Source organism: Taurulus bubalis, assembly GCF_910589615.1.
Source record: "Taurulus bubalis genome assembly, chromosome: 9".
NCBI classification, from domain to species: domain Eukaryota; kingdom Metazoa; phylum Chordata; class Actinopteri; order Perciformes; family Cottidae; genus Taurulus; species Taurulus bubalis.
The window spans coordinates 20,335,204-20,479,382 of NC_136597.1; the positions used below are offsets into that span (position 1 = coordinate 20,335,204).

Genomic DNA, 144,179 nt, shown 5'->3' on the forward strand with positions numbered 1-144,179 from the left:
ACCACATTTTGATCAGACTTTCATGGTTTCCAAACTATGAATCCTAAAACCTTTGGTGATCCCATGACTTTTCCTCGTGCAGCTGTTTTAAATGTGGTTTTAAATTAAAGGTCTCGATTGCTATCAGATAGATTGCCATGAAATTTGGACACACGTGTTCCCCTTAGGATGCATTATGAAAACGTTGGTGGCCCCTTACTCTATGTAGCACTAGTATCAGGTCAAAAACTATATCTGCAAAACATCATGCTGGCGGCGTCATTTTAAGCAAGTTAGCGTGTTTATGTTAACAAAAATATATCTCATACTGCCTTTGTGGTGATTCTTAGTCTTCTTATGTTATACGCTCCTGGATGCATACGTATACAATTTCCCTCACCTTGGAATATCATTTCTATAAGTTGGTGGGATATTTCCTATTATACATTAGTAGCATCAGTGTTGATATTTGATTTGAGCTCTTTTATACTGGATAACTTGAGTTACTTTAAAGCTTTTTTTCTAAGCATTTGTCAACTATTCTGATTATTAATCTACTGGAATCTACACTATCTATCCTACACTGGATAGAAATAAAAAGGTAACCTTCAAGTAAAGCAGTTAAATCCTTATATACCTCACCACAAACACATGAACAGACAACTACTCGATGTGTAATGGTGTTGTCATATGTTTGTGTTACACAAGCATTTACTGAATGATTTTTTTTTATGATTGCTGGTGCGATAAAGAAGTTAAGCCTTTTCATATCACATTTCCAAAAGCATGGATGACTGTCTGTCTCATAGCTGGGTATTTGCCCCTATGGCACCCTGGACCCAGACAGATGACCTCATACCAGAGAGATGCGCTGTACTGGAGCTGAGATTCTAGCACCAAACAAACAGCCCTGGACAGACTTTCAAAACAATGCTGCCAGTTCCGTTTCCTTTTACTGATGGTGTGATTTGCGTATGAGTTGTCTCCACTGTACCAGCAGAAGATTGAATCCCCGGCAGCCGGACTTTAAACGCTACACAGCATAGCTCTTCTTCCACTGGTCTCCACTTTTCCATTTTCTCCCGAAGCCCGAGCGTGGCCAGTTTTCCACAGACCATTGAAAAGTCCAGTTCTGGGAGCTAAAATACATTCCCTTCTTGCAAGATCTTGATATGATTCACAGCTCAGTTTCCAGCGGATATGTGCTAGCACCGTTTTTGCCAGAGTATTGGCCTTTAAGCAGGAGGCCCCGCAGTGCTTTGTTGTGGTGGGAAGCAGCGCCGCTATCCCAACAGAAATCTCTGTCACATGGATTTCGGATGGCAGGAAAGCCAACAAGAGGGGCTTTCATATGAAATCCCCTGAACTGGTTGCTACTGTACCATCGTACTTCCCCTATACCTTACCCAGCGGAAACAGATCCTATCTTTCCTTATCGTCGGGGTAACTAAACCCATATTTATTTAATTCCACCAGTTGACTGTTTGCTGAGGCAACAGTGACTCACATCATTACATCATATGAGCTGATAGAGAGAGATACAAAATGTAACTCATAAAAGCTGAAACTTTCCCCACACACCAAGAAAATACACCGGGCACCACAACTCAGCCAAAAACATTGTTAAAGTTTGGGCTCGACTATAAAGGAAAATACCAATAGCGAGCAGAGAAAGACAAGCATTTCAAACACTCACTTGACTCCATGAGTCAATGGACAAACTGTTGAAAGCCAGCTGAAGGCTAAAGCGGCTGCTCAGAATGAAGGGGAAATGATTACGACCGCACAGACGTTGGCTTGGACGTGACTTGTTTACTGCCAAGAACAGCAACTCAGCCGAGGAAACGAGATCATTCTGACACCCTACGGACCAGTCCCCCGGTCTTGTGGAGCAAGCTGCTTACTGACCGACTTTAATTGAGAATAAATTGAACTTTTACATGATTGTAACTTGGATGGACACAGTGCAATAATCGCAGAACATAAGTCATTGGAAGGGAGGCTTTTCCCACATCCCATAAATATGAACCCTCAGCTTTTGACGGGATAATATCTAAAGCACAGACATGAGTTTGACGAGTTGCATAAGGGCTCGGATAAACATCGTGATGCTGGAGTTGGCTCACCTTTCAGTCAGCAACACTCCCTGTGCAGACACAGGAGGAAAGTTTGACCTCCTATTGAGATATTTCCGTGTCTCGGCATTGTTGAACATGTGAAAGGTTCGAGCTTGTTGCTGACCTGATGTTTATGTAGTCCTGAGTCCTACGGACACAGAAGCTGATGTCTCCGCCCCTGGCCCTTGAAGCGTCTGCCTGGTTCCCAACCAGTTGTGGAGGTTCTGCCCTCAGAGTCACAAGGTTCACCACTCGGTGAACTCGGTGTCTAGGGGTCAAGGGTCAAGAGCCCAGGGACAGGCCACAGCCTCAGTATTTGACAGTTTTGCTTCAAGATCATACTCAACATGCTGATTTGTGAGGTTTACGTAGAGCATGGGCGGGACTGTCAAACAAAGCTGTTTATGGCCAAGTGTTTACCTGTGCCCTGCCCCTAGAACATAATTTATAGTCTATTTTAATACGACAACACACAGGATATTTAACAGCGATGACGGGAGGTTTCGGGTAACCAAGTCACAGAAAAGTGAGAAAATATTCCTATTTGCAGAAGAGCCTTTTGAATACACAATTATCTCCAGGTTATGAAAGATGCCCATATTAGTAAAGCTTCTAAACTTTTTAAAACCAGCTATGGTGAAAAGCTAATTATCTCATAAAGAGGGACAACTAAGTGGTGCATTGCAAATCTTGTCAAGGCTTTTTGAAGAGCTCTCATAACGCCTGCTGACCCCGGGGTAGAGTAAACATTCCATGTGGCCTTCATGACTTGCCAGTAATTACCCACGCTGCCCCAGGGCCTTGCTTGCTGCCTGCCTGGCTAACTGGCTGGCTGAGTTTACTAGCAAGCAAACATACAAAGAAACATGCATGCATTTCCTAACAGGTTTACCCCACATTAATGAATTGAGGTGCATTCACAAGGGGCTTGTAAACTCACCTTTATAAAAAGCAGACTTGAAGCAGGAAAGCAGCTCGTATGCGTTTTAATGGATGTGTGCATATTTTTCCATTCTTGTTCAACTATGTTTTTTGCAGGAGAAATGTAACCAACCCAGATGTGTCAACTCAGTGAATTGCAGTATTGGAGCTTCTGCGCCTCCTAGCATACATTCATAAAGGTGTGTTGACCAATGAAGGCTGCCGTCGGTTGCAGTCTGCCAGCCTTGATGCACTCACACACACACACACACACACACACACACACACACACACACACACACACACACACACACACACACACACACACACACACACGTCTGATTGTCCTCTGTCCGGCTCCACTCCCTCATTATCTGTATAACTGCATGTCTGAGACATTTTGCACAGCGACCGAGTCTCCACTATGCAGACAAACATCCCAGCCATGATAATTCACCTTTGGGCCAAGCATGTTTGTCTGGCCTCACTAGTTTGGTGAAGATGTTGATCCTGTTCTCATGTTAATTACATTTGGTGGGAAATTTAGGAGTCTCATAATACTCTGAGAATCAAATCTGTCAATTAAAATGTTGCTTTACTGTCGCAGGATCGTGACTCCCTTTGAGCAGGTAATGCACAGTGGTGGATTGAAAACAAAGAAGGAATGAACCTGGAAAGATGATACCAAGTCTGGGTGGCAATGAGAAATTCAGTTTTTGACAAAACCAATTATTATTATTAATCGTCAGAAACTCAATGCAATTATAATGACATACAACATAAAATGTAGAAATGAACACATGACAACTCAAAGAACTTGACCAGAAAAAGAAACCATGAAGGTTAAATAGTGGCATAATAAAAACCTTTCAATTAAATGCAACTTGAGCCCCCATTACAACAACGACGTCGCTCAGTTTGTATCCCATTTCAGCTCATCAGAGTGACCCGTTCTTCAGCCTAAATGGTAAATGAACGCGTTGTAAGGGTGATGGATGTGTGTTTCCTGAGAGCCAGCACTCGTCTCAACTTAAAACCATACATCATTTTTAATTGGCTGGGGTCGACTGGAACTTGGATCGTGACAATTAAAACGTACAGTCCCCGCAAATTATCTGCTACTCCGGCAAAGCCCCACAATCCCGTTACCTTATGTTCTATTAGTGTTTTACTAATAAACTAAGCATGTTTGAGCCTTTAAGCATGTCAACTATCTGTAGAGGAGCTGAAAAAATGTCTGCCCAAAAAAAGAGAAGAAGAAGAAAAGAGTTTAATTCCTTGTAAGATTTGTTTTATTCTAAAACGTTTAAGTAAGATTAAAAACTCTTCAGAATAGATGTCGTAAGCTATGTTACCACGTGTTGGAGCAAGTGGTTTAAGAAGGACTAGGGGAAACTGCTGAGCTGAATGCAGGTACTGTTCACGCAAGGCCCTCTCTGGATATGTGTTTACTCAACCGGTCACATGGCCAAATCTAAGCAGAAAAAAAGCCATATTACCGTTTCCAGACAGATTAACCCTAAAATGCAGGTTAACAGCCCTCAAGCGTAGGAAATTCCTGCTTCACATGCTATGAGGGACTCGTCGTTTGCCACAATATGAATTCTGATCTGTGCTGTAACGACCTATGTGAAGCTAAATTTAAGGTATATGAAATTAAATCAGTCGTTAAAGTCTTACAGACCGGAGTGTTCCTATGGCGTTTGGCAACATGTCAGACATTTGCCATCTCATATATGGTTGAAATACTGAACCCCACACAGGCATTTACAACCCTTTTTAATGGAACGGCAATGAAAAAAGAATCAACTGCCTGTTTAAAAATCAAAACGTAACTTGGTGTAAATCGTATCCGTCGTCTGGTACAAAAATTGAGAGGAAAGAATAAGAAGGGAAAAAATAGTGCAGTGATTGGCTGTGCCACATTCGGGGTGTTCGACAGTAACAAAAAAATATTCCTGGAGCTGGTGAAGAAAGTCTAATAGGGTGGATTTTCCATGCTTGTGTGCACCCAGAGTCTGCGTAAATAAAAGGGAAAGGGCTGGTAGGGATCTCTCAAGGCTGTGCTCTCTCTGCTCAGACCTTATAAGGAGGCTCGCTGATCAACAGAGCAGTCGCTGGGACATTTGATCTACAGAGACAAATGGAGAGCACTTGCACTGGAAACAGTGGGCAGACTGGCTGGGGGAGGGGGAGCTATCATGGTTAACCATCCTGAAGGTGTCACTGACAGGTCTTAAGGCGCTTTCCAGTAACTTTAGTCTGAATGTGTGGAAGATAACATATTTTTTTAGAATCATTAATGGAGATATTAGTCTTTTTATTGTAATTGTGAAAAGAAAGCTCAATGAAGATATACATGAACATCTTTCTTCGCTGATTTTGCAACATGCAGGATCAGCTAACTTTGCCCCACGGGCAACAGTTGCTGATTCACTGAAGCTGCCGGGATGAGAAGGTGCTGCCAATCTCACGGAGACTCCAAGATGAAAGGAACATGCTCATTCCCAAGAGCTGTTGACAGCGCAACTGACTGTCAGGTTAGAATGGGTAAGGCTCATCCACAGGGTCCAGACCTTTGCGGTAACCGCCAGGAAAACAGCTGGTCCTTCTACCCATCCTCGTCACTTATCCCATCGAGCAAGTGCTGAGTCAACTGCATGAGGTGGACACTCCCCTCACCGCCTACCACAATCCCAAACAGTTTACTGTTATCTCAAGCTGACACCATGAATGGGAGCTTTGACAGTCTTGGATGATTGTAGGGTGACTGTGAGGGAATTCTCAGGACATCTGTTAGTGAAATCCTCCCGTCGGTGGCATTTTCTTGGCCGTATGTTGAACTGGAGAGAGCGACAGCGAGAGGCCTGATCATGCAGGCGCATGCCGGGTCTCAGGTGGCACAATAGATGTGAAGTGGTGAGAAAAGTCAAGCAAAAAGTGTAGGAGGTAAGGGAAGGGAGGACCACCAATAGCATCGCAGTGAGTGCCGCTCCGTCGCCCTACATCGGAGCGGCACCCTGTTCAGCGAGTGTGTGTGTGTGTGTGTGTGTGTGTGTGTGTGTGTGTGTGTGTGTGTGTGTGTGTTTTGACCACTGATCACTCAGTGGAGCCCCCGCAGGTTCCACATCATATGAGCCCAAGGGGGTGAATACCTGTGATGCAGAAACACTCCTGAGACATGGTGTTAAGTGAGCGACGGTGCCGGGCTGCAGCTGCGTGGCTGACGAGTCCAGGAGGCAGGTGTGAAGACCGGACCACCTACAGTTGGAGCCGAGAGGACACACCGTTGAACATTCCCCTCTCAGTCCCCCATAAACACTGCAGGTGTACCAAGACTCAGCTCCAAGTCATGTGAATTCCTTCCATCTCCTCCTGCCCTCTGTTTCTCTCTTTCCGTCTTTACATCTCTACGTAACACCCAATTATTAAACTTGTTTTGTACAAGCATGTGGGTAAAGAGCAGTGTTTCCAAACCATTTTAGCATGTGACCCCTCATGCCGCAGGGCATTCTCGTCATATCATTTAGACCATAATTATAGGAGCGGGTGAAACCGTTCATATAACTTGCGAGTTGGAGATATTGGGGGTTTTGGACAGCTACAATATTGCTCTCTTGTATGGTAGAACTGAGAAAGGGTCAACAAAGTAGTAAATAAGTGGCTGCAAAGCCTTCATCACTGACATTGAAATAAAATCCAATATCTAAAAAGGGACTACACACGACTACAACAAAATGAACAGATATTGATAAGATATTGTGCGAATACAGAATTATAAACAAAGCTACTTGCAACCACTCGTCTATCCATATGTTTACTGTTGTGACCAGTTCAACCAAAAATATATGTTTTTCCTGCTTTTCTTTTGATACATTTTAGAGGTAACACTACTGCATATTTTAAGGGAGTGCCTTTGGAAGGACCTGCTGCCTGTGTTGCTGACTTGATGACCTTCTCTCTAGATTTAGGGACTTTTGGAGCGCTGCTGCAAGCTACTTTCATTGAAAAGAGTTAACAGTGTGTTGAGTTTATGTATGTATATATATATATATATATATATATATATATATATATATATATATATATATATATGTATATATATATATATATATATATATAATAAGCACATAGTGGCTCATGTTCCAAGTCAATTTTTCCCTTTTTAAATATTTAACCAAACTACGATGTTTCTAACTTTAACCAAGTGCTTTGAGTGTTTAAACATAAGAAACATGAATCATGCTTTAGTTGCTATGAGGGGATATTGTATTGTAGATACAAAATAAAATAGATTGTTTCTGAATGTTATTTATTCTCGTGGTTTAGGACACCAGAAAAAAAAATCATTAAAACAAATATATAATTCAGGTGGGATTACATTTCTCTTAAAACACGTTGGCAGCAGGCGTAAATTCTCGGAGACAGGGTTAAGAGGAGATTGTTAAAGCTAATGGAAAAAAAGCAGCATATTTATAGCCATAGTATCACAATAATTACTTGTAGAACAAGCAAGTATACGATTCATTTTAAGAAGCCACCTAAAAGTGATCAATAAGCAATGAATTATTCCGCCTTGCAAGTTTTAGTCTTGTTTAAAGATAAGAAAATCATTTAATGTTGTTGTTTTTTTCTCGCGCAAAGCCTCTTCTGCCCTGAAGTTGTGATTTACACAGCAAGAGGCCCCTCAGTAAACAGAGGGAGCAGACGCACTGCTCAAGGGCTCCTCATTCATCTGGTCTTCCCGAGGACACTGACAGCTGGCCTTCGTGATGGGACAATGAGTCCGAGAGGAGCTCCAGCAGAGAGGCGCTGGCTAAGGGCCCTTTCTGACTCTCTCTGAAGGGGTTAGGGTCTTAATCCTCCTCTATTCTCTATGGCATAAGGATTAGCCAGACAAAGTTAATACGCACACCTTCAGGTTAGGGACTAGAGGAAGATCCCTGCACTGTGGCTGCGAAGCCTGTCCGCTGTTTGCAAACATCATGCTGCCTTCACTGACCTCATTGGCTGTGGGCTTTCTGACCAGAGGGTGACCACCCCTATTTCAAAGCCCTTTATGGACAAAGAACAGATTGTTTGACTCGTCCCTCTGCACTTTATGCGTATGCATTTTGTCACCACTTAACCCCGTGAGCCAGGCCATGATTGAAATAGAATTTGCATTCGTTCACCATGAAAATATTGTAAGAGTTGTGTAAACAAGCGCATAAATAGCACAATTTCACAGCTCACACTGCTGACCCTCAAAAGGGGGTTTGTTTGCTGCTGCTCAGCAGTATATAAATATTCAATTGCCTGTTAGCCACGGCTGCTGCTAATCCTCAGCAGAAGTCGCTGCCAAGTTGGAACATATTTGAGGGCAGCTGGATAATAAATCATAAGGACTCGAACACAGAAATATACCAAAGAGCTGGCTGTTTACGCCTTTTGTTCTGGAGCGATGATGGTTTTGACAGAGTGCTCGTGAGACGGGACAAAACCCACCAAGACATCAGGCTCTATATGGATCGCGTGTGCTCTGAAGCAAGCGAGATGAAAGCAGAGCGCCACTCATTGCACAACAAAGCAGTTATTGTGGAATATTCTTAAAATCATCCATATCTGCTGCTGTGAATGATGATCACAGAATGTTGTATGCGTTTACTTTTGTTAATTATAGGGATAATCAAGAACAATCTTTCAGATTTGACCGAAAAGCAGAAAGAAAGACATTTTTGCAGATTATTCCCTTTTGCACAGTTTTAAAAATGATTTTTAAGATGGTTTCATACTCATCGCCATGATTGACTGGTGCAGGCATCAGTGCTGCGTTTTCTATTCAAATAAGTAGCAACCCGTTCATGTCTCCATTCGGTGTAGTTCATGTCCGCACCGCGATGGTCATAAAATGGCTTTAAGTGTTAAGATTTTAAATCAAAAAGCAGAGAGGTGGAAAATGATTTCCATTCACAAACACTAAAAGGAAAATTGCATTCCGACTGTTCCAACTTTTACAGGACAATAATTCACTCAATCTGTTTATTGGCTGAAGCAAGTGGATACTGGTATGTTGTGTAAGTGAAAACAGGTGTCCAGTGCTGTGGCTGGTATGGAGACGTACACTGTCTACATTATGTCTGTATCTATGCATGGAGTGCATTTCACAGATCACCTCTCTTTCTCTATCTACTGTAACTCAATCTCTTTAACTATTATTGCTTACAGTACACTACGCTTTACTATATACAAGTTTGGGAAATTGTTTGATGATTTACAATCTTCACCAGCGGTAGTATCATAGGAGATATCAAAAAGTATATGGTTACAATAGACGACTTTGAGACAGATGAACCCCATATTCCACAGAGAAACATCGTGACGACCCTCAGGGTATTGCGGCATATTTGTGTGACATTTTGAGTTGTAAATTGGTGCTTCTGCCCACACCACCACTGTCAATCATATCAGATGGCCAGCGAGTGAGCCTGTGTTTGCTAAAGCAATGTCTTCTTCAATAACATGTTTACACTGTGGAAAGGAAAGTCTATTGGGCTTCGAGAGAAAACTGGCTTGTTTCACTGAAAGATTTGTGATGGGTGAGCAATTTTAGAGAGTCAGATAATCAAATGCAGAAAAGGAAAGTTTCAAACTTTGACTAAAAAAGGATTTGGTTGAATGTGAATGTTACATGTCAGCACTACTTTTACCCTTATTCATACACACATTTCCATTTGGGAGTTGCCTGTTACAACCCAGTCCTCCTCTGTTGTCCAGCTCTGCTGAAGCAGTTGAAGGTTGTGTCACTTTTTCAAGGCCACCTGACAGTATGGAGAAGGGACAGTTACACTGTTTCAACACCCTGCCTCTCACTTTGTAATGAAATATGTATCACTTCACCATCCATTAGACACCACATTGTAAGCTAGGAAATTGAAAAAATTAAGTACAAATTAAAAAAAAAGAGTCAGGTGGGTATATGGTTACTGGCATACAGCAATTATTTACTAGAACACGGCACATCCTATAGAAAATGGCAGACATGATCATTATCAATTTTCGCAAAAGCATATATAGATTGGCAGGAACTTCCTTTATCATGATTAACCCTGACATTGTGAGTCAAAAGACAGTATTTCTGACTCACAGTGTGAACAGCTGATCAACTGAAGGCCCAGGTAGAAAATCCAAGGCCCGCCACTGATCTATATACCTTTGCGCCATACCTCCCTAGGTATCAGTGGAATCTATGGAATGGCTAAACTGCTTGTTGAAGTGCCAATGAGATTGCCTTGATCTATCTGTAATCCCACTGAGAGAGCATGTGTCCTACCATCTCAGGTGATATAAAGAATAGCTCCATTCATCTTGTCAATGAGAGGGATACTGTGTAAAGCTCCGAAGTCCCTCTGCTGACCACAGTATCCGTCATTGGTCATTAGGATAGGAGTCGCAAACCAACATGGCTCAGATCCAGATGGGACTTCATTCCTGATCGGGCCGAGGAAATTCCAGTGTTCTGTTGGGCAAAAGGCACCACGCGGGATAGCAATAAAGTAACTGGAGCTTTGCAGGGCTGCTTTAATCCACAGTGAAACTAGAGCGGCCTTTGTCACCGAGCCTTGTTTTTTATTACTGAGGAGCTTAAGGTATTGCTAGGTTGAGAGCAACTTTGATCATGACTGCTGGCTCCTGGAACGCACAAAGGCTCGAGCATAAGCCAAGGCAACAATTACCAGCCGACAGAGGGTCATTAGACAGAGGGCTGCTGCCCACGTTCCAGACACCCCAACCCTCCCAATCCCAACCCCAACCAACCAGGACCTTTGATAACATCAAACCCACTTCCACTTCTCCAAGATTTGCCACAATCACGCCATGCAAGGCTGCCTAAGTACAACTCTCCTAGACTCCACTGAGATCCAGCATTCCCCAAAACTAAAGGAGAGAGGAGTGGCCCAACAGGAAGTGTCCAGGGTGGGCCAAAGTGGGAGGCTGTTGGCCTCTGGGTGGTTAGGTCTTTAGAGAGCTGCTCAGATCTGGTTCAAATTCAATGATATCTCTTTGCTTTAATTTATTTAGCTCTTATTGATTTGTCTGTCCCAGGGGACAGACAATTCACCCCAAACAGCTGCAGGTTGAGTAGTCTCGTTGTATGTAGATGCATCACAGATTTCATATAAATATGATATTTATTGTTATCCCCAGAGGAGTATCTAATTGAACTTTGAGTGCACTGCCTTATTCTTGTAAATGAAAGATGTCCCCCCCAAGGGGTGTACATGTGTTTTGATTTAATTGTTTTGATATTTTAGGAAGATGCAAGCTCTGTTTAATTACAAAATGAGTTGAATTCAATTTTAAAATACACAAATGACATAATGTGACTTTAAATGTTAAAAAAACATCATGACAAAATATGGTCATGGTTATAATTCCATCATTTTCTGGCTGAACAACACAGCTAAAGCTGGATTTATTATTGACGCATCGGTAAATGTGTATCGTACGATTTATAGATCAGTGTCAGGTTTGACATATTGATAGCACTGCAACACTACACACATGTTTTGAAGATGGTCAGGATGCACTTTTATTATTTACCCACAGCGTATTTCAGTGTCACTGAGAAGACAAACAGAAGGGTCTTTCTGCAATGATATACTGTGTGTAAAACAAATAAATAAAATGCACCCACTTTTTTACCACACCTTCATTCCTGATCATCTTAAACACTGTTAGATGGGTGGACAACTCTGTGCTTCAGAAGTTTGCAAAACGTCTAGACTATTATTTATCTTCCTGTCAAGGTACACAGATCAAAATACTTTAAAAGAGGAACAGCGTTAGAGATAAATGTGCTAACTAATGGAAAAGTGTTTCAGATTAGCTTCTCTCCAGTGGGACCCTGTCACAGCATCTTTGTGACCTCATTCATTTGCTTATAGATAAGCTACAGTTCTACACATGGTGGGTCACATGCCATTCTGAGCCGTGGTAAAGAAAAAGAATCAGACACAAGCTTGCTTAAAGTTTACTTTCTGGTTGTCTCCAATCATAATATGCGTGTGGCAGTCTAAATTACAGCATGAAATCAACAAGCTGACCTTTGACCCATCTTCCTTTCCACACTCTTGACCTGATGTAACTTAAGGCTACTCACCAAATGTCTGCAAGGTCAGAGCAGGGTCAATGTACCTGTAAACATGGAAGTGGAAGGATCTCGCAGGGCCGAGCTTAAGAGCCAGATAACATTTGACTTTTATTGGAGCGGTGAGGGTCAGGCCACAGTTTCACTGGCTCTCAGTCTTAATTCACCGGGTCAGGACACTGAAAACTGAGGGAAAACCCTGCTATCCATTTTATTGTTATGCTTCAAGATGACTTTGTGCAAAGTAAGGCTGGATCTTAAACTGCCACCAGCTGTGTTGAGTTCAATACATCCTGCCAAGTTTTCTTGCTAATCAACCAGCTTATGGAGCATGTTTCTTCTGTTAAATATGCTTGTGTAAGATATGTAGCATCCCATAAATCTTTGAGTCGCCTATCAAAATTCCGACTCAGCAGTGTTTGTCAGTGAATATGCAGCGTAGACATAATCAACAACACTCCCTTCGGGTCTGATTGTGCCACAAAATGATTCAGTCCCTAGAATGTTTTCCACTCGGAGTTAGTGCTTTCAGCTGGCCCAGCACCATTGATCCCCATAAGAAACGCTTATATCGTTCATACCAACAGGAAACAAATCAGCAGCAAGCAGACCAACAGTGTTTTGGTTAAGACTGTGAGATGACTGGCAGGAAATATGTAAATAATAGCTCTATATTTACACGGGTCCCCCACAGAAGCCACAAAAAGTTGGCAGTTTGGCAAAATTGGGATGTAAATAAAGAAAGTGTTTGTTGAGTGGTTCATCAGCGACTGCATGAGTAAACATCTTGCAATGGTTGTCATAATGGAGGAAAAAATAGGGTATTTTTGTCCAAATAGATTTAAGGTATGATTCAGTAAAAGTGCTTATTGGATCTCCGAACAGTCTGAAATGATATCCTCCCACACCTTTCCAATGAAGAGTTGGTGCCCTTCTTCTATGACTGTATTGGAACAGCTACACACACTGGTTAGTGCCAAGCAAGACCCAACCTTTTGAGTGGCGGTAGTGAGGCAACCGGTCTAACAGCACAGCCTCTGAGGCTGTATCTCAATTAAGGTAAATTCTCCCCAGGCATCACTTTCTAACACACTAGGTGGGCCTACGCATCAAACTATGACCCTCCACTATGGTCGCAGTAAAGACATGGTTCATGTTTTGACATCTTACAAAAGTACTTGGATATGTTAAGGCAACAAAACAACTTGATTTTACTTTGCTTTAGATTGTTTGGGTTAAACTAATTGAAATAATAAGTAATAAGTATTCTGAGTGAAGGTCCTGTGTTTGTTTGTCCTGCTCGCTCTTGGTACTACTTGCTCATCGACATCCTATAACCACATCTCACAAGCTCCACAATCTGTCCTCGACACCACCACCACATGGAAAGACCTGGAGTCATAGCAAGTGCAGAGGCATTAGCTTGCAGTGTAGTATCGGCCAAAAGTTTGCAAGCCTTTATAAACAAGTCAAATTTGATTGCATTTTGAGTATCCAGAGAGCTGTAGTCTTCGACACTGTCCAAAGAAAAACACCAATTTACTTTCAATCGCTCTAGGCTGATTTTGTAACTATAAACGATATTTTGTCAAGGCTTTGGTGAATATTATCACAAACAAAGCACGCTGAGAGTTTATAAAACCTCTGCTATCCCCAGATTATCCTTGAACTCTATGTTACCTGTAGTTGGTAAGCTATACTTAGCGGCCATGCCCGACACTCAGATAGGTCATATGACACACATTGTTGGCCTTTATTACATTATTATTCCAGATTAGAGAAGGATTTTATTCCTTTTCTGTAATTTATTAGTTTTGACTATAAATGGCATGTGATGTCGAGAATTTCATTTGAGATTCATAATAATGCTCCTGTTACCTGAATACAAAATGTACTGTCTGCAGCTACCGTAAAAATAAAAAAAATCTTCTGCAAACATACATTTTATTCGAGGCAGAAATAGTCTGTGTTGCAGTGAGCTTTCTAAATGATGCTTTTCTAAGCAGGGGATTTTTCTTTGTCAAACTCTCCCTCCCTTTCTATTTCGCTCTCTTTTGGCAAACGTGCATACTAAAAGTGTAGCGTATCATGAGATCAGCAATAGTTCTACGGCCTCGTCCCCCATGGCATGTGCATGCTTATCAGAGACAATGGTGCGCCGGCTATCTCTGTGATTTGTAGTTACAATCCACTTTGACATTCTCCCCTCTACTGTACTTCTGCTCCTTCTGGCACAGCACAAGGCTGAACTATGTTGAGGAATTAGCTTGGTCTTGACTTTTGCACGCCCCCCTGTCAATCAAAACGTATCATTATGTAATATCTGTAACTTTTAAAAGAGCCAATCATGTCTTGATTTTTGGGGGGTGTTTTGATTCGGCATGTGCTGCAATTCACCATCAATGTTGTCAAACAGGGCTGAATGACAGTTGTTGAACATTCGCACCCATTTTAAAATCTTTGTTTTAGAATGCAATATATTTGCAAAGACGAAAGTGGACACATGCATGTTCATGTACTCCAAGAAACCAAATGGGAAATTCTACTGTTCCCTTTTTCTGTTGGGCCAAGGACCAATGAACTATCCTCTTTCAAGCACATTCATGCAGCCAACTGGCTCTTCCTCCGTCTTTTAACTTTATCCACCAACGAAACACAGAAGCTGCAGTATTCAAGGAATGTTTGGCGAGCTCGATGCTGCAGCGCGATTACAACCCATGAGTTAAGGAGCAGGAGGATTACAAGGAACTGACAGAATGGCCTTCTTCCTGCATTTAATTAAATCCCCCTTTTCTATCTTTCTTTGTATCCACAGACAGCCAAGTCTGTGCTGCCAGGGGCAGGGCACCATACCATGGTGCGGTAAGCTGTTTAACCTACATGAAAGTGTCACCACTGAATAGAAAGGATGAACCCTTCTCTCTGGTCACCATATCCTTCTCAAAAATCATTTGAAGTTAAGCTCTGTGCTAAATGAATCTCTGGTCTGCTCAGATAAGATGTACTCTACAGGAGACGTTTCGACGGCTTTGTGGGTTTGGTGATAAAAATTGCTCAAAATGCAGATTAGCTTTTCTGAGAATATAAACCATCAAAGACAAAATACATTTTTGTGAAGTGTGTGTATATTAGAGCACACGGGTGTTAGACAAATTCAGGGAATTTTTATTTACCTTTAGTTAAGACAGTTCATTTTGATTTCTCGGACCTTTTGAAATTCTTCATTGTAGAAACCAATGATAAAAGATGACATGTCAAATTAAAAATATTTAATCTTGCGCTGTAAATTTGCCAAAACAAAACAAAAACAGGAAAGCCTGGATGTCTTCCAGCATAAGATTGAGAGGGTTAGATGATGTTGAACCTGATACAAACTAATCTCTGGAAAGGCTCCATCCTTGTTGTCCTCACATTAAAGACATGAGAAGACATCGGCCAGACACTTCAAAGCATTGGGAGGAGAATAATCACTTTCAGAATTAGTGGTTTCCTTTTGGCTTATCCCCTTTGCTGAGAATTTCTCGAACGTAAATAGCCGTTTGCGTGGATTTCATCAGTTTTGACCACACCCTTCCATCGCACAAGCCAAACTGTCTCGTCTCACTGAAATCCTTGCAACCTTATCACCAAACCACAAACATAGTCTTTCCATCAATCTGTCAGATTCAACTGAAAGACACGACCGACAGCTTTATCTCTTGGATGCAAGTAGGTTTTTGATCTCTTGATCTTTTCTCACATCTGAACCCACATCAAAGGCTTTAAGCGATTCAAAGATGGTGGAGAATATGGCATCCTGTCGTCATGTGACCTAATCCAAGCCAGGCGGAGGCAGAAGAAAGGAATCGAGCCTGATAAATGGCCTGACATACAGACGTAGCTCATGGCATTTAAAAATCTGTCACTGTGCTATACAGCCACTGTTGTGTTTATCTTGTGCTTTGAATGCATGTTTGTTGATTTTGTTGCACATCTAAAGCTTCAGCAAATAGTTTCACTTTGTCTTCAATATCTTTGTGCTCACATACATTCAGACTTAGGAATCCCAATTCCACTATTCTAAAAGCAACACTAAATGTTTATTCTAAAAGCACTATAGACAAATAGTGAATATGGGTCAAGGGCTGAGAAAAATTGTAACATGCAGTACATGTGTCAACAGAATATAATTATCTGAAAGATACCACTAAGGTATCGGACTTGTCATCACTGTGAGGCTGCCATGCAACTAAAGGGAGTTTCAGTGCCTCGCTCCGTTTGCCAAGAAATGCAGCATGTCAAAAGGTTTCCTCATTCAATGGTTTGTATGATATCTAACGATAAGTCATTTTGGTATTTTTTTGTGTGCATTTTCCTACGAATGCAATCAATGAGCCTGCTCAAGAAAAAAATCTGGTATGGCATCACATGTTTGAAAGTCTTTGTTAACTTTAGGTCAATAAAACTACCGGTTAGGATTAGGAAAATATAGTTTTTTTTTGTGACAATAACTATGGAAATGGCGTTACTTAAGTACGGTAGTTACGTGACAAATAAATCACGAGTCCCCGGGGTGAAAGTCCTGTGTATTTGACCTTTATAGCTTTTCATACTATGTCACCTGTCCTGGCTCACGATTACGTAGATTACATACAAATTGATGTGGGTTATACAAGAATTATAGTGCAGTACTTTTCTTAGGTAACATTCAGCAGCCCACATTTATCTACGACAGCAACAAAGAATTTCTCATTTAATTTTGTGTATGGATTTTGGACAATGAACAGAGGTAGCTATGATCAACCCTGTCTCCTAAAAATTACATTCCCCCAGAACTGATATGCATTCTCAATTACGTTTGACCAGAAACGTATCTCCTCCCTGATTATGTTTGTGTTTGACGTATTACAAATACGTTGATTCCCGCATACGTTGATTAAACACGTATACGTTGATTATACACGTTTTTTTTGTTTTTATGTTTGTGTTTGACGTATTACAAATACGTTTATAATCGTGTATTTGTGTTATTGTTTTCTTGCTTTCCCGCTGAATTTAAGCATATTTTAATTTCTAAACTCTGCGGAGCAAAAGAAAAAGGATTCCCTCAGTAGCGGCAAGCGAAGAGGGGCGGGGTGAGGCCGGTAACCGGGACGGTCTAAAGACTGGCACAGTTAAGGTGGTACATTTAAGACGGAAGAGAAGAAAAAATCGTTGCAAAAAATGTGTTTTTTACCACCCCAACACTTAATTTATAAAAAATAAATAAATATATTAAACTTTTTTTTCTTCCCCTGGGTCTCAGGAGGACTGTATAAATTACAGCAGGACAATTTTGAAAGGATTTTCTCATTTTCTCAGCTAGCTTGTCGGCAAAGCAGTCGTCCCAGACACTTGAGTTCAATAGATCTTACAATTGTAGGTTGTCAACATGATGAAACTGTCCATTTGTCATTGTGCTTAGTCAGGCTGCTATTCCTCACCTCCAGCTGTGTAGTGATTTACAGCCGGGTACTGTGTCTATTTCGACTCGTCTGACCCACACTGCATATTAGCTTGTTCAAGTCACTTAAACAGATATACAAGCATGTAATCACAGGTTTCCTGATGTATACCATCACACCCTTTATCACTTTATCACTGATCGTGCTGTTGCGTGTTTTTTCTTGATTCTTTTAGAAAACTTCCACAGCTTGACAGAAATGATCTGCAGGTACATAATTACATACATTACATATCTGATGGATATTGCTCAGTAAACATGTGTTGTGCAATATAAAATGATATATAAACAAAGCCATTGAATTGGAAGAGAAGGCTTGGGCTTTTACACTCACAAAACAAGTGCAGCGCCAGAGGAATAAAAGGGGAGATGAAAAGAAACAAAAGCCAAAATCACTGGGCAGAAGAATGGCCTTTTATTATAACATTCAGTTTGAGTAGCATTGTTAACAGACAGGAACCAAAAGGAAAGACCCTGGAACAAGTTGGATGCTTCATCTGTGGTGGATTAACAGTTCATTGGTCATAAAAGCAAAGTGCAGAACACAGGATGACCTTCAGGCAAATACAAATGAGGTCATCTGTGATGAAATCTTTGAAAACAAGTGTTTGTTCATTCGCTCCAGCTGTTGAACAACCCTTGTTTTAACAGAATTTCTCGTGTTGGCTTTAAGGACCTAAACATGTTCCATTAAATGTGTTTTAAAGGCTTGTTTTGGTATAAATTTACAATAGTAAGGAATTTCACTTTTCTGATTAGACTCAATTATACACAAATACATTAACTTCATGGTGAGTTATTCATGTCTGGAGCTTATTGTCAGCCACAAAATGCCTCACCTAAATATCCTACTCAGTTTTCATTGGCTAGTAAGACACCAGAGAACAGTTGCCCTGCAGCCATAAAAAAAAAGGAAAAGGGGAAACAAAAACAATCTTCCTTAGTTGTTTGAACTTGAACTCCAGCTGGCTGTTGGGAGGTGGGTTTTGGGGTCATCGGTGCCAGAGTGATTCCCCTCTATACCGTGCCTCCCTGCATACATCAAAGATTCTCAGCATCAGCAGATAACTGGTCAACCCAGTGAGCAAAAACAGCTGGACTAGAGCAAAACAAAGGATGATATAAGCGGCTTCCTCCTCGGTGGCATCAACAATGATAAGCCCCAGCCTATATTGTGTTTAAAGCGCAGTATCCCCCACTACCACCAGCACCACCAAAACCAGACAATTTAGAAACCCATGTAATGCAAGAGGAAATATAAATGGTGATCTCTTGAACTCTGTCAAAAGAAAAAGGTCTGGCTTTTGTCTCTACAACCATTTTGGGGAAGTAGTGGGAGTGACTTTAAGTTGCAGGGACTGTGATCTGTGAAAGCATTCAAACATGCATTAATGTCACCAAGGGAGGATAGAGAAAATATAATGGAGTTCTGCCGGATGAGATTGGACATAAAAATGATGTACATCTGAAAAATGTCTCTGTTGACCTAAAAGTCTGACAAATTGTGTCCTTGTACTTCTGTAGCCTGGATTGAATATATGGAGAGCTCATTTTACACGAGACATCATGACAAACTACAGCATTGCCAAAGACACGGAACAGTACTCTGCAACATACGTCGGCTATACTTCCAGAAACAAACACCCAAAATACCCACAGCCAAATAAAAGTATGTTTCTCAAATCACTCACACTGAGAAAAACAGTACAGGCTGTGGTGAATGCAGACCTTACATATGGAAAGGAGATTTTTTTTTTATAGATACAATTTTCCTGGACGGTACCCAAGGCGGAGGTAAACATTTTCGTGCGATGTACAATTTCCCTTTGGATTTAGCTGACTTTGCTCCAGCCCTGGCCATGGATCAAACTTCAGAGGTTGCCAAGCCAAGAACAAAGCTCTTATTTTTGAAGTCTTGGTAGCACACATGAGATATTTACTTTTACTAAAGTGGATTACTCAGTAACTATGGTCCCCTAAGTCTATACCTTCAGCCAGAGTGAACAGGATGTGAAGGCGATACAAGTTTAGTACATTATCACTTGGGTTTCAAATGAATGACAAGATTAATGGGATTGAGCTGCAAGGAATTATGCAGGGCCATGCAGGTAAAAGGGCTAAAATGATTGTTGTGTGCACACGCTGATGAGATTACTCTTTGGATGATTTGACTGGAGTGCACTTCCACTCAGAAAATTAAGAATGATCTTTGGCCATGTGTTTCTATGTTGTAAATTGCTGGCCTGAGAGTGTGAGTTCTTCCGTAATTTAACGCAAACAAAGGATGCAGTCTTTAATTTTTTTAATCTGTGAAATAAATATGCACCTTATCGTGATATAGCTTGGTGATGCATTACTATGTTGGAAAGCTACTGTGACTGGTAAGATAACCGGTAACATGTAGGCTAGCCAGCAACATGTTAGCTAGCCAACAACATGTTAGCTAGCCAGCAACATGTTAGCTAGCCAACAACATGTTAGCTAGCCAGCAACATGTTAGCTAGCCAGCAACATGCTAGTGCTAGCCCACCGCATTTCTTTGAGAAATATACCACAAACTACTGTCTCACAACTGACTATAAACCTGCCCCCTTCTGTGACGTAGATTATACTTTTGGAGAGCAGGCTATCCAAAATAAGATGTTGCAACAAACAAAATATGTTCGCTTCCATCCTCAAATGTCAGCACTGTGAAGACGGTTTGCAAGTAAATTGCCTAATTTGTGCATCAAAGGTCAAAAAGGTTATACGAAGATTATCATATGCTTAGTTCACGATTACTTTAGTGCTCCTGGACCAAATCTGCAGATCAGAGGCAAATCCACATCTTCGCTGAAATGGTATGTCTGAACTGTACGATGACGCAATCGATAGGTGCATTGCAGACAAATTCCAAATATCTAACATGCTTAATAATTGTAATTGTCAGGGAGCCTGTCAGGGAGCTACATCTAATGAGAGTGCAATGAAATATATTTTAGTGTGTGGCCCCCCTGTTGCTGGTCAGTCATGGAGTGTGAAAACGACCACTTCAAAACTCCAGACTGACAGAAAGCAAGTTGTGTAGTGTGAACAGTAAAGCGTTCTGGTGACTTTTAAAGTCATATAGTGTGACCTTGGCCTTTGCCTCCATTTCAATATATTGATTTTGATTAATTATAAATGTTGGTGTGGCCATGGCCCATAGAAAGCATCTGTTCATCCACTTCAAAGTACTTCCGAGGCTCAGAGTGATATTACTGTCCCCAATTATATTGACTTTGGAGAACAGGAGGGGCCAGCCGGACCTCCTTCGACCCCCCGGGGCCATCCAGAGCCACAGCCACGTCTGGTAAAAGTGTGAGTCAGGGATCTCACAGTCAGGCTGCTACGCCTCCATCTGGGCCCCTGAATTAAACATCAGCTAGGCAGACAGGCTCCCTGCCGGAAGGCTTCAGGGACCAGGAACTGGGGCCAATTAACCCATGCCCGGTCTATTCAGACCTTACTTTGTAGCCAATTAAGAGGGCATATTACAGAAGGGGATCAGAATGGATGATAAAAGGTTTTGGGTTTGATTTGGCAAAGTGTACTTTTTGCATAAAATCATAGTGACTTTGGGCCCTTGGCAATGATTGCAGTCATCATAAGCTACATCATTTCATAATGCCCTGGATGATTATTAATACTAATTAGGCCTACTTGATCATTGTTTCCCTAAAGCTTCCAAGAGCTCCAACACTATCTGCTGCTAAACCATTGCATCCTGAACATGGAAACTCTTGCCTTGACATCAGGCACTGTGTCACATGATGTCACTATGGCATCAGACACAAGTTCATCTACACTACAACTTGGTTCCTCTTTCTCTGAGGAAATACTTCTGCATACGAGAGGAGGACAGGAAACACAGCGAATAACGGGAGCAGAAGTGAACAGAATCAGGACACCATTGTAAGAGATAATCACAGATGTGGCCCAATCCAAAATTTTCAGTCTAACAGCCTAGTGTGTTGCTATATTTCACTATAAAATGCACTTATGTTGCAAATCATGTCTCTAAAGAAGCCTCATCATTGATAAGGTTTTTAACGTTTTATAAAGGCTCTTTGAGTTTCCATAGATTGTGAATTGGAAAAGCATTTGTAGGTTAACATGATGCAGACTGTGGTTGATTTAGATCTTTCTAGGATTTATCTTCATGCTCTGCAGGCTGTAAGTATTAGGACAGTGATATATTTCCCTTGTTTTGGCTCTCTTCCAGCACTTTGAATTTGAAATGAAACACTTGCTATGAGGTTATGCGTCCACTTGACATTGGATGAACATTGCAGGGCATTTTTACCTTTGGGAAACTAGAGAGGGGTATGCATTTCTACATGGTTTATTAGATATTGACGTAAATAAGTTAAAGATGAAAGTTGGCTTGCATATACAGTTGTATTTCAAACACAATGCACAGAGTTACAGAAGTAAAACGAAAAATGGCGCAATAATGATCAACTTCCCTGCATTTTGGGAGATATTCAACCCCTAAAGCCACTCAGAATCCGAATGTTGTTCTCCCAAAGAGCAATTTTCTTTATAGCAGTGATTTATTAGTGAAAAGTGTTTGTTTTATGATAAAGAACCACGGGGAAACAGTTAATGGGAAGATGGACCATTATTTAATGGCCTATTTACACAACTGCAGTGTGTGCTGAGACGGGGAATGTGAAAGCTAGATTCTTAAACTCTTCCAGCTCACAACTGTCATTGCATTGCAATGCAAGTTTTTGTTGCAAGGTCCCATATTGCAGAATTTGATAAAAAAAAAGATAAGAAAAAAAAGGAAGTGTTGGGAATAGAGACCTCCTCTGGGTCATGTCAGCTATGATATAAAACATAAGCACGCCATATGTCTGTTCTGCTTTTTCCCTGCATATACCTGTGGCTTTCAGCTCAGCGCACACACATGCACATTAAACACATGTTCTTATTTGTGAGCGGGCAAAGAGAATTCTTGGAGATATAATCTTTACAACATTTTAAACTAGGAATCCATCGCATTCAACTCTCCGTACGCCCCCTCCATCAATCCATTCCCTCAGGGTAGGAAAAAGTGTAATGTCGGTGAAACAAACAAGAAAACAGGTGGTTCTTCTTGCTATGGGTATCTTTGAAGGTGCTGAGAGTTACAGAGAGATTGTGAATCACTGCTAATTGCATGAAATTATAGTTGTGGGGTGTAAAATAAACTGATTCTAGTGTTGCCATGAATTATAGAATGACAAGGGTATTTCTAGACTAACTGAACAATGACTCCACTTTACTGGAAGTGCTGAAGGGGATTTATAGAGAGCTTACTTGATTATGACGATTGAGGTACATTTCAAGAGCTAATTGTTTGATTTGCGAACATGAAAAAACTCAGTTTCAGATCCAGCAAATTAAAACACGAAATATAATGTCCCACTTGGAGACTTTTTGGATTAAAACCACCGAGCCAAATGAGGTCAACTGGGTTTGGCTGCAGCCTTATTTATGGTTAGTTAAAAGTAAAACACTGTTGTGCGGCTTTCTGTACAACAGCTCTTCTCTCATGAGGAGATTTATTGAAATTATTTAATTACATTTTTAATTGACTGCATAGCCCCATATCTAATTACAAAACACACCCTCTAGTTGAGCAGCTCCACTGAAGGCACCAAAACAAAAGCATTTGCAACAGATATTTAGAGGAGGTGGTGGCCTCTCTTTATTCAATTGCTTTATCAGAGAAGGCAGCCCTTTCTAAACCAATTTAGAGGTGACAAATAAAAGTCATTTGTATTCTTCGACAGGCAAAAAAACAATAACCGGGATGAATAATGCAAAAGCCAGCAGGGAAATATCTGACTGATGATAAATATTGGAACTCCTTTTATAATATTTCAGTAACTTAATATAGTTTGTCTCTAAACATGCTGATATATTAAACTGTGTATTGGTGCCTGCGTTCTGTTTGCACAACACAGCATGTAGAGTTGTTCATTATGAGTTATTCAAAAGAACAGACGATACATATATAGCCAAAACCTAACCCAACCCCTTTTCCAAACCTTTTCACTTTTCTCTATTCTTCTTGTTATTTTTTCCTCATTTATGTATGTCAGCCTCACCAACTCTAAAATTAACAAACCATAAACAGGATATAGACAAGCTGCATTTCACAATACAGCAAAACTAACTCAACTAGAGTTTATTTAGCAATGTTTTTACCACAATTCTTTTACCATCAGGTCCTGCTTGTTGCAGTGACTTGCGAGGTAAGACACAGGTTTCTAAATATATATTCCTGTGATTTCTTCACAGGGGCAGAAAATGTTAGTTTCCGCAATGACGGTGACGAGGCTTTTTGTCATGTTCAGAGAACTGAAAGCAGACGCTTGACTAATAAAGTGTCCTTCCCGCTCAAGATTCACTTCTCTTGAAGGGCTCAAAGTCTGTCCTTTCTGTCCTGTTGTAACGACTCATCTTGACAGGACCGCTTCTCGACGATCAAAGATTAAACTAAAGAAGGCGATTGTTACGGTCCATCGATTGCGATACGGATACCTTGGTCTACCCCTGTATATCATGGCGTTTTTTGCTGCCACACTCGGTGTCATCATTCTGTCGGGATTCATCAACCTCACAGCAGCAAACAAAGACACTTGTGATATATATGCTGTAGTCGGACAGAGTCTGACTCTGCCGTTTGTCTACGAGGAACTGGCAAACTCACATGTGCTGAGATGGACTCATAATAGCACGATCATTCTGTACAGACAACAAGGCAGAGTGTCCATTGGAAAGCCGGAGGACATATCTGCAAGCGGATCTCTTTTGCTGAAGAACCTGCAATTCTCAAGTGCAGGGGCTTACCAAGCAAAGTTGTTGGATCCCAACGGTACACTGGCTAAGGCGTGGACTGGTCGTCTCTGTATGATGGACAAGGTATCAAAACCTCAACTCACCTACATGTGTGACTACAAGTCTAGTGCTGTTAATCTCATGTGCCACGCTAAACCTCAGGGTTGGATGTTCTCCTGGACAATCAACGAAAAGACCTTAACCAGCGAAACAAGACCAACGCTGAGCATATCGCTGGCTCAGCTGAAAGGGGAGATGAGCTTTACATGTAGTGTGGCAAACAAAGTCAGCAAGGAAAAGAGTGACACTGTCCGCCCAACATGTAAAGGTACACCACCACCAACAACAATCTGTTTTAAATCCAAAGCTGTTGTCGCAGTGCTGGCAGGAGCAGTGGGTTTGATTCTGTTCTTGCTCATCATAATCATCGTATTATGTCGCTGCCACGTACGCAACAAAACCAAAATGCGACGCATGGATGAAGGGGAGATGAGGATGCTTGCTCTAAGCAAGCGGGTGCCTGACTCTATCAGCCCACAGTATGAGACTATGCACCTAACTGAGGACTCTCCAACCCCGAGACACAACTCTTCACCCGGAGCATGTTACGAGAACGTTTCTCAGCCTGAAGCGCAGACTGAAAACCGGTCCGCACAGCTATCCACAGAGGCTGCAGGAAAACCTTCACCTGTGCCGAAGCCGAGGACGAAGAGCCCACAGACACCAAACGTCTGAGTGCACCTCCATCTCTTACCATCCTAGGAACTTTTTCTTAATTTTTGTTTTAGCTTTTTAACATATACAAACATGAAAGAAATTGCTTCAGAAAATGTCCTATTTCTGTTCCCTATTTTATATTATATTATATTTTTAAGTAGTATCATCTTTATTTACCCATAAACTTTAAATGTGATATCATGGCTGATCTATATTGAAGTTGTGTTGTTAAGGTTTTCACTTTAGCCTTTCTAGTGGTGAGGGTAACCGGTTGGTGGGGAATACAAAGGGGACGCCAGTAAAGATTTATTTTGATGTTACTGGTGGTATTATCAGCTTTATTATGACTTGTACTTCTGTCTTATAAATAAAGCAATACAAAAAAAATTAAAAAGAGAGAGAGTTTTGTGTAAAATATTTAAATAGTAGATTAAAGGATAAGGCTGGTGATATTCTATATATTCTTACTGTTTACAAATCCCATGAAAATACTAAAACCAACAAAGATGTAGTGTGTCTTTCAACACTTTCCAAATATGTTAAGCCTGTTTGTTGCACTCTACCACAAGTTCATAGTTTCTCACTGAACAGATGAATATTTAAAAAAAGATATGAATGTAAAAAAAAGTATGAGTATGGTATGAGAACTACTGTATCTTAACAATGACGTAATGGACAAAATTATAACCGAGACACGACTATTCACCATCTAACTTCTCAGCATGGTATTGAATGAAGATTATTTTCTCCACTTTCATCTCTCTAGATTAACAATTTAGTTTCTGTAATATATTTTCTGTAGTTTATTAAATATATATGGCATTTGAAAGAAATATGGTTGTCAAAATGATCGTATATAATTGTATGGAAAAGTAAAAGAATTTATCTGTGTCCAAAAACTGCCTTTTGTTCCAGCTTCTTACATGTCAGCATTCTTGCACTTATTAAAATTTGCATGCTTGCAAGAAGTTATTAAAAGGGAAAAAAAAAATCAATAGAGGAATGGATTAGCTAAGGCAAATATCTATTATCTCCAATGGCTAAATGGTAATCCACACATGAAAGTGTTTGCTGTCCCGCCTAATGCTGTGTGACAGCCACATAATGGAATCCCCATGAGCGTCATCGCCTAAAACTTACAAGCCAATGTCATCTTTTGTCAGGCCCCGCTCCACTCCTGCTCTCTTTACATGGCTGAAATTTCAGTCCAGCCGGCAGGGATTTGGCAGTAAAGCTGGTATCTGCTCCTGGAACAATGCCACTTGTCTTTCTTGAGAAACGCAGAGACTTGGCTGGCAACGCGCCACATGACTTCCCCTCACCAGCCAGAAAAGTGCACCACATAGACAGACCAACACATGTGCACACACATCAGCATACTGTAGTATTTTTCACTTACTGTACACACACACACACACACAAGGGACTATATTTCAAGATACAACTTAATGAAACACATCTTGTATGCCTTTGCCAGATCTGCCCTTGAAATGAAATGAAAGGGAAATACCTCTGAAATGTGTTTAATCAGTGGCTCTTGGAGTCCAGAGGATGTAGCCTTTTGATCTTGGAGCGTGTGGGTCCAGGAAAAGGGTCAATTACCCATGGAAAGTATTTATACTCATGTCAGATCATTCTTATTACAGTTCGCTCATTGTCAAGGGCTGCCAAGTCTGGGCAAAGCCGCCTGTAAACCAAATCAGAAAATCAGAGGTCAGCCAGCGCAGTGGCCTTTTTTATCAGATTTGTCTGAAAATACAGAGATGATTATGACCTATTAACATTCTTGGACCAACTTAGCACTCATTGACCTTAGTCCTCTTTCTGAAACTTAAAGCATAGACAGCAAGGAGTGAGTTATGGCACAATCTCCCAATCAGTCCCAAGTTTATTGACAAAGCCATGTTGCCAATTAGTCTTGAAAACCAAACACAGATATAATGACTTTGAATACCACCATGTTTTTTAAAGTAATAGCCTTTCAAAAGTTTTTCATGGAAAATGTGTAGAGAGATTGAGTTGTGGTCTTGCTGTATTACTGTATTAAACAGTGCTGAATCATTTTTCAAATGCCCCTAAAAATCAATTTCACACCATCTGTTGCAGTTGTATATCATTTGATCTTCTCGATCAGTTCATCTCACATTTTTTATACACTTTTTTTCACACTTTACATGCAATTTGTGGACTGTCTGCAACACACCAAATCAATTTCACAAATTTGCAAGTGAATCAGGCTGCAACGGATTTTTAATGGCGGCAGAATACTTTCCAGACCTCAGCAATGTTTAGCACCTCACAGACACTGGATGTCTGAGGCCAAAGCAATGCTTTGTGGGAAGGAGTTTTCTAACATATGACTCTAATCTCACTGTAAATAAGGTGTATCTTTGAAGGGAAATTGTACTTTCACCTCTGAATTGGGCTGCCCCAGCTGTTTGATTTACAAAGATTGTGTGTAAAGTTGTTCCTAAGTTACATGGGAAATAAAATATTTAGCAAGAAGGACCAGTCAAAAGAAATGCATGTAAAAAAAAAGTAATTGTTATTATGTTGCTTTTGGAAGTTATGTTTCATCTTGTGATGTTGCAAACTATCTTTAGCTTTGTCCATTGGTTCAGTTGTTAGCTACATATCAGCTACTGGGTTGTTAGCATACAGTTGTTAGCTACAAAGGCAGCTACTGGGTAAATATTGAGCAAAAAATACATCTCTATTTAAGAACTAGTTCATGTGGTACAACCACAGATTTACTAAAAGAACTTTTGATATGATGCTGAGTAACTCAGTCTTGGTGCTAATTTCCCCTGGGGGGCACTCGTAATATTGCAGTGAAAGAAAATAATTTCCCCATATACCTCTATTATGTGAAGTCCGTAAAACTGTCAGGACACCTCAAACAGCAATCAAAGGTCAAATAATGCTCTTGGATTATTTATGAGTAATCCATAAAAAAGATTTATATTTGTAACATTTTCCCAGAGCATAAAACAATGATTTGTGTGACATCATCCCAAATTAAAGTCCATAGGCCGAGTAGAAACACGTGGGCCAGTTGGGGAAATATGTATGTGCAGTGGGCTCCACAACACAGAAGCTACACATTTTATGCGCCAATTTTCATTCAAGTGAATTGGTGCCATGTTTGAGTCGGTAGTCATTTGATACGTCCACCATGGGTGCAACCCGTTCTCTACTCAGTACACGTTACAGGCTAGGAGAGCTTTACCAGTGTGTTTATCAGCAGGACAGACACACAGAATTGTGGGAAATTATGAAAAGGACTCCTGACTGGAAGATATTTGGTATGAGTCCTTAAAGAACCTGAAAAGTACGACAGTACGAAAAGTTAAATTGACAACAAATCCTGTCTAGTATGACCATTGTCTGTGCTTCTTTGTCATAGTTACACAAGGATAGCTTGTTGAATCTCCGTTCATAAATAGTTTTTTTTAACCGGATTTCCCCTACAGAGCCGTTCTTTGCACCCTTGCCAAATACTCCATCATTGTCTCCTTTGACATGGTGGAAGAGGTTGATTCCATGAAAACCCGTGACGAATAGGCTTCCAGCACGTTTCTGATCTGTATAGCCTTACCATTTTATAATTTCGTCATGGATAACTTGAAGTTGCAGGAAGCACATGTTAAAACAAGGCGTTGGCAGACAAATAACTGAAGAATTGCCTTGAAAGTTTTGATTGTTTTTTTGGGGGATTCATTTGGGTTTTTTTTTATTATATTGCTCGTACAAAACAGTTCATTAAAATTGAGTTCATGGGTTTGCTGAGGTCATGGAGGAGAAATATAAACACGCAAATCACGCTACGTCTCTGCGTACTGCTTCTCCTTCTTGAGGGGCAAATGCACCATGTCGTATGACTAGGAAATGAAACATGGGGGATGTACAGGAAGAAGAGATGAAGAGAAGCACTGTTCAGGTCACACTACTGATGTCAGTGAGGAGAAAAAATATTCCCATAATTTCAGTCTAATGCCCATCAGCAGCTGCTCTGAGCCAAAAAGACGCTGGCGTGAGAAAAGAGAAATGTCTGAGAAAGACACAGACAGGAGCACTGCTGCCATTTGTGGCCAATGAAGGAATGTGACAGCACCAAGGTCGACAGACGTGACACAGAACATCACCGCTCCCAGCAGATTCTTCAGAATACATGAAGATACGGTATGCGTCCTCTGGGAACACCGGGTAACACTTTTGAGCTGCAGAAATACCAGCGTTGTCTTCTGTTCAGCTAGTAAGACGATTCATGACGACAATGGGCCTCATTCAATACTTGGTTATATGTGAACAATGGTATAGCACGTAGCTGATTATAGGCTAAAGAAAACCAAAATTGTCGATAAGGATATTCTCATATTCATTGTAAGACAGGACTGGTTCAATCAGGTGAACATTGTAATGATGAAATTAATGTTGAGGATGAAAGGACGTCAGTTTCCAAGTTGTTCAATACACATGGCCAATTCATTATAAATGAATGGTTTAAATATTGTTGTCTAATAAAGTATTTTTTAATGAAAGCAGTTGTATGCTATGCATGAAGGTGTGTATGGTACGCACAGTACTGACATATTCAGTGTAGAACATATTGATTAAGCCAAGATTTTTTTTTTTATGAGGCCCATTGTAACTTTAGGAGGTTCCTGCTATCTCCCCATTCTACCCCACCACTCCCATTGCGGGTTTTGTCAAAATCAGCAAAAATAAAATATGAGTGAAAGTTCCACATTCACTGCTGTTATGGCTTCCCTCTTTTTTATTAAGTTTCACCAGCCAGTCTATATTTAGCATTCATTTTAGTTTTATTGTACTCTATTGCTTCACTTACTTTGACTGTGGTTATAGGTCTCTGCAGTGGTGCAAAGGATACATTAAAGGGTATTTCATTTTCTCCATTTGTCAAATGCATAAAACTTACAATTCATGACTAAAACAGCTACATGCATTATTTGCCTCTGATCTGTAAAGCCTTGTTTTGTTATATATATATATATATATATATATATATATATATATATATATATATATATATATATATATATATATATATATATATATATATATATATATATATATACACACACATTGTTTTACAAATCTTAATAATTGTGGAACAATAGGCGCCACAGTTAGCCCTAAATGGATGTAGAAACCTCTACATCTGGCTCCAGGTATATCTGACACTTGTCTCCATCTTGGGAGCTGCTACAGATTCCAGGTGAAGCTCCCGTTCAGGGGATGAGTCTAAACAAACATTCCAGTAGAATCAGCTGTAGACAAAAGAGAGGGGTAAACCCCAGTCCACAAACGCTGTAAAGCAGGTCTATCATTTCCACTACAACCTGAGCTCTGTAATAAAAATGCTTCTATCAGCCAAATTACCCTTCCATGGGCTTGCACCTGATATAAATCAGATGGAAGAAAGATTCCACCTCCAACTTTAATAAGCATCTTGTGTGCACAGACTCAACATTCATTCAAAGATCAAACATTTCTGGAACATTCTTGGAGATATGAGGCTTCTGTGCGCCAACACAAAATTGCGACCTGGCAAAAATAATACGTTTTAGTCTTCTTCTTTTTTTTTACAGCCCACTGTGATGTATACTTTGTACAATAAGACTTTTTGCTTTGACATGTGGGGCAAAAGCATTTAAGATGGTTCTGCCAGATAACTATAATACCTTTTGAGGAACACCCAGAAGAGATCATTTGGATAGTTTGAAGCCTTTGTCCTGGTCTACGGGCCTATCTCCTCTCAGAAAAAAGGATCCCTTAAGCCTCATTGTGCGTGTGGATTCACGCAGCGATAACAGCATGTCAGTGACGGGCCATGCAACAATAGTTGAAGATGAGAGACGTGTAAAGGTGCGACAGAGGGCTTACAACACAAGGTTTTGCTGTGGCTATGCCATCGAGTAGAGCAGCAACACAACACTCCAATGGCCACTCTGTGTGGCCTTGGTTCCTTCAAATGTCTTTAAAAAGACACTCTGTTTATTGTACGTGAAAGTCGCCTTGAAAAGTACTTATAGATAGATAAGAGCTTTGGAAAAATGTGTGTTTGCAGGTTATTTATTTCTGTCATGGAGACAAACCAGTTGAGTAAATTACTCGGAAAAAAAAAGTAATTGCACCAATGCAAGTTGAGCAAGGCAAAAAACAACAACAACACATTACAATATCTCTAAATGAGTACTAAAGAATTACATTGCCATTGTTGGAGCAGCCCGGTCTCACCAAAAGACGCATGAATGGCATCAATTTCTACGTCCATTCGCTTGAAATATCAACGCAATACCTGCTTTTTGCGTGTCATTTTTCGCCATGTTGGCAATGGAAATGCACAAGCGTAAATGTGCTACGCTGAGAGAAACTTGCGTATAAGACGTGAGAAAGAAGACTCATGGGGGTGAGGTGGAAGAGGAGGAACACAGTACTTTCAACCAGAAGACTAGTGTTCAAGACCAGTGTTCGTGTCCCAGTGTCGGTGATGTGTTTTCCATACTTATGCTACATTATTTATGTTTTACTTAGTTAACATACTTATTTCAAGCCCAACCATGATGTTTTTCTAAACGTAAGGGGCTGTCTTGCCTAAACCCAACTGGGGTCATTTCACGTTGACAAAAAAATTCATAATCATGATATGCAGAATGTTCTTAAGATGTTCTGCTATTTGTATGTCTTCCCATGAGATTAGGTTGGTATGAGACACATGACATTTTCAGTCTTGGCATTTAGTCCTAAACGCAGCATTTCTAGGTCAAACTAGTAATGTATGAGCCTAAAACTCATTTACTTAAAGTGTTTTTAGCCATCTGTGGTCAGGAGTGGTCAGAGAGGACAAATAAATAGAAAATATCATAACAATAAAACATTACTATATCACATTAGTACATATTATGCACTACAACATGATTATAGTGACTTACAAAGAAAGCATGCACGGGTTGATACCAAGCTGTTTAATTAGAATACATCTAATCATGTGTCTAACAAGTCTTCTGGGCCAATTAATGTGAGTCAAATCGTGTCCTTATGGCGACTGACAGCCAGTCTGGTCTAAGTGGCCACTGATGCTACACTGTGTGCCAATAAATGTGTCACAAGCAGCTGGGTGGTGTGGCCTACGTTGTTGAGCTGTGGTACCATATGGAGTGCTAAAACTGAATGAAAGATCATGCTGCCATCATGGCATGTGAGAAGCTCATGGATCTTTCTTGCAGGACACATTTCCTTTTGAGATGTCCATGTGCAAGACGAGGACATTTGAAGTGGATATGTCAGAGCAGCCACCACTTTGATTTTGCCTAAACCTTGTTTATAGAACATACTGTCACAGCAGACAGATTATAACAAAACATGTTCTATTTCTGTTGATCTATGCCGCTAACTGAACATTAGCTTGTTAAAAAGCAACATTGTTATTATCACCTTGAAAGATGCAGTCCTGGCACGGCAGACAACAATCTAGCATCACGTGCATATGCCGTTTATAAACACATTGAACGTTTGAAAGTTCACGCAGAAGTAGACAAATTCAGGTTTCTTATGGACAACCACCCGTTTTGGAATTGAGCAGATTCACACTGGTTCTCTCGACTAAAAGCCAACGGGATTTTTACTTATGAAAACAATCATTCTGAAACAATAATTTTAAAATGACAGAAAATAAGCTCTTACTTACACATTTGTTCAGCTAGATAATCGTCACTGATGAATACTACTTTTATGATGTTTTAACCTTTAATGCAATCAGTAGAGCACAAGTATACACAACGAGGCAGTGAAGGCAAACACGACGGCGCAATTATGTTGCGTAGGCCTACTCTCATTTAGCCACTTTTTAGAATAAGTAAATGCTGTAAAATTAACGAGAAAGGTCATTGTAGAACAAAAGGTTAAAATCCTTTAAGCTTGTTTTAACTATAGATCTCATTTCAGGCATCTAACAAAAAAACAGAAAATGACTTCCAAACAAAGGACTACATACTTGGTCAAGCAACACAATATGTAAATTGTGCTCTTCCTGGGTTTGAGTTTGAGCCGGGCATGCTACTGTATTGCTAGCCCCTAGAGCAGATAAATACAGAGTTTGATGCATTCCTTAAATCGTCCGCTTCATAATGTGAAAACATTCAAAGCTTGATTTCAGCATTCTACAAATAAATCCAAAGCTGCTTCAAAAGCAGAGATGTGTTGAATACAGATGTGTGTTCTACAAACAGTTAAAGAGCCTCTCTGCTCATCCTTAACTGAAGTTCATAAAATACATCTATTGCTTTCAAAAATCCTCATCTCAAAGCTCATTATAACCGGCACTGTGGATGCAAAGCAGTACTTGAACATAATATAACCGCATATTCTTTGATAAAATTAGAACATCTTCAGATGCTAAATGGAGACTGGAGAGCTTTGTAAGGGACTATAGTGGGAATAAAGCGTCTCATTGTACTGGCCTATGGAAGTGGTTTTGTCTGTGTTTGAGTAGCACTACCAGCAGACAGACTGGATGGAGTGCCCCTTTGCCACACTATTAGACAAGCATATTTGAGTGTGTTTGAAAAACCAACACAATGACACATATAGACATATACAAAAGAGATAACTAGACACCCTCGCTGTCTGTAGCCCAGACAGGAAGTCCTGCTCAACACAACACAGCAGCACTTAGACTGGCTCTTATTAATTAGAGCAGGTAGACAAAGGGGTGGAGATGTTTTGGGGAGAAGGACATTGTTGGGGTTTTGAAGGCCTTTTGAAGGATGAAGTATAGCTTGACAATAGCGGGTCTTTCTTGTGGGTTAAATAAGATCACACCCTCATGGAAAAGAATGACTGATAATCTTAACAGACGTTATTTCAGAGTGTTTAGGTGTCTAGGAATTTCCCATTTTTCTCTTGTCCAGAGATCGTATCTTCCCTTGACAGAGGAGGGGTAGTCTGCATGTCTCTTGGGTACGAGAAACCAGAACCTATTATTTAGGCAAGCGCAAGCGAGAAAAAGTGGCTTCTGAGGGCAGAGGACCTTCACAGAAGTGATTGATGAGAGTTGACCCCGCCACATTTAGGTTTATGGATCAGTGCAAAATGGGACATAAATCCCATCCAAATGGACTTACTTTCCACTGTTTGATGGGACTGATCACCCTTTGCTCTCTCTGCTGCCTCTATGTCTGGAATACCTCTTTATCAATCTACCATTTAAAAAGTTGTATATGAGCAGTACGAGTGTAGAGATAAGTTGATTATATACACTTGCCGAGGACAACAGTGCCCTCCTTTTAGCTTAGAAGTGAGGATAAAACAATGTGAGGTATTATTTTCGAGCCTGTTTCTGTGAGCCCAAACAGAACACTATGGTTGATGCATCATTCAGTTTAGTTGCATTGTCGATGTTGAAACATGATATTTTCCGGAGGTGACTTCTCCATCTTTGAGAAAGAGCTTTTTATTATTATTAATTCATTATTTTAAGTGTGATGCATCCCCTTCTAGTTTGAAAAAAAACCTCTGGGCTTCTGCAGGAGGAAAACAATTGGGTACGGGGAAAAATGTAATCTATTTTTGAGCTATCTCGACAAGAATTCCTTCATGACCGCTAACGTCTTTTTTATAAGCTCTGCAAAATTTTCCACTGAATAAAAAAAGCACACAGTATCAAGACCTCACAAAGAATATATTGTATTTATGTGTATTGGAGAGGATTTTTTTGTTGCTTGTATGCTCTTTTGTCTATGTCAGCGAACAACAGGGTGTGTGCGAGTAACTGAATTGTACTGTAAACCTCACAGGCCTCTTAGGTTGGTGTGAAATGCAGGCGAACAAAGGCAGCATTCTGTTATGAGGTTTAATATAAACTGGTGACGTGAGCCACAACAGAGTGTAAAAATCTCCAGAAAGCTCATTTGATTGGAGTGTTAAGCTGTTAAAAATAATTACCCCCCCCCTCCTCCCCCTCTTGTTATCCAGTGTCTTGCCTGCAAGACCGACCACAGCTCACAGCGATAGCCGCGTCTGGCCTTTGCCTCATTCATCCCTACTATGCTGACATCGGGGCAACATTTTCCAGGCTGCTTAGCAGCATAAAGTTTTACAATGGGAAAGTATTTTCTGCAACGAAAACTCTGCCACCGGTCATAATGTGTGCATTTCCAAAATGACTGTCAGCAGGCTGTTATGGCTACTTTGCTTTGTTCACTGTGAGAACCACAGCTTTGCTTGTGAATCAAAGAGTACTTCAACTGAATAATAGCTCCAACATGCAAGATGTCTCGCCCTATTGCATGGAGTCGTAACAAAGACCCCTGAGCACGTATGAAAATCCTGAGTGTCTTCTGTTCGCAACGATCCTTTAATGTGTGATTCACACCGCAGTGTCACATTCATGGATTAAACAATACAAGTCCATTTTTCACCACACCACATGTGCACATGGACTGTTGGCACATTCATGCGGACCCCAGGGGTCCAACACCAACCCCCCGCCCCCTTCATACCTCCTCCAGTTGGACCACGTCTGTCTCTGACAGCATACCGCTCAGCCATGTGCGGTAAAGACGTGGTCAGCTTTGGACCAAGGCTGCAGCCGGCCACACATCGCATGCAGCTGTTACAAAATGGACACTCTACACATGTAACACAATACCTAAAAATGACCTCATTCAGTCTCAGCCAGTTAAAGTCAAAGCTGACACGATTTCCTTCAAATGCGCTGGCAGCAGTTTATACAGCCTGTGGGGCAAAGTGCCAACGGCTTCTACCCCCAGACTACTGATAGCTGGAGTTGGCAGATAACTGTGTACTTTTCATGGATTTTAAAGCAGACATTATGCATCAAAAGATGAAATTGATACTGTTCAAGGCCAACTGTTCCACTATAGGATGGATGTGTTAGTAAGCGCGTGAGGGATGGGAGGGAGTGGGAGGTGTGTGTATGTGTGAGGTACACAGGGATTTAAGCTTGCCTAAACAACCTTCTCCTACTGCTATGACTTCCCACAGTGAAAATTGTTTTTGAGAACAGTTAAACTACAAAGTTAGATGGTTCTGCTCACTGCTGTTTATACAAGCCTATATACAGTAGAGCTCTGAAGGGAAATTACAGAAAAGGCTGGACTATAGAAAATATGAAAAACTTGGAAGGTAATATCCACCATTTATATATATATATATATATATATATATATATATATATATATATATATATATATATATAATAATATATAACTATAAATATATATATACATATATATATGTATATATATATATATATATATATATATATATATATATATATATATATATATATATATATATATATATAACCATCCAATCTTTCAGTCCCTTATGCTATTCAGTTTGCTTCACACATAAGAAATCATGTTTATGCAGACCAGTGAACTCTCTGAGACAATATGACCTCACAAAAACCACAAAGTCAGTGATATGACACGTGGTGAACAGTATGAAAGACATTTATAGGAATAACTACTAAAAAACTAAAGACTGAAGCATGATCATTAACTTGTTTGTGCCTTTGGTCACGTTTAATGTTGCTGGAGGACATCCAGCCAGTGGCTGTGTGGTGCTTTGCCACCATCTACTGGTCGGAAACAAAGATGCATTCCCCATATTACTACGTTAGTTCAGTTTGATTGAAAGCAAATGCTACTGTTTGAATTGTAAACTATAATGAGAAGTTAACATAAATGGCAAATATATTACCTTTTTAAGTGTATTTCATCAAGACTGTGATTAAGCCTTGCCATGTTCAAATATATTAACTCAAAAAGGATTAGTCTTCTTCTTGCAAATCACTGTTGTGTCTTTTTACAGAAGGTATTTTAACATTTCACAGTAAGAGAAGTACAAAACAATAAAATAAGTGATTGCAAAATTGGATTGACCTGCTTTGATGAGAGGGTCCTGACACTGTGCACGCTGGACCACTCATTGATATACTTAAATCAAACGGAGCCATCTTTAAAGTTATTAATAATGCCTGTGTTTTTCCTACAAGTCTTTATGTCTGCTGCGGAAAATGTACAATACACACAGAAATATATTATTTAACATAGCTAGTATGGCTAAAATAGTGCAAATAAAAGAAAGGAAAGGATTGGTTTAATTTTCTGTCTTTTTATTCGCTGCTCAGTAGGTCCATCAGTCAGCACCAGGATTTGCCTCAGTCTACTGTACATGGAGAAACAATGTGAGGAATCCTGGCACTGTTATTGTGCTAAACCGTAATATTCTGTAAACAGCAGGAACCCCATCAGAAACATCCTTTTATACTCTTGATTGTGAGCTAATGGCGCAAACAAATCACTTCAGCCTGTATTTTATCACCAGCTTTGGTCTGACATTCATTACACTTGCTGTCTGTTATTCTTCAGCCGGGGGAAACCCAGGTCCAACTTGAAAATGGGACTCCCCACTCCAATACTTAAATATTCATAGCTCAATCAATAGTCCTTTTATTACAGCAGACCTGACTTGTCATATGAGGAAAGGCACAGGTGTTTCTAATCACACTAACGATGGCTCCTTTCTATGAAAGTGTCCAAGGGAAAGTGGTAGTGTACTGCAGAAGATATTGTGACTCAAATATATTCTGTGAAAAAGAGCTATTGTCAAAAAAGGGATAGAGGGAGAGAGAGAGAGAGAGAGAGAGAGAGAGAGAGAGAGAGAGAGAGAGAGAGATATCCACGAGCACACAGAGGGGGTTAAACACATAAATACACTCATATACAAACACAATGTCATTATACAAAGTCGGGGTCGTAACTCGTCCAAAGGGTCCAGTGTCAGAAAGCAATGAGGAATGTAATGCAACTGCACTTTACAAGACCTGCTGCACATCTTACTTACTATTACTGTTAGGGTTTTGTGGTCATTTCATATTTATTACATTTGTCTCTGTTCTAATTAGTCATGCAAAACATTCTAACACAACACAACATCAGATAAATGTCGCCCCACTACACTATAAAGCAGGTAGTGTTTTACAGATGTTGAAGAATCAAGTCAATAGACAGGTAATAATGAAAGAAAGTGGAAGATTTTTTTAAGAAAACTAAATTAAACTGAATAAAGCAACATCAAGAGAAAAACACAATACATTCTGCAGCTTCTATGCAAACTGCTACCTTCACCTGTAATTTTACAAATATACCATGTCATTTACAGCAGAAATATCTGACCTCGCAGCTACATCTTAAAAGTGCTCAGCCCCTTGAAGGCGTATTGATGGTAACCTGTTTTCATTATCACTGATTGAGCAGCTGATCTGCTCAATCACCAACATCACACACAGAACATCAATACAAAAAAAACTTCAACAGATCATAATCCTATGAAACAACAATAAAAGCAACAAATGAAACAAGCTTGTGTTGAGCATAACATATTACAGTGTCTAACAAGCACAGGGAATGTAATACCTTGTTTTACCCAATAGGGGTCACTGTTTGCTCAGTTAAAATAAATACATGTTTCTTTGGCTAACGTAATTCACCAGAAATATTACTATAATGTCATGGTGTGTTATGAGATGTGCTGAATGTTAACCAGTTAGCCTTATACACCTTATAGTTTAAGTGGTTGTCATTTTGATGTCGTAGTTTTATAACAAATACTTCTGTAGATTCTACTGTACACATTTTAATGCCAGGTATGCTATTGCAATTTAACCTGATACCAACATAGAACACTTTTGAGATGCAGGTCAGTTTAACAAAAAAAAACAAAAAAAACACAGCATTTCACAATTTGCAAGCATGAACATAATGCGCCTGAGCGATTAAGTTTGTTGCTGCAGCACGTCAGTGCAAACCAGGTGACTAGTGGTTTGTGGATTCACTCTGTAGTGCATGTTGCAGCTGCAGATTGCAGTGGAATGTCTGCCCTGTTTCCTCAAAGCACTTCATGGTAAACATCAATCATTAGAGTCTTTTATGAGGATTCTCTGAGCAGGTTTGTGTTTTTCAGCTAAGTCATTAAAGGTGTCTGGTTTATGATCACAGCAAAAAGGCCAGATTTTTCCTAACTTGTCTATAACCTGGAGAATCTGGAAGGGCCTAAGCACAGCTTGGTTCCACTGGAAAACTGCTTTTGAGGGGAGTTGTTGTCGTTTTTCAGGACATTTTCTAAATCCTTAGATTAGATTTTAGGAACAGAGGCAAGTTTCTGGCAAGAAATCAAAGCAGCTCTTGAGGGATCCGAAGTATCTGTTTTCATTTAATGTACAAAGCTATCTCAGTGCAATGAGCCCCGAAAGAGTGGCTTGTATAATAAACAGCCTGCCTTTTGCTGAAGTACCTGCATCTTTATCTCCAACTCATTTCGGTGACATAATACTTCCTTGGAAATGGTACTTTCCACCTCTTGGTGACGCTTTCGAAACTTAGTGGGAACTTACCTCACTCGTTCATTTTACATACCAATTTGGTGAGTCATCAGCCAGTTGACAGCTTCAGCTGTTTCCAGAACTCAAGAATATGTACTTCAGTGAGAAATGGATTTAAAGGCATTTGCTCTGCTTATATGTGTCCTAAGTGGAGCTGAACTCGTGTTGTGGAAATGCAACCTGCACCACTAAGTGAATGCACATGGAGCCACAATGTGGTGAGCACAAGCACCCAGCCAGCGTGACCTGCTGCCCTTCTTTATTAATCAACTGGCCTCTCTGTGGTTTGAAGAAATTTTGCTATGGTGATAACAAAGAAAAAAGGGTTTACTCACAACATTCTCTCATTGTAATGTGGCCCCCTCATTCAAAACAATGTTCCTTTTGTGACATCACTTGGATGTTTGACCTTCACTGCCCAGAATGATGCATGTGTCTTTTTGATCCTTGGTAAAGGGGGATTTTCTCTTTGGTTACCTGAGAATGTGCTTATAGTTTAAGATCTGAGCAGGGTTTGTGACATCACAACTACTAGAGGTCCGTTATGCAACTTACTTACACAAGTGTGAGGTGCAGCCTTAAATGGGCTTTTCAGGGAAGTAGGAGACAAGATGTGTCTCTGTAAAACTTTTGAAATAAACAGTATTTGTATATTCAAAGATTCTATTTTGTTAATGCGGAGAAGGAGTACATTTTAAGGAGTTTTATTTGAAAGTCTTTGTGTAAAAAATATATCAGACGCACATTATTATTTAAGCACATACTTTTTATGTTTCTTAAAACATGTGTGAATCTTATGTTGTGTAGACTAAGAGTCCACAGCCATGCTAGCGGTTCCAAGCTAAATGCTAACAACAGCAGGCTATCATGCTCGCAATGGCAATGCTAACGTGCTGATGTTTAGCAAGAACAGTGTTTGCCGTATTTTGGCTTCATAACATCATAAATGAACTTGTGAATCAGCTGAAAAGCATTTTTTATTATTACTTATTTTTAACAGCGTTAGTATTGTAGCAAGACACAGTATAGGAACGATTAGAAAGCATAGCACCAGAATCAATCATTCAGTTCTTTTACACAGGCTACATACATACTGTAGGTACATATGATTCTTAAAAACATCTTTGGATAAAGCATGGCAAACAAGCACACAGTTTCTCTATTCAGTACCAATGCCCATTCAATATAGTACACTGTTTACAATTCAAGTATGAATATTAAAAATACACATATGTCATAAGTTACAAATCTTAACGGTTATTACAAAAAAAAGGATTACATTTCTACAACATGTGTGGCACATAGTGCATCAAGTATTCTTTAAATTTCTGATACAGACCTCATAGAACAATTGCCCATCATAAAAACAAATGATGGCCAAAGGTTTTCTAGCTGCTCATTGACTTATTTATTCTTCAGCCATTCTTTAAATCAAAAAGAAGCTGCATTGTCTGAGAAGAGAAAAATCTGCATCTACGTTCTAACTTTGGTTAAAGCTTAACATCAGGGTACCAGCATGTTAGGTTGGTAGCTGTAGTGGTCATGTTGAAAGTCATTTGTGATGAGTTAAGTACAACTGAAGGACAGATTTCCTCATGCAGTGGTTTATCTGACATATCTGGCAACCTTACAGCTAGATTTTCAGCTACATTAATGAGAGGACCGTTACATGCATTATTATAGGCAGATCCTACATCTTCCAAAAAGCCAAAAGACAGTGTTTTTCTTCTCAAGATCAGAAGCAATTCCAGTAGTTCAAAAGCACCATTCAAAAGATCCTCATTTCAGGTTAGTGGTTAAACACTACATATAGTAGTAGGCTAATACTTGTTTAGCAAAGCAGACAAAGGACAAACAAACAAACAGACAATGGCTTCTCCGCTGGTAGTAGTCATTGTACCTTAAAACATAGAACATATCTACAGTCATTACAGAATAAATATGGTCAACATAAATATATTACAACACATATCTCAGTCGAGTATGGATGTTTGTAAGAGGTAGGGGTTGCAGGTACCTACAGTAGGCCCAATGGAGGGTGTTAGATGAGACTTTACACCTGATACTGAGTCATGGTGTAACAGATAAGAACTTGTTTGTGTGGCACTAAAGAAAAACATAACAGGAAAATGATAGAATCCTCATAGTTTAAAAAAGCCACAGAAGACTTTTTTACTGTACTCACAACTGGAAATATTTAAATATTTCAGCTATTTCCTCCTCACAGCGCTTGAGTTGATTCTGTCTCTATGTGACAGTTATACATCAGTCAGTGGACTGTATTTGCAGTAGTAGTTTTGTGAAATACCTGACAACAGATGACAGCAGACAGACTTTAGAAATACACAACAAAGAAAACAAAAACGATCTGTAGTTGTTCTAAAGGCTCCTCATGCTCTCCTAAAGTTTGACCTCGGACATAAGGCAGGTCACATCAGTAGTTAGTTGCTAGCTTACTCTTTCTTTAAGTCTTGCGCCCCCAAAGGAAAAGTTCAACATTTTTGAAAATACACATATTCACTTTCTTGCTGAAAGTAAGATGAGACGATTGATGCCACTCTCATGTCTGGACGCTAAATGTGAAGTTACAGCCAGTGGGCAGTTAGTTTAGCTTAGCATAAAGACTGAGAACAGTGGTCATTTCAATCCAAAGGTAAAGATGCAAGACTAATGTTACATGTTAATTAATGACCTCTAGAGCTGCTGGTACCCAGCTTTTGTAACTTCAGACAGAGCCAGGCTATCTGTATCCAGTCTTTGTGTTACGCTAAGCTAACCGGCTGCTGCTGGTGGCTTCACATTCACCATAAACACATGAGTGATATCTTCTCATCTAACTCCAGAAAATACCAAAATGTCAAACTTTTCCTTTAAACTTTTTAAAGGCCAAGATAATCTGCAGTGTAGCTCATTTAGTAGTCTTGAAAAATACAATGTTTTTGTATTACTTCTTGTTAGGATTGCAATGATTAATACAAACATACAGTATATGAATTGCTAAACTGTCTTATTGATTGCAAGTTAATTCTGTAAAGAAGTGTTTTACCAGACGTATTTTCTTTCATAGAATATGCTTCACTTCACAAGATAGCCATATGTTTTTTTAAAGATGAGGATCTCTTCCTGAAAGTACTACATTTTTCTACAGTCAACGCAGTTGCTTTCCCAGTGTTTTAAAATGTTGTATCCCTTTGTATGATGCTAAATAAATGCACAATAGTATCCGAAAAAAACAAACATTGTAGGTTCCAAAGCACAGACATTTTTGATAGCGATTGCAACACTGTTGGCATGCAAATATAGCTCTTCTTCAAAGTTAGCAGTTTGGATAAAGGACCAGACAGTGGCCTTGTAGCACTGCACAGTACTGTAGTGTCTCATCTGCTTTAGCTGCCATTTGGGAAGTGGGTATGTTTCAGTAGGATGACCACTGTTGAATGCTCCTCCAACACATTTACAGATGACGACGGGGTCCAACAAATCACTGTTATTGCATGTTTCTGTACTAGTCTTCAGAATAGTTTAAGGGTTTGGTCCCTGCATGGCCCTCAGTGGACTTGAAGGAGTAGGCCGTTGTGAGCCTGGGGAATGCACTTCCCACAGAAACCACCACAGCGGCCGTAGATTCTTGTTCCGTCCTACAGACAAAGACAAATGAGAAAGGAAAGAGTGGGCAAAGGGCAGCTTTTTACGCAGAGAATGAACGCTTCATAAATGTCATTGGGGATTCCTCTTTAGTGAATCAGACAGAAATACAACATGGAAATTCAGATGACATTTCAGTGCAACAATCTCCCAAGATGAAGCACAAATACAACATTATATCTATTTCATAATCCATGCCTTCAGAGTCAAATAGCCTCGGGCATACAGAAGACAGCTGTAATAATTCTACTGTTAGCCTCTTACCTCAGATCTGTGAACTTTGGTGGAAACATAGTTGCCCTGTGTTGTCCACTTGGTTTCCTCAGCCACTTTGAGACCAGTGCCAATCAGATTAATGCTGAATTGGCCCTGAAAACACACATCAGATTTGAGTTATTTTTTAGCTCTTATTAACCGGGAAGATGGAGCTCATTAATGTTTGCAGAAACGGTCTGTGGCAAGAACTGCAGAAGGTTAGGGCTTAAATGCATACTGCTATGTGGGGAGCACCTTGAACAGAGTAATAGGGGAGTGAAGTTATTGCCCAGGACAGGGTGTTTTCCTCTGCAGTTCTAGGGGATTATAGCAGACAACTTTTTGTAAAGAAGTCTTATATTTGACTTTCAGGCCACTAACACACATATGGAACAAAATGGGACACATGAAACATTTCTGTGAGGTTATAATGTAACGTATTTCACCAACCTGTGGACACTTGGCTGCACTATAACAATCTCCCGCCGTAGCAAAGGGCACAGGTCGACCAAGAAGAGTCTGGGAAAACTGGAGGTCTGTGACTGGTAAACAGCAAAGATACAAATCTAAAGTCACAATGTGCAACAGCAGAAGTAAACATAGACGGAGGACAGCTGCTCGAAGGTAAACAGCCACACAGAGCATCTGCAGTTGCAGTTTATGCAAGTCAGTTTTTATTGCTGGGTTGATGTTACTTCAGTCACATCGCCAGATGTTGTTCTCTTTCAAGGACATCTTTCCACAACACATAACTTCTTCCATTGAGATTTTGCATATTGTAATCAATGTGCCTATAAACTCTACAACCTTAAAATCACCAAGCAACTCTATTAACATTTAAATCACAGAATGACCTCCAAAGTCATATTTGCTATCATGTGTAGCTATTATATATTGACCGCCTAAATGTTGTGTGCAAAAGAGAGAAAAGACAGAATAAAAAATTTGATAAAAGATGTATGAGACTTTAAGCTTATAACTCCAGTATTTTCCGGACAAGGAACCAGATCCATGATGATTCGGAGTCAGCATATCCCCAAGTTACAGCAGATTTGTGAGGATCTGGTTTTATGTAAATCAAATCTCTGCTTTACATTTGAAATCAGTGACTCAATCTAAACCTTGTTTCCCGGACTCTGCTGTTCCTTACCATTTACCCCCCCATTGTCACACATGAGAACCATGACCAGTACCTTTTCCTGCCCTCCCTTCACGTGGTGCCTGTATAAAATGATGATAAAGTTCACGAGAGGCTTCCCTTCATCTTGAACTCATTATCCCCCCCTCAGCTCTCTTCAAGCGGCCTGAAAGCCAAATGAGTACCATGCAGAGGGGGGGGGGACATGTGCTGTCGGGACCCAGACCAGACGAAGAGGATGGGAGGATGAGTGTGTAGGTTCTGATCCAACTTCCCCTCAGCACGCACGCACACACACAAACACACACACACACGCTGTTCACTAATCCACAAACTCTAATTAAAGGCATACTTGGACGCAACAGGGAAGGTGGAGCTGACTATAATAATGAGCAAAGGAGTATGGCCTGAAGATGTGAGTATCTTCGCGTGTCTGTGAACGTGTGATCGCTCGCATGCTAGTATGACTAAGTGTTTGATATTGATGCAACTGCATGCATGGGTGTGTGCGCTCGCGTCTCCAGTTCTTCTTGTGTGTGCTCGCCAAAGAAAAAAATGTGCGAGACCGCATCACATATTGTCTGTCTGTTCCTGAGAGCAGACACGCATGTCTGCGCGTTGCACGCACGCATTCCTTTATTCTCGCGCTCACGTGTATGTGCCGAGAGGCCCGGTTTCAAGTCCACGCCCAGCGACGTGACCACGAAGCACTGAAAGGTCGTCGATTTGACTTCAGCAGAAAGCGCGTGGAGAGCAGCACATGCTGCGTTGGGACGAGGTGGTATTAAACACTAGGGGACGAGGCGTCTGAGGGTTAAAACAACACTGATGTGTGGTCTCATTACAGTAGACAGAGGAAGGCAATCACACAGTAATTACTCACTCATTATCCTCAGGGAGCTTAGGTCCAGACGAACTTTGTGGAAGAGCGTGTATCCAGCTGCTGAGTAGTCATTCCTGCAGTCGCAGTCCCGTCTTCGGCTGCCGTTAAACGGACATTCAAAGGGGTTCAGCAACCTTTGTATGAACGACAAGAAGCATCAGGATACATTCAAGACAAACACAGGATACTGGACACTCCTACAAACACTATATTTACATGCAGCACAGTCATTCTGATTTACACATAAACGCTCGAGTGCATAATACACACCTGTGCCCATACACCTCAGAGTAGTTGTCTGTCTGACCGCTGCGCAAGGTCACATACTCCTTGGGGAAATCAGTCTGCATCTCAGCACAGTAAATCTGAAGCCAAACACACAATGAGACAATGAAGGAGAGGCTGTGGAGAAGCTGCAGGTCGAGTCATGGGGTGTGGGGGAGCATTTCTGACAGAAAAGGCACACCTGTAGTATCCGGGACTTCACTTTGAGATAGTATTCCCCATCTATCTTCACGCCCAGTCTCATCTGGATCTCTCGGCAGGAAGCGAATAACTGGCCTGGGTGAAGAAACATGAAGGGAGGAAGGAGAGGTTTAAGTTCAACTGCAAGGAAACAAGGAACTTTGACATAAACTCTACTTGTGCAAAAAAGGTCAATAGCCCTGTTGTCAACAAAGGCAAGACAGATTGCACAAGGTAATAAATTAAACACATCTATAGAAGAGGCGCCTGTATCCTGGCTCTCGTCTTCTTAAATGAGAGCTGCCGTCAACATCTCATTATTTGTGATGCCTCCTCTGTTTTCCCAGAGTGCTGTAGAGCTCATATCAAGCTGATTAGCTGATTAGTATTAATACTTGACCGCAGAACTGGCTGTCACCCGAGCATATCATTTTAATTTCGGCAGTGCCTGACTTGGCAGAAGCCAAGTCGGGAATGAACAGCCCAATGCGCAAGTACTGAAAAATCTGAAATGTGGGGGAGCGAACCTACAACCTTTGGCCTGCTGCCGGCTTTTACAGAGCTTGCAAGTTCACAATGAAAGCTGCCTTGGCCCCAGCACACACCCCTGAGGCGTTTTGACAGACTGTCTATTTCACAACATGTTGAAAATCGCTGACTCTCTATTTATTGTTCCACTAAGTAATCACTCCAAGAGGCTTCGAGTGGAGGTCGCTGTTATGCTTGATGTGTTAAAACAAAGCATAATGTTGCATTTCTGTAAACACAATCGGATACGGTGTTGGTTGCCATAAACAGCACAGTCAATTAAATACCATCACTCTACAAACCCCTTGGTTGCCCGCAAGCACTACCTGGATCAGATGGTAGACTTTTAGAGTTATGTACTTAACAGTCAAAAAGACCTCTTAAGGTTGAGAGGGGAGGAGAGGAGAGGAGGATTCCACTCACATTCTCTGGCTTGACATGCAGTTTGAGACTCCGGCCTTTCTGAAGGACGGCAATGTTTGGACGGTTGACCTTTGGAGGTCACACACTCCACTCTGCGCTCCATCACTCCTGCCCCACAGGTCTGCGAACACTGGCACACACAGAAAAGCATTCAGTCCCACAGCTATAATAAACTGCAGCCAGATACAAATCCGCACATCATCAGAATGCTCAAGCCATTCAAAATGTTTTTTGAGGAAATAGCAATTAGCTTGAGAGGATTGCTCACAGCCTAAAAAGCGCTTTCTGTTTCACCTTGCTCCATGGGCCAACTTTCCAGTAGCTAGTGTGTGGGCAGTCTCTGAGGAGGCACGGCCGGGAGCCAGGAGGGTGGGGCTCGGGGCAGTGGGCGCCGGCAGAAGAGGACGGGGCAGCAGCATACGGACGGCGAGCCTGAGAGGAGGGCATCACGGAGCAGGAGACGATCCGCTGCTGGTAGCCCACACCGCAGCTGGCGGAGCACTGAGCCGCACACAGACACGAGCACACTGACGGTTACTAAAGACGGGCATGAGTAAAGGTTTGCACAGAGCAGTAATGTCAAATAAAAAAGGGGATTTATTCTCATAGGCCTCAGTGATACTAATGTGCTATTAATGAGAATACATTGTCTGACTCATTGACCCGGATTTCTTCCCTTTACTGGGCCAATTTCTGTTTTAAATCCTGTATCTCCAGAATCTCAACTTTTCATGAATCAAGCAACCTGATGAGGTCACATTTGGCTGTGAGAATGACATTTTTCACTATTGTCTTTATTGGCTGTATTTGTAGTAGAACACAGCTCAGTCTTTAGTGCTTCTTGTCTTCCTACCTGTGACCATTCCCCCGTCATCCACGTGTAGCGGCAGGGAACGCCTTTGCAGGCCTGGTGCGATGGCGGCCGGGGCGATGGTTTACAGTAATCGTCCTGGACGGGTGTCATCCCTGGGCCCATGCACCCCACCTTCCTGCTTCTCATGCCTTCTCCACATGTTGCATTACACTGCAAGGACAATTTAGCAGGGGAAGAAATCCGTAAGAGTGAAGAAGAGTTGGCAGAGGGGGGGCAGTGTTGTGCAACATCTCTGACTTCTCAGACTCCAGCTCGCCTCTTACGCTCTCCAAATACGCGCGTTTCCTTATGCAGCGGCAGAGAAAATTAAGTGTTGTGTGACAATGTCGACATTAGCTCGCAAGAAGCATGATCCCAAACATGTGTTCTGTTTGAAAATGTTGCCATAAAAGATACAAGTTAAGCTGTTCTCCCTTGGGCACAGTGAGGGTTTATAGGATAATTTAGAGGTAATGATATGGACAAGATTCTTAAAGTTGATTCATGTAAAAAAAGTCAGGGCCAAACTGTGACAGAAAGAAGGCTGGACATTCTTGAGGCAACACAGACAGGAATCTGAACACTGCAAACATTCTGCAGCAGAAGGACACAGCGCTATGTCCCTACATGGTGCCCCTCTTTTATGCCTCACAGTCAAGGACAAAGCCCGGGACATTAAAGAAAGATGAGCAAAGGAAACAGCAATCTGCTAGCGTGACACAGAACAGTGATATTCAGCAGAAGAAAAGGGATGATGGCCATGGGTGCTCTGAGGTTTGATATGATTTGCCGACTGATGGTAATCACCAAAGCCCTCACGATTGATGTGTGAGAGAAGGGGTACTTGCAGGTCGTCCTTTTTAACGGTGCAGAGACAGAGAGAGAGAGCGGAGATCTCAGCCAATAAAAACCTTAATGAGATGGTTAGACATCTGTTCATGGGGAACTTGTAAAGAGGAATAGAGAGAAAGAATGAGTCAGTACTTACTCCTTCCCATTCACCGGCGACCCAAGTGTAATGGGTAACGCATTCTTCAGATTGGCAAGGCCGGGCGACGGCAAGACGCAGGTGAGCATCACACAGATCCTCTCTGACCTGACCGGTGCTTTTTAGTCTGCAGTAAACATCTCGCTCCTGCACTCCGACTCCACAGGTGACAGAACACTAATGAAACAGAAACAGAACACACATCTGAATGAGAAAAAGGCAGTGAATGGATCTTAATTTACACCGTAGATATCGGTTGTTTTTGCAGCCCAGGATATAACAGGAGAATTCTACTTATTTGTACGCCATTCCCAAACTAATTTCTCTCACTCCGCTCAAACCACACATGATGTTCAGTTTACTTGTCATGTCTCGTACAGCCAGATATCCCCACAGCGCTAAAGAAAGGTTTAAAAATAATAAGTGGCCACTTTGAAGGCTTGGGTGTCATCTGAGAAATGCAACTGAGGCACATAATCAGAAATGTAGTATCCTGTGTTTAGAAAGTTTGGCCAATACTATGGACAAAGAGTCAGGATACTCTGCTGCTTTGATTTTCGTCCATCTGTATTTGCTGCAATTCTTCCAAGTGGCTAACTACGGTACTGCAACAAGAAGAATAATGTGGCTCAAATGAAACATGATTTATAGTTAATGTTTGAATTGTTTAGCTTTGATGTGCTATAAAACAAGTTTTTTTTAGCATGAGCCACCACAAGCTACTGCAGGGCAAATGGGGCCACATCAGCAAAATCCCTGTGTGTTTTATTGCTTATGAACTCAAGTTGTCATTTGCAAGAGAAGAATTGTGTTATTTCTTCTTTCATATATTTCATAGACTCACTTGTACGCGGCAATATATCAAAACATTTGTTTGGTCTGCAGTGACGGTTTCACTGCTTTGCTGCCTCTGAACAATGTACTTAATAAATCCAAAGCCAGTTTGTCGCTTCTTTGTGCGACGCGTATCTGGGGTCACACAAAGGTCTATCTCAAACATCTCTTTGATGTGCTTTGAGAAGCATACCTGCATACTGAGGAAGCGCTTTGTAAGGCTTGAGCTGATCAGCCTGAGATCTCCCCAAGTCTCCTACAGACCTCAAAGAACAGTGTCAGGCAGGCCTCAGCCATTTCACAAAGTCAGAAAATCTGTGCATTATTCAGTAAATATCAAATTTCCCCAAAATGTCCAGATGTATTTATGTTGTTTTGTTTCTAACTGTGGTTGTGTGTTATCATTACGGAGTGTGTGTGTGTGTGGTTGAATATGACGGGGCAAGGACTTGAGTTTGGAAAGAGAACAAAAAGTACAACAGGAAATCTGATCTTCAAATACCAAAAAATGGCTTTTTTTTTATCTTACAAAGCATGAACATAACTGTTCACTGTGAAACTTGATCCTGTATTCCTGCTAAAGACTAGCAGTCCTTCTGTCAGAGGCGGTAGGATTTCATCATGGTGTTGAGTGAGTCCCACCAGACTTCATCAACTTTTTTTCTTTTTGCCCAGGAAGCAAGATATCACCCTTTGAGACAATCAATTTTGATCCCAAAAAATCCCCAGACAATGTGTCTTTTCCAAAACTGTCCATTTTACATCTGACAATCCACAAAACACACTGAACACGTGTTTCTTTGGAACTACTTTCTACTGAAGAAATAGTCTCTATTTCCGCGGATCTAAAATATTTCACTAAATATATAAGTGCACGGCATTACAAATAACCAGTCAGATGATGGATAATATTCTCGTGTCCTTGGTTCAATAGGCAGACCACAGCTCCCCTGCTCCCCTAACATGTAGCCCATTACACCCCCAGTTAGAGGTGGCTGAGAGGGTCGGGTAGCTGTGGAATAACTAACAGTGGGTGCTGAGGTTTCAAAGTTGTCACAAGCATGGATATTAAGATATAAAACATGTATTTATGCCCTAGTTGAGGATTTTATGGTTGCTGGTGGTATGCAGAGGAAGATGATTGCTTCCAGACACCAGAGAGAGAGAGAGAGAGAGAGAGAGAGAGAGAGAGAGAGAGAGAGAGACAGCTCAAAGAGTGTGGAATGGTAGGAGTCTTATGGAAGGAGGAGGATGTGGGTCTTCATGGACCTTTTGGGATTCAACTGTTACGTGGGAAGGAGGAGGGATATGGTAGATTTAAAAACAGGATATGGTACATATTTTAAGAATATCTTATGTATTTAAAAAAAAAGAGGGGATCAGGAAACATTGTTCAGCCTACGGGTGATACCACTGCTACTGAATCTTTCTGCCAGAAAGGCTTCCAAGGGCAACTTAACTGAGTAGTATATTTCATTTGGTTTCGTCACTAATAGCCAAACCCATAAATATTTAGCTTTACGGCGTCTTTTTAATTATCGTTTTAGTGCTTCAACAACTATACTGTTGGGTTCATTCTCACTCTGACTTAGCAATATACACTTATAAGTTGATAATATGTCAGTGCTGAGTTCCAGATGTTTCCAAGCAACAATTGCCAAAAACAACAACCCCTGATTGCAGGTTTAAGAGGCAACCAGTGCAAGCTCTTTGTATGTATTGTGTGTGTTCTTGCTCCTCAGAGTAATCTGACAGAGCACGACAAAGAACAACCGATCATTCCTCCTCTCATTCTGCTCTTTTGACTCGAGATAAATTTGGCTCTGAATATTTTTGTCCCTGTGGGATCTCGATATGACTTTGAGCCAAAAAACTGTGTTGCATGCATCTCCTTTTGTGAGCAGCTATTGCGGCTTTGTGGTTGGCTCCGCCTTGACTGTGACTTCACCCCCCTAGCGACTCCCCCATGCGTGGCCTGTACCCTGTCAGTGTGCAAGGGTACAGAAACCTGCTGTGCTTCAGGACGTGTGTCATTCTTAACATCCTGCTTTCATCTGTATGGGAGGCCGAGCACGGCTGCATCAGCTGCAACCCTGTGTTTCATTAAGATAGCGTATTTTGAGCAACACGCTAATTATTAATATCATTTAGTGCAAAGCATGTGACTTGCATGAACCAGCTTTTGTGTGTGTCATGGAACGTGCAATACTTTTGAAAAACGCTGGTCAGTGTTTGGTCTGATGAGAAGCTGTTCTGTAGATTGCGCTTCACAACCATTCCGACACTTTGTCTGAATATTTCAAACCTATCTTCACATCAAGCGCACCGCATAAACAAAGCTCGCCTGCTGTGTTTAGCTCACGCTTGTTGAAAAGACACATTACTCTTGACCAAGAATAAACTGAGTGCTGATTGCTGTGTGTAAATGCCCTGCATCTGCAACCTCTGGGAACCCTTCAGCTGTGTTGGGGCTTGTGTTTCAGCTGCTAGCAGTAATTACTGTGAGTGTGGTCCCCAAGAGGGGAGCCTGGGCTATTTCGTGAGCTAGAGGAGATGGAGAGAAGAGCAAACATACCTCCTTCCACCTGTTGGCCTTCCAACTGGGGCATCCCCGCGCCCGACAGGCCTTCTGCGTCCGCGGCCGAGGCAGATGGCCGCAGTGTTCCTCCTCTATTTTGGTTTGGTTCTGATAAACACAGGCTATCTCTCGCTGCTTGGTCCCCCGACCACAACTCACTGAACACTGCAGAGGGAAGGGGAGAGGAGGGGGATGGGTGTTGAGTGGGAAAGAAGAAAAGCATGTTAGCAAAGTTCTGTTGAAGAACATAGCTCCAGATCTCTACTGATTTGGGATCATAGCCATGGTTACAAAAAGGCATTACAAAATGGCACAAAAACAACCCTGAAGAGAACGTAGACACAAAGGGGATGTATAACAAAATGTTTCTCTCAGAACATAAAGACCATTTCGAGCTCTCAGTGCACCGAGCGGCTTCCTCGTCGCATTTCATGGCCAAGTGAACACACTGCAAACAAATTGAACTAAGCAACTGAAATGGATTTCACACAAAGCTTTTGACAAACACTCACACGGACGGAATGCAGCCCAACTATTTAACCTGTAAACAGAGGAATTACTTTTAGAGCTGCCGTGAAGCGGAGGCCGAGGCGAGGCGAAGAGGAGATGCAAAGCGAAACACTGATGCATGCACACGGCAAGACATTCATCTGGTACGAACAACCCAGAAATACTTCGGGAAAGCGAGAGAGACAGCGAAGATGGGGCATAAAAACCAGAAGCCCTGACAGCTCTGAGATTGTAAATGAAATATTCAGTATTCAGTATTCCTCATGAGGCCAGACAGCAATTAGGATGCCTGCTATTTCTGCTTGACGAGTGAGCGCCCCCATTCAACGCAGCTCTAAAAATGGGGTGCTGGAATCGAATACACAAGACGAGGAGAGTTGCATTTTGTCTTAGCATATTTTCCAGTCCAGATAATAAACATAATATTGCATTGTCCTCTAATTATGATCTCAGAATGTTGCATAACACCAAACACACACAGTATGTGCTCATAATACTGATCATTCTACAGCTGACGGGCCATGGAAACATACATTTACAAACGTCTTGAGGGTTGTGTCTTTTCTTTCTTCAGTTTCTCGGAGCTAAAAAGGCATTTATTCCCTGTTTAAAAAAAAAAAAAAAAACATATTTCAGTATCCATTTAAACCTTTCGAACAAAAGCCACCTCCAGCCTTTTTTCTTTTTAAGTGTGGTGCGGTTACTGGTTGACACTGCACACACATGCATCATGCACATTGCAATTACGGAGGCATTTTAAACACAGGGTTGGCTCAGCTGACGGAGAACATCAAAGCCAAGGCCGGAGCTGAGTGACTAGTCGTGAGTGCGGCGGATTCACATACCCGCTGCACACTCACTCAAAAATGATAACAGAACTCCCTCTACCTCAGACAAGAGCAGAGAGCGGCAAACATGTTGGAGGGGGGGGGGGGAGAGGCAGAGAGCTGGCCCCTCCTTACTGCTGTAAAAGCAGGAGGGGGAAAAAAGAAAAAGAGAAGAAAAAAAAGGGAGGAAGAAAGGAAATTGCAGCCATACGGGCTGTGCTCCCTCAGCTGAACTGTATCTGCATTTTAACGGTGCGAGAAGAGACGCTCTATATGGCAACGTGCTCCTCCCTCCACCCTGCCAACCTCATCTGTCAGCCATTAGTTAATCAGGGCTGGTAACACAGAGCACAGAGAGCTGGCACAGCTTGTGGGACCAGAGGACAGCTTCACCTCTGAGAGCAAGAAGAGGGCAAGGACTGAGGGACCTCTGCTTCTCGATCTACAGCTGGGCTGCTTCACTCACCAGCACCCACTCAGGTAAGACTATTCCACTTATCACTCACGCTCAGCCGCTACGAGTGTGGCAAGTTACCGTCTAGCTGCTTTATTCTCTTAAAAAATAGTGGCGCCTGTGTTTGGAGAATTCAAATTTGAAATGGATGTTTGTATGTCCCTTTGAAGATTGGCGCCTGGTTATTAAAAAGCGTACGTTGTATCATGGAAGTATTTTGGTGTATGTACTTATTGTGAACTTTATACATCATATTTAGTTGAAACAGCTCTGAAGTGTTGCTGATGTGTGAGAGTGTTTTGAATATATAGGATTCTTACTTTAACACGAAGGAGGGGAACAACCCCTCGAGAGAAAAAAAAATCAATGAGTCACAAGGGAAATGAAACCCTCTTGAGACAGATCTGCCCGCCCATGTTGTCCCAGTAATTAATTTCACATGATTAGGCGAGTTGGAGCTCATATAATCCGGTGAGGTTTATCGAGACAATGTGGATTACCATAAAATGGGATGACTCAACCGCTTTTGTTGCAAGCAGAGCAGAACTTCTGCAGAGAAAGTTATAATTGATATTTAAAGCCATACGTAATGAACAGGCAGCTCTGAATCATTCTATACTTAGTGGCTCTAAGCGTCTTTCTTCATTTGACGTTTTGCCGTTCTGGAACAAATCACATAATCACATAATTGAGTGCTAAACGAGAGCCAGCTAATTCATGCCTTTTCTGAAACCATAAAACAAAACGGGGGGTTTTGAATAAAGATGTCTGACGTTGACTAAATTAACAAAATGTGATTACATACAGACGTGTCTCTACCTGGATAATCAGACTGATATGAGATACTTTTCTCTTGAGCATTAATGTCTTTGTCTCGGACAGGGAGGCGTCAACCTCAAGATGACCCCGCCCAATGCATTTCTGTGAACAGGTAAGCCAATAGGACACATGGAAACTGTTAGGCATCCAAGAGAAACTTGACTAGAGTTTAAATGTCTGTCATTCAGCCAACGTGGCTATCAAAGCAGCTAATACTGTGCAGTACCTCACACAGAGAAGGTGGATTCCACAAAGCCACACAGATCAAAAAGGCCTCGTGTGTAAATGTGTTTTTATTTCATCAATGATCCGTATGGCTTCAAGCTGTGCATTGAAACTGTGTTAATGTGAGAACTATAATTACTCTTTCGTTCAGTGATTAAAGCAGAATTGAGTGTTTTGAGAAGTATGTCGGGGCTCAGAAATCAGAAAGACCATCATAAACATCATCTATCATCGTATCTGTATTCAACATAATTGCTTGACTAGGTGGCTCATTTCCAATTTTAGCGTGTTTCTTAACAACCAAGACGATTCAGTATAAAGTTCAGACCACAAATTAGGATTTTTTTTGTTCTACGTTTCCTATATTTAGTGGTTTTAAGTGAGACCATATCTTAAAATGTGAGAGCCAAGGTCGAATTCCAATCACATTGCAGCACACAATGCAAGAGGATGGTAATACCAAGCATATGGTAACTGTAGTTGCATAAACTCTTCAAAGGAGATCAGTGTGGACCCGGAGCAAGAACAAACTTGCAAGCGTAGACTGTGAAGACAGTGTAGAATTATACCCTGGGCTACATGTCATCAAGGTTGTGAGCTACAGTGCATATCTACGGTACATGCTCAGCTATGCTCATTCAATCTGAATTTATCTGCACTCCAAACCAAGGAGCCAGTAGTTGTCATGTCTTTTGTGATAGCTAATCATTATCACCATGTCCTCTGGCGCCTATATTAAACTGTGAATCAGAGAAAGAAGGAGACAAGAGGGAACGAGATAAAGGGTCACAGAACATTCAGGCTGTTTTTTTTTTTTGTCCATGGTCTTGTTTTGCAGGAAGGTTTCAAAGACAGAAGTCAAAACAACACATGTTGTCAACATGGGAACAGCTGGTAAGAGCGGCGTCATGGGGCAGAGGAATGTCAAGAGTCATAGATCTTTTATCCACAAGGCCAAAATAGCTACCCAGGCTTGTTTGAAACCACGCACAGGAGCCGTGTGAAATCTGTATATCCAACTCACCTCACGCTTATCTTTATTTACTTTACCGTGACCAATCTCACAACACGCTTTGAACTAAAAAAAACCATATGATTAATACAAAAAAGATACATGCAACTACTGGCACTATAGTAGAGATGAATTTTAAATGTGAGCAGTTGATTTTTCTTTAATATTAATTTGAGAAAGGGACTGATTGTATGTCATAGAAATATTTCACTGTCTCGATCAATGCAGTTCCTGCACTTTGCCATGTTTCAAGAGTTAAATAAACAGCCGGTTGAGTAGTCATATACAGTTCCTCCAACACAGTTTCCTTTTTAAGTCAACACCACTCAGGAAAGATACACCAAGAAACCATAAGTCAAAATGAAATGACAAAACAGACGAGTTTTTCCGCCTGTCTAAACATTCCACTGAGAGCTTTTTCCATTACTATGTTATCCTGAAACATCCTGCACCGCTCAAATTTGTACTCTGCTGCAGATGGGAATGAAGAATATATGGAGGGAAAAAAGCTAATTCTTGATGATAAAGTAAAGTAAAGTAAAAAGTAGTTAGCTACCTTTGGCTTAGAGTCTAAGTCCCTCTTCCTGCTAATACAAATAATAAAAACATAAAGAAAACGATGCAAGAGAAGGAGAATACTATCGTTAAAAAAAAGAGAGAAATCCACACCTGGTATGCATGTATCTTATTAACACATATCCAAAAGCAAAACACTAATTACAATATTCTTTTTATAGCAGCATTATAGAGACAAAAGGGATCTCTGTTGGTATTGAAGTGCAAATTGCAGTGTTGAGCAAAATTGCTACTGCTTTGTATACCTTACCACCCCAACCCCTTTGTTCACTGTGTCTACTTCTGAAGCTCTGCTAAACCTGTGTCTGATTTCAGCAAAGTCCTTGGGCCTTGACATTGGACACATGCCTTCGTCTGATGGACCCAAAAACTCTTTATCAGTGAGAAAAAAATAAAATGATTCCTGATGTAACCCCCGCCTGGTCAACACATTTCCAGAACAATAGCAACAGATTTTGATCTGTCTACAACATCAGAAATAAACATCAGGTTTTGGTTTCAGCCACTCAAACTCAACATGAAGATTTGTGTCAGTAAACCCAAATGCATAATGCAGAGTAATGCAAAGTACCGCCAATCCTAGACAGCTTTTACCATTTTAAGAAATGAAAGAAGAAAAAGTAGTTGAAGTGAGTACTGAAGCGATAATCTGAAGCTATGCTTAATAATAACCATACAAACAAAATACTTATATAGAGCCTAAAAACGTGTTGATTCATCAATTAGTTGATCAAGAGAAAAATGTATCAGCAACCATTTTGCCAATCGTTAAATTATTCAAATCGTGCAGCAAGAATGGCAAACATTTGATGGTTTCAGATTCTAAAATCCCCTAACATCTGTGGACCAGCGGCCCTGCCAACATATAACTATGAGAAACAGACCTGCCAGGTACTTGACTTGCATAGAAAGTACAGCACACACACATTCAAATAGTACAGTCCAAGTACAGCTTAATCTCTAACTCTTACAGTGGAGCCAAAACAGCCCACAGTCCTATGCTAACGTGTAAATGAAGGACTATTATCCCCCTGTTACCTAAAGTGGACTTGAACATCCAATCTATCACCGTCTCTCCAATAAGAGGGGAAAAAGCTCTTTGACAGAGATGTCGAGTCCCACAAAATCCATTTCACTCCATCAACGTGATAGCACACCGACAGGCCCAAACAGGACCAGGCCCCATCCAGTCTGATGTGTTAACCTGCGAGTAGAATATCCATTTAAGTAGAGTCTATGAAGTGACTCCTAGAGGCCTAAAAAACACTTTATAATACTTGACCAACGAGTTGAGGAAAAGCAGGCCCACTCAGAGTGAGGCCATGTTCCCTCATCCGTCTACCAGTCTGGGGTAGACCAATCTAAATGCTTCCAGACTTTTCACGCCTTGTCTCTTTTCATTTCATCTCACTGCATCTGCTCCCACCTTGGATCACCTACAAAATAGCATCGACCCTTACTAGATGGGCTCCTCTATTAACTTCCTCCAATGCCCTGCACAAACTCATTGTGGTTCGGGGTGAACTCGGATAAACTTCCAGATGGGGCTTTGACAGCACTAATATCATCGTTTAACTGCTCTCAATGCTACAATACATTGTGAGGATGAATGTGCAAGTCCTGGCAAACACAATCTACATTACAGCAAGTAATATGTTGAGTTTATCTTCATGTAATCCAACTGCTTGACCCAAAAGAGACTTAAATTCCTAATGTGAAAGCCATGCTGTGATCCAAATATTTAGAATCTTCAGATAACGTCTGTTTTTTTGCCTCCAAAGTCTTAACGGTTAGCCAAAATCCGTAGGCCAGAGCGCTTGACTTTTAACCAGCAAATCGTCCACCTGAACTATTTTGCTTTCTCTTAAAGGCCGAATTGAAACAATATCTCCCTACAATCTCAGATTTAAATCAAAGCCATGACAAGAGACATCCATGCTCGTGAGGACCACATGGGAGCGTCCAGCCGCCGCTTCAATTGCTAACACTCGACTGGCACATGTGCAAGATCAGGAAACACAAGGCCAATGATGTCACGGCCAACTGACCCCAGGGTGACAGGTTTGCAGAGTGTTCTTGCCCACTGCCCTGAGGCCAGAGTCAAGTATGTCAATGTTGTGCATGTGGGTTTCATTTGAAGCAGCATGATTAGGTCACAGATGCTCAACTGCATGGGAAAGCCACTCTCGACAGGAAACGGTGTGTTTTTGTTAGCAACAAACAGGCATAAATTACTAAAATGGTGCCTCGGTTGCCAATGTATCACACACAGCCGTATTGTTGCTACTTGCACACATGAGACATTGAGATTGCTTTTAAGGTGTGTCATTAGTTAATGATATTTACATTGCTGATCGTATATGCTGCACTGTGTCTGAAACCATAAATTTCTGCAATAAATTTGATAATTGTTTTGTGTCTTTTCTTCTTTATACATGACAAATGTGTTTTAATTATCTGTTTTTGGAAAATTAATATAGCTTTAGCAATCAGTTAATTCAATCAATTAATTTTGAAGGTGTCACTGAAAGATTATTAGAAATGGTTAAAGGTCTAGGGATTAAAATAGCGGCAGAATACTTTGGCGAGATTGACTAATGATTTAAAAATATATTTTTGGGACATTATTGTCCTTCTATTACTGAATACCATTATACAATATTACTCTTGATGATCAAATGTTGTCAGGCAGCAATGCACATTTAGGAATATTGTAAAACGGTAGTATATCATCAATATTAAAGTTATTTCCTTGTTAACAAGTATTTTGGTTTATTTCCAGGAATGTCGCCTCCCTCAGAAACATGAGATGAAACCAAAGGCTTCGCTGAAACGCTTTGTATGTAATGGTATTCGTAGGATAGTTAACTACTTTCCCGAGAGGTGATTAAACAGTACACGATAATATGAGATATTTAGGGAGAATATACAGCATTTTTTAAATGTATTTGAGAATTTGATATATATTTAAAATTTAAAAGGATTTCATTGATGAGCTAACACTGAAAACTGACATTACTGCTGTAAAAAAATGTTTTTTTAGGCATAGAAAAATATTTTGAGGGTACTAACAGAAGAGGCCATTATAAAAGGTAAGATGCAATCTGAAGCCATGAGAAATATTTTGACAAAGTTATGTAATGCAAGAACTTCCGAAACATTTTATCATCCTCTGGCCTCAGAAAGAGCATCAGCTGATTAACATTACCATTAAAATATATATTTGTAAATGGCACAGAGGCTTCCTGCAATATGTGATAGAGGACACGTATGTAAAAGTAATTGCATAATCATTGCTATCATCTGATTTAAGTCTAACCATTTTATGTGAATCAATGTCGGCTTCACTGTTGCTTTACACAGTTATATGTAGCTATAATCTGATGTGGTATATTTTGAGTTGCTTAAAGCCGATGGTAAAGTAACTGGAATCGCTACATTATTCAAATATACTGCCTAATATTGCTTCTTACACACGTGCTTTACGTCAAAGAATGATCTCAAGACAATATCAAATGATTAAATCAGCAGCTTTCTGTAAATGCTGGCTTTCCAGGGCTTGCATTTGGATCTGCTCAACTAAACAAACCTTGCCAGCATGCATTAATACCAATTATTGTCGTAGTAAAAGTAATACTCGGCCGCTCTCCTGCCAAATGCATTACAGAGCGCTCCATTAATGCAATGGAAAACAGATGTGCCACCCAGCGCCAAAGTTTGATTTGGATTGTATACTGTCTGTTTCCTCCAGGGACATTACAAAATGAAATGTTAAAACGCATGAAAGGAAAAGGCCTGCAGCGTTTTGACACTACATTATGCAGAGGTATGTAAAGTACTACAGATCATTTAAAAACTGATTTTAAATATGCCCCCAAAGACTGAATTGTTATAGGGTTAAAGGAAAGTCAATTGAGGGTCAAATACCAAAATACCACATAATGACCTCCAAGTCAAGTCTTTTCTATGAGCTGTTTGTAATAATTCCCCTGCACACTAAATACTGCAAAAACCTTCTGTATATATTGCATGCCCATGGTTTACCACAGCATATTAGTGTACTATGAAACTACTGTATATGAAACAAATACCTGCTGTATCAACAACTGTGAAAGCAATAAACTACATTTCAAGTGTTACTCTCTTGCAGTGAACTGTGTCTTATTGTGTTTTCCCAACTTGTTCCCTAGAGAGACGTCCGGAGGATTTACATGTGCTCATAACCGTGAGCTCTTCCTTTAGAGTACAGAGCGAGAACAGAGGTTGTTAAAGGCACAGACCTGTGTTTTGTTTGCCAGCAAAATATTGCATTTAGAAACAACACAAATTCCACAGTTATGTTTCTTTAATAATCTTTACAATGGGGGGAAAAAGCTAATTCAACATGTTTATGTATTTTTTGCATGTGAATGAAATAAATAGCAATAAGAACAACAAACCAACCAAAATATGAAAAATAAAATAGAATTGCGCCTTTGAGTTGGGCAATTTTGCACCACAGGGGTTAAAAAATAAGAATGACTGGAGTGAAAGTGGAGTGAAACTGCCATGGCTGAGGAGTCTTGGTTGCAGTGAAAGTCTTGGTTGAGAACGACGCACAACGAGAGAAGCAAAGGAAAAAAAGAAGGCGACTGCACACATCCTAACTGAGAGGACGCGCACATAAATATAGACCCAGCTGCAACACTTCACCTGAAATATGTGTCATGATAATGTCATGTTGCTTTAACCAAAGTATCATTCAGGGTGCTCACGTGTTTTATTTAGAAGAACCTGAATCTGCAAAGCTGCACAGTCCCTTGACTTTATATGGCAAAAGTACTGCGGCTCATGCATTGAGTGAGAGCTTCACAGTTGCAGAGATGGAGTTAGAAGTTGTCACCGCGCTTTTAAACCCTGAACTGACATTAAAATGTAACTTAATACCCAGCTGAATAGTAATATTTCACTGCCTCGTTACGTAACCACGCCCATCGGTGATGTCATTGTGTACTGACACACCTTGGAGGACACATCTACATCGCTGCAGAGAGATTTAAGATGTATATGATGTGATCCTGTAAACTTCCAAGCACCAAAAGTTTTCCCCTGATAGAATTCCCGGCAGCATAATGTGTTATGTGTATGGATTAGAAACTAACTGGCTTTATATCCTGAAAATGTATTTGACTCTATATGCATGTTGCTGATTAGGTGATTAGGTCATATAACGGAAATCTTTTAGCTTACTATGAAAAGGCCCCAACCGGTAGTGTTCAGGTGACGTGTGAGTAGTGACAAATAATTCAAGTAAAGTGTTACATCGATCTAAACTGGAACAAGACATTGAACTTGCAACAATTAATAATCTATTGTAAACAAATAAATAAGTTTAATTTGAAAAAAACAAAAAGAAATCCTTCAGAAATACAAAAACTGGCCAAAGGAATAAAGAGACACAGCAACAAATGACTAACTTTAAAAGGAGGAGGTATCTGTGTGCTTTAGTTTGTTTCGCGAACAACGACGAAAGCTGAAAAAGAACCGATCAATGATAACCCCGATGTACTGCACTGTATTGTATTATATTCAATAAGCTGCACTGATGCTGCCTACCTTTAACAGAATAAATTAATTCATTCTTAGTCTGGAAATATGATAAAACTTTATCTTCATGATACTGCATAATAATGCACCATTATAAAATGTTATATAAAGTTTAATAGCACCTTTTCATAATGAATAACAATATGACTATAAATTGCATTTTAATGTGGCTGTTTGCAGAACAACTGGATTAAACCTCAGATGGACTTCCTTTCACAGATATGACGTTAGGATTAAATCCAAAATTCCCACCGTTTTAATCAACACATAGGATGATACATTTTGACAAACCATTGTTGTTGTGACATATGACAAAAGTTATTTTAATAGTTTATAAGCATTTATGCCTGTTTTCCTATTTGATGAAGACTACATCATATATTATCCAATATACTTTATTAATACTTAAAATAATTGATATCTATAAGAAAAATGTTTTCCTAAAATGCTTTTTTATTTTTTCAAACCCTCTGTATTTTAAGGCATTTTAATGAACTTTTTGGGATATTGATTTGTATGTTTTGTTTATTAGTTTATTTGCTTTTGTGATAATGTAGATTATTTCAAATAGTTTAACCTGACAGAGATGAAGCCATTGTAAATTGCATTTCAACTTAAGTAAAAAAACACATTATCAAAAATACAAATGAAACATGTTTTGAAAATATTTTCCTCTGTACAAACTGTATTTACTCATAGAGAGATACGAGAGGTCTGACCAAGAGCACCAGCAAAAATATTAAATAAAATATTCAGTAACGAAAAAACTAGCTACTTGAAAAATAAAATCATACTGTACAAAGATACACATACAAAATACACCGACAGTCATTTGTTGCTGTTCCATAACGGTCATAATATTAACTCTTATACACAAATATACACTTGTGTACTTCGGATACAGGGGAAAAGAAAGCAACAACAACAAAGAACATTTACTTCACGCCTCATATATGAAATAAATATTTTCTAGAGTTATGCTTCTACAAATATATGGCATTGTTGGACAACACTGTCCTGATTTATAGGTCTTAATTTGGAGCTTTGGCTCAAAATGGGATTCATGTGTTTTGAATGATCCCCTCAGTGGAGCAGCATTGTGTTTTTGTGTATTTCTTTTCTGGATTCTAATCAGCACCATGACCCTGCAGGGTCCATCTGGGTGGGCTGGCGCTGGCTAAACAACAGTGGCCCTCGATAGCCGGGCGCTCACTTCAGGATCTCCCACAGTTTTAGGCGAAAAACACACTCAGTACACGTGTCTGAAGTCATTTTAGCACACACCACATCTACTCACAGTGACGCGCCCTCAGTGAGGAAGGTAAGTGTTGGAGGAAAAACGAGTTAGTACTATCGTACCGGCTTCCATGGTCGGCGGTGCCAGGAGGCAGAGCCTGGGCAGGGCTGCAGGTTGCATTGCTCCATGTCGGGCGGCTTGTCCAGGATGTCGCAGTTGTAGTTGTTTAGCCTCTGGCCGTTGGGCCTTTGACAAACCACCAGGCGAGTCCTCCTTCCACCGCCACACGTCTGTGTGCACTAAGGGTAGCAAACAAAAATATGTTTTAATCATGTATTCATGACATAATACAATGATTTTATAATAATTAGGGCTGGGCAAAGTTGAAAATCTTTTACTGATTAATCGCCTGATTTTTCTGAGATTAATCGCGATTAATCCCATTATGCGGCAAATTCAATAATGAAGTAAAAACTAGTGTATTGCGTGCTTTTTTTGTAAAGTAATGTTATCAGAACAATATAACAGGCACTCTGGAGCAACAGCAAGTTAACAACAGTATATAAAACAGTTTTCTTTTCTTTTTTATGAACAGGTACCAGAAGAAACGTTTGTCTTTTATCAGGGAACAACATAAACAGTCTGTTCATTAGGTAAGGGTCCCTGTGAGTGACAAGGCACTCCTTCTTTTGTCCATGTTCAAACAGTAATGTACCATTTTTTTGTATGTGTCTGATAATGTGCTTTAGTGGGGCTTTTCTGAACAGTTTCAGACTGAGATTGAACAAATCCCATTTTTTGGCACAAGATAAGAGAGAGAGGCAGACACACAAGACAGAGGAGACCCAACAGATAATAAGGATGAAACACAAAAGGTGTGGGAAATGTAATGAAGTTCACAATGAGTGAGTGGAAAAGTATGAAAACTGTGTTTCACCTCTCCCCAGACACCGAAGTTCCACAGAGGACAGGGTCCGGAGTGGCAACCCTTGGACTCGGCAGGTTTGACCCTCTCGTCGCAGTAGCTGTTGCTGCGCCCGTCGGCATCCTGACACACCACCACTCGCCTCTGGAAACCTCCTGCACAGGTGCTGGAACACTGCAGAGCACACAGAGTACTGATGAGGATGATGCATGTGCACACAGACTGAGGTACAACACATACGTTATGCATAAAAGGTCTATTATGAGCAATACAACACAGATGGATTTTTCTTTTTTTGGCATGTATCAATTATTAGTTTTTGGCCAACATGACCGTGAAATAACACCAAAAGGATTAAAACAATCTATCCCTAATATATGATCTCTGGTTTTTATGTAACTGAAGTTTTCAACTTCACTGACTGGGGTGTGGTTGAAAGCTCAGAAACACTAATGTCATCTTTCATCGAACATATTATAGTGTGGTCAAAGATTTCACAGATTTCACTGATTTACATTTAAATGTGGTGGTTTAAGTGTTTGCGAACCAGAAGAATGCTGGGGCACACATACAAACGCAGAAAAAAAAAGAAAAATTCAGCATAACAACCTGTTTTGCTGAATGCACTGTTCAAAATGATCTTCCAAAGATGGAAAACATCAGTCCACGAAGGCCGATCTCAAACACTGAACAACACAGCCTTGAGCAGAGCAGTAGGTGCACTCTGCATCCAATTAAAATGACACATCCCCACTGTCAATGTGAGTGAGCACATTCAATGCTCTCTATAGAATGTGAGCAAGGACATCGCAGAATGAGCCTGAACAGCGGCGCTTCCAGTCAAGTTCATTATGTGAGACTGAACAGTGCACTGGGATGAATGACTCTGTTGGTGGGGGTTTAGAAAATAGAGCAATGTTCTTCTCCTGGTTTTTGAGAAAAACAAGATAAACACCCAGAAAACACATGTCCTCCAAAAAAGAAAAAACAATTGATCTCCAAAATAGAATTTCAAGTCTTTTGATGGAGTAAGAGACATCTAATAACTGACTTTTGCCTGTTAGGTGCAAAATGAAAAATGGCAACATTAGGTGCAAAATGTTGCCAATTATTCTCTAGCGTGGAGCAGATTTTCTCTCTAATACAACACGCTTTGCTCTATTCTTTATAAAACTGGGCATACCCTCAACTGAAAGAGAAAATTCCATATAATGGCTATAGTGATTTAATCAACTAAAAGTGAACAAGTGATTGTGGATGAGACTAATAGTAAGAATCACCAATTTCCTGAACCCACGTGCTACCTACCATGTAAATCCCAAAATATCTTTCAGCGATAAGGTTTGGTACACTATGGCAATTTCACAGCAAAACAAATCCCGAAATAACATCATGCAAACAAAACTAAACACGCAGGAGACACAACCCTAACTGCACCAATGCACCTATTTTGAGATTCCTTACAGACATGAAAATACCAGACACAGTTAAACGCAAAATAAATTAACTGGAGCCTGCTTTTTCTCACGGTCAAGGGCATTAGGAGCCTAAACTGCCCCAAAACCATTTGCCAAATCAATTTCAAGGCTCTACAACTCAAGTGAAATGATTCTCCCGCCATGCACAACCCTATTTCCCCAAAGATGATGTGCTGAACATACTGCGCCCCAGGGTCCGGTCCTCCACTGGTTGTCTGCCGATGGCACATTCCAGCTGCTGTGGCCGGGATGGCGTCCGGGGTCCTGAGGATATCCGTAGGGCTGATCATTGTTCCGCTGGCGGTGGTAGGTAGAGGGGCAGGGTGCAGCGGTGCACTCTTGTTCGGACGCAGGCTTCTCATCCGGGTCACAGAAAGACTGATCCACCGGCTGGTGGTAGTTAGAGCAGACCACCTGCCTGGTGGCTCTCCCAACGCCACAAGTCACTGAGCACTGGGGACAGAGAACCAGGGTGTTACAAATGTTGGAATAATGAAAAATGATTTTCCTCTAATTCTGCCAACCTAATTCTGCCAATATCTCCCGTCTTGTTTAAGGTGTAGTTTCAACGTTATAGTTTGCACTGTTATGAGAACTATGCACTAAACTGATCGGATGTTACGTGACAATGTGGCTGGAGTACTTTGCAAAAATGTAGCAGATTGCCTGCCACATATTGCTTCATGATGTGCAACCTTGTGATATGACGACCCATGAGTCTGTAACTCTGTATGCCGCTGGAGTAGAGAACTACTAAATATGACATGGACTTAATGAACTTAAGATTTTGTCCTCTGAGAAATTCAAATTTGGCTTTTACATTCAAAAAAGATAATCCCACCACTGGTCTCTTTGGTGACATCATGCATAATTTCATCTCTCTTGTCATCGTGATATTCACAATTAAAAGTGTCCGAGATCACAGCAGCGCTTGGAGCCCATTTTGTTTTCAGGATGATTTTAAACATTGTGGTTGAGTACTGAAAGTCTCTGCAGTGGAAAACATCTGTATTGATTGGACACAGCGTCAGCAGTTTTTTGTACTCACAGGAGACCACTCCCCGGCACGCCATTGGCCACACGGGCTGAAGCAGGCCGAGGACTCCGGGGGGCGGGGCAGGTGGGTGCAGTGCGACTCGTCGGCGACTCCTCCCTGGGCGTCTCTGCAGCTGACGTAACGCGCTCGCTTCCCCTTGCCACAGGACACGGAGCACTGGAGGACATGCAGATACAAGCTGAGATCAATATTTGTCAAGACTTATAATGATCACGAGGTCGAGCGGGACTGTTTGAAAATGCACCGCAAAAGGTGACGAGTTGTGAGTGCCATGTCAGCTGTGCTGTATCGTTTCTGCTAACTGGCAGCCCACAGTGGTAATGAGAGCATACTGGATTGTGTACGATACATATCATGTATCAATGGTGCTATTGTACCTGCAGTACACAGATAAGTACCCAGATATCTTATAGTATAAAGTGGCATTGTAAAGCTGCAATTATGTTCAATTTGAAGTTACCAAATATTCTTTTGTTTCTTATAAATAATGAAATAAATTAATAATATATATGTCTGCCTCACTAATGCTTTGATTCATACGTTTCTGTGCAGTGAGAAAATGCTTGATCACTTTCTGTGGGTTGACAATATTTCCCACCACAATGCAAAAAGCACAATTCAAGAAAGTTGTAATATATTGTATTAGGATGATTAGAGTGAATGAAAACTCGTTTCGAGCTAAATGGCCTTGAGGACGAATAAACCAGAGTTTAGGGTGGTTTGTTTGATGCTTGCAAGTTCCTCTGGATTATACAATATTGTGCTTGTATGTAGAGGATTTGTGCAGCTCAGTTATACTTCCTGACAACAGTAACAGACATGTCCTACTCCGCAACAGATGAGGAGACATGTTTGTGGATTCTTTACCGCTAGTCACAAATAAAGGCGTTTATGATTGCATCGAATGCTGCCGGTGTCCTGAAGTGACTCCCTGATCAACTTTGAGCTGCTCACACTATTGTAGCTGTACTCGCGGGTACTTAACGGGACATCGCAGTAAACATTTCTGAGGGGATGAATACCTAATGCAATCAAATGGCTCCAGCTCAAACCGGCATGTTAATATCCCTCTCATATCAATGACTCTCTAAAGAGGATGGCAGTTCCGCTGCTCGGGGGGATTGTATGCATGTGTATGTGTGCACGTGGTGTGTGTATAATCTGTGTGTGTGTCTGTAAGACCACACTGGCGCTGGCCTCTTTGACATGTGAGCTCACACCGACTTCCAGATTGACAGACGGGGTTCAATCTTAGAAACCATAGACTCGTGTTTAGATGAAATCTGGTTTTCATTTGCGACGAGTAACAATGCAAAGTATCAGAGAGACAGAGGGGCCTCTCAGCCCAGACAGTGGAGCCTGTGTGTGTGTGTGTGTGCCAAGGAGGATCATGGTCCTGTACAGTATGTGCCATCTGAAGGAGTGTTGGGATATACAATAACGTTTAAAATGTCGATCTCATAAATAAAGGAGAGCCATCATTACTGGAGTGCGGTTTCCTTCAGTTCCACACACAAAAACACAAACACATGCACATATTTATACACACTTTTTCATCAGTATTATTATTGTTAGTCAGATTCCAAAGCCCATCATATCAGTTATCTCAAGCTACACACAGAAAGATGAACGAAACAGTACTATAATTTGTTTCCCATTCAATAAAAATAAAAATTGTTTTTAAATTTTCTTTGGACTGCACAAGGTGGAACCCACAGACTGTAATATGCATTGTTAGACCGAATAAACCCAGTTTGTTTCCTTACCGCAGTCCAGGAGCCATATCTCCACTGGGTCAGGAGTTGAGTGGACTTGTCAGGACGAGGCGTGCTTTGTACTGGAGCCCAGGGACACGCCTGCATCTCACAGTCCTAAAACCAAAAACATGCAAATACGGTAAGATGATTACTTGAGTCATGCATCCCCTACATTGAAGCAACTCGAATAAATACACTAAATATATTTCTAAAACATATTTCAGACACGCCCTTGGATTCAAAGATCCAGGTTGAAGATGTCTTAAAAAAAATGCTTATACAATATCTGTGAATACTGCGGTGACCTCCATTCCAACAGCTGAGACAGAGATCACCTATCTGGAGCCTGAAAGGTCATGAGTTCAACATCTTCCGCCTACCTCATTGTGTCCATCAGTGTCTAAAAGCCCTTATGCAATACCCTTAAACCACTCAGGTAAAGGGTGCTGCAGCCCCGTGGTCTGTGTCCACCGTGACACAGATGTAGACTTTAAGGTCAAAGCAAAGCAGAACAGGCGAGCACTTTAAGAAGCTGCTGATATGAATCAACTTTTAAAGTCTGCAGGGAAGGTCGTATGCTTGACTTGATCGTCAAAGGATACTTTGCAGGTGAGCGGCTCGGCCTTCAACCAGTCGCCACATGATTGACAAGAGCTTGACATGAAGCGTGACAATAACTGAATGCATGTGGTTGAATCCCTTTGCAGTTCTGCTCAGCTCGAAAACCTTTTAGTCTCTCTTTGCTTTGGTTTTCCTGCCGACAACTTTCCCATTTGGTTCCGTTCTACGCCTCTCATCCGCCTCCGTTCCGGCCACAGCGGGCAGCTGTTCACTGAAAAGTTATACGGCACGCTACCTGTCCAGTTAGCAGCTAGCTGGTGAACATAGCGTTCTTTGGAGCCAGATATTTCCCTCACAGGAGCTAGTGGAGAGACTAAAAACAGAGGTTAAAGGAAATGATGGACCAAACTTATGTTTGCAGCTTGTTCCGCTTCCCTTTAGGTGGCAAAAAGAAAATCACTTGTTGCTGCTTTTTGGCGCTATCTTGTAAGATTGATATAAAGGTTCAAATAACCTTCGAGGTAGCCTAAACTCCTCAGTCAACACTGATTTAAATCTTGCATTTCTGTAAACAGCAACCTGCAATCTTATTGGACACATTAAATCAAAGTGAAAAAAAAACTTTAGTTTGGAGAGAGTATGATCAGTTAGTAACGGTTTAGTTTTTTTTACCTGAGTGTCTCGAGGCCTTGCTGCAGCATTGCACTCTCTGTCGTCTACTGTGTCACCGTAACCCCCCGACACACACCTCACAGCTCTCATCTGGTAGCCATGGCCACAGGTCACTGCACACTGAAAGACAAACATGCACACACACACACACACACACACACATGTAAACACAATAAGAGAGAAGCCCAGTCAACCGCAAGTTATCTCAAACTCTATCTAAGTATGTCAAGGTTGATATCTTAGACGGGCTTCAGCTCAGCAGAGCCTGGGTAAGACCGACATGCATATACACACACACACACACACACACACACACACACACACACACACACACACACACACACGTCCACATAGACACCCATGGTCTTAACCCGACCCTTTACCCAATTCTGAACTCCCATACGAGGCGATCAGGCCACATCCATGTACAACACGAGAGTAGAGGAAGTGCCACAGGAAAGGTTTATTTAAGCAGCAAATTATACTTACACAGGCATTGACGACCTGATATATTCCAGCTCTGTAAATACCACTATCTGACTTCATACAAACAGGTGGGGGGGCATTAGACCTACATGTATAAACTAGACTATGAATGGCCATTCATACATGTTTCATTCAATTTGTGCTTAACCCTAACAGGACTAAATCTATACAGAAATATTTGGAAACTTAGAAGATTAAATTCATATGAAGGTGTGTGTGTGTGTCAGGTTTAGTCTGACAGGATATAAGGGCAAAGTGAAAGCACCGTGGAGGAAATGGCAGCTGGAGTCAGAGCACACTCCTCCGTAACTTGCCGGTATATCAGATTACACACTCACTCTTATACACACAAACTTGAAATATACACCGTCACTGCTACACACCACATTCTCTCTCTGTGACGACACACACACACACACACACACAGAGAGAGAGAGTAAAAGATACGAGTCAGGATCCTAGACAGCCAGCTACACATGAAGCTCATTTCCACAGGGAAACACTGCATCAAGGTGCCTCGCCCCAGTGTGTGCGTGTTTGATTCAGTGTGTGTGTGTGTGTCTGCAGGACTCACCGCTCCCCAGACGCCGACCTGCCAGGAAGCACAGTCGGGCAGCTCGCAGCTCCCCACAGCCGGAGGTTTGCTGGATGGGTCGCAGAGGTGCTCGCCCAGCTTTTCCTCCCCGGTTCCCATGCTACAGGACACTTGTCTGTGTCTCATCCCTTTACCACAAGTCACCAGGCACTGGGTGGCATGATGGTGGAAAAGGTAGAGAAAAAGTCATTAATAAAAAGTTTGACGATTAAGGCTCTGCGGCCCATTTCCAAGGACTAATAAAGACGCATTCAAACCGTCCTGCTATACTTTGTATGTGTGGGTATGTGTATTGCGTGTGCATGAGAGTTCCCCACCTCACTCCACTCGCTAACGGTCCACTTGGGACACGGCTGGTCGCTGCAGGTTTCAGTGACCACCCTCTGGTATTCGTTGCAATCCCTGTCCACCAGCCGTCTCCCCAGGTTGTTCATGCAGTAGGACTCTCGGTTACGGCTCCCACGTCCACATGTCTTAGAGCACTGCATACAAGAATACATTGAACATGTTCAGCCCGCTCCATCATTGTTTCTGTGCAAAAATTATGTTTGGAAACACAACATACTTCATATATGCATTGAAAAAATAATAAATAAACATAAATGCACTAAATGTGCAGCAGTGATCATCCGGTATTAAGGGTATCCAGCATGATTTTCTTCCTATATTGACACAACCCCTAAAACATCTGAGATGGAAATGTGTTTTTTTAAATATGATTTACCAACCCCAAATATGTGTTTGTATGTGTTTACACAGGTACTAAAGACATTGTAAATCCATCCGTCAGCTTGTCATTAGTGAGCAGCCTACACAACCTGATGCAGTATTCAGGCTGAACACACTCACAAAGCTAAAAAGTCAAAACCAGTTAAAGTTGATTAATATGTCCTGCCAATCAGGACTGCATTCTGAAATTATGTTTCTGTAATTACAGATTTGTTTTCAACCATCACTCCCCGGCAGAGGTCTGACAGCATTGTTTAGTTACGTATCTAGTATGGATTTTAGGGAATCTGTTCACACTGATGGAAGAAACTGAAAATATTTAACAATGATAAGCTAATTAGGCCTATACTAATTATGTTTCAATTAATTTGAAAATCTGGCTCCACAGTGTCTGCTTAGAATAATCTGGCCTTAAATGTAGTTGATGACCCCTTATATACAGCACATACATTATCAGACATTAGAAATATATAAATAATATTAAAAAAAAAACACTTTGGTCACTTCAACTACCTCAACTGTGCAATATAAATACATTTGTATTCTGTCTGTCTGTATAATATTGTTATTGTGCATTTTTTTCTGATTTTATTTGTATTACTGTTTTACTGTTTATTTATATTACTTGTTTTAATTAGTATTTTTACTATGTCTCTTCTGTGCACTTTACCCGTTTGCTGCTGTAATCCTGCAAATTTCCCCACTGCGGGACTAATAAAGGATTATCTAATCTAATCTAATATAATATACAAATAATTAATAAATATGCCTCTAATTAGGCCAGGGTCTCCCCTTTGTTTCATTCACAATCAGTCTGTTTGGCCAGCTTATCTAATACAATTCTTCCGCTGACTGTACCTGTGACCAGGCGCTGTACTGCCAGCTCTTAAGCAGACAGTCCCCATGGCAGGGCTCTCTGGTCTGAGGTTTGGCGGCGTCTCCACAGGTGCTGGCCTCCATCCTGTCGCTCTGTCTCTTCACCAGGCTGTACTTCATGCACTGAACATCCAGACTGCGGTAGCCGGCGCCACACTTAGCAGAACATTCGCTCTTTCCAGCCACGTGCCACCTGTGGGAGAGGAGGTGTAGAAAAATGTTTGGCTGCGTGTGCTCCGTTGGAATTTGTTTTATGGGTGTACGTGTGTGTGCTTTTCTGCATTAATGCGCACCTGACTTCACACTCAGTGTTGCAAGGCTCAGCAACAGCAACGGGACGAGGTAAATCTTCACAGCGTTGGTCCGATACCTCAAGGAGATCACTCTTACGCACACATACCACCTTTCGTCTTCGCTCACCTGCACGCGTGGGGAAAAGGGTTCAAATCAGAAAACATCTGGCAGACAGCTCGATGGCTTAATATCACGTTTCTTCACCTTTAACAAGTCTGGCCAGCTTTCTGACATCCAGTCCTTCATCATGCAGCCTGAGGGGTTCATGTCAGATTTACACCCCACAAATACATCTCTTTACTGGTTCCCACTGTGCCCTCTGACCCACTGGGAGCCTGACTAGTTTGCTTCTAGAAGAGAAATTTGAGGGGCTTAGTTGGGTTAAGGGCCAGGCAAAGGGGAAGGTGTCGGGCGATGAGATTGGCCGGGGTCACATTGGGGTTGCCGGGAAGGAGATTTATGGAAGGAAAGGATGAATGAGTGCATTTTTAAATCTGGAGGTGAGTTTAAGGGATGCAAGAGAAATGCTAATCCTAATGTACCATGACACTTGTATTCATGTCCATGTAATGCGGTTTTATGTAATAAGAGCTCAAAGCTCACATTATGGTTCATGTACATTTCACACTTGTCACAGGTTTCTGGGTGTAAAGTTTTTTATGTCACGAGTAGCTGTAAAATTGCTTGTCAGTCAGAGCACATGGCTCTACATAAATAACTTTGGGCCTCAAATCTCATTGAATATGTACTCATGTGGGTATCAGAACTACACAACATCCTCCAGATATTTTGTGCAATTATGAAGCTTTTTAAGATCCACCGAAGCCAAAGAGAAGCAATCCAATTCTTCATGTGTGTCAATCTGGAAGCCAAGCTGAGGTCTTACCCTGACAGATGCGGTTGCACTCGAGCCAGGAGCCTGAGGGATCCCACACAAACTGCTCCCTGTGTTCCTCGATGGGTATGTTGAAGGAGTACCGGACATCTGGGTTGTGGAGGTTTCCCACACACAAGACCTGTGGAAACAATGGTGGGAAAGGCAAGGTCAAAAGACTTAACAGTGCTGTCCTTATTTTGTCTACGTCCACACGGAGATATCACCCTTTTAGACAGATATCTCACTCAGTATTTTGGTGGGTTGGAAGACAGTGAACTGTTACTGGGAGAGATGTAGAGATCAAGACGAAAGGAGAGGAAAAACACAGGATAACAGAGTAGGGATGTATCATTTAAAAACCTGCAGAATGAGCTCGTCCTCGATGCGGTCAGTGCAGTTTATGCGCTCTACTTTTGTGTCCGAGCCGCTGTAGTCGATGACGGTTCCCTTGAAGGTGATTTCCCTTTTGAACATGGCCACCACAAAGTTCCCATTCAGGAGAGCGTTGGACTGGTTGTCAGATAATGCTGGAATAAGAAATAGACACAAACCACAAATAACGCAGCGCTCCGAATGTGAAAGTACTCCGCACAAGTAAAGGAATGTTTGGTTCTCGCAGATTTGGGAATGTTTATGAGATGTGGCCCTTATTATTTCAGGCTATAAGTTAAGTAAACTGTCCTTGAGCTGCCAAACTATTTTTCTGCAAAGCCAGTGTTGCAGGGGAGGTATGCTGAAACACTGGTGGCACCACATTGCAGTTATTTGGAGTTAGACTGCGTGACTCTTCGTAATGACTGACATTGAAAGGAAAACAAAGGATCTCCACTGACTGCAAATACAAACAAGTACATAAACATACACACACAAATAACACAGAGGAACACATGGATAAACACTCAAAGTTGGCAAACTAGCACATACACCCAAAATGAACACTGACCACCTGTCTCTCTCTCTCTCTCTCTCTCTCTCTCTCTCTCTCTCTCTCTCTCTCTCTCTCAAACATGCAGTTCATGACGTTCTGAAAAAGCATGCTGAAACAATGTATGTGATTACGTTCCAAGAAGCCACTTTGTTTACGTTGTTTAAGTCTGCACATTGTTGGATGCCAGCTAGTTATCTTTAGCCCGAAGATGACTGTGGGGTTTTGCAAACGATCTATAGACTATGGTTGTCATCACTGATATTTTGCAGAAATGGAAAAAGAAAACAATGCCTTAAAACATGTGCAGAGACAGAGCCACAAGCACCAAATTAACTTAAATATACATGCACATATTCAAGTTTTCTCAAGCCTGGTGCGGACCCAGGAGTCGCTTATTCTGAAGCTTATTTTTCAAGAAAAATGTACTCCTTATTGCTTGAACAGTGGAGAGAAAATGAGTTAATGTGACATGGCGGCAGATTACAAGATACAGTTTGTTTTCCAGTACATAGGCTGTTCTAAATACTTGTGCATTTTGATACATATGGGTCAAAAATAGGAGGAGAAACCAGCCAGGAGGAAGGAGTGGGTCTTAAAAAGGTGTTGCACTTCCAGAAAAACAAAAAAAGATCTTTCATTTTGTGATGGCGGCGGAGAGCACTGTCTATTTATTACATCTCTCCAAAACCTTCCGTTCTGCGACTCGAGAGACCACAGCAAATGCTCCACAAAATCTATACACGTTTTATACTTTCCCTGAGATTCAAAAATGAATAAATAAAACTGAGCAAAGGCAAATCCAACAGGTGAGCATTGAGCTGCTCTCTAAAGGTCATCTTCTCAAGAAAATGTCTCCATACTGTACGAGTCCGACTTACAAAAAAAACAAGGCGTTGCAAATACCGACCATGTGTAATACAGGCACCGCTCGCGCAATGTGTGGTTGTGGCACTCAGCAGCTGCGGGAGTCAAGCTCTTCACAGCGGCATGGCAACAAGGGCCTGCCAGATGTGTTTTCTGACAATCTGACTTAAAACATCTTGAACCTGACTTGAACCATCTGAAAATGGGCGCCCGCCCTGACAACATAGGCAAAACTCGTTTTCTCAGGTTTTTTTCCCCTCTCTGTTTGTATCTCTCTCTCTCTCTCTCACGTGCAAGCCCGCCAGGACACACACACACACACACACACACACACACACACACACACACACACACACACACACACACACACACACACTCACTCTGAGCCCGGTGGGTCCATCTAACCCTATACCCCTATATCCACTTTCATGCGGCCTGGGCTCCACATGCCTCTAATTAGCACCTATTGCTGCCTCATTTATCTTTCTCAGGGGCTGACACTCCATTTGCTTTCCCAACCAACCCTCTTTGCCATGACCAGATGGACCAACGCCCCTCCTAGTTTCCACCATATAAACTCAGTGCAAATGACAGTTTCCTTTCCCTTATGAAAACAGTTTGACAACAGTTTGGCCCACGTTTCCTTACCCTCCTTCACTAAAAGCCTGCCTCTACAGCTCTGGGTCACCAAGCCTGGGTGGTTTATGGTCATGTTAGGGGATAATGGCATTGACCTATGAGATGAGAGCTGAAAGGATGTAATGTATACATCTTATTAGGTTGGACTGCTTCCACTTTGGATTGATTCTCCCAAGAAAACCAGCAATTTGATACAGTGTTGCTTAAAACCACATCGTTACGCTGACACACACACACACGCACACAGCACACTCACCGAGGTAGTTGTCGTCCTCTGACTTTCCAGAGTAGCTGACCTGCTTGATATCTATGTTGGTGGCTCCAGCTGGGATCCGCACCACTGTGTTGTAACCTGAAGAAGAAAAGTAGAGAAAGTGAGCACAGAAAGTTACAACAAAATTGTACGAAGTCTCAAAAGGGAACCAAGTAGCCACAATAACAGCAGTGAGTGGTCCCACCTTGGTTTCCATAATAGCTCCACTATGCTACACAAAATCCCAGTCAGGGAAGTCCGGTTCCATCCACTGGGGATTTAAATATCACACTTGGAAAAATACAAAAAAAGGGTCTAGTCCTCTCAAATAACCTGCAGGAGGCCTTGTTTTAGTCTCAGAGGCCCGACCGTGAAATGATATGTAATTATTCCCTGGACTTACCTTTGGCCTGTAATTACTACACCGGGCCTGTTGTCCCATGATAAACTAACATACAAAACGAGAGAGCATGAGGGGGAGCGAGCATGTGAATGCCAAGACGTGACAACAAAAATGCAAAGATAGAGACTGAACAGGGGGCCGGGTATGTAAGCTGAACATGGGACATTGGAACATATCTGCAGCAGCATGTGCTGAAAACTATCATACGAGACTGAGGGCTTTTTGAGATTTGTACTCTTCTTTACTTAAACTTTGATCATCCTGTTGTGTATTTAAATACTCTTTCGGTCAAGATTTTTTTTTTACAGTTTAGACATCATTTTACATTTGATGAATTTAGCTTCTTGTGTTTAATTTTTTTGTTGATTTTGCAGAAAAGAATATGAATGTGCAAGTAAGGATTTGAAAATAAAAGTAACATGTTGTTACTGACAAGAAATTCTCATATCAAGTATCAAAAGATGTCTAGCAATACCAGTTCTTCTTATCAGCGTAGTTGCTACAGATTCTGCACATTCTAATAATCTCAAGATGAATAACAAATGTAACCTTGTATGTAAGACGAGACACAACTAAAAGATACAGTCAGATGCATGAAAACATATTCTTTTATGAATTACAGGGGCAGATAATGTCATCCATAATGCACTGTACTCATGATGAGCAGCTGTTTGGATGCAACCACAACTTTGCACTTCTGGCCACTGGGTAAAACCAATTGAATCCATTAATAGATTACATTTCCACGGGTGCATTAAAGGATGTTACGCATAGTTGGAGACAATCAATATTCACTCGGTTCTTTCACTATCATATTTCAGCTTGAGAAATTGGCCTACCAACTATTTACTGCTGCCTTAAAAAAAAAACTGAATGGCATGAGAGGAAAGGTGTGTTGGTGTGACATGACGGTTAGCCTGACACCTTGAGCCACTCGGGGGCAGCACTTGGTTTACATATCTACCTCTCATCAGCCATGTAAATCTTCTCACACAAACATTAAACACACACACACACACACACACACGCACGCACGCATACAGACACTGTATAGTCATCACAAGCCATGTTAATCATGACTGAAAGACTGTACAGAAAGCAACTACGACTACTACTATGCTCCAATATTCCCTCACAATAAACCCTTTTCACCACAACCCAAAACATCTACACACAACTTACTGTTACTGTTTAGTGTGTCATGTCAAATTCCCTCACTAAACACTGGGGACAGGATAAGCTCGTTAAAAAAACAGGGGCGTATGAATTTCAGAAACCGCAAACGAGCCCCCCCCCCTCTCTGAGGAAACATGGTATCCACAAGCCATCTGAGGCCTCCGAGATCCCCCAGCTTAATACATGACCACACACACAATCCTCTGCCACCACAGGGTGACCCAGGGATGAACAGTAAACACAGCACACTGGGGAAAAGAAACTGAATTTAGGGAACGCTGGGGTTTACCTCAAACAGGCTTCCCTCTTCCCTCCACTAGCTAGAAAGAAGATGATGTATTAATAATAGCCTGCAGGTGAGAATTAGAAGGCGTCACAAGCTCACCCTGATGCAAGTTGTCAGACAGTACGGACTGGGCTGATGACAAACATCTGCTTGCTTTGCATTTGCTGTAATTAGATTATAATTTGTTCCACTCAAACATTTAACCTAGTCTTTTTTGTTTCCATTGAAAGCTCATCGAGTGAAGAAACCAGAAAATATAGCGAATCTAAGCCCGTATCAAGTGCACTTATACATCTCAGGGCCAGCTTTAAGTCCTAACTTAATTGAAACTTGAAAGTTTATATGTTTTATAATACTGGGGGGGGGGGGGGGAAGAACTGGGGACTGTAGAAATACCACTAACACATTTAAACGTGTGGAATATGTTCAAATGCTGTGTCAATTTAATGGTCAACAATACTTTAAAATATTTACTTGTTTTAAAGGACTGTTATCTGTTTGTTGTTTACCATATTTACCTATTGTTGCATGTTTATTGTTTGTATTATATTTGTAATGTTCTATTGTTTTATTCTATGTTTATTGTTATGCACTGTTTTCACCGAGTCAAATTCCTCGTACGTTCAACGTACTTGGCAATTAAACAATTCTGATTCTGAACGTTCAGAAACTTGCAATTTACTTCATGAAGATGTGAATTGACTTTGACTATCCCCCCAAAAAAACAAAAAAAGAAACACTCTGGTTTGATGTGAAGAGAGAGCGAGACAAAGGAAGAGACTAAGAAATAGAGAGACATCAAAAAAGAAAAGGACAAAAGGAAGAAAGACAGAAAGACAGGCCTAGAGGCAGAGGGATATCCTGCCCGGGCTTCTCTCTCTTCAGGTCAAGCCAAATTACCAGGGCTGAGCTCAGTGCCGGGTTCGGTTCAATACAATCCTCAAACCCTGTACAACCAACAGCTCACCGAGCGCAGAAAGAAAGCAGATGGATAGAGACGCTCAAACTCAGCGCCAAACTAATGCGGAGTAAACACGATGGAGGCCACACCCAGGGCTTTTATGTTAATGCTTCTGCTGTTTTGCTGCCCAGATCCCGAAAAAGGATTGGATGCAATCAGCAGTTGGCCCACGCTGAGGCACCGCATTATGCAAGGCAGTTCAAAGGGGTGATGTTGAGTTTCTGTTCGCTATCTGAAGACCTGAGAGAGTGAGATCGCTGTGCTAATCAATTTTCCAAAGCACTGCGGAAGATTGATGCTCCGCATTTTTTTTTCCAGATCTGGCTGAAGCACGTATTGTAGCTGAAAACGCAGCCTAATATGTTTAAACATAACCAGACATGACATCAGCACCCAATACGCGTTGCAGCCACGTGCAGCTGAAGTCTTTCTCAGCTCTTCTATGTTCACTGCGTATCGGGCAGTTGCCCGATACTGCCCCGCAGAAGCTGCTGACATACAGTGTGTTTAATAGCGACACCTTCTTTTTTTTGTCAGTCAGCTATAAGTGTACCGCACATGTCATCTGAGCCGTGCGACTTACCATACTGAGCATCGTTGAAGGTCCCTGCCTGGGTTTTACACGACGAGTTGTCCCCGCCGCACACTCCGCACTTGTCATTCCTGGCCTTCGAGTTGAGAACGTGGTCGCAGCCTGCTTGCTGAAGAAGCACAGGAGAGGAGAAGATTTGTGATTTTATGTAAAACATACTTAAAATGATTAGTTTGATTAGTTTTCATCCTTTCCATTCATTACAAAATGTGAATCGTGGATAAGTAAGACTAGGCTGACATTGTTAAGTTATATTTGTGTCTGCAATGTATGACAGTACATATCATGAGAGCGTGTGTGTGTGTGTGTGTGTGTGTGTGTGTGTGTGTGTGTGTGTGTTCACTATACCCTGCAGAGGCCTTGAACACAGATGTCGTAAGTGTCTGGCCCACATGGCGTGCCGTCGGTGACGCGGTCCTTCAGCTGATAGTACGCCATGGTCCCAGCAACCCGGCAGAAGAGCTTACAGCGATCCTTCATTAGTACTGCATGGAGAAAGAAAACAAACTATGGAAAAAGTTGGACTATAACTAATGAGATTCATAAAAGAAAAATCCTGAACAATAACAAGATGAAAAGCCTTAAGATGACTTGCACGTGCTGATGAAACACCACACATTTTTGATCCTACACCTATTTACGTTTTTTTTTGTGTTGCAAAGTTCAGAAGACACTTGCTAGGATTGCCAAATTTGTATCCATTGTTTGGAAGAATCACTTTGTATCCGACAGCACAATAGCTCTGGGGCTTGGCCTGTTTGCTTGTGGAGCATCAATTACAAAAATGAGTCACTTGCTGTAAGTTAGACAAGGTGGTCTCTGCCAGATGGGAATCTCACTGAGCTGAGCGGGCCATCTCAGAGAAGAATGAGATTTGGCTGGAGGAAGGAAAACTTCCAGGAGGCTCACATGGAAGGGCTGCGTGTTGCTTTAATGTTGCTGTTGTTTCGTGTCAACTAAAGATTCCACCCTTGCAACTCTTATTGTGGGTTTGCAAGGTATGACAAAGAAAGTGCACACCTACAGATATACTCTAAGTTGCACATCCACCCATTCCATATTCTCCGCATATGCATTAAAACTGAATTAGATTAAAAAGCAGTAGATACATAGATATCATGATTTTGCATGCATCGGCCTTCACATCCCTCCCACGCGCAATGTGGTGTGCAGCATTTTTAGTTAAATGCACCAAACTTATCTGTATCACTGGCTTCAAACTACAGTGTACAGTTGGATGTAAATAGTATCCGTCTTTGATGTCGCAGCTCAGGTTACCGCAAAGCGTTCAAATTGCACGCTTTGGGATCACATTGGCGTACTCACTGCCACTGTACTTGGGGACCCAGCGGACAGTGGGAGGTAGACCGTTGATGTTGAAGTGCTTGCCGTCAAACTGAGAGCACTGCTCCTCGCGGAAATCTTTCTGTCCTCGCGGACACGGCTCGGTGTTGCAGGAGCGGAACTTCATCCTACGACCAACGCAGAACTTCCCGCCGTTTCTGGGCCTAGAGAGCGAGACGAGACAGAACACAAAGAGCGCTGCGCTTATTTTCAACTCAAAGAAAGTGTTTGTTCTTGTTTGACTGGTCTTTATCACTTCAAACCCACACTGTTTACACTTAAGTTCACACATGCTTTTTTTTTTTTTTTTTACTGTTTCTCTTATTGGTTCAGACTCCAACACACATTCACAGGCTGTAATGGGTTTGATTGTCATAACTGCCGGATCCTTTCTTACTCTGGTTTGTTGCAGTCTCTGCCATTGCTCCGGGTTCCTCCACCACAGGACCTGGAGCAAACACTGTAGGGCCCCCAGGGCCCCCACTCCCCATGGACTGGCTGCAGGTCCAACTCCTTGTTTACACACATCCCGTGTCTGCAGTACTGCATTTGAACAGACACACACAAAAAATGACTGCAACTGCTACAGACCTGAAGACAAACACAGACTGCGGGATGAATGCAGGCACAGCTGGTAGTGGTGTTCATCTGTTCTTTCTTTATCCTCTGTTTAGATCTCAAGCTATATTTTTTAAAGAAATCCTAATTCAGCTATTGTTTACCCTTGGGGAAGGCGTCCAACTCCTCCAGCTGTCCAAAGACTAACGGGAGAGGGAAGGAACGGTAGAACAGACAGAAATAGAAGAGAGTGGAAGGCAGTGGAAGACAAGACGTGTCAATGAGAGAAACCACAAACTGAAATGCACAGTATGTGGGAGAACAATTCCCATTTATTTGGGAGTGTTCTTTTTATCTAAAAGTCATATGATGTTATTATTTGCACACTATTTTCCACATGGGCTCTCTGTTTCTCATTACAGGGTAACTAAGCCTGAAGTCATTGAAATTGAAATTGTGTCAACACAAAATGTCTAAGACACGTATCAAAATGAAAACCATTTGCTGTGCTTGGGTTGTAAATACAGAATTACATAATATCTTTCACACAGTATAGTAGACCCACTTTGACATAGAAAATAAGGCGCCCTGTATCAAACAGTGTGAACCCACCAACCAACTTTTGCCAAGAAGTGCTAACACTGCTTTCATAAGCAAAGCACGGCAGGCCCATTTCCCTTTGTGTGTAACCAAATCCCCTTCTCAGTGGCTAAGATATCGGAGGGTCCTGTTCACTGAAAGAATGCAGGACAAGACGCCGTCTGTCTGGGTACGTAGCCAGCCGTCCGGGCACACAGGCACGGGGAGCAGTGGCACCATGATAAGGAAACTCTAGAGTTGTGATAACAAGAAGAACAAAGTTCATTACTGGCTTGAAATCAGGAACAGCCTTCTGTTGCTCGGCTGTCTATCTCCTCGGATGCAAAGCTTTTAAACCTAGAACCTGGGGAGGGTAGGATGCTCTTTGCTGACACTTCATTCATTGGTCTGCGAGGTTCATGCACAAGTCGTTACTTCATTTGCCAGTTCTTTCCAGATGAGAAATGCAACTACTATCATTTCGATTGGCCACAGGCCCGTTCCACTACAAGATATTCACCCCCCTTCTCCAGATAAATAAAGACTCTTGAGGCCTGAAAACAGAACCGTGTGGGATCCACTTCAGTGGATTTTCATCATTGCGCTAATAACAAAGGGAGGATATCAATCAAAATCCTCTTCTGGACAATTTCTAATCTGACTAGTTTCCACTTCAACTTGCAGCCATTATTTTAGGTGAACACCTGCAAAAGTGCAACGTCATGCAGACAAACACATGTAAACATACAGAAAATGTGGCATCGCTGCCTCTACTATCCTGGCCGAGTTTGCTTTACACATTTGCAGCTCTAATGATGGATTGTAAAGTCTGTACGCAACGACGGACAGGTGTTAACAGCTGCAGGGTCTGGACTAAACAAGCCACAAACAGTTACATAATGCAGACCAGGTTTGTGTTTCTTCTCTCGTTCCACTGTAAATGCAAAATGAGGCCGCTGATCGTTTTTGTTGCAGAGCAAACAATGGATTTAGAAAGAAATTCAAATAAAAGTGACTAAAAGGAATGTAATAAACACCACAAAAAGGCAAAGAGGTGCTGATCCTCGTTGGTTGAGCAACCTCCTCGAGACTAAAGAGCTAAACCATCAGAGTTTATGGAATCGTCAAAGAAAGACTTTTTAAGATTTTGTTCGGAGTTTTCCTTTGACTTAACACAGATTTCCTCTCCCCTTATAGCTCTCCCATCCCCTCCCCCCACCCTAGCTTAGGGACTGTCAACCGGGACCTGAACATCCATCCCTTATATACCTCAGCCGCCCATCCCCCTCATCCCCTTATGGGAAACTGCAAGGGCCACGCAGGGACCACCACAGTGCAACCAGGCGGCAGAACCCGAGGAACTGTCAAACACAAGGCGGACTGTCTGTCAGAGAGGACCAAAGCCTGTGTAAGCCTCTGAGGCATTCCACTCCCCCCGCTGGCACCCTGTGTTTACAACCGTTTTGTTTGGCTTGAAAAGGTGATGTGGGTGAAAAGAAGAAAGAAGGAAAGGGGGAGTGGAAGGAAAAAAAAACATCTGTGTGAGATGATGTATGTGTGTATGCGTGTGTGTGTGTGTGTGTGTGTGTGAATGTGAGCATGTGCATGACTGCTGTGTCTGTGTGTGTCTGTGTGTGTACCTGTGAATGTGCATTAAGTGTGAGAGTGAGTCTGGAGGCATCCGGGGGCCACGCTCAATTCCAATTAGCCTCTCTTTTCCAAAGTGCATAAACACACCCTTGGAAAACGGTGAGGTGGAAGGCAAAGCTCAAACAAGCATTAAGGACACCGGCAAGACTCTCTCCTAGCAAGATTGTCAAAATTTGCCCTCAATTAGGAATGTGGTGAGACATTTGAAGGTCTTGTGAGAGAAACCTGTCCAGCTGTGACGAGCACGTGTTTCAAATTAGGAATTTCACAAAGACACACACTGACTCACCAGCTCATACCAAGACATGTGTGTATCACATGCATTTTTTTCACATACTGTTTATAGATAAACAAATAATACACACAGAGGAACTCACGCTAGACTTTTGCCACTTTGCTCTCAAAACACACACCAACACACTAACTAAAGTTTCGCCACCTCAGCCACCGAGAGTAGTCACCAGCATACTAACCCCAACAGTGGGAATCCTATCTCAGGACAGCAGCATCTGCTCTGAGCTCCTCAGCTGGCTGGTTTGGGAAGTTAGTGCCCTGTAATTGCCAGGAAACTGTTGCAGAGAGCACATCATTTCTGAGCACAAGCCATACATCACTGCAGGAATGAGAAGGCAGAGGACTGATTTTAAAAAGCCCTGCGCTCTTTCATTTTAACACGGCCATTTCCAAAAGGCTTCACCTTTCATGTTGCGGAGTCTTTCTCATGGCTCTGGTTTCGGGAGTTCACTTTGGCCTTGGTCTGTTGGGAGGGGAGGTTGGGAAGTGTCTGTGTCTCTGATGAGTCTGCTCCACAATGCTTAATTAAGACAGGCAATCTGAGGTCACCTGTGGACCACCGCCGTTGAATTCCAATAAGCCATGACGCTCTATTACAGATCGAATAACTTGACCTGCAGGTAAATCATTAGTTGTGTTGCTTATAATAAGTCAAATGACATCTACTATTATATACTGGATTTACACAGACTAATTTTGCATTGCATTGCAATCATGCATGTTTTCCCTGTTAGTTTCATTTTTCCTTTGTGCTGAAAGGGTGTGGAGACAGGAGGAAGAGACATGACATGAGGGAGGGGAAGGTGAGCTAGAAAGAGCAAGAGAGACGACATGATGCAACCGTGACCCCGACCAACCTCTCTTTCCCTTTGTTTCCTATCCTCTTTTTCTACTCTCCCCACATTCCACTCACGTGCACCATCAAGAGCATTGTACAACTGCTGAGACATACTTACCTCTTGTAATCTACTAGAATTTGCCTTAATCAATATAAATGTGTTATTAACAATGGACAACATCATTACCTATAATGAGAAAAGTGTATCATCCAGCTATGTTGCTCTACGGAGCTTTTTAGCCTTGCTTAGCTCATTATTGTGTTTTTAAACCTATGTAATTTTTTGGGCCACTTGGCCAAAATATACTGTAAACTCAACATTGACATGTGGTCATCATATAAAGTAGATATTGCAAAGTCATAAAAGGTAATTGCGTGCTAACATTTCAGGCATAACTACTTAATAGGGAACTTCTTATGTCAGATGTTGTCTGTGTTTTAAATTCTGTAATTATTTACTCCTGCCAATATTCATTGAATACATCACCTTGCATGCAATATTTAGATTTCAAAAACTGCGGATACATTTGAGACACATTTTGACACCACACCATAATTGTGCAAATACATCTTCCTCCCCTCAACACGGCCAGCAAAGAAAGCTCCACTCACTGGCTACTGGACACAGTAATTCCACGTGAATGCCAAAACAACAATCCTCTTTGTTCGCCCAAATCCACAGAAATGTCCGTGATGATGGCAAATCAAAGTGGCAATATCCTGCAAATATCCAGAGATTAGCAGAGAGCGACACTGATTCCAGTCTCACAATCCCAAACACACACACATAGACACACACACACACACACACACACACACACACACTTGCACACAAACACCCCGTGTCCGCATCATACGACAAGTCTGTCAGGCTGCCAGGGAGTTCCAGCCAACACTCACCGCCTCCGCCAACAAACTCCATTCTGCTCTGGCTTCACTTTTCAAGACCTCACTATCTCACTCTAATTGGCTGAAACCAGAGCAGGTCGTCATTCTTTTCAGAGGAATGCTCTGGAAATCAAAAACAACATCCCATTTGTTCACTTACACTAACCACTCAATTAAGCCCCCTATTAAGAGAATCTGGGAAGCTTTTTTGGGGGGGGGTTGGGAGGTGAGGGGTTTACGCGTAAAGAAAAGCTCAGCGAGCAGGCCGGCATGAAATCTAAAACATTACGTTTGTCATTTTTCAACATATTCACCAACAAGTTGGCAAGGGAGCTTTCAGTCGAGGTCTCATTCAAAGTGACAATAAAATGGTCACACGTGAGAACAATAAGGACTTTGGCAACAAAACACCACAGTGTATTCAAGCTCCGCCGCGGCTTTTTTCCCCCCTCCGCCACCCACTGAGCAACGATGTGGTGAGAGGCAACCTTCAGATGGTGGGGATGTGGATATTGGGGCTAAGCGGACCCCGGCTTTGGCTTGACAGGCACTTATTGATCATGCTGGTTCGGCCCTAATCTATACACACACACACACACACACACACACACACACACACTGACACAATTGTGCATGTGCCTAAACTTACATTAAATGTAGATCATTCTGCCAAAAAATAGACACGTACACACACACACACACACACACACACACACACACAAGTACTACATGCATGTATGCACACACAATCAAAACACAAAGACACACACAGACGCAGGATCCTTTTGAAGAGTGAGAGGGACCGAAAAGAGGGGGGGGGGAAGTACGGGAGAAAGAGCAGGAGAAGAGAGGATGGAGGGAAGGGAGGGTGGTGGCGGTATTTATAGACAACAAGTGATGGGATGCCCTCGTTAGTGCACGGCCCACTGAGCCAGATGACAGACGCGCCGCCAAAGGTCATGTGACCGCATTACTCACTCCGGCGCCCTGTGAGAGGGCTCGTTGAGCAAGGGAAGAGGGAGAGAGAGAGGCAGAGAAGGGAACAGAGGGGGAGAAAACTACCCATGAACCCTGCAGTGCCCGTTGCCCTATTTCAGCTAAGCTGTATACAAACAAACTTTTTTTTCACTCTTCATTCAGAGGACGTGCCTCTCTCCCACTTTTTGGGCACTGACCTCAATTACCCGATGCGGTCACAACTTTGTTTCGTAACCCAACTGAACAAAAACTCTCAGCAGACGACGCTGTCACAACAGGTGACAGCTAGCCGTTGAGAAAACTGACTTTTTTCTTTTACAAGAGATGACGTTTCCCCGTGTAACCGCTCGAATGACATGGCAGGCTTTGGTCTAATGATAGGCTTCCAAAGAGATCTTTAAAGGAGAGCTGTGGTTACTAAGACAATACCTGCTGCTAGTTTCCCCCATAGAGGTCATACATAGTTGTAATCCTCCAGATCTGGCAACCCCACACACATGCACTCCCCCTCAGGGCTCTGCAGACACCTCAGAGCCAGGAGCTCGACCCAAGACCCTGTAAAGCCTTAGACCTGAACCTCATGACTTCTTTGAAGAAGGAATGAGAAAAAGGAGTCCGCAGAAGAGGCGTGATCGTTGCAGTGCATTGAAGTTGTCTAGGAAAAGAGGAGAAGAGATGAAGAAATGCAAGAATGCCAGAGAGGCACCAAGAGATACAAAGAAAGAACAATGCAACACTGACGCAAGAGAGTGAGGAAGAATTATATGGGTTTGTAGATTATCAGACTTTTGGAGGCACATGAACATACTCGCACACACACACAAACACACCAGACCACAATAACACATAAAAGAGCCCTTGTGTGGGCAGCTGAGTGTCGGTGCAGGGTCTCAGTCTCTTTCAACTCACGCTACTTCAAACAGCCCCCTGCATGACGAGGGAACCGGGCCCTCAGCACTACAAACAAAGGTGGGGCCTCCGCTCAGACACACAAAGAAATAAAGGAAAACTGTTGGTGCATTTGGTCAAATAGAAAATGTAAACATTCTGAATAAATAAATAAAATAACACTAATCTGGATCTCACATTATTTTTGTTGTTTTATATGGCTTTAGGGAGATCCATGTCTGTTTGTTGGACATTCGCTGTCCCCAGAGGATTACTCCTCTGGCTTTGATGATCCCTTATCTTTCCTCTAACACTAATATGAGACTAGCATTGTTGGTTTTTTAGTCAAATGTTTTGACAAATAGTGGTTGCATTTGGATACAATTTGGTACGATCGTGTTCCCCAGAGGAAGATCCTTTGACTTGATTTGGGGATCAACAAACGTTTAAATGGCAACGGATAACATGCATCTAAATGTGGTTAAAAAGTAACAAGCAAGTGTTGTTGCAGCCTTTACATGACTTTATGTCAGTGTTAAGTAGGTCCGTATTACAAGTAGTTATATGTAACTTAATAATACTTAGACCTTTTTTTATGTCCAGGCCTCTTTGAACCTTCAAATGACCTCATCAATGTTTACAGGTCTTCAAAAGAAGACACGGCATCTATTTCAATCCAGCTACGTCAGCTCAAATTGGGTTAAGGGTTTGCCGCTTATAAAAGCAAAGCACTGGATGTGATTAAACCATCCCCGTGTCTCCTCAAGTGTTTCTCCCACATACGGGCTGAGAGCAGTGTGGGCGCTGCGATCCCAGGGCCATTACAGTTTAGCCTGGTTGTTGTAGTTGGATTAAGATGTTAGCTATCCCCCGTTAACCTCTTCCCGCTAGACGGGGCTGATCCCGGACCTAACATGGCGAGGAGGAAGATGGAGCCAGATGAAAGGATATAAGCGATATAAGACTTGCATCGGCCCACCTTGCAAAAGACTCCTGGGGGGCAGAAGGTTAAGGAGAGTAGAGAACCCTCCTTCTTTTTCTCCTTCCCTCATGCATGTTCCGAATGCTAAACCAAATTCTCATCCCCCTGTACGTCCTCCTCACTCTTCTCCTCCTCCTCCTCCTCCTCCTCCTCCTCCTCCTCCTCCTCCTCCTTTTCCTCCCTCCTCCTCCTCTCCCGCCTCCTGCACTGCAGAATCACTGATGTGAGGTCTTTTGAGAGAGCGCTGGCTGGCCTCAGCCAGGGCTCTGTTACGGCCTGACCACTGACCCACTCACCCGCCTTTTTAAGAGGTTTTAGGGTCATGGGTTCACAACAAGGTGACTCAACTGTGAACGGCGGGTGGCATCCTCTTTCAAAGGGCCCACGTCTTCACCTTTCCCTCTCAAGGCTCTCTCTCTCTCTCTCTCTCTCTCTTTCGCCGGCCTCTCTCTCTCTCTTTCCTTTCCTTTTTCTCTCTTTCTCTTTCCGCCCCCTCCCCTGCAGCCCCTCTTTCCGTGTATCCTCAGTGACTGACCCGCCGTCTCAGCTCTAATTAGCATAGCATCCCAGAGCGAGGAGAACATGAAGGCTAATGGGGGTTGGGGCCCCATAACAACACAGAGGGTAAAGCTTCAAGTTTCTAACTAGGGCCATCACCTGACCACATTTACATGGGTTTCTGCAACCAGAATGCAGGCAGGAAAGTAATGCATGATAAATTATTCCTTTTTCTTGGTAGAGGAAGTGAACCAGAGGGTGAAGGCATCAGAATTCCAAGCAGCCCTGCATGGGAGGCTTGACTTGTGTCTGTAATGCATTTAGTCTTAGCTGGAATGAGGCAGAGGAACACAGACGGATGAAATAAATTCAGTGTTGCAATATGGGGATCCCAAACATAAATTAAAATCTGATCCATACTTTGTGTTTGAAGCAAAAAAAAAAAATCTGGTTTCACGGTTTTTTTTTGACTCAACTTCAAGTAATAGATGGGTGGGCTTTACTGCTTCAGGATCATTTAGTGTGTCAATCAAATGGCAGACTACCCCATAAAAATAGGAATTCTTGTGAGATGCAATTCATCATCCCACAAGAAGACATGGAGAAAACCTTTATGTAGGTGTGAGTAAAGGAGACATTGGAGTTCAGCAGAACAACGTAGCTGTGCAGCTGTACTGAGACCTACGCCGACACCCCCAAACGGAACATCGACCGCAGCGCCACAAGTGTCATAACATGTGTTAATATAGGAAATCTGTTCCTCAAGCAACGCAGATCCACATGTGGACCGACTTACCATTCCATTTCCACAATCAGTCCCATCAGCCAGTGGCATGTGCTGTGTGCGGCATCCTTTATGGTCCCCCTCTGCGCTGGTACACCAGAGCCTCTTGCACTGTTTCTGTGGGGGGAAGAAATGTGCACGAGCAATTAATAGTATACTATATGTATTTAGACACTTCATGTACTTTGCATTTTTGCACTTTTATTATTGAATTTTCTTAAATGTCTTATATGTACATAACTCTGATGGCTGCTGCCACAACCACATTTCCCCTTGGGGATGAATAAAGTATTTATCATATCCTATCCTATCCTAATCATTTTGCCTGAATAGTGAAAGAACTTGTCTATAATGTAAGAACACAAACTTTTGGGGAAATATTGTGTGATTGCAGATTGGAATATGGTTCTTGGTTTCTTCTTTTGTGCTTCATTGCTTTCCAGACATGTGCCAGATGCATTTTAAATGGCCCAGTAGCGGGTTTTAATTCGTGACTGTGCATTCAACAATGGGGAGAGTTTATCTGCCTCTTCGAATGTGAGAAAAAGCATGCCATACATTCTGCGTGGCAATTTACTCAATTTATTCCACTGTATATTACAATTAAGAGTGATACAAACTAAATGCAATTAACTGACTACAGTTCCACATCTGTTGGCCTTCATGGACAACTGCTCTGATCACAAGTCGGTGGGTTCTCATGTATCTTCGGAGTAAACGACAACTATCTTAGATCTACTTCCACCTGAAGGTTCCACCGATGGTTCTGCTTGCTTTGATAGCAAGCCAACTTACCATGTAAGGGCAAATTTGGGAACCAGGTCCAAACATCAGTTCACACTGTCTGTTGGCATTGTAGATTTGACCAGGGAGGAGGGTGGGCAGCTCGTACGGCCTGCCTACGGGCTCGTCAAGGAGGCACTCCCCATAGCCAGTGCTGAAAAACAAAAGTAAGAATGCATGTACAATAGATGAAAAAGAAAGCACGGAATGATACACATGCACAAAGCAGACTTTGGTTAAATGTTTAGGATAATCCAGTATTTTCTGACCCCAAAAAGTATCAACATGTGTCATCTCTTTCATCAGAGGGCAAAGTAAACCTTTCCATGTCTTTTGTTGGTGATCATCCTCAGATGTGTTTCCTCCGGTGGGTGGTCTGTAAAGTTACCCGACACAGAGACTGATATCACTTCCCCTCAATGGCCTGTTAGTAAATGCTGTCACCGTGAAACTGGAGTCAGGCGCCACAGACTGAATAAAACCGCATTTTGATACAGACTGAAAAGGTTCTGCAGGCCGACCACATTTTTCTGTGCTGAAGAAGAAAAAAAGGAGAAATCCTAAAGCACCTGATAAAGTTACAGAAATCGGTGGCAGCGCCAGCATTGCAGCATAATGACAGACTGCGCAGTGCCACACCCTGAGCCACGACACAGTAACAGAGACAACAAAAGCACAGCTGGACTGAATGTATGCACCAACGTCCTGCACATAAAATCATCAGCCTTCACGGTTGTGAAAAGGCACAAGTCAAACATGTTAGCAGAGCGAGCCGAGGCTCAAAGGATCTCTTGTTTACTTTTGAGAAAGGAAACTGGCTGATGAGACACGTATAGATGTGCAATTACACAACATGTCTGCACCGCTCTGACAAATTTAATCCGGGGATCGAGCTTCTACAACACCTGCTGCATGCAAAGCCAGCTGATATGACAGGCCAATAATTACACAGGATTATCCAGAGTTACCGTCACTTGTTTCTTTCCGCTTTTATTTCCAGCCATAATGTCATAAAGTGCAGCAAACAGCGCTGGATCATGTCAGGGGAATGATTGCATGAGAAGAATAAAACTACAGTGGAGGATACTGTGAATGAAAACCATGGAGCAGCCTGTCAAGGAGTCAGACAGACATTCCCATATTACAGCATCTTTCAGCAGTTGGTCATCTGTCTAATCTGTGTCCTGGAACCTAATGGAATGATTATTAAGACCAAGACAGACAGACAGAGAGAGGGAGAAGGGGTCAGCGTGGTCATTTTTTAAATGAAACGTCTTCTTTAAAAAAAAAAAAAAAGAAAGAAAAGATGAATATTGGCCGTTTGGATTTGAGATAGCGAAGCAATTCCTCTCTGGCACCAGAAGAGATTGCACACCTGGCAGCCATTGGGGCGAACTTGAAAGTAAGTTTATTTATAAGATGACTTTTAGCTGGCTGTTGTGAGCTTGTCATAAGAGACTAAACAATAATAGTTTCCATGCACACCATACTGAGTTTCCTTCCGCAAACAGTGCAAGAAGACTACTCAAATGTCAGATTGATGTGTTGTGCAGAGGAAATGACACAGAGCATCACTGAACAGGGTTTGATCAAACAGCGCCAAGTAAACTGCAGCAATGAGGTCATGTTTGTAGTTTGGTCTCTGACAGCGTGCACCGATTATAGCACGGGCAGATATAGGACAAGATAATGACAGAGGTTTAGTTGGATTTACAGCAACATACCGAAAATAAAGATCCATCTTGATTTTATTAATGTGAGACACTGTAGGCAAAAATATTGTTTCGTCATGCACTTGTCCATTTTGAGATTTAGGGATATTTTTGCCTTTTTTGTCTGGTCGTTCTCTCAGACTAGTGGAAAGAAAACATCCTACATACACATTCAGGTGTATATTTTTACTACATTGACGTCGGTAGATCTATCCTACATTTACAAAAAAAGTTACCATTAGATATTGCCTCATTTGCATTGTTAAATATAACATTTCAGAAAGCTTGTAATACAAAAAAGTATTACTCACATGATCTAAATGTGAGTTATCAACTGGGGAGGTTGCAGGGTGATATCTTCTAGATACATTAATTACCCTGAAATCTCCACTTCAGTAGCACAATCTCTAACTCCTGTATTCTTTAAATAAGGGGTTTGTTCATATATCATTCATAGCCTGATTTATATATCATTTTATAGTTTTATTCATATAAACATGCCGAAAAATTTACTTTATATTGCCGTTGACAATATTTACTGATTTATGTAGTTATAAAAGAGATACCCAAACGTCCCTCTGTAAAACCTGCCTCACTTGCATATCCAAACATACGTTTTCAGTAAACTTGTAATTGTATTAATGTAAGTAATCCACTGTGGAAGTTTCATGGCAACATCTATTAGTTCATTTTTTTTTATCCTATTCACTTGTACTGTGTCCCCTGAACATAATGACAGATTAACTATTTAAAATTGACTTCACATGGAAGTTCTTAAGAGTTGCGAGAGCAGTTTGGCTAATTTTTGAGGTGTGTAACGGAAAATGATAGGGCTTGGCCACTAACTTTTAATGGTTTTATGTGAAGCGCTTTGAATCGCCTTGTTGTTGAAATGTGCTATACAAATAAACTTGCCTTGCCTTGCCTTACTACTGATTATGTGGTTTTCAACACCCAGCCAACACAACAATTAGTGGGTGGCAACAGCCAAAGATTTGCATTTTAGTTTTATATTTGGATTTTGAGGCTTAAATCAAACGGATCCGTGAATGAGAGAATGAATGGTTGCTTTATGTCGATGCATAATAACGCAGCGCAACAGCAGGATGCTTTTCATCAGCGCTCAGGTGCAGGAGTTCAGTGCACATTATTACAGAAACAGTGGGATAAGGGGGAGGAGGAGGGGAATCCTTTTGAACGGGGATGTTTGAGAGGCGGCTCGGCCTTTCATTTTTTAAACTGGTAGCAGAGTAGTGTAGATTGAATTTGCTCTTCAGGGAGAATGGGCAGTCAAAACACTGACGTACTTGACCAGGGCAGCCCACTGAGCAGGAGCAGCGCTGCAGAAGTAGTTCTTTGAATCAATGCTCCTCATTGTCAACTGGGGACGGATTTCAAAAGCACTTGGATGACGCTCTCGTGGGCCTTTCCCACCACTGTGGCTCCCACACTGAGATGCTCTCTTCGTACCTGCATTGTTTGTTATATACCCCATATGAAGTTTATCACGAATGCATTTCATATTTACGTCACACTCCTGATTCCCTGCAGTAATTTGCCAATGAAAAAAAAAACAACACAGCTGTCATGGACCGGACCGAATAATAAAGAGAATGTTTCCGACCACTCGATGCTGAGGTCATCGCTGGCTGGAAACGCTGTGAAACACAATCTTAAAACTCCATACGAGGCGTTGCCTCTCGAGATGCATCTGGTCAACAAGGCGGCCCTTTGTGAAGGCCTCCACAATTAACAGAGGAAAGGAGGCAAAGATTAAAGGGTCATGTCCTGGGAAGATATAATTATAACTGACATTTCCCATCTTAAAGGGAAGCCTTTCACCAGGATCAGTGGCCACAGCGCAGGTTAGGAATTGCTGAATGAGCCGTTGCCCCGTGCTACGGGTTTTGGTGTGGAAAGCAGGCCAGTGACTAGATTACTGTTTGCCCAGCATCTTGAGAGCACGGCTCTGTCTGAGTGGGGAGACAGCTGAGGGGCTGCGAGAGATCCATTGCTCAGGTCAGCCGAAGAAGACCCCCGGAATCAAACAGGAAATACTCTTTCAACACCAGGCAATAACAAGCCCACACAGTTTACATTGCACTGACCTGTCGACAGAGCACTGCGAGAGACGTTGCAGCAGTTTGTTTAGCCGGCAACGTCACAACAAGTAAAAGTTGATGGCAAACTAAAAATGTGGATGTGATAATATGAGATTGGAGGGGAAATATTTGTTTTATTTGTTTTGATGATAAATCAGGTTCAAACTGAGCAGAGGTACCTACTCCAGAAACTCTGTGATGTACTTGCGGCTGCACTTGGACCACGACCAGGGATTGGTGTCGTAGTTAAGGGTGGGAGCCATGACGTGATACTGGTGCTTCATGCCCGGCTCCCGACACTTTGGGTTGTCATCGTGAGGCATGTTGAACCTGGAGCGGAGAGGGAAACGAGAGGGGGGGTTAGCGATGGAGAGAGGGATGTAGGGAACACACACAAAGTGATTATCAGCTGCTTAATGGCTCAGCCGTAACACGAAGAGGATAAATGTCACAGGATTTACATTCAGTGCTGTTGGGCCGCCACACACACAGATGCAGCCACAGACGCGTGTGAATGATACCACGCACACAACGCAGCTTACTCTGTATGGGTTTGTTTCTTGTTTTACACACACACACATATATATATATATATATATATATATATATATATATATATATATATATATATATATATATATATATAATTTTTTTTGGGGCTATCTCCCAAAGGTTCATGTAGTAAAAATCTCAAAAAGGCTTCAATACAAATCCTACTGGCCAGTTTGTGGTGCAACCTTTCAGGTAAAAAGCATTCTTTATCCATCAGCATTATTCCGCTCCATCATCATGGCCAACATGCTAGTGAGAACCACCTCAGCTCACCCCTGAGAGGTCAAAGGTCACCATCTCACATTCTCAAAGAGCTTACTTCTTTTAAGCCACCCTTCTTTATTAGTGACCCATTTTTGTCTCTTTTTTTTAGGGGGGATAGGGGATCTTTAGGGTGAGATGCAGCTCATTACTCTGGGTCAAGTTTTTTTAGTCATACATCTGTAATAAACATGCTTTGTTTCTTTGAGTTCAAAATGTATGATGGAAGTATTTAATGGCCACGCCCCTTCCTCTAATAGGGGCAGACATATTGAATTGAATATTGAATAGTGAAACACACACCCAAGTAAATGTAAGACAATGACAATTCCTCATATTTGAGAAGCTGGAACCAGCAAATGTTTGGTATGTTTGCTTAATAAATTACTTTAAGGCTTACAAGCTTATCAAAGTAGTTGGCAATTCATTTTCTGTTGATTCACAAATCAGTTAATCAACTGATTGTTTCAGCATTATAAACAATAAAACAAGAGTCTGCACAGAAGAACAGCTGTGTCAATTAAAGTACACAGCAAGGCATCTGCAGATTAATGAATTAAGCCACTCTGAATGGAGTTGGCAGTCTCATAAAGCAAGTTGATCATGTCCAGAATAGCCCGGTCCAATGCAGATGTCCTGTTTTGATCTGCGGTTTGGCGTCTCACCATAACTACATGTCTATGTACACACACAGGAACCCATGCAGCTGTATGATGTCTGAGATGTTTACAACAGGATGTGGGCCAGTCCTGGGCTCTGGACTGTGGCCGAGGGTCAATCCATACCGCCACACAAACAAGACCTAGCAATGCTGGCATGAGGCCCACCCTACGGGGGCCGAGGGCCTGAAGGAAAACACCCAGGGAATAATTAAGCCTCTGGCACAGTAATGAGCTCTGCACATACAAACCAGGCTGCTGGCTGATGCTGACAACATCAAGTCAGGCTCAAATGGTATTTGCACTGTTAACTACGGGTGCATCAGGGTGATGGAAGAAGTTTCAAATTAAGCTCCAAACAACTTGTATACTTTTCACACATCATGATGATTTAGTTGACAGTGATCTGAAGGGCAAAAATGAGGATAAGGACTTGAAATCCTGAGATGAGAGCCTTTTAGTGTAATTAGGTCGTAAATCAGGATATTTAGTGGCTCCCTGTTTGGCAGCCTCAAGGGATAGATCAATAGAGGAGTCAATCCCAGCACTTAATTATTAGCATCCAGGCTGAAATGTGATTAGTTAGTGTCCATTCACTTAAAGTGAGAGCTCTCAACAAAACAAGCTGCTTTGTTTTCTGTACGTCCCATCCTTCATGCCATGCCGTCATGCAACTAGATTTTCTGGAAGACAACAATGTATTTCTGAGCTGAAATGCCCATAAATAACTTCAGAGTAAGACATACTGCTGCAGCAAATTCCTGCAGATTGGGTAAGAGCATGAGTAAGAGTTGGAGCAAACAGCGCAGTCTGCAGGAACATCAATTATCAGCACATCAACAGAGACAGAGCTCAGTGACAGCAGTGGGGGAAATGGATTGCTACTTTGTCAGTGGATTACACGTTTTAGCTCCGCAAAACAAACCATCTTTGACAATATCAGTAATTTCATCCACTAGGTCAGGGGTCAGCAACCTTTCCTATCCAAGTGATCCACTTCCTGAAAGTATATCTACTTTGCTCAGTTTGCTGCAGCAGTTGAGGAATCGCTCTTCTGCAGCTTCATACTTTTCAGCAGACGCTTTTTCTGGAAGAGTCTTTCAACATTAAATGTTTTGTTGTTTGCTAATTGTTGCTTGACAGCTACGTGACAGGATGTGATGCACATTTTAGTTAAAGAAATATTTAAACATTTATTTTATTTTCAGTGACCCAATATCACCTAAAACTCCAAGATAAGAGGAGTTCCCTTAGAAAGTTTTTCCACTGGGCAAAAAAAAAAAATCACTTATTTATTTATTTTTTTTTGGTCAAAGCCTCATGAGCCGCAACAGACGGGCTAAAGAGCCGCGGGTTGCCGACTCCTGCACTAGGTTATGTGTGATCGGGATAATGCCAGCGAAGGTTTGTGGCGTGGCCTTTCTTTTTTCTCAAGATGTCAAAGTATAGAGCCTTTGGACTTCTAAATGTGATATCAAAATGCCAGGAAGCTGTATTGGTGATCTAAGACATTTAGAGCCTTAGTGGCAAACTTGATTATGTGCGTCACCTTTGAACGGCTATCAAATGACACCGCCTCGCCTGAAAATCCCCATGATGGCTATTAGCAATCACACATCCCTGCAGTCATCTGAGAAAGGCCTCCCATCCATTAGTCTAAATATTTTCTTTAATGCTCTCGAAAGGCTCCCACTACCTGACACTGGCTTTCCCAGAGCGCTAAACACTATGGAGAGCTTACGCCTGTGAACGCAGCAATTAGCCCAGAGGGGCAGAGGGGGAGGGGGGGGGGGCCTGATCTCTCCACTGGAAGAATGTGTGAGCGGAGACAGAGGAGGAAGAAGGATATCTTTCATTCTTCACCAATGGCTCACACCACACTGACCCTGTTTAGTCGCCTACACCAACGGACGGGCAGACCGGAAAGAAAATCTCTCACTCACTTTCACGATTCATCTTTTTGTATTCCCTCGCTGAGACGGGGAAGAAGATGCTGCCAGTGCGTTACACTTCACATCTAAGGCTAGTAGTGCTTCTCAAATCGCACCACATTTTGAATTAGCTGAACTAGATTACAAGAGTATTAAACAATAATTCCGTCGAATGGATGTTTCGAATAAGCACCTCCCATAAGAGCGATACAGTGATGAAAGTGTTTGACTTGGTGATTTGGATACATATTATACATAGGCGTCTTTATTTACACTTCACATAAGTGGCATTATTAGCTTGTTGTGAAAAATCAGTCAGACAGGCGTGTTGGGATAACGCACCAGATACATATGACGGCACTGTGACATCCTCGGGTTGTTTTATCAGTCTTTGCGGCTGATACGTGGAAACAAGCGAGCCCTCGAATACTAAACAGAATATTTAGCCTTGCCCTGTCTGATAATGTGTGCCACTTTCAATGATGTATTTACTGTATATAGAGAACAGAAAACCTTGCATTTTTCACCACATAGCCACACTGAATTTCATCTGAGCTGTCGTCCACTCAAGACAAAGCTCTGACACACTAAGGGTTAACTTCTGGAGCTGTACAGTAAGGTATTAAAGGCTGGCATGTTATTAAAAGTCAAGTTTTATTATGTTTTGCACCTGTGACTGCAGCGCCCTATGTCTCTTGATAAGAGGGCTTTTGTTAGTCAAAGCTGGCTGCGAGGGGGTGAGTTAGTGTGTGAGTGTGTGTGTGTGTGTGTGTGTGTGTGTGTGTGTGTGTGTGTGTGTGTGTGTGTGTGTGTGTGTTCAGTGCTGCAACTTACACATGGCCCAGCTCATGAGCGATGGTGAAGGAGGCACTAATTCCATTCTCCTCACTGATGGAGCAGCTCCGGTATTGGTCGCACATGGTCCCCAGCTCTGCAAGGCCTACAGGGTCACGTAGGAAAACAGAAAAACACACCGATGCACATGAACACATACAGAAACAGGACTATATGAAGAAAGAAAGGAAAATCCTGCTGCTTGAGTGTCAAAGGCGATTGAACCATCAAAATGTTCTGTAAGAGAGATTAGCAACCGCCACCGACTCCCTCCATCCTCCCTCCCTCCTCTCATTTCTACCACTCTGTTCTGTCACTATAATAGTATTAGCTGACAGCTTGCCATAAACTCATTACTGCACAGTATATGAGCTGTGCTTACTGGAGTGAAAAGTTAATTGAAAAGGACTTGAGGTGGAGATATATTTGTAAAAGAGAAAGGCAAAAGTTTACCTAACGTGTCACATTTATCTTTTGCGCGGCAGATGTCCTCCCTGAAACAAATTAAAACACACAACGCCGTGAGACATTTTTCGGTTTTCTTTGTCAAATTGGCTTTCAAAGTGAGGATGGGAGATGAGTGTGTACCTGGTGATGAGGAGTGCTGTGTCATGGTGAGAGGGATGGCTGTCCTCCGGGAAGTTTTGGGTCTGCTGCCAGACGCAGAAGTTGTGGAGCGTCGTGGCAGCATTGAAGCTCACTGTGGGCCCTTCCTGTTTTTGATGAACCACCACCCCAAAAAAAAACGGGATACATATTGTAAAGTAGCTGACTTAAGTACTTAAAATTTAAAAAAATAGGGATACCTCAAATTTTTCAACCTGTCTTATGATCCTATTTTTTGTCAATTGTGGATGCTGATCATAATAACGTTTTACTTACTTCATTGGGCAACATGGGCAAAGATCAGTAGCCCCTTACGGCTTTCCAAACAATTTCAGTTCCCTTTAATGCATCTATTTAAGAATCAGCAACAGAGCAAACAAACTACAGTGAGCCTCTCAAGCAACCTCTCGTTCGCAGGTGGCTAGCTGCCTCACTATAGTATCGTTTGTCCTCCATGGAGACCTCTCTTGAGACTTGAAACTGACAAGGCAGGCAGTGTCCTTTCAAAACGAGCCCCTCGGAGAAAAGACCAGGCCAGGGACACCTGCACTGACGTCAGCCATATTGGAGAGCTTGATACAGGTAGCATTCAAGGCCCCGCACTCACCTGTTCATTGTGGACGACGACAAGCTTGACAATCATGATGTTGATGAGGTTTCCTACGCTGGGGTCCTTGTACACTGCTGCTACCTGTAAAGAAGACAAAACACACAGACAAAAAATGCAAACCTCCACAGACCTGATCCAGAGCACAGATAGGGACGGTATGAAAGTCTACGTCTCTACAATTAAACAGACACCTCCATCTGCACTACTTGCACTATTACCACCTTTTTGCACTAATATCCCAAATGCATTGTCCATTGTCATTGTCCCTATGCCCATATATATTATTCGATATATATTCATATTGTACATGCTAGTTAAATGTTAATGTTGATGCTTAGTTTATGTGTTCTACTCTGTTGTCTTTAATGTCTTTTTTCAAATATTTATCTTGTTATTGTATATCTATGTACATATGTACGACGAGAGCAACGTGTAACCAGAGTCAAATTCCATTTATGTGTACACACACATGGCCAAAAAAACTGATTCTGATTCTGATTCTTTTCACTCAATACGTGAAATGAGAAAATACAGCAATTAAAGCTGGATAAAGCTCCATGAGGTTTAATCAAAAATAGCAACAGTTAATTCAAGTTAAGAGAAACCCAAAAATGTCTCCTTCAGGGTAAGTTTAATCAACAGGGTATTAAAACCAATTACAATTCCCCCACAGACCTTGGCAGAGAAAAGATAAACTGAAATCTGGACCCAGCAACAAACGTGAAACCTCAGCAAAGCTGAAGCACAGAGCCCCTCTGTGAGGACAGCAAAACATTCCCTCTGTAGTCTTTCCCCTCCACTTCTCTTGCCTTTCTCGTGCACCCCTGTCACGGTCGGCCAGCAGTCTCCTGAGGCCGCGTGCGGCCTCCTGACAGGAACTCATTAGGCCACTATAAACATTTAGCTTGTCTTAGCCTAGGGGGAGGCGAACGTGGTGCAGGCCTGTCCAGTGTGGGCAAAGGGAGTCTTGCCTTTGCAATGCTCAAAGTCCAGCTGTGACACAGGACATTGTTCTGTGTCCTCTCGCCCCGATGTATGTTATTGTATGATCAGTGCAAGAGCCAGAAGGGAGGGGGACTGCAGCCTACAATGGACCACCACTACAGTATCTCACACAGCCAGTCAGCTAAAAACAAGCTCTGAAGGTACAAAGTATCAGAAGGGCCATACCATCAAGGACACGGGGGTATATTATTGGTAATAGTTAATGGAAATTACATGAAAAGGGAGTTTACACTGTTCGGTGACACACATTCTACATGTAGTGCTTTGTTTCAGGATGACTGATATTTTTGTAGAAAATATTTTTAAATTTCGACTGATTTTAAAAAATCTTCAAGGACCATGTACAAAAAAAACATTCATTATAATGTGAAGAAAAGAGATTACGAGAGGTTTCCCATCTGCAGTTCCTGTGCAGGTAAACACAACCTCATGACGCAGGGCTGTGTGTTGTGTGTGTATCATGATACAGGGGTTGTGATTCAATAAATTGCAATACTGGAAGCAGGGCGCTATATTGTGATTTTAAAAATCCGATATCAATTGCACGTAAACTTATTTGATTAGTGTTTTTGAGAATCGAGTGTCTTGAAAATGTAATAATCGACAGTTTCAATATTTTCTTACACCCCTGTGATGACTTAGTCCTAGAAAGTCCTAGCTATAGCCCTGAAGGTCGGAAATATAACCTACACAAAGACTTTTCAGTGGTCAATTTACTATATAAATAATGTTATTTAGGTAATCAGTCAGCATGACCAAACACTATAACAACCTCACTTAAATCCCTTGCTTTTGCCTCGTTAAACTGTGGATAAGAAAATTGACACGAGAGAGAGATTTTTGAAAGAAAAAAAGGTGTGTTTGTGTGTGTGTCCGCACCATTGGTCTGCAGACACGAGCATCACAGAATGAATGTTTTGACTTCAAACCTGGCACTGAGAACTGGGCTGGCACATTCAACACAGACTGTACCCTCACAGACTTATTTAACTACCGACAATCATTACTCCGTTGTATGTTAATGAGTGTTTTGAGCGGTCTGTCATACTAGAGCGAAGACACACAGCAGAAGGTAAACACAGTTCAGGCCAATTGATAACCTATCCTGCTTTGACACTACTCCTCTAATATATGCAGAGAAAGTCGATCGCAGCGTTGCTGACTGGATTATCAGGCAGCTCTCTCAGTCAGATACGGGACTCACAAATAGGTTAAGATGCTGAGTCAGGATTTTACCAATTAACTGGGCCACTTTCGTTGAAGGAGCAGCATGCTCGGGTCACATTAGGGTTTACGACCAAAATGTCAAACAGTAACATCTGAGGCTAGAAAAACCCAGACCTGGATTCTGGGATTGAGTTTCATATTTTTTAACCAAATTTCAAAATAAAACACATCTTGCCTCCGTTATGCCGTTGTTAAATGTTTCCAACTGTGTGAACCAAATTATTTTCCCCTCCATTGTATTAAGGCTCTGTTGCGTTTCAAATTTTGTTTAAAGTTTGTAGCCAGCAAATCTTTCAGGTTGAGTTAAACTTTGGTACACCTTAAAACGTGAATGTAAGGTGACAGGCTAGCATTAGCATGTTCCGAGGTGGCTGGTGTGCTAGCAGTTAGCTGGCCAGTTAAACAACTAGACTGCAAATAGTCATTATCTCACAGGGCTTATCATTTATTTCACAAAGAAACAAGGATGGATTTTGCTGTTCCACTTTCTATTGTGATCAGGTCTTTAAGATGGGGAGATCTCAGGAAACATGGGCAGATACTACAATGTTTGCATATCCATGTCTGTAAGAATGACAGTAGTGTGCATGTATACACATTCACCTACAATGTTTCCCCAAACTCATCTTCACCAATCATCTACAATCCTAAACATAAATAAAATGCCAACATTGAGACCAAAAATATTTTTTAGAAACATCGTTTTACTTACTACTGACATGATTGTTAGGATGTAGTGCTCTAGGTTGCGTCCATGGTGGCGCGCCATTTTGGCATCCGCTGTCACCATCAGCTCGACGTAGCGAGGGTAGGAGAGGAAGCGCTTGCGTCTGCGCGGGGCTTTGGGGTGTGTGCTGGTGGAGCTGTTGTCATGATTGTGTTGATCCTCTATGGAGACTCTAAGAGAGTCCAACTCCTTCCCCATACTCCATATGTTCTCAAAAGCAACCGGCCTCTTGGAGTTTTCTGTTTGAAGAAAGAAAAAAATTCTGAGTGATGACGTGGAGAGGAACATATTTAATGGATTCAAAATAATGATCATATGGGTGAATTGGATTATCAAAGACTCAAATTATCCCACACTGGACACCCATTGCTTTATGTTCTAAAGGCATTTGAGGAGAGAGAATGGCACATCTATAGTTAAACGCCGAGGGTTTTTAGCTTAGCTGAATTCCAATGACATAACAAAGCGCGCTGGACTTCTATGGCAAAAAACCCACCATAAATTAAATCATTCCAGCGCTCGGGAAAACAGTTGTACCAAGAGACACAAGGTCAGTGGTGAGCTTTTGAGAATACGGGTTTTCAGGTCAGGCAATATGCACGACCTCTGCCTGTGAGTGTAAGCCATGACGACATTTTATCGACTCACACAGAGACTAGACGGATATACAAATCCTCTAATTATTCCACCTCTCTGAGCCTGGAAACATTATCATCTGAAAATTAAGTAAAATGTGTTCAACCGTGATAAAAGGATCATATATACATACAATTCCCTTCATGGGCTTGCGGTGAACAAGACTTTCAACACCAGCCGCATATAAGATATACTGTGGATACTCAACTGGCATTCTCTCAGCTGAACTGCATGTGTTGAGCTGGCTATGAGCAATAGATTCCTTCACCATGACATAGAGAAGTTTAAAGAGGTAGACAGAGGCTGAGACACAGAAAGCGGAAAGAACTTGTTTCAATAAAACAAATCTGCAGGGGTTAAGGTGGAAGCCGATTTAATTACACGTACACATATGTGTTTCCTAAGACTGTAGCCTTTTGAAAAGAGTTTGGAAAAGCCACAAGTGGAGAGAGGGTATTTCTGGTCTCCACACAGGCAAGCTCCAAATCGCTTAAAAAAAAAAAGAAGAAAAAAAAGAAAGGGGAATTTTGTTTGGGACAAATATCTGCAGCGTATTCTGACCAGCAAATCAGCTTATACAGGAAAAACATGCTGCAGGATAATTCTCAAGAAAATTCTCTTCAACATCATCAATCAAGTTAATGACGAACACATCAAAAATCATCTGCGTATTCGGGAAAACATCAAAATGTTTCAACCGCAATCAATAATTTATTAGCATTGGAAGGATTTCAATAAAAGTTTTGTGTTGTAACCGTCCATCTGAGGACTTGCACACAGGCTATTGTGTTGTCCAGATTTGCAGCAATGCATTGCCATATGTGATGTGGTGTAACAAAAAAAAGACCGCTTGCAGCAGTCTCTCAGCCAGAGTAAGAAAGATTGAAGCAGCTAGCCGACAAAGTGATAGATAAATGTAGCAGGAATGAAAAAGAAATCATGCAAAACACACAGAACACACAAAGTACAATTTAAGAGTTATTTGACAAGCTCCTATTCCATCAGGACAAAAATGCATTGCTGCAATATTTGCAAAAATGGGGGGCATATTTTTCACATCCATTATTATCCACATATTAAATGTATACAACACTGTTATATTAACAGTCATAGCATTCTGCAGTGTGTTTCTTGCTTTGAAGGAAACAAAGCAAGGTATTTATGGGAATGAACAATTTTGAGAAATGAATGAAACATAAAATGACATTTAGTAAATACATGACTCTCAGAAGTTTTGTGACCGTCAGTATTTACGAGCCAAGCATAGTTTGGAGTCCGTCATTCTAAACAACCTCCTCAACTTTGGATAACCCGCTTATAGTGAAGCGTTCTATTGTCTTCTGTGTACTCAATCTTTCCAGACAGTCGCACAGAGAGAGATTGTTTGCAATTGTTAGGTCAGAGGAAAGCAAAAAAAAAAAAAAGTAAACATGCCGAGCGCTCCGAGATTATTCAAGTGATGCCCCCAGTGGGCACGCGAGGCGGAGCGTGACTCCCTGGCACAAAGGCACACAGCTCTTGCTGCCGTGAGGCCCAACCCCACGCCGGTGCCAGCATGCAAGTCAGCGCCAAGACTGTCAGTGCACACAGCCCGGGCAGCTGGGCCAGGACAGAGCTTTGTATTTTCCAGGAAAAATCTCTCCAAAGCCAAACCCACTACACTAAACCCCTTAAACAGACTCATCACCGCAGACAGTCTGACATCAAAGGGATTATCAAAGCACAGAGGAGCATCTACATCAACAGAAATTGGTGTTAAGTCTCAGAGCAAGCGAGTGTGAGATGAAAAAAGAGAGGAAGAAGAAGAGGAGGAGGAGAAAATATGGTCCCTGTTGTAATAGCCTTTGAATCAGTGCAGATTAGCCACACACAACCTTTCCCAAATCGCCTTAGGTTCAAATCCCCCTCTCACTAGGTAGTGAGCTGCTACTTACACCATGAGAAGACAGGGGTGAGTGCCCTGACCTGCCGGACACACAGAGACATGACATCTCCCTCAGGGCATTGGGCATCCAATCAGCCTCCTCTACACATCCTCGTCTGAGTATTGGTTAGAATTGATTGCCAAACATCCAAATTTGAGACGTTCCATTTATTTTTACACTCGTAAAAAAAAACGTCTTACAACCGCAAGCTCGTAAAAACCGAGCTCCAGCAGTTCTTCATAACAGAGAACAATAAAAGGAGCTGAGATGAGTGTAAGCATTTATAAATGTTGTAATTTGGTTAACTCCGGTATGCACACAGCTGAAAAAGACCAACATCACACACTCGCTTTTCTGCTCAAACGCCTACCTGACTTGTAAACATGCAAAGCTCTTTATTACTGGGCCAAAAGATAATCAAACACAATGCATATCATAAACAATGTGTATCTATTCACTCAGTAGCATGTTATATTGCATCGCAGGTAACCCACACATTAGGACTGGACATACGTATTTCAAGATTCCAGCATGGTTTGAATGCGTACATTTGCGTACATGTACACGTATTGACTTTCATTCGTGAACATTTTAATAAGTATGGCAGCATTTTTGATCACTTTCTGTTTGAGCCCATTCATGTAAATTCAGCCTGTCCTAAAGGATCTCATTGAGATTTCAATCTAGATCAAAGAGTTGCTCTTTGACTCTCCTTCAGCTCTCTGTCAAAAGTATCAATGCCAAGAACCCAACAATGGGGAACACACATTTCATTGTTGAACTAATTAACATTCTTTTACAATGGCCCGCTGGGAGTTAAAGCGCTCTTTTCCCCGGGTGCCAATTAAATGGACAGTATACCTTACATTGAGTATTGGTACTGCCCTGGTTCTATACGAGGTCATACACTCTGGTTACTGACAGTACAACTCAAGGGGGAACATGTTGAAACTCCTGTAGACAGAGGCACAATTAAGTGCAATTCTGTGGCGAGACAGAGAGTAGCAAAGGCAGCTAATTGTTGTTGCTATAGAAGGCTTTTAAAGTGAAGTGGCATGGCTTTTGACCTCATTGGGAGACGGTGGGCTTTGTACACTAACAGTGCTCTCAGAGTTCAGTTGTTATTTTCAGTTCAGAGACGTGCTTAAGACAGCACGGTTGTGAGCTGAAGAATGTGTTTGGAGTAGCAGACCTCCTCTGTGGAGACAAAACACTACTTATGGATGAGGAATCCTATGATGGGCAGGGGCCTGGAGTGTTTTCATTCGGCAGACTCAAACTGAGAGCTTCTGACTCTCAGATTTAAAGAAATTCATATCAACAGATTGTAGCATACATGACTGATGCATGACTGAGAGCCCAATATCCATCAACATTCAGCCTCCTCAACAACTGCTGTTTTAATAATAGTACATTTCTTAAAAATGGGTCTGCATCAAACACAAAAAGCCATCGCATCAAACATACAAACATACAAACAGGGCTAAAACGTTCCCTCCTCGATGGAGATAACTGAATGTAATTTCCTAAAAGGACTCTAAATGTGAGTACTTGACTGCCGACGTGATTTGAGACTATTTTGAAAACAGAGCTCCTCATTCTTAGTCATTATTTATTGCAAAGGGAATCCGCTTTGGGATGACTTCATGGTTTATGGTGTAAAATTAAGGTACAAGGCTTTCGAAAACCACAGCATCATAAAACCAACAATTAACATAGCACCTGACTTTGGCATCTAACGAGAACATACAGAGGGGCACTTAAAAAATAATTCCAGTTTATTACAACTTGGATCATATTTTCTAAGGTCTGGCCGTCATTCTTGTCAGTAATAACAGCGTTGCACTGATTGACTCCTGGGAACAGCATCGCTCAGTCAGACAAATTAACTTTGTAACAGCAATGTTGCCGTGCTACTAGATCTCAGAAATTACATAGATGAGTATGACATAACTGTGAAAATAAGCCCAGAGTTGAATTACCAGAAACCCATACAAGAATAATTTACAAATGTTAAAGGAAACCAATTGTGACCAATTGTAACAATGTTCCTCCAACGCAGTCAGCATCATTTAATATGTTCAAATATCCCCAAAAAACGATTTAATACCCTGAAGCAAAAAGTTCTGCCTTGACAAATACAAAGCATGTCTGCAGTTTTGAGTGATTTCTGGCCTCTCGGATGATAAACAGCAAGAGCCACAGGCGACTGGCCAGCTCCCAGCACGGCCTCTCCCCAGTCCACCTCAGTGGGAAACTGTTGTTCATCTGTCACCCCCGCTCACCTCTGAACGCCACCCATGCCACCATGCAGTCAGTCACTGTCACTCAAGTTGCTTTTGCCATCCCAATCAGCCCCCATCTGTTAAGAATGGCCAGACAGTAGACAGTGGCAGAAAATAGCCCCAGCTGGTATCTGTCACGGGAACTCCCGAGACAACACAACGCATTGGGTTCAATGGGGTTGAGGCCTCAGGGCAGGCAGACACATGGCAGCTATTAAAGTTATAGACTGTCTGTAGTTACCCAGCCTTGTCCAGAGTATATGTTATTTTAAAATATGATGCCCAATGAGTGCAATGGGCCATATTATTAGCTCTTTCATGATGCAGTGTCATGAAATTTGAGGCAACGATGGGACAAAGCATCATGCCTGAAGAGAAAACGTGCACATTACTCAAAACTAACACACGTGTTGGCTCAAGACTCCCAGTCAGTGTATTGCAGAACACATTGTTCAACTCATTTGAAAACTAGGAGTAACATTATCGACTTGGCATTCCAAAGAATACTCTATGTCCATTCAAAAGGACAATCGAAAGACAAAAGAAATTCTGATTGTTTGCTTCTATGGAGGCCAATAGAAAAGCAGTGGGCAAGAAAGCTACTTTAGAGAAGCAGGTGTAAAAGAAGAAAAGCAGGCAGTGGGAGTTGAGGAAAAGTCTGGGGCCTCTGCCAAGCTCTGCAGCAAAACCGACAGGCACATTTAGCGCCGGCCAGGGCTGCTCAAACACATGAAGAAAGAAGCCCCATTCTCCATCCCACTGGACTGCTTTGCAATTCCCAATACTCAGCGGGTGTCTTCGTCCACTGACAGGCCAGGGAGATGACATGCACTCCTGACACACATGCTATGGATGCACACAAAAGGGCAAAAACAAACATGGCAACAATAGGCACTTCCTGGAATGGGGGGGGACGTTTAGTCTATCCAGGGGGCAAAGGGTTCACAAAGCAAGCCTAAGCCTTTTGGAGCCATCTGACAGTCAGAATCTCAGCACCATCTAAAGCCAAGAGCCTAAAGGTGAGAGAGGTTGTCCGAATGATCAACACCCGTCCATCACTCCCTGACTGGCCACCTTCCCTGACCCCTGTCAAGAGCCGGAGCTAAGAGGGAAACAAAGAGCTTAACGCATACATAGTTGCAAGTGAGGCCCAGCAAACAAGTCAGCAAGTCCAGTAACCACGCACTTCTAGGAGGGGAAAAACTCAAGGTCACATCCACCCGTCCAGTGAGTGACTCCAAACAAAGAGGGAAGTGAGGTCACAATCAACAAGTGCTTCCATTCACATACATGAAAGCGCAAAGGGAGAGCGGGCAGCGATTCAAGTCGGCTAGTTCAAACCCCAGGCGGGGGAGGGCATTTTCCATGTAAATGAACCCATTGACCAAAAACCTGATGCTAGCATTTGAACTACCATGTATACACAGTGGGCACCAAGGGGGGAATCCTATACAATGATTGTGTTGAGGGTCAGTGGGGCACAGATGCCATGTGTGCCAAGTATTGCCGCATCAAAGCCGATCACGACGCTGTCCCAGCCGCCCTCAGTCAGCCATCAAGAAATCGGGTGAAGCGTGACGGAGCCAACACTGGGACATTGGTGTTTGGGTTTACGGCTGGCAACGTTTGCTGTCAAGCCGTCTGTGTGCAATTCACTATCTCTAATTCAGACAAAATATGACACCCCACGGCTTTAGACACACAGCCAGAGACTGTGAGAAAGAGATACCTCCGTCTCTTGCTTGTCTTCACATGGGTTTTTAGAGAGCAAAGGGAAGAGACGGAGCGGGAAGAATCTGCCCCTATCTGTAGCCACCCTCATCCCCCCGTGGCTATCTATGTCGAAGGACGACGCAGGGATTCACATGCAAGCTCCAAGACAGATACCCCGTAGAATGTGTCATTAAAGGTCGGAGCTGTGTTGTGATTTGAGCCCAGTAAGCTTCTTCCCCGGGGGCTTTTAAAAGCCAGGACCAGGCACAACAAGGCTCCCTGTGACTTTAAAACATTAATCACCCACACAACAGCTATCTACACGAGAGATATTCTAAACAGCAGGGAAGCCACCCAGGTTGGCTGACACAGACAGAAGGCTGATACAGTTGCTAGAAATGTCCGTCAGTGAGATCAAACTAAATGCTCTTGTGGTTCAGATCCTCAATTGACTCTCACATTTCGCATTTTTCTTTGGAAACTTTGAATTTAAGTCATATGTTAAACTGCACATACGGATGAATGCACACATGCAGTGGGGGAAAACAGCCGGAGACAGGTAACAAAACCTCATTTTCCCTCAAGGTAACACTTTAGAAGCTCTTATCTTTGCACTTCTGTTTCTGACACTTCACAGGTAGTGACGGCATATGTACGAAAAAAAAGTCAAGTACTCGTACGTGTCAGAGATGACAAGCGCAGAGTTAACAAAACAAAAGTTGCCTTGATTTTTAAATGCATGTGGAAACATCGCCTTCCTCTTCTTTCAACACGAGCTGTGAAGGGACTGTACAAACTCTGGAAAAGTCGTACGGCCTCAATAGATACAGAAGTCCCCGTTATTGTTCTGGCACTGTCTGTAGCGCGTTAAAGCAGAAATATGACACGCCATTTTTCTGAGAAAAAAAGCTTATCTCACCAAATGTCTGGTCTGGTGATTCATTCTGTATCCTGGAGGGCTGCTTGATAAAAACACAGCTTGTTTCATCTCTGTCATGTTCAAAATGATGTTTTCTTTCGCAAAGGCAGAGGAAGAATAGTAATCAACACAGGGACTAAACAGGCAAAACAATGTCTTTACAGAGGGGAAAACGCTGGCTAGCAGATTAGCAGGCTGCGTTGGCCATTCAGGACTTCCATGTGTTTGGATCCACTGTGATAGTTAGCATGTTTCAGGCTTGCAAGGCCCATAAAGCTTCAAACCTCTTCAAAGTCCCAAACCTGCCAAACCCCTCAGCACTCAAACTCCAAGTGCCAATTTTGATTTAAGGCAAGAGTCCTCTTCACGGGAACATAAAGTGGAGAAAGAAAGAGAGAGAGAGAGGAAAAGAGAGAGGGCCATAAGATGACTGACCCTGACAAAGAGTGCTTTTATAGCTCCTCAAAAAGAGGAGATACTGGGAAAGGAATCCGCCCCCCCGCTAACGCCACAAGTCCTGCAGTCTATCATCGACATGATGAGATAAATCTGAGTTTTCATACTATAAATCCATTGCTTTGGATGGTTCTACTAAAGACAGAAATGCACTAAACTGAATTAAAACCTGTTGTAGACAAACGCATCTTCTTTGTTAACCCCTGAGTTCCCAGTTCATCAGGTAAAGCAAAGTCAAATGCAATGATGAATCACGCCTTTTAGTGGGTGGTAATGTTTGTCTGAGAGGTGTCGATTCGGCTCTGTGGTCATTTTGTCTGGTGATGTTTAAATGTATTGCATTATTATGAAAAGTAAGCTATTCACATTTTTGGGGATTGTTAGAAACATCTTGTTGTAGCTCCAGTAACAGCTGGCAACTCTGTGTATACGGTTCATATCCACATATTTACATTTGATGGGTTACACTCTCCATAATCTACGATTGTATCTTCAAAACCTACATATTTAGTATTTAAATAAACAATTTATCAGCTAAATGAGATGCTCTATCATCTTTTCTGTGACCTATGAAAAGGTACAAAATTCAGTTTTAAGAGCACAGTCTGCTCTGTTCCCCTGCTAACACGAATTCTACTTGTTGGTATGTGTTTCTCTACACTTCTTTCTCTCTCAGCATTTGTGCTGTGGTTAGGAGCCCCCATACTTAGACACTGATTTAGTCTGATGCAGAACATAAAGAACAGAAGAACTGCACAGACATGGTGTAGATTGGACACAAAAGAAAGGAAGAGCTGCAGAGAAAAGACCATAGCCCACAGAGATGAATATGCTACATCTCAAACACATTTAACATTAACACATTTAAAAGTCGAAAGCCAAGAGGCAGAATTCCAAATCTAAAACCAGGAGCATCCACTACAAATGTTTTGCTAGCAGAACAACACGTGCCAAGCCAGTGTTTACATCCAACCGGCTAGTAGCAACGTGTACTGCACTCCTTCCCATAAAAAGACAGGACAGGCCTGTTAGTCTTGGCTTAGTATGGGCCTTCAAAGAGCACATTTATCACCGCATCTGGAGAGAGGCCTATCTGATAAAGCTGAGGAGCCGCAGCCAGGGACACCTCACAGTCCTACCCGGGCCCTTCTGGATCTTTTAATCCGGCTGCTTATTGTTTACCTGCAGCCCTTTGATCGAGACCTACAGGTGTCTCATCCATGTGCGCGTTTTCCTCCCTACTATGTCGAGCTGTACACTGAACACCCTTCCAACAAGAAGTATACTGGCTCACAGTTGAGGTTATGCGTTGAAAAGTCAGGATGTATCTCATTTACGATTAAGTAGATATAAAAGGATAACTGGCTAAGACTGAATGATGAATATGGAGGTTCTTGGGAGATTCAGTCAGGGTCATTCACCACGCCTCCACTCTCGATTCTTAAAGGAGAGTATATACTTAAAAGTGCCTTCGAGTGGGGGGCTGAGAGACCCTCCAGATTTCTCAGTCTCTGTTTACCACACACAGACTGAGAGAGTGAAAGGGCAAAGCATATTAAGAAGGTTTTGACCTCGCCCATCAGGTCAGCCCAAGTTCTTTAAACCGCCGACACACACAATAGCCGCCACCAGGCGACAATGGCTGGGTTCAGACAACAAGCAAATCAAGTGGGCTGCACATAAAAGATTTATTGCATCACACCACAAAGGCCGCCCAAGGAGCTCCCTGCGGGGACGACTCTAAGGCCTGCCATGGCGGTGAACTCCACTCGGTCACCCCGCTTTCTCTTGAGGGCCTCTCCACCACCCAAAGGCCTCAAACATAAAAATTCTAATGAAATCGGGGGAACTTTCAAGCAGCCTCCCATGCGGAAAACCTCTCCAGTTCTTTTCATCGCAAGTGCAACCTGAAATGTTATGATTCCCTCCGTCTGAGCTGCTGCCACAGGTCTGGGACTGAATGCTCTCGCAGAACGCGAGTGGAAACACCAGGCAGTGTTGGAGTGCATTTTGCTTAAATACATTTTCAATAACGCTCCTTAAACAAAGATGAAACCTGTTGGGTATCCTGCAAGCCAAAGATCGTGACTGGGGATAATTTCCTATTTAGGGCCGTGTTTATTGCGAAGGCTCAGAAAGGCTCAGAAAGTGAACGCAGGTCATCAGAATGTACAGTACGTGTCTGTGGGTGAAAGTCAGACAGACAGTGGTTACAGGCAGTATATTTATGCAGTCTGTAAGTCTGTTACCTGAGGCAGCACAGGGCTCTGTGTTGTTGTCAGTATGCGAGATGTTCCTCTTCCTCTCGTGTCGATAGACAAGATGAGGTTTGTTGTGCTCTTCGTCATATTCCTCCCCGGCAGCGTTTAAAAGCGGCTCCAAGAAGTATTCACCGTGTTGTGTCGTAAATGTTCCAATCTAGAGCGGGGGAAAAAAAGAGACATCATTGACGGCTTTGGTATGAAAGTAGGCGCTTGCATATGTGCATACTGCACTGTATGTGTGTAGGTTTCATTTACAGGTTAGGGCATAGTTTCATTCAAAGAGGTTGCGGTTTAATTGCAGTCCTTCTGTGTTGCCTTTGGGTACCAGTGTGCATGTTATGTCCATGCTCATTTTTTTTTTGACAGGTGCACATGGAAAAAACATGCTATCACTATCAGTCATTGTGGAAAACATAATCATGAGAACAGCCAATTGTGAGACATTTTAAACCTTTCATACATTCATCAATGCATAAGCAAGTCATCATGATTCCAAAAATCATTTGACACCTTTATGCAGGAGCTATTGAGTGCATGTTTCCGACTGTGGAAATTAATTTCACCTCACAACCTGACACTGGGACGAATGACATCATCATACATGGACAGAGCTGCTGACAGAGGAATGCTAATATTGATTTGGCAGCTCAGTCCCTCACAAAGCTTCTTAGCTCACTCAGCCATGAGGCACAATGGTGTTTGTATGGTAATTTCATGCGCTCACTTAAACAAGACATTGGACACTGGAATGTTATCTTTAAGGCAGCATTATTCCATAACCATCCCCATGAGTGATGGACGCCTGATAATGGAAAACAAATCGGATATGGAAAACATGTACAAACTGTGTACCTTTCCATGCCGCCTTTCAAAGGGTGAAGGATTAGCCGGCTTGCACGTATGCACCGTACTTCCTCAAAAGCGCTACAGGCCTCGAGTGCGACGTGTGCTCAGTGCTGCAGTGTAATAAGCTTGTGAAAACAAGGCGCAGGATAGGAACAACCGCACTCAGAGCCTTGTGTACTTGTGCACTTTCCAGGAATATTGCCATTTATTCTGTTCTGACAGGCCAGTGTGGATGAATAAAACTGCTTCTGCAATGCATGAATCAAACTAAGTATTGACAGGACCCAGTAAGGGCGTGTGTATTTTTGCACTTCGTCATTAAATGATGCAGAATGTTGCATCTTAAAAACTAGCATTTGCAGCCTTCTAAATGTAATGACTGTAATGTAACAACTGAGATGTTGACCTGTATTTTGTAAATCCAAATCTATGGTGAGTTAACTTTAATTAGACGATTATGGTTGAGCCCCTCTAAAGTTCTCATGTGGTGTTAATGGAAGGCTGAACAGACAAATGCTCTGTTGAGTCAATGGAGAGGGCAGAGTTTCATGGTTTCCCAGCATTAGCTCAGCTGCAAATCTGGCAAAAAGTTTGGACAGACACAATGGTTGCTGTTCAGTAGCGGGTGCTGAACTGGACCTTACAACTGAGGGACTCCTGTTTGAAGCGGGGTCACCACCATGACATGGATGAAATGATGTTGGCACACATCTGTTTGGGACAAATCCCACAGAAACGCTTTCAAACCCAGCGGGTGCTGACTCACCCAAAAGGGGGGGGGGGGGGGGGGGGGGGGGGTGTACAGTCGCAGTCAATCGCTGAAGTCAAACAGGACATAAAGGTGTCATGAGCCTGATCTTTACACAGAGGTGCATCGCTTGGTGCCGGAATGAAGATAGCCTCATTTCTCAGGACAGGCTGACTCACCACACACTTCCATTGTGTGAGTGAACTGAGAGGGCGAGCTCCTTCAGGGACATTTCCCACGGTGTGAGCGGACCTTATGTTCCTCACAACATTCATTGGCAGTTGTCTCCTCTTCACAGCATTTCTCCCCTTTTTCCTGGCCATCACAGCTCACTTTGAAAAGGCCAAAAGCCCCTCAACCCCGCCTCCCTCCCTGATTCCCCCCTGGGGACGGCTTTGAGCAACTCTAGACAAAAAGGGGAACCTGCTTTTTCTAGAATGACCCCTTTGTTTTAGGGCTTAATTATTCCTTAATGACCTCAACCCAACAAAATATGCACGGCCATCAAGCCCCAGTGATCAGATACGGACACATTTATGACCCTATAGCCTCTGGTGCTGTTTCCATTGTCCTGTCATTCTCAATGAGTGATGATGCGGATAAGCAACAAAGATTGCTTGAAAAAGGATGCAAACATGTTTGGATAAGCGAGTCATATATCAAATTTGGGCAGAGGGGCAATTAAGGGGCTTATTACCCTGATAATTCCAGCATACGTCATGTCTTAAATTGTTATATAAACATGAAAAACACTTTATGTGGTTTGGTGGTGGTCTCTGTTCTCCAAAGCTACACTGAATGGGAGGTAACCCCCCCTGGCATGGATCACAAAACATGTTTTATTATTATGCCAAGTCTTAACAGGAGTATAATCACTGTATGCATTGTGAATGTAGTAGATCAACATGCTATCCTGGTACCATACACAGTGCGCCTATCTAAAATAAGGATTATGTCACCGATAGGGGTGTTGACGGGCAGGGAGACTCCAAGGGGATGGTCCTCATGTCTGTGTTGCTGAGTCCAGCCAAGCACCCCCAACCACGCAGGATCCGGCTGGCGCAACGGAGGTCAACCCCCCTGCCCCTGGACCGGTAACCTTATGTGACCCATGAAGTCATCCCCTTCAACACTTCTCAGATTCTCTCACACAGGAGTCTGCAAACTAAATGACTTTAGGATCCTCAAATGGTATAATGGGGCCCGTAAACTCATTATTACCCAATAACTCTATTACAGACTCGTAAGATCTAAAAGATATGGTAAGAGGCCAATCAACAGGCAAACAGCTGCTTTAGACGGATTTATAATGTCTGCAGTTTGGGCCCGCAGCTGATCTGATTTTCCCGATGAATCAATTACTTCTGTAGCTCTGAAGAGTGAAAGTAAAACTCCAATCACAAGTTCCCAGAAAGCTCAGGTGACATCTTCAAATAGAAGATTGCTTGTGTTATCAGACCAGCAGCCTCTGATACAAAAGATATTCAACTTACAGCGATTCAAAACTGAGAAAAGCAGAAAGCCGGCACATTTAGGTAGCCGGAACCAGCATATGTTTGGCGTTTGAGACTCATAAATTACTTGGAAATTCCAGTCGATCAACCAATCAATTACCTGACCACTAGTTTTAGCATGTCTGCTGTTTATTTTGTGTTTTTGTGTGTATTGCATGTGAAGGTTTAGAGGTTTCTTATAGCAGCAAAGACGTGGTTGTTAAAATAAAAACACCAAATAGCTCTTCGCTGCACATGTGTAGACTCAACCCCTTATACATGCTGCCCTATATCTCAGTGCAGGTCAAAGGGCAGCAACCACGACAAGAGCTGATCGGAGATTTATAGTGTGTCATGCTCAAGGGCACTTCAGTAGAGCTGTCACACCAAATCTCTAACCACAACAACAACAACAACCACACAACCACACAACCCTGATGCCCAGACAGACAGCACTGCTCCCCACAGAGAGCGATGCGCGCGCCCTCCTCATCGGTGACATTTGTCCAGCAACACTTGCTCTCGTTACACTCCCACACGCTTCACTTTTTCTGCGGGTTATGAAGGGGGACGTGCACTCTAAATACAATGTGAAAAGCTCATACTCACAAGGCCAGTGCACAGGCTGAAGACGGCCGGGTACTCGCTCTCGGCGTTGACTTGTCCGCGGAAGAAGCAGTGGCGCATGTCGCCCTGGTCGTGGAGGTGGGAGTCCGCGGCGGGGCTCTGCTCCACTCCCAAGTGCGTGACCGCGTACGAGGGGGCGATGAAGCCGGACTCCGCGGTCAGGTTGAGGTGGAAGCGGTCCCCGAACGCGTCGATCCTGTAGTGGACCCGCAGACCCGACAGGTCCCCGTTGAGACTCCGCCGTCTCCTTCTGTAGTGCAACTTGTGGGGGAACGACTCTCCGAAGTCATTCACGCGGACCGGGGTGATGATTTCGTACGATGACAGCTGCTTGATGAAGCTTTCTGCAACATTTTTTTTTTTTTTAATCACAAAAAATAAAGTAACTCGCAATGCACTCTGACAGCACAAACGTCGCACCCATGCATCATTCTCAATCACCACAGATTTGACTTTTTTTTTTTTTTTAACATATTTCCAAACACTGCAACTTCCCCCGCACTGCTAAATCACAGCAAAACAAAAAAAACACATTACCTTGTTTCGGATGCAATCGGTGTTGCAAAGTGTCCCGGACCAGCGCTGACAGATGACACATTAGTCCAACCAGCCAGATTGCAAACTGCATGATTTTTCCCTCCGCGAAGAAAGCCCTGGCTGTCGTCTCACCCAGGCAAGCACCCTCTCTGTCTCTCCCGAGCGGCTCCCACCCCCCTCTCTCCCTCTCCTTTTCCCCGGCTTGTCAGCAACAGGTCGCGGGCTCCGCGGAGGCTCTCTGCAGCGCAAGTCTCGCAAAGTGCACTGGCCTCATCGCATTGCTTACACGTGCATCCGCTGCCCTTCTGTAAAACGCAGAATATTTATGACACATTCATCCCCCCCCCCAGAACAAATTGCTGCCTAGTGTAAAATGCAGTCTACACTGCAAGGAGGGATCAGTGCCAAGTACGCTTTCCCTTAGCCATCCCTTGAACACCCCGTGCACCCTAAGCACTCTCAAACCACGAAGCCACGCCCCTACAGGCGGCCGAGCCAATGGCGAGCGCGCCTCCGCCGCACACACGGGGCAGGCTGGAGGGCTCCAGTGTCACAAAAAGCCTGGAAATGAAATGTACTCAGTCATCGTCTTGAATTCTGGGCTTTAGGTTTGTCATCAATCGTGATTGTTGCTGATACAAACTACTGTGCAATTATTTTATTTCATGATCTCTTGTGATACAATTAATACTATTGCCATATTTAGCTAAAAGTGGGAGAGGTGTCTGAGTAAATAGCGAGTTTATAGTTTTTTATACAATAGTTGTATCACTAGAACGATATTGGCCACTTGTCATATAATATAAGATAATATCTGTAAGGGCTAACAGGAAAGTTGCGAGAAAGTCATACTGATAACAGTGTCAGTCTCACAAATCTAGAATATACATCTATTATAATAGACTGCATAGAATAACACCGTTACTTTCTTCAGACTGGCACTTTTATCATGATCATCTTTTGTTGGAACTGCCAGAGAAGTGTTTATTCAAGCTGATGATCATTTTTTTTCCATGGGCAGGATAGACATGTATATGAATATAAATATATCCAAACACCCTTCAGATCAGCGGGCCGAGTCACTGTGTTATAGTTGGCACCGTTTGTGTATTATGAGGGGCAGACATTTAATGTAAAGAGCTTTATAAAGAGGAGATTAACTTGGGGGTTGATGAATTGAAGTGAACCTATTAAACTGGGAGCTGCTTAACATCATCTGACATCCTTATCTCTAGAGGTATAATAGTCTTAATACAGGCTACACCAATATACGTGTACTTGTACTTGCACCATATGCATATTGTTCTGCAGTAATAGGCGAGTTTTTGTGTTTGAGTTTTAACTGTGTTGTACATTAATATATTGTTTAGTCTGTGAATGTATTCATGGTAGTATGAAGTTTTAACTCGTGGGAAATTATTAGGCAAAGCACAAAATAATTAGCACAGTGCATTATGAGCCATTCTTCACTGTCATCTATTGGAGGAGGCTGGACTCCCTTGGCCATGATCAGCTTCTCGTTAATCATTTGGGGACGTAAAGTCTTCCACGAAGTTGATGGACGTGTGAAAGGGGTCTTGTTTTTCACGTCCTTTGAAGACTAATGTCACAGCATTGTGAGTAATTAGACTCGGTGGGCTCACCGGAAACACTTTTGGATCCTGTAAGCTCTTTCTTTGACACAAAACATCTAGTCCCCTAGTCATGGCTATTACTTTTTAAAAGTCTCTCTTGGTCGTCTCTTTCTTGCTCTTTCTCTCTCTCTCGGTCATCTCTTTCTTGCGCTCTCTCTCTCTCTCTCTCTCTCTCTCTCTCTCTCTCTCTCTCTCTGAACTTAGTGCTTTCATGGACACCTTTCTGCTAACATCACAGTGTGGTCAGTGGTTGTCCAATCATTGGTTTGCCGCATAATTTTTATTGTGTTTTTGCTGAATATTTGATACGACCCTCATCCCAAAACACATGCTGGAGTTGCATCTAAAATATATAAGAGAAACCTTGTTTCTTTAAACATCGGAACATTTTATCCCATGGGTTCATACTTATGTAGAGAGATAAATGCAGCTCAGAACTTCCTCATCGCGATCTAACCAGGTCTCTATCTAAATGTGTCAACATCTGCTATAATAAACCCTTAATAAGTGAGCTCACGCTGACAGACATGTGGAAACAGTTCAAACTGGCTTATAAAACAACAAGATTCACATGTTCCACTTTCCTAGTCTGCAGCTTTTATAAAAGAATGGACAGAGTCAGTTCAAATGTTGAAGCTGCATCAAGATCTCAGAGCTCCTGAGATAAAGTTATTCATCTCTCCACTGTAACTCATCTGATGCCTCCCTGGTGTGTCATTCACTCGGCTTCCAAGCCTCCTGTGAGGCTATTCATTCCACTAAACCACTGTCACCGTTCTTTCATCATCAAGAGCAAAGTGAGAATGTGCAAAGGTAATTGAATTTGACAAACATAACCCAGTTGAGACAGAAAGGCAGCAATTTATAGCGTATATAATAAATCACATCTTTTTTTATTTAGTTTTTTTTTACGATGAGCTCAAATATATGTTTTTAACCCTATGAAAAACGGTATCGGAACCAAAGAACTCTGAAAAACTTATAGCTAACCTTTTTGGTGGTGAAAATAATGATCAGCCCCAGATGTGCAGCTTTCTCAGACTGTAACAACCACTGCAGGGAGGTTACCTATTGGATCACAGGTGCCAAGGCCTCTAGCTATCACCTTTAATTAATTTCACCCAGCCAGCCACTAACTGGCTTTTATCACCTACGGCACATTTTAAAGTTAGCCATATGACTGCTCTTCATAGCTGATTTAGGGTTAGCGCAGCTACCCGCATACTCATTAATTCTCCACAGATGCCAAAGTTAATGGATAAAACATCCCCAATTTCTGCCAGATGTACGGTCGGGTCCCTGCGCATGAGTCAGTTTCTGCTTCAGGCCGTTTCACTTTGTGGAATCCTCGAATTTGTAGTGTGTTTTCATTGAGTCCAATCCTGTGGATTAATTGTTGTAAAGAGCATTAATATTCACCAGTCACCATTAAGCCAGTGATGCGTTCATTGTGTAAATGTCCAGCAGGAAGTTATGCACACAGTAGCCTCTAATTGTGCACATTTTGAGGCTATTGCTTCACAGATTAAATCAGATCGGGGGCTGGTTGTTTTTCCCATGTAAACATCCCTCAAACACTTCACACATGCAATGATATATTCTGGACTGGCCCTTTTCCTTGCATGGTCCGTGGCCACAGTTGAGCCTACGAGGTCAGGAGAAAGGGGAGGTTGAGGTTTGCTGAAAGGAACACTAATTATTAATGCTCTTTGAAGCGAACAATTGATGTATAACGACAATACGTTATTAATGTCAGAATCAGAATCAGAAACCGTTTATTGCCAGGAATTTTTACACAAACGAGGAATTTTGCTAGGCGGAAGGTGCATACATTAGACGAGACAAACAACAATCAACAGTCAACGACAACAACAGTGCAGTGATATTTAAATCAAGTATAGGATAAAGTGCTCAGACAAACAGATAACGTTAATGTAAGTGTATGTTAAAGGGACATGTGTGTTTAAGTTAAAAAGTGTATGTTAAGTGGCATGAGTGTTTAAATATGAAGTGTGCAGTGGAGTGACCGGGAAGAAAAAGAAAAAATATACCACAGTTATTAAGAGGCATTATGGCGATGATCATCACGTCTTCATGTCCATTATACCTCAGTGCACTTAGTTTTTTCGACTGACAACTGGCTAAAGCAGAGCATTGTACTCGATGTGGCCATGGGTTTGAGACCTTATGGGAGCAATCAATTGTGGTAAACCACTACGCATCAATAGAAATCATGTATCAAGTATGGCACATTGTTTTTTATGACGTTTGATGGTTATGATGCTGACCACAAAACATGTTTGTGGTCAGCATCATAGCTAGCCTTTGTTAATATTTTATGCACAACATGGCTCATTTCTTTAGCAGTTTTCTTGCGTTTTCTATTTGTATGCCGTTTGTACAACAAAGCAGTTCTTTTTTTTCTTAATTTCCCCTCTAGTATTCGTTCTGTACTTCATCAGTTATTTACTTTTGACACTGATTTATGCCATAATTGCAATACAGTGCTGTTACCCCATTATTGCTATCAATTAACCTACTTTGCAATATTAATTCAGACAGCTACATTAGGAACTTAACTTGACAAAGGATTAAAACAGGTGTTTGACCCATACAAACACAGCTGAAACATAACGTTATGTAATTACACTAATATCACCGTACACTGAATCAACATTACGACATTCAACACCAGAAGTTCTTGCCAGATATGTTTAGAGCTCTCCATGAATCCCTGCACAAAGCAGTGCTCAGCTATTCCTAATGTACACTCTAACTGAAGGCAGCAGTGGAAGCTTGTCCACTGACATGTCAGGTGATTTATCATCTAGCCCCCTCCCTCTTCTACTTTACCCAAAACTTGAGCAAAGCGCAAGCCTGAGAGCACAAACAGCTCCAGAGCCACTCTCCCTCTCATGGTTCAGTGGGTTTGAACTCCTCAGTCATAACAGCGATCTATACCTCCTGATACACACCAGGGCCTTGCCTCTACCAGCCACTCCTTGCACCCTGGCTTTTCTTTGCTGCATATCTGCATGTGCAACAGGTCTCCTCTGCAGAGTGTGTTACATGAACACAGAGAACGGCTCCTAATAGGAGGTATAAACCCAAAATAACTGCACTACATCACAGCACGTTGTTGTAGTCGTGTTTGACAACAAGTTCATTGTGAGCTGCAGGGAAATACTTTCCGGCATGACATAGTAGGTGTTGCAACAAGATAAACACGTGTATTTAACTCTTCCTGTTGTTTTATAATCTGCATGGTGCAATGACTTTGACTTTTAATCACTGGGGTGTATAAAGCAGGTTACTGTGTCACTGAAGGAGTTACCATAACATGCTTCCCCCCCTTTCTATCCTATCTCTGCTCCCACCCTCCCCCTGCTCTGACCGTTCAGGTGGTTCTCATGGTCCAGTGATCAAGGAGCTCGGCCACCTGAGACTTGTGTTGGCCTGCACCGCAGATTAAGGCCCCCTCCCTAAATAGGCTTCCGCCCCCCGTTGCCACAACGAGGCTTCATAAGCCGCTGAATTCCTAGTGCCCTTTAAACACAGTGGTCTGTCAACCTCTTTCCTGCTCCCATTGAGTGGGGCATTGTCTGTTTTAGCCCTGCAGACAGCTGTAAAACAATGTCAAAGCAGGACTCTCTCACCACTATGCTGAGTACTGTCTCATTGATGAATCATCATATTATGGCTAAACAACAAAAAAGGTTGACAGAAAACAGAAAGATGCTTGTTTGCCGAAAGAAACAAAACAATGAGGCTATTAATTTGACATTGTGATGACTGTAGTCATGTAAATAAAAGATGTGGTCTTGCTGCTGTCGCAAATACAGATCTTGTATTTTGACATCTTCTTTTTATGGGAGGATTAGGGTTTACTATCGTCATGTTGAGGTCATTACATCACAAACAAAAGCCTGCTGAGTGACTGAAGTAGGAAGGCTTGTACAAGATAATTATCAGTTACACTTTACTATAGGACAAAGAAAAAAGGGTTTCCATTTTAAGGCCTTTTAAAGTTGTTATGGCTTGCGTGCCTAAAAAATAGTTGTTCATTTACACACCCAGTATAACTGTGTAGCAACATTATCATCCATGTGGGGTCCTGTTTCATTTTGGGGTCCTGTTTCTGGCCACCTGACAAACATAAGTCCAATATTCATGCTCCTTCAGCTTTTTCAGTCACCAACTTTTGGGAAATACATCCAGGTCTTTCGCTTGCCAGTCGTCTGCCATGTTGACCAGCTAGTTGATAATTTTTCTGTCTAGAAAATTATAATATTCACTCTCCTTTTAGCTTTGTTTTGGTCTCCACCAACCCCTGGCTCTTTAGTTGCTGTATGCTCCACTATGTTCACCAGCTAGTCGCTAACTTTGTATTTTTGCTGTTGGGTGATGAGCTGTGTACAGATGCTTTACAGCAGATTATATGTTGAAAACAGCTGCCTGTTGCAGGTAAAAACATCACTTAGTGAGTAGTGGAGTCAACCGAAACAGTTAAGTTGCAACAGGTAAAAAACAAGGTAAGTAAGTAAGGTAACCAGGAAGAAATTCAGGATATAATTGCACTATAATGCACCACTTTACCACACTTGTGTCACAGCAGCTGCATCAGAGTTAATCAAGCATGACTCGTTAAATATTCTGATATCTAGAAACAAATGACATAGTGTTTTATTAACATAATGTCTTGGAGAAGTTTGTTCCTCATCATTTGTATGTTGTCGTGAGTAAGAGTTATTCAGGAACTATGCAAGTGATTCATTAGTTATCCGTTTCTTCATGTTGGTAGCTACTCCACATTTTCTGTACCATATTTTTAAGTATTGTTTGTCAGATATGTGTTTTCTACCATTTGAAAATAGTGTCTCACAACCACAACCAACCTAGATTTGCACCATATGTGAGCCCTATCTGCCAATAAATAGCTTTAAGTTTGGAAGCAAATGCCTGATTTGAAAGAAATATGGACGGTTACAAAATCACACATCTGTGCAGTGAATTCTCAGCTGAGCCCCTCATGGGTAAAGATATGTATTGTCAAGTTAACAGTTTTTAGCATTCTGTAAAATTACAGAATGCTAAAATCGTATGGTAAACTATATATACATACATACAAACATACATACATACATACATACATACATACATATTTAGAGTTTTCAGTGTTACTGTATTTAGATTTACAGAGATATTTTCCCAGAATGAAAATCTACAGTAATGTAATGCACACAGCATATACTCAAGAAACGTTTGAGAATAAAGTAATATTTTGGTAAAAAACAACACAAATCTTTTACATTACAGATACACAAAGGTTAGAGTGAAAAGTGGGGCTTGGTCTGCAGCTTTGGGTTCAGGGAAAGATGTAAAAAAAAAAGGTCAGGTGTCATGAAGACCAAATTCAATGATTGTATCAATTACTGTAAAATGGGGTGACAACTAATACATTCAAGCGAAGTGACATCATGTTATAAATTGACTTAAAAAAGATCACCAGGAAGAGGGGAGGTGTCATACACTGTAATAAGACATCGCACTCATAAATGCTGTGAGCGCTTCACAGACAGGACGTTCCCATCGTGACTACACTCACGACTCACCGTCTCATGACTTCTCTCTGAGTGATTAGGTTTCACGAAGAAATGTATTCCCTTTCTGCAGTTGTCTACGGGGAACCGTGCATCTATCCCCACGATCGAAATAGTGGGTGCTGATTTCTTCTGACAGTTTTCTCACATTCCTCACCAGCAAGTGTTTTTTAGCATAGAATTCCTAACTTAATAATGCAGTTGATGGAAGCAGGCACACAGACCCCTACATATGTATATATGAAATTAATCATCTTTTCAGTTTGATGTGTCCAGTTGACAAGAGGAACCATTTAAACACCAGGACTTCCTGCCACCTGATATGCCACACAATCACCTGCATTCATCATGTTTTAGTCAAAAGATAGCCAGGAGGCAAAATGCTGACCCTTTCACATAGTGGACTAATCCGGCAGTGATAAGTGGCACAGGCCATGCCAGAGACAGCTGCCTAGTATTTGGGATATTAACAGCTGTGTGCTCTAAGCGGGAAGTGACTCATGTGATTTGATGACAGTCCAGTAGGGGGTCCTTGGATCTTTCTGCGGGCTGCATATAGTTTAGTGTACACATACGATTCTGGAGATGGAGCCATGCATGTAGGGTCATAGGGAAAGAAGAACCTGGTGTGAGCTCTTTTTTTCAGTTTGCTTCATATAAAATATGTTTGACCAGTGTTGGGCTTTACTCGATAACCCGTTTTATTTCTATACATGCTGAATACAGATGTGTCATGACAATGTTGAGGATGTGTTGTCAATAGACAGTGTTGAGTAACAAAGGTAATTAAATGAGAAATACACTTTTGCATTTCATTAGTTAATATGCATTGTGTGCATTTTGTTTTAATAGTTTCTTTCCAACAGCTCAAGAAAACTTGAATGTATTTGTTTTACCATTTTAGGCTCATGTAACTTTGATTACACTCAATGCAGACTTTATATGTATTGTGATGGACTGTACTACTCAAGAAAAAAAAAGAATAGAGTCCTCTGTTGGTTTTCATGAATTATAGAAATGAATGGTAATCACACAAAAAAACTAAAAAAACTAAAATGATTTGCTGTCTTTCCTAGTGTTAGTTTGGAAAAACAATATTTGTGTCGGTCCAAGAATAGAGCAAGAGCCAGAAGGTGATTAGCATGCTTAGCATAATAACTGGAAGCACGGGGATAGCTAGCCTGGCTCTGTTACTAATTAATACATCGTAACGTGTTTGTTTGATCTGTACTCAGTGACAGATGGAAAAATGACAATGTGTAGTTTTAAGAGAGCGACTCTGTGAAACCAATCTTGACAAGCAGGAGATTCATCACCTGCACTTCTGTGCGGACACTTTGTCCAGCTGTTGGTGCCAAAGAAGAAGTGACAGCACATAACTGCCTTAAATCAAACAATTATGTTTGTAAATTACTGCTTGTGTATGGATTAAACCAATGAGATGCAGCATGTTAATTAGTCAGTTTAGAGAGTAAAGCATTTATCCTTGTACTAAATACAAACATGAGTAGAATTGATCTTCTCTTCTAACTCTTGGAAACTGGGTTTCCCAAATCAAAGCTTCTTCTTGCCTTGCCCTTCTCTCTATCCATCATTTTTTTGTCTCTCAGACTCTTGCATGCATACAGACATATACAGTATATAAGTTCCTTCTTTCACCACACCATTCCCTTTTCAATCCGTTGGCATGGGTCAGGGTTAACAGGTGATGTTTATATATCTCAGAGCTCAGGGAGAGATTACTTTACACCACTAGCTTCTAACTTGATGGCTTCCCGCCTCGAGATGACATCTTTTCTGTTTATATACACGAAACACACACACACACACACTTAAATGTCCTGTTCCCCCACTACTCCCATGAGGTTTGGCATCAACTATGGTGAGGATCAGTTTTCAAACCAGCACGTGTCGTTTTTGTGCACAGCCTTTTTTTTGCATATAATCGAGCTTTGCATGAATTTGTGCTCGGACACAGTATGTCATTTAATAATTGATGTCCACCTGTTTGAAAGGAAGAGGAGAATGTACAGGATACTTTGAATCCCCAGAGGCCACAGGCTGGACAACTGCTGCACTATTTGTGACCAGCAACCAAAAATAACAGTGAGGTCCGAGGGGTGGAAATAGATAACACCGCCCAATGAGAGTTTGGCGGGAGGGTTCACTTCCTTCATGGATGCCCAGAAAAAGACAAGCTTGAGTGGAGAAAATCTGTGATTGCTTTGTGGGTTACTTGATCTTAATGCTCCATTCATACACTTGGAGCGATGCGTTACACATAAAATAGCTCTCTAGTTTTCAGGACACAAATTAAGTTAAAGTCCTCCATTAAACTGAATTTGAAATGGTGATTATCATTTAAAAAGTAATTTCACTCTGGTTCATGTAACCCTTTCTTCGTATGATTGTTACATTATAAAACCTAGTACTGATCATCATCATCATTTTACATTCTGTAAAAGCAAACAAAACAGATGTAGCTGTAGTAAAAATACACTATTTTCTCTCAGCCACATCACCCTCAAAATGAGGATGTATAAGTCCCACAATGTTTGATGTCAATCTTTACTGAACTGAAAAAGGCAGCAGAATGTGTTTGCTAATGCACATTTTATCGTGTACTGTAGGACAGAAAGAAACTAAAGAAGGATCTCTCCTGTTTTTACAATGTGCAACCACGATGTTCCATTCTGACATTTTATAGTTTTTTGTGAGTGTGAAAGCACAGATAGCCTAAATATATGGATGCAGTGTTTCCTGTGAATGACCACTTAGTGCACCAATAAAGAAATAACAGAAGTGCGAACTGTGCAGAGCTGCAAAAGCTTCAGCTGGTTGAGGTTTTGTGCATACGTGAATTTGACTTCAGACTGCTGAAAACAAAAAGGATGTTATTGTAGATCTGATACGACACTGATGACAGTGCGGACTGCGGGGTGAGTTTATCAATTGTAGACTAACACTAAGACTTTCCTTAATAGTTGATATGAATGTTAAAACATTGATGTGTTAAAATATTATATATTGAGTGGACAAATATGAAAGTTTGATTATCAAACATAATATTTGCCATTGATTAATCAACAATTAATTTGCTCCCAAGTTCCTCCAGAACACAAGGATGACTTTGATCTACTCTGTGATTCTCTGCTTCGTTTTTGTGGCTGGAAGCTGCCAGCTTTCATGTGTCAAAGGTATGATAAATTGTAACTTCAACTACATTAAATATGAATACGTTCCACATTGAACCATTAGGGAAATTGTTGTAATTTTTGCTTTCAAATTGATGGAAAATTCCTTTTTGTTCACACATTCAAGGGGAATCTAATGACAACATGTGTCTTAAAGGAATAGTTCAACATTTGTATTATTTACACTGTTACAGCATTGATAACACTCCTTTTAAGACCACACATCTTCTACATTTTGTTTGTGTATGGACTAAACCACTAAGAGCCAGGCCGTTTACCGCTGCTTGATTCCAGCTCTGTTCTTGATGCACGATATGAGAATGTTATCGATCTTCTCATATCACACTGAGAAAATAAGCGAATACATGTATTCTACCAACATTTTGAACTATTTCTGAAAACTTCCACTGCATTCTCAAAGGCTCAGCGAATTGACAAGAAAGTGGCTTGCAACAGGTGACAATGTTGTCATTTTTTTAATTTTCAGAATTAACCAAAAGTCCAGAGTTGTTGGCTCCTCCCATGACGGAGGGACAATCTGGCACACTGACATGTAAGACTGAAACATTATGCAGTGGAAGCCCAAATCTCCACTGGGAATGGACTAAAGCTGATGAACAATCTATGTTGCTTCATAGTGAAGGTGTCCGTTTGTGTTTTGATTTTTGTCATGGTGCTGTTGATATATTAAAACTCGCTCCCATCGCAGATGACCACAACACCAACATCACATGTGTGGCAGATTATAGTCACAAGGTAATCAAGAAAACTGTCACCTTGACTGTGAGATGTAAGTAGACTGCAGCATTTGTTTGACTAAATATTCATTTGACATGCTTCCAACCCATACTGTCTCTATACTGGTCATAAAAATAGCTCAAGTAATTTCTGAAGTACGTTTTTTTCTTCCTTTCAGTTCCTCCTAAGTTCCAAAATGGTTCCCAGTGCATGGTAGAAGGAAAGAGTGTGGTCTGTGTGTGCATCAGTCGGGGGAATCCTGTGCCACTGATCACCTGGTCTTGGGCCTCTTTTACTAACTTCTCAGTCACCAGCTGGAGCCGCATCCAGACAGTTCACAGCACCATCACAGTGCTTGCTGCCGACTTTAATAGCATCAAATGCATCAGCAGCAATGAACTGGGCCGGAATGAAACTGAACTTACTCTCCGGAACTACACGGAGAACTGTGAATAGTCGTTCATATCTGCTCAATGCATGGTGCAAACTTCTCTCTGTTTGCATTGCCATTATGCAAGACTTTTTCTTGAAAAAATCTTTAAAAAGTTTATATTTTAAAACGAATTATATCAGAATATCTTATTTGTTCCATTGTTCAAAATAACCATTATACAGCAGAGAGCAATGAGTGTTAAAACCTCAGGTAAAAGTGTATGAAATTATATATATTAAGTATGGTGTTGTTCGATATTCATACTTTTGACTATTGGGTCAAAATATAGAATTAATTACAGAATGGTGGTCAGAGGATTTAGAGAGATTTCCTTGATAACACTGAATGTTTACTTGCTGCTGACCTGTGACTAACAATTTGGTTAGATTCAACAGATTAAAAAATGTTTTAATAAAGTTCAAACTATGAATCTCTTTAGATTGGTCTGATGCTATGAATCCCAAGCCGGATGCAGCCCTTCCCTGGATAATTGCTGGTGTGTCTTTAAGTGTGAATCTGGTCTTCCTCACCACTCTGATCATCTGTACTTACAAACGGTGAGAATGTGAAATGAACTTCAATGTCGCACACCCGAATACTAATGTCCATAAATCAAAAGGATTATGTTTTTACAATCTTTTCTTCTACATTTTTAGGGGTAAGAATCAACAGAGGGAACCATGTGAAGAAAATACTTATGCTTCCCTGAATCAAGCAGATGTTGGGCCAGAATATAGTATTATTACACTAGGTACCAGGGGTGTGCCCAGGGAATGTCCTAGGGTGGCACGTGCCACCCAGAAAATCTGATTGGCCGTCTTTTATCTTTAATCACAGGAATGTAGGAAACCTTTAGCTTCTGTAATGTTAGTAATTAGTAAGTAGAGACCGAAATGGTAAATAACTACTATTGTGATTTGTTTTTATGTGCGTGCACATACTTCATGCTAAGCCTGCATAAATCAGGCCCCCTGTTGGGCCACCCAAGTCAAAGAAGTCTTGACACGCCACTGTCACAGATCATTTCATTTCCTACTGCTTGTCGAGACCCAATTCTTTTAGTTCTTGAGTTATGTATCATTTTCTATATAATTTTTGTTTCTTCTTACTCTTAACGCAATTGTCATTATTTTGACATTGACATGCTGAGCAGTCAAGTCTGCAAGGTGGAATTCATATTCCACTTTCAAGATATTTTACTATGTTGCATTAAAAAAAAGGCATTTCTAAGAAGTGGTTGGATGTGTGAAATTGTGTAACGGCGGAGAGCTTCCTCTCACATCGCATGATTTAATATTATTGCACTGTTGTTGTTGTTGATTGTTGATTGTCTCGTTTAATGTCTCATGTCTAATGTATGCACCTTCCGCCTAGAAAAATTCCTCGATTGTGTAAACATTCCTGGCAAATAAACGGTTTCTGATTCTGATTCTGATCTGATGGCTAAGAAAAAAAAGGTTTCAGACACAAAACAGCCACTACAGCCAAATTAAAATCCCCTCAAACTGAAATGAGCTGAATCAATTGTTTTTAGTGTTTATTTGTAAATTAATTACCAGCTAAAGAAGCTTTTAGTTTCTAAAACTGAATAATATGTGGATGAATTACATTAAGAAGTGGCACTCCCTCCAATGACAGGATTACTGGCATAAAAAAAGAAACGATGATATAATGCTTTTCAAAAGCTACTATATGTATCATGATCACGATTACTTGAGGCCACCAGTTGAAAATGGGGCATGGCAGATCATTTGTAGGCTTTAACTGTCAGTCTTTCTAAAGCAGGGCTCATCCTTTTACACACTCACTGAGCTCACTGCTATTCTACGCTCTCATAAAAAGCTTTTCGCCTCATTTCATTCCCTTACAGCAGGATTAGGACCGTGTAGCACAAAGGTGTAGTGCGCACACACACGCACATTTTGTCTCTCCTGGTAAAGAAAAATGTATCTTAGAACCACATACTGTGTCTTTCACTCAGAGCCTTAAAGCAATAGTTTAACATTTTGAAAAAAGTACATACTCATTTTCCTGCCAAGTGTTAGATGACAAGATGGATACCTCACTCTATCCGTCTCCACGATAAACGTACACAGACATCATCACACTGTGCTCATTCTGGAACACACTCTTTCACAGGACGGTTTCAGTGGGCCAAGGTGTCCCTTGATGAAGTCCTGGTACTCCCAGACTGAAAGATGGAAGCTCTCAGAAGACCCAGGGAACTTTCAGCCACAGATAGCTCGGCCTCAGAGATACTAGGACATCTAAAATTAGTGTTGTCAGAACGTTCCTCGATAAGGAAGTTTGAGATTTCACACTGCACACTGGTAGTCTCTTTGTCCAAGTCCCACTGCTGCTGAGTGAGTAAAGTGGGAGTGTGTGTCTGTGAGTGAGCCAGGAGAGAGACACACAACATATACAGTTACTGAAAAGTGAAAAATGTTGTGTCTATGAGTGTTTGTCATGTGTTTATAGCGTTTTAATGTCATCAAGAATTTTATGGGACCGTAGTGCATAATTCAAACTTTAACTTACACGCAAAAGTTAAACTGTGCGCATGGTTGGCATGCATACATTTAAAAACTCACTCAGACTAGCATACACACGGACAAAATCAACTACCAAACCCAGTGGAAATCACTCGTAACTTTAGAAATATAAAAAATACACAACGTTTTTTTTTAAACATGCATTATGATCAAGATTTTTTTTTTTAAACCTATGTATGTAAAGTAATCTCAAAGAAAATTCCGGCAATGGTGAAAACATATTCTCGGGGGAAGTAGAGCATTAAGAGATAAGCTTCGGGAGCTATTGTGACTCGACAGCGCTTGCCTGATCAGGACCACACTTCTTTTTGAAGTAAAAAGTTAACTTTGGGCTATGAACAAACAACGCCATGGTGGCATGAGCGCGAGTACACACGAGGCTGTGAAGGCTGATTAGTCGGTGCAATGATATTTAGTGACGCATTTTATGTCATAGAACAAAACTCTAAAAATCTCTTTAGCTTGTCTTAACCACAGATCTTATTTCAGACCTCCAACCCAAAACCCTGTTAAAAAAAGCCATTGATTTCAAGACGAGGGAACTGAAAGTCAAGTTGTTAAACTATTAGACAACCTCCAGGTCGTTCACAACAATGGTAACCAGATTTCTACATTTGAATCAGTTTAAAGGCTGTCGAGGTCCATTTTGCTTTTTGTTTACTCTCTTCAAGACCAAGACTACCTGCTGCCAACAGGAAATGGGTGCCACGCCTGGCAATCAGCTGTCCACTTTTACCTTATCTTGAGACATATGTAGACAACCAGTCTCCGTGGCTTATTTAATCGTGTTATCTGCATGTGTTTGTATGTGTACGTGTGTCTCTGTGTGTGTTGTTCCTGTGCAGTGCAGATGTATGTGATTTATATTTGGTGCAGCAAAGTCAAATCTGATGTCGGATTAATGTTTGAGGCTACTATCTTAAACGCAGCTTCAAAAGATCCGGTATTCACAAATCTAATCTTGGTTAAATATAACCACGATGAAGACTTCAATTCTCTACGCATTCATATGGTGATACAAATGTATCAAGTAGTCCCGTGACTTGATAACAAAAAACAAACGGATATGAATATGAAACCTGTGAAATTGTACAAGAGAGAGTGGATGCACAGTTTGGTAAAAATAACCATTTGTCCCTTTTCAGAACACTTAATCCAAACCAGGCACTGGGGATTGAACATTTTAAAAGGAATACATTTTATGATGATCCATTACTCATAACAACCTCCAATATTCTTCAGCAGCGTGCATAAGCTATGACCTTCAGCAGGTTCATGACATCACAGAATCACAAGAAACGGTTCAGCGCCTCCTCCCCCACCGCCTCCATCCACTCTCCAGCCAAAAGGGGAAAAAGAAAAGTCATAGGCCTGTTTCAAATCCAAAACTGCGTAAATCCTGTGGCATGAGTCCATGAAGCAGTCGTCGGGAAGGATAGTGTTTTGGAGATTAGCTCCAGCCCAGGTGGTCTTCATTTACCCCTCTACCCCATGAGGGGGCTGTGAGCTGCTGTAAGAGCTCAGCACATGGTCATCACAGCTTCCACCCGGTTTTGATCTCCCATCCATCCACCTCGACTCTGTTTTTCATACACGTTTCAGAGGTATCCACCTGAGCGCTGCCACTCGTGAAACACAGTTGAATCTTTATCAGGCTTTGACAGGGTCCGTGATGGACTGCATGTCTCATCATGTTGCTTCTGTTTTGCAGCTGTGGTAGCAAATTATGATTGCAAAATTAGAATGATTGATGTGGTAAAGCAAAGCTGAAATGAGGGCATGGATAGTGCTGTTACTTGGCATGTACACTGACCCGATTGTGTCTTTTGTCGGAGGATAATGCAGTGTTATGGAGAACAAACTAAGACTAATTCAAAATGAAGGAAAAGGAGAAAGTCAAGAAAGGAAAAGAAAAAAAACATGATCGAACAATCGTGATGACAGCGACAATAAAGATGAACTGAAAAACTGAACAACAGGACAAAGTCATGTCAAAGTTATCCAAATATGTCCTCCGCTATACATCTTCCCCGGCTCCTTAAATGGGCGTTTCAGGTATTGTCCCTCTGCTAGTTAGAGTTTAAAGTTGTGTAAACAGGACTAAATGGCAGGGAAGCTGCTGAAGATCTGAGAGAAACTCTGATCAAAGGTACCTTTACATGCAGCCGGTGTCAGCCCTGTGCATGTGTGTGTACGTGTGTGTGTGAGTGTGTGCGTGAGTGTGTGTCCCACAATGAGATGACAGACATAGATCTCTCTGGTGTGGTTCCTTCAGAGGCCCTATTGCATTTTGACAGCCTCTGTTTGCACAACACAAGCCAAGGAAAGCACGCTCACCTGCACCGAAGCTCACACAACACCTCACATGGACTCCTCCCGCTGCACTGAGGGCCAACCGCATGTGCTGGAATAAGTGTAAAAAAGCAGATCTAATGCTGACATTTTTAAAGAAACACTGGAAACACACAATGGGGGACGGTGACTGGACAAATTACTCTGCTTCAACTAACTAGACAAGTGGCATGTGAGTGATGGACATGTTCCCAGGTAAAAGCTTTGTGAGTAAAAGACACCTTTATCCTTGACACCTCTTGAGCAAACAAAGAAATGGAGAGAGAAGAAAGAGGAAGGGTGAAAGAGAGAAAAGCTGAGGGGGTCGAGTTCAAGACAGCTTCCCTGCTCAGCAAGAGCTGCCTTTGAAAATCCCTTTAACAAAAAGAAATGGGGCAAAGTAAATGTCTGTCCAGGAAGTCCAAACTCTGGAGCGTTTTTGCCGATTATTGTTCGAGGTGACATTGCATGAGAGCTCTTTTGGCTGGGCTGCTTCCATGCAGTCCAATCCCGAGGTAAAGGGACCACCCATTAGCCTTGCCTGAATAAATGCCCATTCAGTCTATTCACAGACCTGCCTGTCTCTCTGGGCTTGCTCCTGGCCAGGGATTGTGGCTGGGGAGTTGTGGGTGGGGTGGGGGGGAGTGGCAGGGTTCCTAAAAGCGGAGATCTGGGGAATGAAGTCTGGTTGCCGTGGGCTGCCGAACGGGCTAGACCAAGCCAGGGCCTAGAGGGGTCGCCTGCTGCGGGAGAGCAAGGCTTTGATTCGGCCACTCAGCTCCACGTCCGTGTCCCAGAACAATCGACATCTAAAACCCCAGGGGCCAGGCTTGGTGAGAGGAAAGGTTAGCGGTAGGGTGGGCGCATGTCGTGCATGGTGGTGACAGTGACATTGACAATGATGGGGGGACAATGTGGCGGCAAGCAGCTGTGTGGGAGGTGACAGTGGGGTGAGGAGAGAGGTTGAGTCTCGAGGGGCTCTGCTAACAGGCTTCTTGGACTGAAGTGTTGGGAGTGAAAGGGGCAGGCTTCATTCGGCGCCTGCACTTCAGTTCAGAACTGGGTGTGTTGATACTTGCGTCTGTTGTCATATCATGTGTGTGTTGGTGCAGGAATCACAAAGCCAGGCAGGTTTTTTGAGGCAAAACATGTAGTTGTGCATGTCCACTCCTCGGATATTAGCCAATTAGGGAATGTTGGTGTCTCTCTCCTTGTTGGTCATATAAGTGCTGTGGGGTTGAAGGGCAGCCTTGGCAGAGCCCTCACGGCTCCAGCAGATGGGATCGGGCCCACCTGAATTCAGCCTCACGTGTCTGCTTCATATTACTACTCCCAGCATCTGACAATGTGGCTCACATTATGGTAAGCTGTGCAGCACTGCGGTGAGATCGGAACTTGATTCAGATAGTGTGCATTGAAGGGAATGACCTAATTACTTGGCAATTCATCAGTTGCAGCAACCTCCCCGAGAGCGACTCACAAATAGACCCCCCGATTGTACACTTTATTGGGTGTCCGCTTTGTCAGGTTTCCTTCTCTTGAATAGTTGGCATGGGGCCGAATTACCTTCTTGTGTTACAACCAATGCGGCTGAGAGTGCATTGGGCCAAACCGCCTGACAATCTGAACTCACTTTGGTGATCAATGTGGCTCCAGGAACAGGTCCCAAGGTAGGAAAGCAATTTGCAGCATATTAAGTCTTAACTTCCACCTGCAACAACTGTCCTGTGACAGAAAGAGTCAGGCAGAACATATAGCTTTGAAACACTTCAACACGGGTCAGAATTGTATCTCACAGAGAGAATCCAATAGATTTCTATAGATTTCACGATATGGGTAGAGTGCCATATCAACATGCAGGTAAAGTAATTGTTTCCAGTACTGTTATTGTAGAAAACATTGATCAGCTGGTTATAAACCCTACGGTAGAAAGAAAGGTTTTCCAAGGATGTGGACAGAATGTGGACAAAAAGGGTGACTGATTAATGATCAGGATTAACCAACAAGAAGGATGGACAGGTTGACACACAGGTGCAGGTACACATCCACATCCACAAATGCACACAGTCTGTACACTATACTTAAGAATACAGGCATGTGAACAGTCTTGTACAGTAGGAATACAACACATGTAATTTGCAGGAGAAAAGATGCTGCACAGCAGCAAGTCAGAGATTTGACTTGAGTGAACTGCAAGGTCAGCAAGTGCATGTGAAATAAGGTTTTGTGTAGCGCTGTTGGCGCTACATGCCAACACAGCAGAAATGCCGTGCTTTAAAATAGCCCGTCTCATCGCAGAAGAAGCTAACAACACAGAACACCTCCCTTCTCCTTGAGCTTGATGGGGCCCAGGGAAGGAGCCCCCAGAATGCAGATAACTCCCCCCACCATTCACCGACACTCCGGTTCATATTTTTGTGGAGGTCCATTGACTTTCTCCTTTTCAGTCTCCCTTTAATCCCTGGGTCTGTGTCCTCAGTGGCTCTCTACAGAGGGGCTATTATTCAGGGCCTTATTACTGCGCCCCTCGCGGCTTATCTCCTTCCTGGTGACAGTCTTTTCAAGCCTCTCCCTAATGACCTGGGGAAGCTCACATGCTCAACTTCCCAGGGCTGCGGGGCCCCGCTGATGTCAGAGGGGGTGGCCCCCACGCAGGGTCTCCTGGTCCTGCCAAAGAAAAAGAGAGAGGCACGGAAAGGTCCTGCAATCAAAAGCGTCACACATTCACAGCGTCCATGCTTCTGCGGCCTCCCTTCTCCTCGTGCAGGTGATGAAGCCAAGCACAGCGTGCAGGAGGACTCCTTCAAGAGGCCGGTGCCCAGAGGGAACTCGACCCATTCCGATCAATTAGAAGCTGAGCTCCTCAAGAGGTGTTGTCAAGGTCAACATGGTACCTTTGTGATTTAGTTGGCAGGAACTCATTGTGCTGATTCAGGGCGATGTCACAAAAGTTGTATCGGTGTGTAAAGCAGCAAAAAGTCAAGTGAAAGTGATGCAGTTTCATTAGTTAAAAGATTCAGACCCAGTGGTGATATTCCAAAGTGGTCTGCTGGCACACGCTAGAAGACATTCTGTTTTCTTCAGCCTTGATTAAAAGTCGGCTATAGCCAAGCATTCATCTTTGTCAAGACAAGTGAGGGATAGAACGGCGTTTGAGTGAATGCTTTTCCTTCTACTTTCTTGTCCCAGTAAATCAAAAGAATGGATCCGCAGACGGGGACCTCTGCTTCTATTCAATCATACTAGATTGCCTCCGACTCCTTTGAACGTGTCCCAAACGTTGCATTACAACGTACAGCAAATATCATGCATAGAGGCCATTGAAGCAGAGAAAACTCCAGCTGTTTGCCGCCCAGCTTGTTCATTCACGTGCGATTCTTAATCGCATTAATACTATAGGAATCAGTGAAGAGGAATGAACTCTCTTTTAGGTGATTGTCAGTGGACACGGTGTCCTACTGGTGCACCTTCTAATTATCATCCCCATCTCCCTGCTTAACCCTGTGGTGTCTTTGGAGAGGTTGAAAAAGGACATGGCTGTCCATTATACTTTCATCACAGATTGGACCCCCGGGACACAATAAGCCGACTACAATTCGGTCATCAGAGCAGGCACGCCGCTGTCTGCTGTATACAGAGATCACGGGAAATGTGACACAGGTGTCTTCCATCCTCCTCACATGGCATCCAGGTCTGTCGCCCCGAGGCAACGGGGGGGAAACGGCGGTTCTTAGTGATTGTGTCTCTGAATCATAAACTACTTAAGACTTTGAGAAAACATGTTGGGTTTGGTCCAATTAGGACAGTAATGACTTTAGAGAGGCTATTCACGGCACAAAAGCTGCAGACATGCAGGGCAAGCCCCGGAGGGGGTAAATGTTCTGCTATGCCTGCACTCGCCTCCTTTTTCCTCTTCCTTCCTAAATCAACATCTGGTCCATTTTTACAGCTGTGCGAAAATTCGGGAAAGTTCTACGATTGTGGTATTAGGGCGCTCTTTCTGGGGGCTTGTTTTAAAACATCCATGACAGTTTGCAGTCTGACTTCCTGGTTCAATTTTGACCTACCGTACTTACCACAGATGTATGCACACACTTTTTTTTCTCCGTTGCAATAAGGGATTATTATTGTACATTTTTGGGGCACTAACCCTCAGTCTTACCTCCAAATAAAGTGGTGACAGTTTTTTTTACAACCTTGGTCCTATATCTCACTTATTTTGGTGAATGCAACATGGTCAGAAGTCGTGGAAATGATGTATTATCCCCAAATGCCCACTTCCTACACATTATCTTTTCATCCACCGAAAGGTTCCCGTAACCAAACTTGTTGCATCTGCAAATTCTCTTGGAGAGGAGCCACTGGTTCCCTTTAACCCGTTGCTTTGTGTTTTGATTGGTGCTTTTAGCCACGCCTACACCAACTTTTAATTACCCCAAAAACACTCATCCCATGCTGCCTCAATCAACAAGGTCACAGATGGGACAGAAGAATGTGCAGGTAAAACACAGAAAATTCCCAGAGATCTGCAGAGTGAAAGAACAGGCCAGAAGTTGAAGCCACCTTAACAACAGCTCAAACCAACCACACACCCCAAAACCTTAACAAAGCACATCTGCAAAAGAAGAATTATGCTAAGAGTGCTATACAGGCCATCACATTGGGTGGGAAGCCATTAACTGGTGTAGGTATTATGGTCTTGTACAAAAAGTGCCTTTTGCTTCAGCTCTGGGAGATTGCTTTAAGGAAATGCACCAAAGCACAAATCAGTGACTTATTTACAATGCAATTTTCCATCTTTTACAGTTGTCATAAATACGCCGCCGTACAATATAACATTGTTTTCCAAAGAAAATGCCCAAAGCATCAATCTATTTTGTTTAAGATTAAATGTTGTTTATTTTGTTATTCTGTGTCATTCTTCATCTTTCTTAAGAAAACATCCTCAGCATGTTGTTTCAGTAAAATCCACGTCTTAAGGCTGGTTATAAATGAAAGTCAGATACAGTATTGTGTGGTCTTAATTCTGACAAGTCAGCACAACATCCTGAGATCAGACAAACAGTTGTTCTGTCCGTTGGGACGGACTTAACTCCTTGTGGATCCTGACAACTCAGTTGAGCTAACAAAGACCCAGGGACTGTGCTCCTGCACAGTAACAACTGGCATCAAAGGGAAAGAGGGAAAAGGGGGCTATGATAATAATGGAAACTGTTTTGACATCCAGGTTTAAGTAATTATTGGATCTAGATAAGAGGGGAATTCCATCCGATGTGAGGTAAAACCAACAAAACAGAAGATTGCACATTATTCCACCAGCAGCAGAAGTCCCACTGTAGCCTCGGGGCGAGTGTGGCACAATCCCATTACATCATGGATGTGATCACACATGGAACAATGGAAAAATGCATGTTGGTACAATACTGCAGAGCCTTGAAGCCTCCCTGCAGGGTCAGCATCAGGGCAGAAGGAATTTACTGCACAGTGGGATAAGTATATAGCTGCCGTTTGTTACATTTATTGTATTATATTATTTGAGCCTAAAGTAAAAAGTAAAACATGTGAGTAAACTAATGTATTGTAAGTGAAGGAAAAGGGAGCCATGAAATGCTCCGTTTCTGACACCAAAACCAACTGTGACTCAACTTGTTCCACATCCTCTGTCTGTGTGTTCTCTAATTAGAAATGTTAACAAAATGTAACATGTAATCATGGCCTGGAAGGCATTTGTCTTTTTTTCCAGATGCAGGTGGAGACAAATACAAAATTCTATTAAAATAAACTCTGGGTTTGAACAAGCAGAATCACAGACTGTAATAGAAAAAACAGTGTGGACTACTCTCCAAACTGCTGTATACGATTGTCTGTATTGTGTTTGGCTTTACATTTAATCTACTGATCATTTAGCCAGTACTGCTTCTCAATGAGCAGTATCCAGAAGAGGAGCGCTTACTCAGACTATTCTTTCTCAGCAATTACAACTATTGTTGTAGTTTTTTCAAGAAACGGTCATACAGACAACTTCACACCAGACACTGTGCTTCCTTTGGTCCTCAGCAATGCTCTGTTTCCTGACTAGGAACTACTTTGCAGATGTACATTAGAAATAACACTGAATAAGAAGCTGACCACTGTTAAATAAATAAATAAATAAAGGAAAATTATTGAATTATGTTACTCTTCTCACTCATTGTACCCAGAAATAACTTCCATAAGGCTCCCAAAGCACATACAAAATTCAACTGTATACTACTAACTGTGTACTTATATACTTCAGAGGAAAACATTGTAGTACAACTATATTTACCTGACAGAGAAATGTTACTGTTACGTTGCAGATTCAGATTTGACTCAGATCAGAATAAGTCAAATATAATGCATTATTATTCATTTAACAATCCAGCATCATATTAAAATTAAAAGTTTCACCTTGATAGGTCATGAAGTAATTAACTTTGCTGATAATGCCTACCAGTCACTCTCATGCCATATTTATAGTTTTACTGTTAATAGTTTTATTTCAGGAAAAAAGTTTTGGGTTGCCTTCTTCTTCGACCAATGCCACCATTCCCAGTTAGAGAGGAGTGAAGAGCAAAGCAGGGAAGTGAAAAGGAGTTTGGTTGCAGAGTGAACTGCAATCACAGTCAGCCCACTGCTGACGACATGCTGGACCGAAGCCCCGCCCCCGCTGTTTATTCAACGTGTATCAATATTGAACTTGTCGCATGTCTGAATTTCAACAAATGTCATAGATTGGATGAACATTTGTCGAGATATGAGATAGACAGAATCAATCTTTTTAATGCAAAACCAATGGAAGTAGCGCGTCCTATAATCGGAAATAGGAGTCGAGGTCAAGGTGGTGGATGGGTGCGCAGCATTTCTAAATTTCCCGCTCAAGACCAAATACGTGCTCACTCCTTCCCCTTTTCCCTCAACTTTTTTCTATCCAAAATTATACATCCTTTTCCACTTATAACGCCCAACCTATTTTGGTCTTTCCCAGTCGGTAATCTGTTCTACTTCTATTCTTTCTTTTCTTCTAGCAATAAGAGGACACACTCTTCCTGCCCTTTGACCTGGTGCTTACCGTCTGAAAGGACATGAGAGGTAACGACACATGAGACAGACATTATTCCTCACATCGCGAGCAGCCCTCAAACTACCCCCCTTTATCCTACCTACAGAAACACGGTATACGCTAGTGCTCACCTTCTATCACAACTAAAATACATGACAGATAAAGAAGCCCTGGTGAGTATCTCTCTCCCTCTTTTGGCATCCGTCTCAAACACCTCAATTTGTCTTCCTCATCCGAGGACCAGTGTGGTGGTTATGAGTTTTTGGCGAGAATATAGCCTTCCGACTGCCGGTGAGCGTTCAAAGGCTTAGTGATGCACATCAATCACTTTGCTAAATGTTTGGTTGCGAGCCTGTCGCTGTATCCTGACATAGCTGGAGATTGTGATGAGATACACTGTCCACGACAGCTTTAGATGCTTTGTCTCCATTGACCCGCTCGCAGACCCCCCTTTGTTCAATAGCAATTGTCCAATTGCAGCTTTGAAACCATAGCTAGGCTGTCATGCTTTGGATTTCATCACATGTTGAAGTGATGTGCATGGGGCTTTAGTGAGAGCAACACCCTGCAACTAAAGAGCCGGGAGAGTGGTTTCTTTGTCCTGGTTGACCAGCAGGTAAACTTGAAACGTGACATGACTACACAATACCTGTGTAGTATTGCCTCACTCTTGGAGGAGCAGGCCCTGGGTAGTTGGCATAGCATTTGTTAGTCTTTATATTTTAACGCTTTATAAGCATTAATCTAACGTTGCAGATTGCAATATATTCTGATCTTACTTTTGTTCTCTATCATACTGCACTACATCCACTACACTAGTGACTACAAGGGCGAACTAGCTCTTCACCCCAATACATGAACCATGCTGCTCCTTTATTGATGTCTTCTACACAAATCATCAACTGGTGAGGATGCTTTTTTCTGCAACTAAAAGGAGGCGAAAGGAGGGATCAATTGTCCCGGTGGTCCAGCACGTCTACTTGAAACGTAAAGAGAGTTATCTGGAGACCGATGGACAAACATTCATCGTGATCTGTCAGGAATGGAAATGGAATGGCCATGACATTAGTTTGGAGTTTCTGTGAATTGGGCCAGTGTTGCCGTCTGTCTGCAAATATCTGCAACACCTCCTACATTAACACTGATTTCTGTGTATTTACCAATACACTATACATTGTAAATATTGTACTTATTGTAAATTATATTGGGTATGGAACTCTCCAGAAATCCAAATCAGGATTATTAAATTCAATTTGAGTATTTATTTTAACTTTATTTATTTAACGATAAACATATATTAAGGGACATTTAGCTGCAATTACAACAGCAGATTCAGCTAGCTAACTAGTGCCTGACCCGTTTATGTAAACAAGGCAGAGAGAAGCTTGCATCACTACACACAGGATGAGCGACTTCATTCTCTGCTGAGGTCGACATCACTCCACTATCTTGAAAACAAACTAGTCAAGTTGCAGTTCACAACCATGTATGTCCAAAAAAAACATCACTTCATTGTTTTATTGCTTCATTACTTTATCTGGTCTTGAGCTATCACACTGACCTTGACCTTTGACCCGCCAAATTCTAATCAGTTTAGTCCGAGTGGATGTTTGTGCCAAATTGAAAGACATTTTCTGAGACATCAGATTCACAGGAATTGGGCGTACTTACGTACAGACACTGCTGTCGTTGGTGCAGAGGCTTAAAGAAAATACAAGATCTTACTCTGACTTCTGACAATAACTTTCACTGTACATAATGAACCATACAATATATATTAACTCAACCCTCAGATGCCATGCGAATGTATTCAGTCCAGTATTAACAATGCACCCTGAAAAAATTCCAATGAGTCTGGACTGTTGGTCTAGGGACAAATGGCTAAATAAAAACCTTGAACATTGAACCTTGAACCCTTGATAAACCAAATGATGTAGCGATGATGTCGTCCGACCTGTGTATTGTTAAAATAATTTACAGATCAGTCTACTCCTGGCAGGATTTGCTTCTCACCCAGCGACTCTCATAATGATAATCCCAGGCCTGTAATCTGGAGGACTCAGTTTCCCAACAGTGCCACAGTCTGTACTTGCAGCTCCCTCCGTGGACTCTAACAGACTGACACTCGTCTTCAGCAAACACTTCTGCCTCGGCTTTTGATCTACTCTTCAATTACACCATGTAGCAATCATCTCCACATCCCAAACATGGTGATTGAAGTTAAAAGGATTCACACTCATAATTTACCAACACACTCGGCTATGTTAGGCAGCCACATTTCAGAAAGATGAGTTTTAAGGGAGTTTACAACTCTTTTTTTTTATCCTGTAATCTATAATTGTAGATATTTACTTCTCCGGTTAATTTCCATGCCCTACAGAAGTACCTGCACTAGGCTCCATACTGTAAGCAGTACAGAGCTAGACAACACTGTGTGTTTTACTTTACGATGACACCCTCAGATTTACATGACAGCTAAGTGCTCGGAAATGGGGCCCCTGTTCCGAACATCCAAAAGCCTTCCTTTATGTGGCAGGTTTTTCCAAAAGGTGCAAAGGGGAAGCATGAATGACTTCAAATCTATTGAAAGAGTCAGACCTCTTCCTGAGGGAAACACAAGAGGGTTCAACATACAGAAATGCGTGCAACACATGACAGGATTATAAACTTTGTAGGTATTGAGAGGATTATGACATGTTTTATGCTGCCATTGATGCCCGCGTTCAACTTTAAAGGAAACAATACATTTTTCTACGGCATAGGTACCGTTTTTGGTTAACATTACCAGGCTCTCAATATGGCAACTGCTTAGCCGGTGGCTCGCAGCTAATGGTGCTAGCAGTGCTAGCAGTGCAAACAACAGCCACACTGCTGGAAAGCTAACAGTGGTTACCTGAGGGGGAGCAGGAGGGTGGGCGCTGCGAGCTTCTGAGACGATGTTGTCGGTCAGGATGGTGTTAGCAGCCGTAACCGCTGGATGAACGCAGTGCAGAGCGGCGG

At 41.9% G+C, this 144,179-nt stretch overlaps 2 protein-coding genes across 2 annotated transcripts; one reads left to right on the forward strand and one right to left on the reverse strand.

The window, feature by feature from the left end:
- Window positions 1-24,205: 24,205 nt before the first annotated feature.
- Window positions 24,206-25,216, forward strand: LOC306741119 (uncharacterized protein; the record flags this gene model as incomplete). Its single annotated transcript, XM_079223372.1, has 1 exon — window positions 24,206-25,216. One exon carries the CDS (start codon window positions 24,206-24,208, stop codon window positions 25,214-25,216), a length of 1,011 nt encoding a protein of 336 aa, XP_079079498.1.
- A 17,964-nt stretch (window positions 25,217-43,180) lies between these two features.
- On the reverse strand, window positions 43,181-117,707 carry LOC306741839 (A disintegrin and metalloproteinase with thrombospondin motifs 20; the record flags this gene model as incomplete). The annotated part of the gene is made up of 39 exons (XM_079224159.1): window positions 43,181-43,270; window positions 43,542-43,646; window positions 43,983-44,074; window positions 45,554-45,687; window positions 45,824-45,918; window positions 46,020-46,114; window positions 46,970-47,099; window positions 47,264-47,470; window positions 47,823-47,993; window positions 48,811-48,987; window positions 52,220-52,387; window positions 63,591-63,767; window positions 64,406-64,567; window positions 66,055-66,324; window positions 66,920-67,084; window positions 68,695-68,799; window positions 69,919-70,038; window positions 70,979-71,149; window positions 71,317-71,481; window positions 72,587-72,797; window positions 72,898-73,024; window positions 73,785-73,914; window positions 74,136-74,302; window positions 76,463-76,558; window positions 79,869-79,986; window positions 80,226-80,362; window positions 81,204-81,385; window positions 81,619-81,764; window positions 90,171-90,275; window positions 90,954-91,095; window positions 94,939-95,085; window positions 98,993-99,098; window positions 99,446-99,486; window positions 99,581-99,705; window positions 100,206-100,289; window positions 103,153-103,406; window positions 113,351-113,519; window positions 117,062-117,423; window positions 117,617-117,707. The coding sequence occupies 39 exons, from the start codon at window positions 117,705-117,707 to the stop codon at window positions 43,181-43,183; spliced, it is 5,739 nt and encodes a 1,912-aa protein (XP_079080285.1).
- Window positions 117,708-144,179: the final 26,472 nt, after the last annotated feature.